This window comes from Muscardinus avellanarius, assembly GCF_963383645.1.
Source record: "Muscardinus avellanarius genome assembly, chromosome: 9".
NCBI classification, from domain to species: domain Eukaryota; kingdom Metazoa; phylum Chordata; class Mammalia; order Rodentia; family Gliridae; genus Muscardinus; species Muscardinus avellanarius.
In genome coordinates, this window is record NC_137795.1 from 103329013 (window position 1) to 103473191 (window position 144179).

Sequence of the window (144179 nt, forward strand, 5' to 3'; positions counted from 1 at the left end):
CTAAATATATATGGTTTCACATTTTAAAATATTAGCTTTATCTCCAGTGATAGTAGCTTGATGAGTTTTGCTTTCAACAAGAGAAGTGACAGATAAACCAGGAAAAGAAATGAAAACAGCCAAACCAGCTTCCAAGGTTAAGAAAAGCTTCTCTGTGAATCAGAAACAAACCATAGGTGCAGACTTTGCTGCAGAGCTGTGAGCTTCCTGGATGAGCCTGGAACTGGCCTGAAAGAAGATGACTTTGCTTGGGAAGCTAATGTGTTTCATGTGATAATGGTTATCTGAGGCCAGACTCCTTTTTTGAAAATAAGATATGAGGAGGGATTCACTTTACTTTCTGGCAATGTAGATTAAAAATATAATCCAAACATATGCTGCTTGCAATAAACTCATTTTATAGCCAAAGATATTCATAGGCTAAAAGTGAAAGGATGAAAAAAGATATAACATGCCAATAGAGACCAAAAGCAAGCAGGGGAAGCAACCCTGATATACAATAAAATAGACTTTAAGCTAAAACACATCAGATGAGACAAAGCAGGACACTTTCTATTATTAAAGGGAACAATTCAGCAAGAAGAAACAATGATAGTAAATATTTATGCCCCCCAAAATAAACCCTTCAGAACATCAGATCTCAAATAGACCCACATACTTAAACACATCACTCATGCCACTAGAGCAATTTTCAAGGCAAAAGATGAATAAAGACTCTCAGAACTAAAGAAAACTATAGTCCAAATGGACCTAATAGAAATATATAGAATATTTCAACCATGAACAGCAGAGTACACATTCTTCTCAGCTGCCTATAGATCTGTCTTCAAAATAGATCACATCCTGGGCTACAAAGCAAGCAAGCAAATTCAAAAGATGTAATATAATTCCCTGTCCTTTTCAGATAAAAATGGAATGAAAGTAGAAATAAAAAAAGACAAAAATAATTTAAATACATGGAGATTGAATGATATACTATTGAATGAGAAGTTGAAAAGATCAGAAATGAGTGGAGAAATAAAAAATTATGGAATTAAGTGAAAATAGAGACACAACATACCAAAATCTATGGACATTTTGAAGGTGGTGTTAAAAGAAAAGTTTATAGCATTGAGTGACCAAATGAGAAGAACAGAGAGTTGCCAAGTTAACAACTTAATGACACATCTCAAGGACTAGAAAAACAGTAGTCTAATTACAAAGCCAGCAGAAATCAGAAAATAATTAAGATCAGCAGAAATAAATGAAATAGAGAATAAAAATACAAAAGATCAACAAAACAAAAAACTTGTTCTTTAAAAAATTAATAAGACTGACAAACCACTGGCCAAACTAACCAAAAGAAAGAGAGAATTTACTTAAATCATTAAAATCAGAAATTAAAAAGGAGATATCACCACAGACAGTGGGGAAATTTAAAGGATTATTGGAAAGTATTTTGAAAATTTACACGCCAATACACTGGAACACAGGGAAGAAATCAACAGATTTATAAGCACATATGACTTACCTAAATTGAATCAAGGGGACATAGCAAGACTAAACCAACCAACAGCAAGCAAAGAAAGAGAAATGGCAGTAAAAATTCTGCCATCAAAGAAAAGCCCAGGCCCAGATGGGTTTTAACTGAATTCAACAAAACTTTCAGTGAAGAGCTAATCCCAATACTTCACAACTTGTTCTGGGAAATTGAGAGAGATGGAATTCTTCCAAACTCCTTCTATGAGGCCAATATCACATTAATCCCCAAAACAAATAAAGACACCTTGAGAAAAAAAGCAATAGACCAATATCTTTGATGAACATAGATGTAAAACTTCTAAATAAAATACTAGCTCTACACATTCAGAGCCATATCAAGAGAATTGTACACCACAACCAAGTTGGTTTCATCCAAGAAAAGCAAGGCTGGTTCAACATATGCAAATCAATACATGTTATTTACCACATGAATAAAACTGAGAACAAAAAAAAAACCATGATCATATCAAAAGATGCTGAAAAAGCATTTTACAAAATTCAATATCCATTCATGTTAAAAACACTGCAGAAAATTGGAATAGAAGGAATGTATCTTAACATCATTAAGGCAATATACAGTAAGCCCAAAGCCAACATTATATTGAATGGAGAAAACTTCAAGAATTCCCTCTAAAATCAGGAACAAAACAAGGATGCCCACTGTCACCACTCCTTTTCAATATAGTCCTCAAGACTCTTGTCACAGCAGTAAGACAAGAGAAGGATATCAAATAAATCCAAATAGGAAAAGAGGAAATAAAAATATCCTTGTTTGAAGACAACATGATCCTATATCTAGAAGACCCAAAGACTCAATCAAAATACTATGAGAGCTGCTGGACGTGGTGGTGCACACTTGTAATCTCTGCGCTTGGGAAGCAGAGACAGGAGCATCGCGCAGGTTCAAAGCCAGCCACGCCCGCTGGCTTAGGAGACCCTGTTTCCAAATAAAAATGTAAAAATAGGTCTGGGAGTGTAGCCCCAGTATCACCAAAAAATAAAATAAAATAAAATACTATGAGAGATGATTAACCAATTTAGCAAAGTGGTGGGATACAAAATAAACCTAAAGAAATCAGTAGCTTTCCTATATGCCAACAATCAATCCACGAAAGAAGAAATAAAGGACACAGTTCCCTTCACAATAACCTCAAAACCAATAAACTACCTAGGAATAAACCTAACTAAAGATGTAAAAGACCTCTACAATGAAAACTAAAAAACATTTAAAAAGAAATTGAAGACCTCGGAAGATGGAAAGATCTCCCTTGCTCATGGATAGGCAGAATAAATATCATTAAAATGGCCATTCTGCCAAAAGTGAGCTACATATTCAATGCAATTCCTATCAAAATACCAACAACATTCTTCATAGACCTAGAAAAATCATGAATTTTATATGAAGAAAGAAAAGACCCAGAATAGCCAAAGCAATCCTCAGCAATAAGAACTATGCAGGATGCATCACAATCCCCGATTTCAAATTATACTACATAGCAATAGTAGTTAACATAGCATGGTATTGGCACAATAACAGGCACACAGACCAATGGAACAGAATAGAAGCAAAAAACATACACTTCTAGTCAATTGATCTTTTACAAAGGGGCCAAATTCACACACAGGAGAAAAGACAGCCTTTTCAACAAATGGTACTGGGAGAACTGGCTATCCATTTGTAGAAAGATGGAACTAAATCCTTATCTCTCACAGTGCACAGGAAGAAACTCTCGAGATGGGCCAAAGACTTGGAAATCAGACCAGAGACTATGAAGCTATTAGAAGAGGGCATAGGCTCAACACTCCAACATAGAGAAACAGGTAGTAACTTCCTCAACAAGACCTCCAAAGTACAGAAAATTAAAGCAAGAATTAACAAGTGGGATGGCATCAAACTAAAAAGTTTCTGCTAATCAAAGGAAATCAGCAAGAATCTAAAAGAAATAAAGCCTACAGAATGGGAGATGATCCTTACCAGCTACCACTCTAATATAGGGCTAATATCCAGAATATACAAAGAGCTCAAAAGACTCTATACTAGCAAATCAATTCACCCAATTAAGAAATGGACAACCGAATTGAATAGACACTTCACAGAATAAAAGATACAAATGGCCAATAGATACATAAAAAAATGTTTAACATCATTAGCCATCAGGGAGATTCAAATCAAAACTACACTGAGATTCCATCTAACCCCAGAGTGGCGAGCATAAAGAAGTCAAATAACAATAAATTCTGGTGAGGATGTGGGGAAATAGGAACTCTTCTACACTATTGGTGGGAGTGCAAACTAGTTCAATCTTTATGAAGATCAGTGTGGAGATTCCTTAGAAAACTGGGAATGGATCCACCATACAATCTAGCTATACCATCATTGGTTATCTTTCCAAAGGGGATGAAATCAAAGGACTACAGTAACAAATGTATACCCATTTTCATAGCATCAAAATATGGAGCCAACCTAGGTCTCCATCAACAGATGAATGGATTGCAAAATGATGGGAAATACACACAATGGCATTCTACTCAGTAATACAGAAGAATAAAATAATGTCATTCACAAAAAGATTGAAAGACCTGGAGAACATTATGTTCAGTGAGATTAGCCAAGCACAGAAAGAGAAGGAAGATGCATTCTCTCTATTATGCTCAAGCTAGGGAGTATTAGGGATACCAGAGGGACTCCAGATAATGAAGGGAAAATCTCAGTGAAGCCAGAAGGGAAGGATAGGGGAGGAAGAAGAATGAGGTTTATTAACGGAAAAGCAACCTTCAAAAATGTGTATACATGTGAATTTAACATTGTTAAACTGGACATTCAGTATTGGGAGGGAGGAAAGAGGGGAAGGGGGGGTGAGGGCATCAAGTACTGTGTGATTTTATGCCATTGTCAACATGATACACGTTAGAATGTGAGATTATAGTGCACCAAAAAAAAAAGAATAAAAGTGTTAAAAATAGGAGGAACTCTAGACAAAGAAGGAAAAGCTGTAGATGAGCAAATAAGGCAACCTAAATGAGGGGAATGGAAGGGGGAAGAGAGAAATTCCCTAATGCACATAATGTACATTTACAAACATATCAAAATCAATCACTAAGCCAAACATGAGAAGGAAAAATGGGGGAGGAAATGGGGTGGGAATTGGGTAAGGGCTAATTGAGTGATGTGTGGATGTATGTCTCTACCATCTTATACTCAATTAAGATGTATGACTACATGCACCAATAAAAAAATAAAAATAATATGAGGAACCCCAAAAGAATCAATCATGAATTTTAGAAATATATAGTCCAAAGAAATAGAGACTGAATTTCCTAAAATGAGGGAAGGGGGTCAACAAAGATAATAAATTCTAGACTTAAACCATTAGAGCAAAAATTGTAAAGAAGAAGATTAAATTGCATTATTTGCCCAAAATTTAATGGAGAGACTATTTTCTTTTTTTAAAGAAAACAAAATAAAAATTATCTGGAAGCTAAATTGGAATATAATATCTATCATATAGGAATACAAAAACAAAAGTGAAAATGAGGTTATGAAATCTTTTTCCTGATGGATGAGCATATGAATTCTCAGAACAGAAGGGTACTCCAAGTATCAAATCACATGAATAAAAATCAATACATATCTAGACATATAATGAAAGCACAGAATGTTGGGGAGGAAAAATAAAAGTATCAGAGGAAAAAGGGAATATATAAGAAAGAATAGCAAGTAACTTCAGACTTTCCCTCTGCAAATCAAGTGCCAGAAAAGAATGTTGAAAATTAAGAGGAATATTGTTATTCAATAATTTGCTACCCAGCTAAACTATTAATCAAGAAAGAGAGAAATGATAATGCCTTGAGATAAAGTCTAGTAAAAATGTGTTCCTTAGGTCTTCAATAGAAGAACTACTGATAGATATACTTGGATAGGAAATATGTAAAAATTGAGAGTGGAAATATATGAGAAGTACACAAGCTGAAAGAAGATGTTAATACAGATAACTGCCGAATGGAAACAAAGTAGCTTTTTATAGGAATAAAACCCTTTAACAACTATATAGATTGATGTAAAAATACCAATGAGTAATTAAATTGTAGTCAAATCCTGGATGGGATTAGAAAGATGAGAATCCTGGGTAATTGTAGACTGTGTTTGAAACATTTATAACTTAGGATGACTTAAAAAGTTAAATGTAGTCCATATCCATGATAGTTGTAGTGGATGATAGATCTCTCATCTACACCTGAGTGGCTAGCCAGGGACAAGTCCTGTTCTCCTTGTGATTACAGCTATATTCAATCATAGCTGAAAATCTGGGTCAGCTCGGCAGCTGTCCTGACCTGTTGACTGATCCCAATTACTCTGACCCAGTCATTATCATGGCATTTTGATGTCATGCCCCACATAGGGACAGCAAGACATAGAGGAAAGGAAAAAGTCCCAACTGAGTGAAATTACTAAGCCAGTCAATGAGACTGGTGAATTTTAAGCTGAGTAGGCCCATCAGGAGCAAGTAAAGTCAAAGGAATGTGAGGCAAAAATAAGTGAGAGCCATGAGAAGAAATCTTATAGCATCTATGTGTGTATAAATCTATGTATGTATGTATGTATGCTTGTATGTACATATTTATTTGTCTATTTATTTGTAATGGGGCTTGAACCCAAAGGCATTCTACCTCTGGGCTAAATCACCAGCCCTTTTTACTTTCCATTTTGAAACAAGATCTTGCTATGTGCTAAGAGTCTTGCCATACATTACTGAGGCTGGCCCTGAAACTGTGATCCTCTTGTCTCAGCCTCCCAAGTACTGAGATTCCAAGGTATTCACCACCATGCCTGGCTGAGCATCTCTTTATAAAGCTAATCAAAAGAAAGAAGATACCATTCCTGAAATTACAAAACAGGGTCAGTTCATTTCCATTCCAGTGAGAAAGAAAAATAGTAGTTGCCATAGGTCTAGAGGGATCCTGGCCTTTCTTCGCCTCTTGGGTTCAAGGCCACTGGAAATTAAAGAGAGATGGTTTCCTGGTGATCATGTTCCTTCCTTGTTTGTGCTCTTGTTAAGTACCACAAGATAATGCCTAACAAGTCCCGCTGGGATATTTCACCCAGACTGACTGCTGAGCGTGTAGATCCTGTAGTTCTTGTTATCTGGTCTTACTATAGCAATTGCATTCCTTGTGGATAGTTGGCATATATGTACGTACACATATTATATATACTCATAGATACATAGGACACATGTTCAGGTTCAGATTAGGTCTAACATAAAACTCAGCCAATATTAGAAAGCATGGGAAAGGTATATGGGTTCCACCTACCCTGAATAGCAGTTCATCTATTTGGAGGTATGTGTGTGGAGGTAATTTTGGAATTCTCAGACCCATAACAAATCCAAGCTGGTGGACCTGAATGTAGAAATCCTATCCTAGAAGTCATTTGATGGTTTCTCGAATATATGATCCCGGATCCTTTGGTGAGTAAAGAAAGCTTCAGCATTAGCATCATCCTGCCTGAATGTCCCTCTAGAGAAAGACAGAGCTAAGGACAGCAAAATCCTCTTCTCTCTGGAAGGGAGCTGGTGGCAGTGTGCACGATGGATTTTTACCCTTCCCCTCTACATACTTTTAGAGAATATTGAGAGGTAATTGAGCTAAGCAGAGAATGAAATAATCTCTCATGAGTCTTTGTTGGAGTATTTTTGCTTCCAAGGGTTTTCTTGGAAGACACAAATTTCAACACTGAGAACTGATTTTTGCTTCTCTCAGCTCGTTTCCTGCCTGACTTCTCATTTTTAGGTGTAGGTCTTACATAAGCTTCTTATACTATTTAATCTTTATTCACTGTATACTTTCAGGTGGATCATAATGAAAAAATCACAATACAAAAGCATAATTGTTCTTCTCTGCTAATGCCAAAGTTCATCTATTTATACAAGTAGCTACCTGGATAATCTAAAAGCTATCAACTCTTTTAGATATGCTCAATATAGGCTATTTTTAATCATGCATTTGTGTTGGGTTTTTGTCTAAACTGTAAGAAGAGTTAGCTGTTTCAGAGAGTTGTTCATAGAAGTTTCTATTCCCTCATAAAATTAAGTAGTGATTTTAGAAGATAATTTGCCTAATCAACTACAAAATAGGTTTATGTTACAGAAGAAAAAGAGTGTCCTAAAGACTTTATTTTTAATGTGATTTTTTTCTAAAAGGATGTGAGAATTATTGTTTGTAAGCCCTATTGTCAGAAATTATCTCATACACCTATTGTTGAAACATGTACCAGAATATAGTACATGTTTAGCAAATATCTGTGGATTTTACATTTTGTATTTTAGCTAGTTGAAAGGAAGATAAAGTGATATCCCATTGGCTCTTCAATTTTATTTTATGTCCCCAACCTACTGGTTCCATGAACTCATTAATAACTTCACTGGTAAGAATGAATAGTGTAAGAATGCTGGAGGGAAATGGACCACTGCTTTCCTGGACATTTATAGCCAGTGACTCCTAGAGTTGGAAGGGACCTCACTGTGCTGTCTTAATGTCTGACATGGCACAGGAATGCATCTTGAACAGGGTCACTCAGTCGCGGACTCAAAGCATTCATTGGCACAATGTTCAGTCTATTCAAGCAATCAGTTTTCAAGAAGGTGATTTCTGTTACAAAGCTAGTTTTGGGAACAAGATGGTATCATCTCCCAATAACCTCTATTATGAGTTCTGACACGTTCTTATACTTCCTTTGAATAAGGCAAATGTTTACTCACTCAGACTTATGACACCTTATAAACATCAACCTATCAGAAAATATGAATGGAAACTTATCAATAGGAACCCAATTCTGATTTTTTTCTCTGAAACTTATCAATAGGTACTCAGTTCTGAATTTTTCTGAGATTTTTATTTTAAATGTGAAATTCCCATAGATTCAGGAGAGAAGAAAGATATAGAGTTGAACAAGCAAGAACACAGAAGCAGTGGGTTAAAAATTAGAATTCAAACCTCAGAAAACTCACTGTGTATGGAAGGTTTTAAAAACCTCTGGTCAGACACACACACACACACACACACACACACACACACACGTGTGCAAACTAAATATTTACCATAAGCAATCATTATTTTTACATTTTAGTTAAAATGTATAAAATGTTAAAGATTCTGTTAATACTAGACTAAACTTAGAGCTTTACCTCTAGTCTTAGACATCCATCAATTTATCTTTAATTGTAGGCTGACCCATCATGAAATAATTCAACCAGCATTTCTACTGATAAGATAGAAGAGGCCAAAATAAATGAGAAACATCAAGTGTATTAAACATAGTAAGTAAATATATTTTTTGTGTATGTGCCAAGTAGACATTTCTTACTGTAGGATATGGCCAAAGTTTGGGGAATTTTCAAGTGTAGATAGGGAGACAAATATAGAATATAAAACATAGAGTATAAGTGGTAACATAACTACATTCCGACAATGAGACAAGAGAGAGTAGACCAATTTTGGTTACAGTCAAAACACTTTTTATTATAAATCCAGCCACAGTTATGACAAACTGCCATTCTTGCAACTTAATTCCAGTTTATACTATCTGTAAAAAGCATAAATCTAACAATTCATATTTCAAAGGCACAAATTTGTAAGAAATATTAATTAGAATGATCCCTGTCATGGTCCTTATCCTTCCAATCTTCATGTAAAGAAGAAAAAGACAAAACCTACCTTTACACATATGTTTACATGTACACTACAGTGCAGGGATTTACATGCATGAACAAACATCTGATATAATCACCACAAACTGAAAATAGTGTCCCTGCTGTGAAGGTGATTTAACATGTTTTGAACTTTGGTGAAAGTTGATTTGAAAATAAATGTTAAGATTTATTTGACTAATGTAATATGGCATTGCCATTTAATTTATGAGTGGCAAATATCCTTCTGTGTCACTTGGAAAATGTAGTTCTCAGTAAGTAATTAAGAAGCCAAAAATGTCAAATGAAGACAGGCACAGCTGTACTATTCTTCAGTACTTGCCTCGGACATTCAGATTTGGTGAGTTTCATTGTCTCTTTCACAGGGGAATGGAGGAAAATCAGACTCTGGTCACAGAATTCATCCTACTGGGGTTTTCTCTTGGCCCACACATGCAGATGCTCCTCCTGGGGCTCTTCTCCCTGCTCTATGCCTTCACCCTGCTGGGGAACGGGGCCATCCTGGGGCTCATCTGCCTGGACTCCAGACTGCACACCCCCATGTACTTCTTCCTCTCCCACCTGGCCATCGTCGACATGGCCTACGCCTGCAACACGGTGCCCCAGATGCTGCTGAACCTCCTGGACCCAGCCAAGCCCATTTCCTTCACCGGCTGCATGACGCAGACCTTTCTCTTTCTGACTTTTGCCCACACAGAATGCCTCCTGCTAGTGGTGATGTCCTATGATCGCTATGTGGCCATCTGCCACCCCCTCCGATACTCTACCATCATGAGCTGGAGAGTCTGCATCGGCCTGGTGGTGACTTCCTGGATGTTGGGAATCTCCTTGGCCTTAGTCCATCTAGTATTACTATTACCACTGCCCTTCTGTGGATCTCAAAAAGTGAATCACTTTTTCTGTGAAATCATAGCTGTTCTCAAACTTGCCTGTGCAGATACCCACATCAATGAGCTCATGGTTTTGGCCGGGGCAGTGTCTGTGCTGGTGGGCCCACTCTCCTCAATTGTGATATCTTATGCTCATATTCTACACGCTATCCTGAAGATCCGATCAGGGCAGGGACGCAAGAAAGCTTTCTCCACCTGCTCCTCCCACCTCTGTGTGGTTGGACTCTTTTATGGGACTGCCATCGTCATGTATGTTGGGCCCCAGCATGGGAACTCCAAGGAGCAGAAGAAATATCTCCTGCTATTTCACAGCCTTTTTAATCCCATGCTCAACCCCCTGATCTACAGTCTCAGGAACAAAGAAGTCAAAAGTGCTCTGAAGAGGATGATTCTGAAGGAGAGAGAATCATGAGAAACAGAAAAATAAAATCATTGGGCTTAAAGGAATCTGAGAAGTCATACCTACACAGGATACATAAATGCACTTGGGGCATCCTTTTCATTTTCTTGAAATATTTCTATGACACCTCCCAAGAAAGCCACTCTTTCCTGAGATGTTTTCCTCTTTCTAGCATTTCAGGTTGGGACTGACCAAGTAATGGAAACATCTTTATGCTGCTGCATTGCGTGCCTATGTTTAACGTCGCGGTATGAAGCATTTTGAATAATAGGAAAGAATTATTCATTCCATGTATTTTGTAGCCAAAATTTTATAGCGGGGTTGGTAGACTCTTTAAGATGTAGAAGTGAGGAGAAATTGGTAATCTCATTTTTATTTAAATATTTTTAGTTCAGGACGTGTCATCTTTTTTAAAAGTAAGTCTATATCCAAAATATTTTTATGGATTCTTCTGACAATAACATTCTCCAAAGCATAGACAATTTATATAATAAGAGCATGAAGCAAAGCTCCCGAGGAAAGAAAATTGAGAATATAACTAATACAATGAACAACAAGAAAACCTCAGCAACTGACCTAACAATAAATATATAGACTGAAGCTTTCTCCATCCCTCTCTGCCGATGCTTGTGGAAGGCGGGTGAAAACTTGTGGGATGTAGAGCTGAGGGTCATAAACAGCTCTAAAGTACCTGACAGTCCCTGAAATAACTTCGTATTTTCTGTCTTCAGTTTGGTCAGTTTTTCCAACTAAAAATGATCAAAGCCTGGAGAAATGATTTTTGAAAATTAAGAACAGACTCTAATTGCAATGACTAGCTGACCAGTAATACCAGAGTTGAATATTAATGGGAATAATTTTTTAATTTTTTGTGTGGTAATGAACCCGGGGCATTTTACCTCCTAGCTACACCCCAGCCCTATTTTTATATTCTTTATTTCCAAAAAGGTACTAAGTTGTAGAGGGCCTTACTAAGTAGCTGAAGCTGTGCTCAAACCACGATCCTCCTGACTCATTCTCCCAAGTACTGAAATTACAAACGTGCACCACCACAAATGGCTGGGAATAATTTTAAATTAAGATATTTGAGGTACATTAAGTAACCTTTATACTCAGAAGTGAAACTCTTCCCCCTAACAATAAGCGATAGAAAATAATAGTTGAAAAGTAGTCAGAAAAGATACAGAAAGGCACTTTTTTCAACTCCTTTCTCATATTACATATAAATTAATTCAACTTTTTAAATACTCAAATTGTACATAAGAGAAATATTTAAATTTTTATACTGAAGATTGATCCCAGGGCATTTTACCTCTGAGCTACATCACTAGATCTTTTAATTTTTAATTTGAAACAGGATTTTATTGTTGAGGACCTCTCTAAATTGCTGAGGTTGGCCTTGAACCTGTGATCCTCCTGTCTCAGCCTCCCAACTACTTGGATTATAGATGTGTGTCACCACACCTGGCTCTTGATTACAAGCAATTTTAACAAGGTAGCTTGAGATGAAAACACTATGTAAGCTATTATATTTTTTCAACATAGTCCATTTCATTTATTTTGATAATGAGATAAATAGTGATTATGGATTAAACAAATATTTTTCTTTTCTAAATTTTATTTTTAATCAAAGTTCTTACTGCAATACCATAATCTTGACAATTATTATATTTTGAAAAACAATAAAAAGGAAATTTTTAAAAGCTTACAAAATGCTACTATACACAACAGGATTTGGATTTGAAGTCCTCAGAAATAACTAATGAAGGCTCTCTGGCAATTAAATAGATGTATACTGTGTGAGGTATGCCAGATTTAGGATTAAAAAATATAATTTTATAAAGATTCAACCTCTTCAAATAGATTAATAGTTCTAATTAATTCACTATCAATATTTTATCATGTCCCAACAGGGTATATACCTGTGTACAAAACCTGACAAGCTAATTTTAAAATACAAAAGGCTAAGTTGATATATATAAAAAAAGAAGGTCAGGTGATTTTGTTTCTCCAGGTTTCAAAACACACCCTTATGCTAACAGAAGAGTGGAGGAGTTCATTTAAGATAGCCAAGAAATAGACCAAGTAGAATAGAAAGCATGGAGCCAGGCATGGTGGCACACACTTGTAATTCCAGTACTTGGGAGGCTGAGACAGGAGGATTGCAGGTTTGAGGTCAGCCTCAGCAACTTAACAAGGCCCTCCATAACTTAGTGAAGCCCTGTTTCAAAATAAAAAATAAAGTAGGGCTGGAGGTATAGCTTAGAGATAGAATATTCCAGGATTCAATTCCCAGTATCATATAAAGGGAGGAAGGAAAGAAGGAAGAAGGAAGGAAGGAAGGAAGGAAGGAAGGAAGGAAGGAAGAAGGAAGGAGGAAGGAAGGAAGGAAGGAAGGAAGGAAGGAAGGAAGGAAGAAGGAAGGAGGAAGGAAGGAAGGAAGGAAGGAAGGAAGGAAGGAAGGAAATGTGTGCTTGTGTTAGCACTTGCAGCATGAGCTACAGGGTGTGGCTGACCACTGAAGAAAGGGAGCACTCCTCAGTGAATGGGATCAAATCATACAGAAGAGTCATTCCCTAATGCATTCAGATTTGCAATGCATTTCAAATCAACGGCAAACTATAAGTTTTTAGAAGCTATAGTGGAAGATTTTTTTAAAATATTGCACAGACTTGCTATTGAAATATAATGTACAAGCCAGGCATGGTAGCATACGTTTGTAATCTCAGCTCTTGGGAGGCTGAGATAAGAGGATTGCAAGTTTGCAGCCAACATCAGCTATGTAGCTGCAACGTTGTGAGACCCCATTTTAAAATAAAGAATAAAAAACAGGTCTGGAGGTTTAGCTCAGAGGTAGAATGCTCCTGGGCTCAATATTAAGTTCCAGGAAGAGAAAGAAAGAAAGAAAGAAAGAAAGAAAGAAAGAAAGAAAGAAAGAAAGAAAGAAAGAAAGAAAGAAAGAAAGAAAGAAAGAAAGAAGAAGGGAGGGAGGGAGGGAGGGAGGGAGGGAGGGAGGGAGGGAGGGAGGGAGGGAGGGAGGAGAGAAAGAAAGAAGAAAAATGAAAGAAGAAAGAAAAACGCACAAAGTTGCAAAATCATTAAATTCTCATTAAAAGAAAATATGAATACATTTTACTAGGTTGAAATTAGAAACTTATATTCATCTAAATAAACCATGAAAAGATCAAAAGGACTAGCAATAAAATAATCTCCTACCCGTTTACCTTATCTCACCTCCCAAGCACCTCCTTCTAGATGCACACCTCACCATCCCACTTGACCAGGCGACCCCTCCAGAACATTTCTACGTTCTATTTTAAATTCTATATTTACACATGAGACTGAGGAATACAGAGACTATGTAATTTGTCCCAGTTCATCCAGGTAGTTTATGGAAAATCTGGAGTTCCAGCCAGATTGTTTAGCTTCAAAGCCTTCCCTCCCAGTTCTGGAGGCTGCAAGTTTGAGGTCAGGGTGCCGACATGGCCGGGTCCTGGTGAGGATCCTCCATCTGGCTGGCAGGAGGCATCTTCCATTCACCCCACACAGCAGAGAGGAGGCCACATCCCTAACACTTTACAAACTCTATCTACAAATGTACTTATACCACTGACCCCAGAATCTAGGCAAAACACAAACATACTCCCTCTACCACCAGGAGACAGAGTCATCACATCTTCCTTCCTCCCCTCCCTCCTTCTTTCTTCTTTCCTTCCTCCCCTCTCTCCCTCCTTCTTTCCTTCCTTCCATTCTCCTTTCTTTCTATATAGACACATTGTTTTTCATAAGATTCACTATAAACACTACTGAGAGTAACTGTGATATCACACCATTATTACTGGAAGGAATGGACATAGCCTTCAGACCACTGACCACTGATACATGAGGAATAAAGAGGAATGTTTCACAACATTTCACAAACTTAACTCTATAGATAACTAAACCGAAAGGATTTATTTCTCAAAAATGTTTGTAAAAGAGGACTTATAATGAACATGACATTAGCATCGGGCTTAAAAGACTAAAACAAGCATGGAGAAAATGGCTAAATCATTTCAGTAACAAGAGCAACAGGAGTAATCATATCAAAGGGTGTCATAAGATAACAATGGGATGAAATTAAGATTTTTAGTTAAAAAAGTATCTTAAACTTAAGAATGAAGAGAGTAGGTAGATTTGGAGGGTGAAATTTTTATGGTAGATGAGTCACTTTCAGATTTTTTTTTTTTTTTTTTTTTTTTTTTTTTTTTGGTGGTGGTGGTACTGGGGTTCCTGGAAGCCCTTCTACCTCCGGGCTACATTCCCAGACCTATTTTATGTTTTTTATTTTGGAAACAGGGTCTCCCAAGCCAGCGTGCCGGCTGGCTTCGAATCAGCGCGATCCTCCTGTCTCCGCCTCCCAAGCGCGGGGATTACAAGCGTGCGCCACCATGCCCGGCCACTTTCAGAATTTTTGTAGTGGGAGAATTTTTTTCTTTTGACAGTTGATATCTAAAACTGATAAAGAAAATAATAGAAAAATCCTGTTTTTTTCTCTATAATTCTCCTCTTTATCAGGATGGGAAATCTTTTTCAGAAGAACTATTTATCAGAAGATTTCTTTTTGTATTCCATGGGCCAAAACTGAGGCGGATGGCAGTCCTCATCCTTAAGCAAAAAAGATGAAATTAGGTTCTGGCTTAGATCAATCTTGGTTAAATTCCCTGTGGGTCAGAATGAGGACCACTTTCATTGATAACTTTTCTACTATTCCCTTTGAAAAATGATTATGGTATCAACAAAAAAATATGGATAAGGCCATAATGCATAAGATATGATAGCAGGCTTATCTCTCAATGGTTTTAAGTTTTGAAAACAGACTTCCTAAATCTTGAGAGGAATTATACCACTTAAGTATGCAAACTTTTTCATCCTTCAGTGTTAGGGACTCAACCGATACTCTCTCAAGATAAGAACAATGTTTAAAACAATAATGTCTGTGTTCTATAAATATAATTTAAAAATTCTTAAATCAAGGGCTTTAAGAATTTTACTTATCCAGGTAAAAACAAAATAATTCTTAATTAAAATGTTTTTTAGTTACTCCTTCTAGAGAAAGTATTCTTTCTTCTGCCCCAATTATGCATGTGTGTTTATATTTCAAAGACACATGAGAAGTATTATGCTGCTTTTATTAAAAATGCTTAAAATTATTGGTTTCTCCTTATAGGCTTATATTCCTCTAAGCTCAAAGAGATATCTGGAATTCAACTAATCAAATATGGGGTGATAAGTTTGTATTTTTCTGTATTTCCTAGTATACTTTCATATTGGGTGAATGTTCTTTTTATCAACAAAAAGTTAAAACTTTCCTAAAACATTATATCATTCCATTTTGTTAATTTATCTATTTGTCCTATTAGCATGGCATCTGTCTATTCTAATAAAGAAACTATGGGATGTTGACCATAAATAATAACGGCTATTTCTGAGTACTGTGATCTGGGATAATTTTAGAAGTTTTTTATTATACTCCTTAAGATGGCTTTACTTTTACATATTGATGAAGTCCACTTTTCTGTAAAAGTGGATGGAAATATAGAATAGTAAAGAATTGTAAGCTCTAAAAATGGAGCAAATTTCCAATCCATCTTGAAATGACTCTTGTATAGGGTGAGAAAGTGGGATTTATTTCCACTTTTCTGCATATGGTTAACCAGTTTTGCCAACATACTTTGTTGAACAGGCTACCTTTTTTTCAGTGTATGTTTTTGGTCTCTTTGTAAAAAATCAATTGGCTGTAAGTGTATGGATTTGTTTCTGAGTTTTCTATTCTGCTCAGTTGGTCTATGTATCTGTTTTTGTGCCAGTGCCATGCTGTTTTTATTACAATGTCTTTGTAGTATCATTTAAAGTCATGTATAGTGATTCCTCCTGCATGGTTTTTGTTGCTGAGAACTACTTTGGCTATTCTGGGTTTTTTGTTGTTCCAAATGAATTTCAGGACTAATTTTTCTATGTCTGTGAGGAATAATCTTGGTAATTTAATGGGCATTGCATTGAATCTGTAGATCACTTTTGGAAGGATGGCCATTTTGGGTACTTATTCTGCCTGTCCATGAACATGAAAGATCTTTCCATCTTCTAAGATCTTTGATTTTTTTATTCAGTGCTTTATAATTTTTGTTGTAGAGCTCTTTTACCTCCTTGGTTAAGTTTTTTCCTAAGTATTTTATTTTATTTTTTGTGGAAAATCCTGAGTAGAAGTGTTTTCTGAATTTTTTTCAGTGGATTTATGTTTGGTATACAAAAAAGCTTCTGATTTTTTAACATTAATTTTGTATTCAGACACTGCTGAATTTGTTGATCAGTTCTATAAGCCTTTTGGTTGAGTTTGCTGGGTTTTCTAAATATAGTATCATGTCATCTGTGAATAGTGAAAGTTTGAATTCTTCTTTCCCTATTTGTACTCCTTTGATTTTCTTTTCTTGCCTTATTGCTCTGGCTAGAGTCTCAAGTACTATATTGAAGAGAAGTGGTGATAATGGACATCCTTGTCTTGTTCTTGTTTTTAGGGTTTTTTTTTTCAAGTTTTTTTGTATTTATTATGATGTTAGCTATGGGGTATTAAGGTATGTTCTTTCTATTCTGATTTTCTGCAATGGTTTTTATCATAAATGGATGTGGATTTTATCAAATGCTTTTCAGTGTCTATTGAAACAATCATGTGATTTTTGTCTTTGTTCTGCTTATATGATGAATTACATGGATTGTTTTTTGTATGTCGAACCAGCCTTGCATCCCTGGGATGAACCCTACCTGGTCATGGTGTATGATCTTCTTGATGTGGTTTTGAATGCATGTTCCTTACTTGAACTGTCTTTATTTGGCTTTGGTATTAATGTGATGTTGGCTTCATAGAATATTTGGAAATTAGACCAGAGACCTTGAGGCGCCTTGAAGAGGGCATAGGTCCAACACTGCAACACATAGGCACAGGTAAAAACTTTCTCAACAAGACCCCAAAGGCACAAGAAACTAAAAGTGAATCAATACATGGAATTGCATGAAACTGAAGAGCTTCTGTACAGCCAAGAAAACTGTCAAGGACCGTAATCAAGAGCCAACAGAATGGGGGAAGATTTTTACCACCTTCTCTTCTGATAGAAGTTTAATATGTAGAATATACAGAGAACTCAAGAAGTTCAGCACTAAGAAAACAACCCAATCAAAAAATGGGCAAGGTAATTCACAAAAGAAGAAATTCAACTGGCCAATAAATGCATGAAAAAAATGCTCAACATCATTGGCAATCAGAGAGATACAAATCAAAACTACCCTAAGATTTCACCTAACTCCAATTAGAAGGGCAATCATTCAAAACACAAACAACAACAAATGCTGATGAGGATGTGGAGAAGTGGGGACTGTAACACATTGTTGGTGGGATTGTGAATTAGTGCAACCACTTTGAAAAACAGTATGGAGGATTCTCAGAAGAATGGAAACAAACTTACCATTTGATTCAGCAATACACTTCTGGGTATCTACCCAAAAGAAAGGAAATCATCCTACCAAACTAATGCATGTGTATCTATGTTCATAGTTGCACAATTCACCATTGCCAAACTATGGGACCAGCCATGATGTCCATCAACAGATGAATGGATTACAAACTGTGGGATATGTACACAATGGAATTTTACTCAGCCATAAAGAAAAATACAATTACATCATTTTCAGGAAAATGGGTGGAACTGGAGGACATTATGCTAAGTGAGATTAGTCAGTCATAAAAAATAAGAAATCAGATGCTTTCCCTAATATGCAAAAGCTAGGGAGAAATGGGTAACAGGAGGAACTCTAGATGAAGAACAAGATCCTATAGAGGAGCAAGTAAGGGAACCTGAGGCGATGTGAGGGGGGAAGAGGGAAATTTGATGTACTTAAACAAACATATCAAAATCAATCACTAAGCCAAGCACAGGTAGGAGGAATGGGAGGGAATGAGATGGAGATTGGGTAAAGGCTAATTGGATGATGTGTGCATGTATGTCTCCACAGGTCTTTTATCTCATTAAGATGTATGACTACAATGCACCAACAAAAAATTTAAAAATTTAAATAAAATAAAAATGGAGTAAAATTAGCAAGAGAAATTCAGACTTCATCTCTGTTCATCAGTTTTGCCACTAGTGTCTGTAACCTGAACTGGGACTGACACATTTTTGGTGCATAATAAAATTTAGTTAAGAAACACACACATGGCCAGTGCCAACTTTCCAGCTCCTGAGCAAAAACCAGCACCATGTTGTGGTCCCATTTTTAAGCCCAATTATGGGGAGGTGATTGGTGGAGAAGGGGCTGCCATAAGAAATCAATAATCCCCTGAGATCATTAGTTCATGACATATCAGAACTGGCAGCCAGTCTCAAAGAATATTATTTATTTTACCTATGATTTTTTTACACCTGACTTTCTAGACAAAAAAAGTATCTCAATTAAAATGCTTATAGCTGCAATAAAGACGAAGTTCACTAGTGGCCTTTTTATTTCCTCTGCTTGGAGTGTCTGTGTGTGTGTGTGTGTGTGTGTGTGTGTGTGTTTCTGTTGATAAATATATATATGCTTTCTAATTTTCCTCTGCCACCTCAGATAATACATCCATTGGAAACTGATGGGGAATGCGGGTATTGGAAAATTGCTTTTTTATTAATTTAAAAATGTAAAATGTAGTCAGGAACTGGGTGCTGTGCAGATATTCAGGCAGGAAGGGGAAGGCAGCTGTAACGCTGCAGAGTTCCCCCACACTAAAAGTGAATAGCAAATACACAAAAGAATTGTAGCCCAGGGCCTTCATATTTTAAAGAAAAGTTTACATAATAAATAACTTTTAGCAGTTAGGCTAAAACTCCCTAAGGATGTGGGAGGATGATACAGGCATTATTCAAAGAGGGCAGATACTATGTGACCACTGACTTTGTTGGCCAAGTCTTAACAAAGATTTGCACTGGAGATGAGCAGCTGGCCTAAACCTGCATGGAGCAGGAAGAAGGCTTGTGGTCAAGCAAGATGAGAGACAGCAAATCCTCATAATCATATCAAAAGGCTTGTATTGGAGATAATGAGTGGGCCCACACGTACGTCAGGTTAGGAAGACTATTTGTTAAGCAAATGAAAGATAATGAATATTTATAAAAACTGTTCTATATCTAAAAACTTCAGTGTCTTGTTTGCAAGGCACTTCACTACTCATCCCTCTCTGATGTAGGGTTTTAATAATTCTGTTCCTTCTTTCTACCTTTGTAGTAATAAAAATTGTTTAAGCTTACAGCAGATTTGTTCTGGCTTTTTATTTTTCTAAATTATCTAAGAACAAGGACCCACAGCTCCATCTCACAGGGTCACAGTTTTGGCGCCCCAATGTGGGGCTCCATCTGGCACCATTACAGAAACATTATTGAGACATCCCTCAGCATACTTCAGGCCTCCTTCTACCTGGATCACTTGCTTCCTAGAAGTTCCATCTGCCTGTGTCCTAAGTTGGGCCCCCTATACCTTTTGTGCTTGTGTCATACTGAGGCTTTAACCAAGGGGCACTCTACCTCCAAGCTACACCCTCAGCCCCTTTTTTCACTTTTTGTTTTGAAACAGTATCTCCCTAAGTTTCCAGAGTCTCCATAAGTTACTTGGACCTCCCAAATACTGGGATCATAGGCACACACTGCTACACCATGTCATTCTCTTTATTTATTCCCTTGTCTTGGTGGAGCACAGCCTCCAGCAGCTTCGTAAGATTAAGAAGATGTATAAAGACAGAAGAGATAGTGAAAGCAGCCCTCAGCATTACAAGTCTTTGTCTTTGCTTACATTGGCTTATCTTCTTCAGATATCCTATTGAAATTCTATATGATAAGTAGACTTCCAAAAGAAAAAGAAAGGACTCAAGGCCTGGGAAACAAGTATTTTTATCTCAGAGATGGCTAAATGTTAAAAGTATACATAGGTGCAGCTGTAGGTATAGTGATTAATGGTACTCAGCAAACACTTCTATTTTAGTTCGGCCTTCCAAATGTTTACTTTGTTTTATTTGTTCTTGCTAAAATATAAAATTCTAATCAGAAACTTAACACCCACACAAAATCTGAGGCTGGGTACAGTGGTGCATGTTTGTAATTCCAGTACTTGGGAGACTGAGATAGGAGGATCACAAGTTTGAGGTCCACACCAGCAACGGAGTGAGATTCTGTTTTTAAAGAGTAAGGGGGGTACAACGTGGAGATTGAATTCCCCAGGTTCAATCCTTGGAACTCTCCTCAAAAAAGTCCAAACCTTTACAACAGAAAATGTTTTTCCTCTAATCATTTCAAAGAGTAGATGTAAAATAGACAAATCATTACATGATTGTATATTCACAGGAGGCCATGTTTAATGTCGTTATATAGTGTTCAATAGAAGACATTAAATTGTGCTAATTACAAGAATTTGAATGAATATGCACAAAAAACATTATTAACTCCAGCTAGGTATTTGTGAGTCAAATTCATTTTTATCCAATTTTTACAATGTCAGAAAGATGAACAATAAAAATAATGAAAGTGGTAAACCATTTAAACTCACCTTGAACCATGCAAATTATAAGGGCTTTGGTCTACCACAGAGTAAAAACCAATTTATGTTGGAATTATTAAAGAAGGCTCTGAAGCACTGGCATTATGTTTGAAATAAAGTGATTGACCTGAAGTAAATGAATTAGAATTTTAAGAGTGGGAGATAACCAGAAATAGCACTGGAATGGAGTAGAAACTATGGGTTTGAGAATAGGGAGGCAAGTTGAGGGAGGCCATATTGGACACAGAGATTCTTTAAAAAGAGGAAGTAACCTCAGTTAGCTGCCTCTAAAATACATACATATTTTATTATTCTCTAAAATGCATTAAACACATTTCTATTATTTTGATATGCCTCTTCCACTACAGTTTAAGAACTAAGATGGTAGATATTCAGGGCAGACAGTAAAGAAGAATTAGAAGGATTTTATAATCATCAAGTGTTGTCACTTGAGGGAAAGAGATATGTGTGGTTTTTTTTTTTATCTGTAGGACCTAACCACAAAATGTGATTATAAAAATGTGGCTAAGAAATCTAGAGAATATTAAGAAAGAAGACAAAGTGCACCAAACGGTTAAATAAAAAATAATTGCCATGCCGGGGGTGGTAGTGCACACTTGTAATCCCTGAGTTTGGGAGGCGGAGACAGGAGGATCACGCAGGTTTGAAGCCACCCTTGCTGGCTTAAGAGACCCTGTTTAAAAATAAATAAATAAATAAATAAATAAATAAATAAATAAATAAAATTTTAAAAATTGCCACTTGAGAAAGACGGAGTGGTTATTTACAATAACATCTCCATTTTGAGAAACCTAGTTCTTCGAGCTGATGCCTTAACAGGGTCCAGAAAGCCTCTCCCTTTGAAAAATCCAGAGATTATAGCTTCTGGTGTACACTCAAAGAAGAGGTGGAGAAGGAAATAAAACTTAAGACTGATAAGATGAAGTGTAAGTTTTGAGATGATTGGATGAATTACATATAATTTTAAAATTTTCCACGCAAAGTTTTACCATCTCTGCTGAAATCCTGTCCCCACCCAACCCCAGGCAAATAAGCCCACTAAAATACATCCCATGGGAATACTGAGAGAACAAAATGAATCAACATGGGAAATTCTCTCATTAGTGCACCTGCAGAGAGAGAAGTAGCAATTTTTTAAATTTTCTCTAGAGAACATTGAGTGCGTGTAATGCCGCATGATTCTGTTTTTTGTATCATTATTTATGTCTGAAGACAGAGAGTTGTATTCTGATGATGACAGAAAAAGCCAGGGTTGCAGAATCAAGTCTCCCATCAGCCTGAATCAAGTCTTTACCTCCCTATAAGGTCCCTTTAGAGAGGAGGATCCATCTGGCCCACTGCATATTTTCCTTTTGAGTTTTCTTCCAAGATAAAGGTGATGATTGAGAGAATGTAAAAAATGTAGATTATCCTACTCTAAGTAAAAGTGGTTTATTAGCTCTGAGAAGGAGGAAAAGAGGAAGTGAGAAATGAATGAAATCGGCGCCAGGTAGTAGAGACAAAATGTTTAAACATGTAGTTTAAACATGACCTACGGTCATGAGTGTGACCAGGGTCCTAATCAGATCACTAGAACCACTGTCCACTACATGCTGTGGCCATGGTTTCTCTGACCCTCGTGGCACCTCCACTCATGTGCCCTCAACATCCCCTGGCAGCTCTTGGCTATGGCATGACTAAGCTGGAGAAGAGAATCAGGTAACCCTCCACTTAGGATGTGATTTGGTTAATGGGCTGCAAAGTGTCAGCAGGGTTTGTCATCCCTGGGCATGTCCTTACACACACACACACACAAAAAAAAAAAACCCCTGCAGTCACATGGTTTGCTTGTCCTGAGTCGGCTCTGTCTTCTCCTCTGCTAATGGCCTGTCCTGCACATTCTGGGAGCATCGCCTTCTCCAGCAGAGCCACTTCACAGCGTGCAGAGATGGACAGCAGGTTTCCTCCCCCAGGGGAAACCCAGCACCCATCCTGGGCAGCATTCCCTTCTAGTCCTTATTTTAGTAGAAGAGCTGTTTCTTAAGATTAGTGGATATAGAAGCTACTTTCCAACGATGGGTTTCAAATCTCTAATAACATTTAAACATTTGCTAAGTGTCTCGTGAGAGTTAACTCATTTAATCATTACTATTACACCATGAGTTAAGATGAATTACTCATCCCATCTTGCACATAGGTGAACTGAGGGATAAAGAGATGCATAGATATCACAAAGGTTGTATGCAACGAGCCAGAATTTGAACCCAGGCAGCCTTACTCTAGAATCTTTCTTTTTTTTTTTTTAAGCTATGGAAGTCATTAGTATCAAGCTATGTGTCAAAGTAATTATTGGGATGTAATTTCTGAGCAAGTGCAAAGATTTGGCAAATGGTGTTGCTAGCCCAGGGCTGTCTTTGATGACCTCGAGGCTCTTTCTTTCTTTCTTTCTTTCTTTCTTTCTTTCTTTCTTTCTTTCTTTCTTTCTTCCTTTCTTTTTTGGTGGTACTGGGGTTCTTGGAAACCCTTCTACCTCCGGGCTACACTCCCAGATATATATATATATATATATATATATATATATATATATATATATGTATATATATATATACACACACACACACATATATATGTATGTATACACACACACACACACACACACACACACACACACACACATATATATATATTTTTTTTTTTTTTTTTTTGAAACAGGGTCTCTTAAGCCAGCGCGGCTGGCTTCGAACCTGCGTGATACTCCTGTCTCTGTCACCCAAGCGCGGGGATTACAAGTGTGCACCACACCCGGCTTGAGGCTCTTATTTCAACAGCAATACCAGCAGAAACATTTTCTCTGGGTAATTATTAAAAATTCTAAACAAGTCACCATTTTCCTTCTATAAGATTCATATTCTTTCTTTCTTCTCTCTGATAGTTCGCATAGCAGAACTGCCCAAGTTTAAAAAATCTGCATTTTCTCCTTTAACATAGGAGTGAGGTGAATTTGAAGGGTTCTTCCATCTCTCTAAACTTATTTTTATACTTAAATTTAAAAATTAAAATAAAACCATTAATAAAAATGTAAATAAATGTGTTTTACTGAGATTCAAAATTAGCCCACAAAAAAGGCAAACTGTATATGAAAATATTGGTTGTGTCATATTGATTGTGTTGTATTTCTAATTGCAGTTATTTAAATTCTTCCACTAATTTTATTGTTTCTGTAATGCTATTACTATTACATCAACCCTGTTGATGTCTGCTGTCATCTTTTAAAGATGTAAGTAATGAGGCTTAGAATAAGTTATTCAAGTTCATGTAGTTCACAATCAGAATTAAGACTGGAATGATGGTGAGAAACATTGTTAAACACTCTGATTTTGTTCTTTTTCAGGGATCCTGTTCTCTTAGTAACTGCTAACTTTGTCATGCTATAGAAGGACAGCAGAATGTACCCATGAAGCTTTTTGTTCTTGTTCTGACTACAGAAGATATTTCTTGGTTGTGTAATTAGAGTGGGCACTTGAAAGAATCTTCATTCCAGGTATTTGTGTCTTTAGTGTATCTGCCCCAGGCTTTAAAAAAAAAAAAAGGAAAATTTGATTTATTGAAATAGGAAATCCCAAATGTAGAACCATGCCATGTATTCCCTTGAGAGAGACCTTTCTTGATCAAATCATTCAAAGAAGCCTCTTTTAGTTGGGGACTAGGTGAGGTGCACCTGTAGTCCCAGCTACTTGGAAGGCAAAGACAGGAGGACCACTCCAGCACAGAAGATGGAGGCCAGCCTGGGTAGCACAGTAAGGTCCCCATTTAAAAATAATAAAAAAGAAACAAGCCCCCTTTTCTTAAACCAAGCAACTTTCTCTACTTTCACCCTGTTTATTTCCTTCACAGTTCTGTTCACATTCAATTATCTTAGTTCCTTGTTTACCTCTAGTAGTTTAGGAGTGATAATGAACCATGCCCTCTATTTTTTCCAACTCTAGAAATGTTAAATTGACAAATGTGTTTTGAGAGTCGGGCTTTTTGGGAAACAAGGTTTATATTTTAACAAAAACTACGTTCTAATTAATATCACAACCACTAGCCTACCCTCAGCCCCAAACGAGACAGAACATGCTCCCTTAGGCTTTGTGATCAAAGGGATAGCAATGCATATGGCCAGAAAGAGAACAGAGGAGTATCCCCAATTCTTTTTCATGTTTTATAAATCATGTGAATTAGGGAACGTACACAGCTTGGTATAACCAAAGTGATTCCATTAAGGGATATGGAAGTTTCTTCTCCAAAATGGAAATGTGAGATATGGAGGGTAGAATCTCCATCTCTTGTTCAGATTATAATCCTTTATCCATAGCTGCTTCCTCAGAAGAGAATGTGTGCAGTTCCTACATTTAAGGACTTGTGTTAAGACTTTGATGAAATAGAAATTTAAACCTTATAAAATTGTTTATGTACCAGATAAGCAAAGATTCTAACTGGGAATCTTTGTACTAATGATCATGTGAGAAAGAGGCATGATTTAGTCTCATACACGGTCAGTGGTATTTACATTGACATGATTTATTAAATTTATTTGCAATTATATAATAATAATTATTATATTGAAACCAGCAATAGATACAAAAAACTCTGTAATGTCTGTATACTTAGCATTTGCAATTTTATTATTAGAAGATTTCCTATTGCCGGAACACTTGTAATCCCAGTCCTTGAGAGGCTGAGACAGGAGGATTGGAGGTTCACAGCCAGCCTCAGTTACTCAAAGAGGCCATCCACAACGTAATGAGACCCTATCTCAAAATTAAAAAATAAAAAATAGATCTGGGGGTGTAACTAGGAAGTAGAATGCCCCTGGGCTTAATCCTTACTATCACAATAAAAGAAGATATCCTAAATAAATAATCATGAATAAGCACTGAAATTACTTTCAAGGTGTATTCTGTTGGATTTGAAACTTTATCATAATTCAACAAAACTAATATGCTAATTAAAAGATGTGAATAAAGTGCACAAAAACAGCACAGGTCACATTGTTTTGTTAGGCAGTGGTCCCATCCATCTCTTTCCAGTCCCTTAATCTCTCTTCGATGGCTGTACAGAGCCAGGGTCCTCCATGGGAGACCTCACTAAAAAGAACTAACCCCCAGTTCCAATGGTTCCTATCTCTGTGACTTTCTCAAGATACATTTGAACTGCAGTAGACTGTTGTCATGGTAACAAGTGGCAAAAGAGAAGGTGATCAGTAAATTTGATGGCAGCCTGAGCTGACCAAGCCTAGACAGTACCTTAATGAAAAAAGATCTATTGCTCTAGCAAATAACACTAGCTCTGAGACATGTCATATATTAAATGTAGAAACAGCAAAGAGGAGAGAAACAAAGCACAACTGCAACAGATCCGTCATCCTTAATGTCACCACTGCTAATCTAAGTTGATTTCCCTTTTGAGTTTCTTATTTTTAAAAGACTACAGAAATTTTATCAAAGGTATGCCCATTGTAGTAACCAAAGCATCCTTTTACTTATATCTAGATGTCAGTATCAAATATAGATAAAGAAGTGAACAAAACTTGAAACTACAATCATCAGAGATATAAATCAAATACCCATAGGCATTGGCCAGGGAGTATTTGCTGGCAAGCAGGGTCTTGGAAGTTTGAAAGAAACTTCAGAGGTGAGAAGTTATTTAAAAAGGATTTTAAATCTGAAATAAGTGAGCAGAAGGCACGTAAGAGGCAGGTGGATTAGTGGGTGGAGAGGCACATGACGATCAGGAGGTCCTAACCACTTCACATGTTGTCCTGAAAAGGCAGGCACCCCAGGAAATGAAGCCACCTTCTGTGGCAGAGTTTCATAACTATTATCGCTCTTCAAATTACATTAATAATCAAGACTCCCACCCCAAAAGGGAAGCCAAAATATATGAATTTTCCAAACTAACATGGGTATCCATGTGTATGTATATCTTGAAATTCAGGATATATAAAAATAGATCTTCTTATTATATATAAGCATATCTGCATGTGATTCATTTATTCATATTACTCATTTTTCTATTATTCTATTAGTAAAATATTTCCCAGTCTAATAAGCATACTAAGTTTTTTGCAACACATCTGAATATATGTTCTAGAAAATACATCCTAAGTGATACAGTTTAAAATACTTTCTCTGTAAGATTCACTAAATATCTTGTAATTCTGCCCCACAGCTCTGACCTTCCTGTCTTGGTACAGATCGGTATAGATCCCAAAGAGCACAGGAGTTTTCCCAAAATAGCATGGGAGGCAATCAGACATGGATCACAGAGGTCACCCTGCTGGGATTCCAGGTTAATCCCACCCTGGAATGCTTCCTCTTTGGACTTTTCTCTCTCTTCTATATCTTCACCTTACTGGGGAATGGAGTCATCCTTGGGATCATCTGTCTGGACTCCAGACTACACACGCCCATGTATTTCTTCCTCTCACACCTGGCCATTGTTGACATGTCCTATGCTTCTAACAATGTCCCCAAGATGCTGGCAAATCTTGTGAGCCAGAAAACAACCATCTCCTTCATCCCATGCATAGTGCAGACATTCTTGTATTTGGCTTTTGCTCACATAGAGTGCCTGATTCTGGTGGTGATGTCCTATGATCGGTACGTGGCCGTCTGCCACCCCCTGCACTACACTGTCATCATGAGCTGGAGAGTGTGCACTGTCCTGGCTGCCACTTCCTGGATGTTTAGCTTCCTCTTGGCCCTGGTCCACGTGGTCCTCATCCTGAGGCTGCCCTTCTGTGGGCCTCATGAGATCAACCACTTCTTCTGTGAGATCCTGTCCGTCCTCAAGCTGGCCTGTGCTGACACACGGCTCAACCAAGTTGTCATCTTTGCAGCCTGCGTGTTCATCCTAGTGGGGCCCCTCTGCTTGGTTCTGGTCTCCTACACGCGCATCCTGGTCGCCATCCTGAAGATCCAGTCAGGGGAGGGCCGCAGCAAGGCCTTCTCCACCTGCTCCTCCCACCTCTGTGTGGTAGGCCTCTTCTTTGGTAGCGCCATAATTATGTACATGGCTCCCAAGTCCCACCACCCTGAGGAGCAGCAGAAGATCCTTTCCCTGTTTTACAGCCTTTTCAACCCCATGCTGAACCCCCTGATCTACAGCCTGAGGAACGCAGAGGTCAAGGGTGCCCTGAGGAGGGCGCTGTGCAAAGAGAGACCAATGTAAGAGATATAAACAGCATGGAGAGAGGATTCTGCTTCCAGAGAAATATGAGAGTTGATATATTTTATACCTTTACTAGAATAAATTCTACCTTAAAATTGAATATTATAGAACTATACTTATAAATTGAAGATATAATGTCTTTGAAAAAAATAGAGGCAGCCTTCATGATTGTGGATACGCATGTAATACTTAAGAAGATACAAAAAGCACTAGACATAAAATGTTTAAGTTTGATAAAGTAATCATTAAGAAACAAGAAATAGAACCCACAGATTAAGTGATAATATTCAAAGTACATATCGAACAAATGAAACTAAAATACAAGGGAAGAACTCCTTCAAACCAATAATAAAAATAATACATAATTTGTGTAAAATCAGCAAAGCACATAAGTAGGCACTTCTACGAAAAATACAGATGGCTAAAAGATATATAATATAATGCTTGCTATTGTTAGTCAACACGAAATCATAATTAAAATTACCATGTGCTACTAGTTCATGCCTTGGTTAACTGTCTAAAATAGACACTTTTTAATAGATAACTCATCATTAGAATTTTTGGAAATCCAATTCCACATTTTGGGAATATTCAATACTAGAAAATATTGTATTCAGATTATTTAAAGTCAAAAGGAGTTAATAAAAGCATAGTGCATATCCTTCAGATCAATAATTAGTGATGTTTCCTATAAGGAGACACAAGTAGATATTGTGGCTTCAAGAACCATCTTTCTGTCATAATGATTCAAGTCTGACAAAAGCAGCTATAGACAATGTGTAAGTGAATGGGAATGGCAGTTTTTCAGCAAAATTTTATTTACAAAAATAGGCTGCTGGTCAAACTGGGTCCAGAACAGTTGCTTGCTAACTCTTGTTTTAATATCATCATACTAAAATCAAACTTGAAAATATAGTTTCCGCTGGGCGTGGTGGCGCACGCTTGTAATCCCCGCGCTTGGGAGACAGAGAAAGGAGAATCACACAGGTTCGAAGTCAGCTGTGCTGGCTTAAGAGACCCTCTTTTCAAAAATAAAATAGGCCTGGGAGTGTAGCCTGGAGGTAAAAGGGCTTCCAGGAACCCCGGTACCACCAAAAAAAGAAAGAAAGAAAGAAAGAAAGAAAGAAAGAAAGAAAGAAAGAAAGAAAGAAAGAAAGAAAGAAAGAAAGTTTCCTTCAAGAAAAAATGTGAAAAGAATAATTTTCTGTCCCTGATTTGTCATTATTGAAAGTTACAAAACTAATAGTGTCTTTTAGCACAAACACTGAGAGGGGAGGAGGTTCCGGGCCCCACAGCTGTACAGATGAACAGGTACAGAGTCTGCAGAGCCTGCTGCCATCATCTTCAAGGTACAGCAAGGTTTAGAAGTCACATGATGGTCATCACAGTCAATGTTCCAAAAACATGGTTCACAGCTAGACAATGAAAGACTTTTCCACAATTATAACAGGGTGGATCCATGTGTTTGCCAAATTCACCCTTGCTTTAAGAACCTAAGTGAATAGAAGCATGCAATTCTCAATAGTATTATATTGAGAGATGCTTTGCTCTCTTGCTATGATAAGCTGCACTGATTGTGGATGACTGAATGGAGCTTTAGAAATATACCAGTGACTCCGATTCTTACCTTTCAGGTATGTCTACTACAAAAAACAACACTTAGGAACGGGTTTACGGGAACTATACTGGACCTGGCCATACAAGCTGTTGTACAATTCTCAGATGATGGATCACTCTATAACTCTAAACATTAATGATCAAATGCTCAGGAAGATCCTTGCTCAAAACAAAGAAAAATATGCCCCCTGGATTCCTAGCATGTCATAGGACACTTTGCACAGGCACATGCTTGTCTGTATGTTTGAGAATGAAACACTAATAACAGAGTAGAAAACACTGGACTTCTAATGGAAAAAAGTGTGGATTTCACGTGGTAGCTATGTGATCCTTGGGAATGGCTTTGCCTTGAGAGATTAAAAGTCACTGGGAATTTTATGGCATATTCAGACTAAATTATGTCTTGGTGGGACACTGTTTATCAAACTCTGCAATGGATAACCCAATATTTTGGAGACAACTAATCAATACCCTAACTGTTCTCAGGACATTACAACACAATGACAATAACAAGAACAGTGATTGTCTCTAAGAGAAAAAAAGAGCCACAGAGAAAACAGGTATCCATGAAGGTAGAAGAAACAAGCTGAATTAAAATGAGGACTCTGAGGGAAAGGGTGTGTTAATTAACATAAGCAGATTACAGGTAATTCTCTTCCAGGAGGAGGACAGAGAATGGGACAGAGACTGGAAATGCAAGGATGCTGTAACTGAAATTGGGCATGCACACTCAGCAAATAATTCCAGGTGCTTCCTGGCCCCTGTGTTAGAAAGGGCTTGTACTTATCCCAACAGGATCATTTGGCTGTTTTGATGCAGACAGAAGCCAGTATAGCTATAGAACAAAGTCTCTTCATCTTACTTGCAGAGGCAGAAGAACACATATGAGAATCAGCTAGGTCTTGTAGCTTATTAACGTTCTTGAGGGGAACTGATAATTTTCACTGATGTACTATGACTTTCCTTATGCCAGGCAGCAATTAAGATCAGAAATAAGCTACAGAACAATTAGGGCCTGGGAACCTATATGAATGACTCCAGTATCTCACCATATACCACACTGAAAACCACTTCCTAGACCAAAGGAATCTTTTCCACTAAAGATGATGTTAATCCAGGTGCGGTGGTGCACGGTGCACGCTTGTAATCCCAGCATTCAGGAGGGTGAGACCAGAGGATCGCAGTTCATGGACAGCCTCAGTGACTTAATGAGGCCCTCCGCAACTTAGTGAGACCCTGTTTCAAAATAAAGAATAAAAAGTAGGGCAGGGACTATAGCTGTGAGGTAGAATGTCCCTGGATCCTGGATTCCATTCCCAGACCCGCAAAAAAAAAAAAAAAAAAAAAAAAAAAAAATATATATATATATATATATATATATATATATATATATATATATATATAGTGATGAGATGATGTTAGCTCTGGATTTTCCCCAAGGAAAATACTTTGACCTAGAAAAAGCCCGCAGAAAAGAGAAACATATCTAAAATGGTGGACTCCTACTGTTTTCTCAGGAAGGAGTTCTCCGTAGTAGATGTAACCTGAAAAGTAAGAATCAGAGTCACCAGTATATCTCTTCAGCTCCATTCAGTCATCCAGAATTAGTTTATCATCATAGCAAGTGAGCAAAGAATATCTCTCAATGTAATGCAGAATAGTCCTAATCCTACTCCTTCTTTTATTCTGCATAAGATAAAATCCCCAGCATTCACTGGGCTTTTTGGACCTTTCTCCAGAAACCTATGGAGCATAGCTTTCATTTTAGAATAGGAGAAATAAAAACATTTCTGGTTTTTTTGAGAGTTCAAATTCCCAATTGGACCATACCATATCTATTTATTGTTTCCAGGAGAGATGGGATTGCTTTTTAAATCTTTTTTTCTGCAAGACAGCAAAGATTATGTCTAATTGTCTTGAAAAAAAAAAAACTTTTAGGGCATGGATAGGGCAGATGTTAGAATTACACTGCTTCTACACAAACTTTCTCGAGTCGTGAAGATGAGGACAGATCTCACTAAAGCAGTACACAAACTCTTCAAATTGTTATGGTTTAATGGCCCTCTGCTTCTCTGCAATATCCTCTGTCAAGCTCAAGAATATATGAGACTGTGGTTTTTAATGAAAAAAAAAAAGGCATGGAACCCTGGGAAAAACTAGCTCTCCAAAGGCCAGTGCAACTCTATCTACAGAAGGACTTGATCACTCAGTAGTGAAGACTTGTGGTAGCCCTGACAACCATTACTGAGTGCTTACTATGCTCCAGAAAATGTGTCCCATGCTAGAGTTGCACTCTGCATTTTAATCTAGTCACTATCCCTACTCTACAGATGTGAAAACTGTAGTTCAAATATATTCTCAGCTAGAGATTCAGTGTGATCCACGAATTTCTGATATTTGCAGAGAAACTTTTAAAGGGTCTGTGGAATCAAAACCATTTTCACAATGCTATTTAGACACTTGTTTTAATCTTTGCCCTCCCATGAATGCAGTTAATTCATACAAATTTGGAATTGAAAGAAACTTTAAAATATTCTAAATATATCACTTAGAATAAGACAAAAAAGGAGAATTGTTCCCTTTGGAAATTAAGTTGAAGGATGCTATTATACTCTTTACCAGTATGAAGAAAGTTAAAAAAAATAGCATGGGTAGGATAACATTCTTTTGAGAAAAAAAAATTGTAGATTTAAAACAGAAAATATTACTCTGGTTAAGAGAAAAGGCTTTGTAGGGTAGATAGCCTTCTTTGTAGGGCCCCCTGAGATCCTTGCTATTCTGCCAAACACTAACCTGGATACTGCAGTAAAGGGATTTGCAAACAAGTGATCCTAAAATAAGGAGGTTACCATGGTGATGGTCAGACGAGCCTTCTAAAATGTAGACATTTCCTTTTTCTAGCAGCAAAGGAGGAAGTCAGAAAGATTTGAAGTGTCTGAAGGAATGGACATCCCACAGCTGATTCAGCAGGGAGAGGACCAGTGAGTAAGGACCAGAGTGGCAGCAAGGAGCTGAGTCAGGCTCAGCATCTTCAGTCCCGCCCCACAAGATGTCAAATTCTCCTTACTCTCACTGAATATGGAAGAGCCTTCCAAGTCTTTGATGTGGACTGCCAACCCAGCTGAATTGGGGTTTGGCCTTTGATCTTGTACAGATTCCAGTGGAACTGGCCAAGGACTCTGGCCAGGAAAACTGTGAGTCGAGTGTTGTAGGCTTTTTTAAGTTTTAATTAATTTGCTGCTACAACAGAGACAAGCGAATTCAATTTTGGTACCAAATGAAGTTTAGCCTCACTCTTGCTATATTGGTGATATTTCAATTAATGCAATAGTCTTCTTAGGTGTTTTCATCTCAGGACACTGTTAAACTCTGACAATACAACTCTTAAATCTACTGAGGCAGTATAGATATATTCATTATGTGGGAATATTTTTTTCATATTTGTCATAATAAAAATTAAAACAGAATTTGCCAAATATTTCATTTTTACTCATTTAATGGTTTCCACTATAGGATATTATAAATAATATATTTTATAAAATATATTTATTTTATAAGAAAGTATAAAAAGTAGATGTTTCACGTTGTTGTGATTTTCAAAATAAATTTGGTTTTATGGTAGGCATCATTTTCTATACTACATTTCCTATACTCTTTAGCTTCTTATATGTTGTAATGTCATTAGGTCACCTCAGAAAATTGTATGTGTGTTCATGAGAGAACGAAGGTTAAAAAACAAGGCAAATAGACTAAATTGTATTTTGAAAATAGTTTTAATCACACAGATCTTATAATGTTCCCTGCAACTTTCAGAAAGTCATGGATCATCCTGGAAGAATAGGGGAGAGCACATTTTAATTACATTTTTATTTTTGTAAAATGAGGACAATGACTAGTTTAACATATAGAGTGCACTAAAAGGATGGGATATAATTTTAGAGCATAGCATTCAGTAATAGTTTCTATGGCCACCATCATCCTTACTTATTGAATGATTAAGTCCTTCAGATGAACATACCCTGACACTGGGAAAGCTATTTCTTCCAAGGGTGCCCTGCCTTTGGACTACAGAAAATTACAGCCTCACACATGCCTGCGTTGTACAGAAGAGGATTGCAGAGAAACATGAGGTCATGAGGTCATAACTGTTTTGAGAGTCTGCATACTGTATTTACTGAGATCTGTTCTCATATTCATGTCTCTTGAAAAGTTTCTACAGAAACAGTGTGATTCTAACAACTCCCATGCCAGTCCCCTGGAATTTTTTCTCCAAGGACAATTAGACACAATCTTTGCTGTCTTGCAGACAGAAGATTCTAAGCATCTCTCAGGGAAAAGATAGATGTTATAAAACACAGTCCTTTTGGGAATTTGAATTCTCAATAGAAACAGGAATGTTTTTATTTCTCTTATAAAATAAAAGCTATGCTCCTGGGGTTCCTTGAAGAAGGTTCAACAAGTCCAGCGCTTCCTCCTGCTATAGTGGAAATTTTGATCCCATCAAGCATGCAGAAGGAGTAGGAGTCTGGACCATTTTAGATATGTTGCTCCTCTCTGGATTTTGTACTTGGGGAAAATCCAGTGCAAACAACATCTTACGTTGAAGGGATTTATTTGTTCTAGGAAGTAGTTTCCAGAGTGAGCAGTTGAAAAAGAACAGTATGACAACAGAAATGGCCATGGCCTTCCCAGAGGAATGATACTCCTGACTGATCTGCCTCCAGGTTCTAAGTGTGCATAGCAGGTATCTGGAAAAGACAAATCCTTGAATCCCCAGAATCTCTGCCTGCTGTGCTGTGGACAGGGGGTCCCAGAATGCCCTCTGTTTCTCTCCCAATGTCTTCCAAGTTGGGTTGATAGTAGTGGCCAGAGCTGGCACAGCTGTCTTCATGAGAAGGGATTCAGAAAGGAGAGGCATATCCAGACCCTGTCTCTGAATAAAGTTCTGAAATTGGCCAATATATCAAATTCAATGGTCAGAAAAGCCTCCCTTAAAGATTTTATTAAAGAAAAATTCCAGTGGCACTGGCAGTAAATGTTTTCCACCTGAAACTGTGACAGAGGTAAGTTTTTCATGTTAGTATTTTTTTTAACTATCCAAGTTTATCACTCTATGGTGATAACTATCAGACTTGAATCCACTCTTTAACATACATATGTTTCCTTGTACAAAACAGAATAGATGAGTCAACTGCCAAATTTCCAATAAGAGCTGGAGAAATAAAATTAAAGCTCCCTAGATGAAGAAATACTCTCAGGATCAGAGCTATGTGGGTGGAAATTGCTCAGATTTATCATGAAATTATGTTGGGTTATTTTTTGGCTGCTATTTTATTTATTTTATTCAGAAATAGAAATTTTGGATATTATTACTGTGGTATTGTACTTATTCTATTATAATAACTGCTTAAGGATTTTAATCTATCTTCATTATTCATGTTTTCTATGTTTAATGGGACAGTAGAAATGAAAGTAAAGTTAGAAAGTTTCCTTAATCCAGAAACAAACAAACAAACAAACAAAAAAACCCAGACAAAAATGTCAGGAAATAACTATTCCTACTGAATAGAAATAAATTTAATTATATTCTAATGTATTGTTTCTATTACTTTCAGAAATTAAATATGTTTTAGATATAATTTATATGTCCAAGCATGCATAAGTTAAATTTTGCAATGCTGGTTATTATCTTTTGCTTGCCATAAAATATGAAAACCATCTTATTGCAGCAAAGAATATTTAAAGAGTCCTCAAATGCAATATATTTGCCAAAATTAAATAATCTGTTATGTGTTGTCTCTGACTGAGCCATTTTTCCTTAAAGAAACACTGTCCATGTTACTGAGTTTTCTCTTAGTCTTGAATTTTATAATACTTCATAGTGCTGAAAATATGTTTCTTTAAGACTAATTTTAGGTAATTTTACATAAATATAGTTTCTCCAAAATTTTTTTTCTGAAACTATATTCTTATAAGAAAGAACTCAAAGTCAGTATAAGATACCATCTTTGTTTTTATAGTTAGTACAAAAATTATCATGAATGTGGTGACTTCGAGGGATATAAATTTATTCTTTCACAGTTCTGGAGTCCTCTAGAAATTTAAAATCCAGTAGGGCCATGCTTTCTCTGGAGGACTCTGAGGGAGAATAGTTCCTCTTCTCTTTTGCCTTGGCCACTGTCCAAATTCTTTGATTTCTGGCCATGTCTCTCCATGGTCTGTATTCACATCACTTTTACCTTTGTGTGTCTTTTTCAGTTTGTTCCAATATCCTTCTGCATTTATCTCTTAAGGACACCCATCATTGGAATTAGGGTTCACCCATAAAATCAAGTATTATCTCATGTCAAGATCCTAAATTAATTACATAAACAGAGACCCTCTGTCTAAGAAAGGCAGTATTCACAGGTACTGAGGATTACGATGTGGACATGACTGTTTGTAGGTCATTCAATTCATTACAAACTACAATGCATATAAACAGGGCCATTTTATCTACAGATGTAATAAAATCTCTCCAATTGTGTTCATTACATATATTCTTTGCAAACTCTATTTTAAATTATTTTAAATTTTCAAATGATCCACTTGTAACTGAGTTTTTAAAGAAGAAACAATATTTTGATTAATAATGATAAATGTTTATTGCTTATTTACTAAGCAAATTATATAATATATACTTATTTTACATGTTATATATATGTGGATAATTTAATCTTAATGATTAAAATGCCATTCATCTAATTAATAAGTATTTTATAGGTGTATGTTTTACCTACAACTATACTAGTTATTATAAGAGGCATGAAGAAGCATCAGATATATTACCAATCATTATCTGGTGAAGTGCCATCTTCATTCAGATAAACGACATTTTTTATCAATGCCTATTCGTGTCTGATCTTATTTCAAGGGTTGTCTGTATCTTAATAGTGAGAATTTAACTCTTTTAATCATTATTGCTGACCAAGCCTACACATGCACAAATTTCCTGAGCAGCCTACCCTTATGAGTCTCCTCTATTTTGCTAGAATAGAAAAGACCATCTTTACAGGCCCCCTGTCAACTGGACTTTAAATGGGGCTTAGGCAAGACCAGGCAAGCTGCAAATAGTCCTTATCAAAACTTGTTGAAAACATGCAAGAAAACCCTTCCAGTCAGGAGGACTATGGCTCCAGTATAAATCTGCTGCATGCTTGTGCAGTGAGGACAGTGATAGACACACTGAGTAACTGCAGAGAATATTTGAAAGACCCATAGGCATTTTCCAAGTCAAATGCAGTCTGAAAATTCTGAAAATGTGCATTTACCTATACCTCATATATCCCAAGTGGAAGCTCAAAATTCTCTATTTTTAAAAAATTAATTCATTTGATATTAAACAGGTACTAATAAATACCAAAATTGTGTCTATTATTATAAGAAATTTAATATATAACTAATGAGAATCCATTCTCTGCTTCGTAGAAATCTATAAGATTTTGTGAAAAAAATCAATAGTAAGTATATATTTATCTATATATAATTGAATGATAAAAGCGTGTTGAAATTGATCTAATGATAAAATAATATACAACATCGGTATTTGAATGTAAGAGTACAATGTGTACTTGTTTAAAGTATGCTATAGATAAAAATTTTAACATGCAAAGTTGTTCATGTGGTAATTCTAAATGGCAAAACCACAAATAAATAACACTTTTCATATAATTTTAAATTTATAACATATATAAAAATAAATGCACAGTAATAAATGTATTTAATTATTAACAATGATAATGTATGATCCTCTGTAACAGTTTACATACTTCCCAATTTTTATGCTCTTACTTAAATGATACCAGAAAGTTATGATATATAATGATAAAATAAAAATCATCATGATAAAGTATAAAACATTAAAAGTCCAATAAAATCTAAATATGATTCTTTCATAAAAATAAGTGCTCAGAAATGATGGAAACAAATTAAAATAACAAAGAGACAAGTTTGGAGGGTCCACATCTAAAAAATTGAGTATCAAATCTAGCAATAATACATCATAAAGAAGTTCACTTTCTTAGCAATAATTCTTCAGTTGTTTGCAATATTGAACTTAAAGTAAAAAGTTATTTTAATGCCAATAAATATTATCCTCAAACAAACATGTTTATGGATTAATAATCTTAAAAAAGAATTATTACTCTTAGTTGATTTTTACTTTGTTCAATAGTATGTTCCAAATTCTATTCCATGTAATAAATTAGGCAAAACAACAAGAAGCAAGTTGCTTTTTAATAAAATAATTCCTGATTCTACACTGATATTTTCTATTTTAAAATAATAATAATGAACAATAAGTCATTGAATGAAAATAGTCCATGAGTCTATAATGATAGATAGAAGATGAGTGGTTAAACACACATAGATAGAATATTTCATATACATAATTACCAACAGCTAAATGTAAAAACAATTATAGATTATATGAGATGCTTTCAACCATCATTATTAATAACTGAATCAGGCATGATCATAAAAGCCTTTAAGAGAAGCAAGATCTATATATAATATTTTAATCAATGTCCCAGAAATTAATTAGAGAAATGTAGTAGAGATTCCTTGGAACTATCATCTTCACCAACTGATTCAAGTTAGGTTTATCCCACTAATAGGAAAATTAGCCTTGTGCACCTGCTCATAATCCAAGGAAGAATTTTTCTGTAAAAAGTAAATACTCTGAATCAAAACACCATACAGTCCTAATTTGATTATATTCTACCAAAAACTATGGCACATCTTTCAAAATATCAATGTCTGAAAAAAATCACAAAAAGGCTGTGTATTCCAGATGCAACGAAACAAAAGACAATGAATAATAAATTTAATATGTACTTTTTGTTAGGTCTTGGATGATGAGTGTGTGTGTGTGTGTGTGTGTGTGTGTGTGTGTGTGAATAATATTAGAGGAAAGAAATTAGTAAATATAAATTTTCTGATATTTACTTTATACTGTATCTAGTTGAGTGAATGCAATATTTTTTGTTGAAAAAAATAATGTATGGATAAATGGAAATTATATCAACACTAAAATTTTAAGTGTATCAAAAAATAAGCACATAGAAAAATTAAAAGATAATAAGAGTATATTAGAAATGCTGAATCTAAATGAGGGTATATGGAATCATACGCATAATTTTTGACACAGCTAATGTTTACATTTATTTCATAATGCATTAAAAACAGACATTGCTTTTGGAAAGTGGAAAAGCTGTCAAATAGAAATAAGTATGTAATATGTCTCTGAGCCCATTTGAGATGAATTTATCTAATTTTAACTTATTTTTCTCTGTTTCTCCCTGTCCTTGACAGATCGATGGTGGGGTATGGAAGGCAACCAGTCATGGGTCACACAGTTCATCCTGGTGGGATTCCAGCTCAGTGCAGAGCTGGAAGTGTTCCTCTTCTGCATCTTCTCCCTGTTGTACATCTTCAGCCTGCTGGCAAATGGCATCATCTTGGGACTCATCTGCCTGGACCCCAGGCTGCACACCCCCATGTACTTCTTCCTCTCACACCTGGCCATTCTTGATGTTTCCTATGCTTCCAACAATGTTCCTAAGATGCTGGCAAACCTTGTGAACCAAATAAGGACCATCTCCTTCACTCCATGCATGATGCAGACATTTCTATATTTGGCTTTTGCTGCTACAGAGTGCCTGATCTTGGTGGTGATGTCCTATGATCGGTACGTGGCCATCTGCCACCCCCTGCACTACACTGTCATCATGAGCTGGAGAGTGTGCACTGTCCTGGCTGCCACTTCCTGGGTGTTTAGCTCCCTCCTTTCCCTCATCCATTTAGTCCTCATCCTGAGGTTGCCCTTCTGTGGGCCACATAAGATCAACCACTTCTTCTGTGAGATCCTGTCCGTCCTCAAGCTGGCCTGTGCTGACACGAGGCTCAACCAGTTTGTCATCTTCGCATCCTGTGTGTTCATCCTAGTGGGGCCCCTCTGCTTGGTTCTGGTCTCCTACACGCGCATCCTGGTCGCCATCCTGAGGATCCAGTCAGGGGAGGGCCGCAGCAAGGCCTTCTCCACCTGCTCCTCCCACCTCTGCGTGGTCGGCCTCTTCTTTGGTAGCGCCATAATTATGTACATGACCCCCAAGTCCCGCCACCCTGAGGAGCAGCAGAAGATCCTTTCCCTGTTTTACAGCCTTTTCAACCCCATGCTGAACCCCCTGATCTACAGCCTGAGGAACGCAGAGGTCAAGGGTGCCCTGAGGAGGGCGCTGTGCAAAGAGAGACCAATGTAAGAGATATAAACAGCATGGAGAGAGGATTATGCTTTGTGAAATATGGTAGTTGACATTTTTTACCTTTACTAGAATAAATACTACCTTTAAATCAAATATTAGAGACCTCTACTTATAACTTGAAGATATAAAGTCTTTGAGAGAAAAGTAGATGCATGTCTTCATGATTGTGGATAGGCATATAATATTTGAAAAAGTGATTATATTCATAGTATATATGTGAACACATAAAAGTATAGTACATGAGAACTCCTACAAATCAATAATAAAAAGACATACAATTTGTGTAAAATCAGCAAAGCACATAAATAGGCACTTCTACAAAAATAAAAATGGCTAAAAGGCATATAATATTAGTCAACACAAAATTATAATTAAAATTCATGTGATACTATTTTATGCCTGCAAAAATGTCTAATTTTTTTTCCGGGTCCTGGGATAGAACCCAGAGGCATTCAACCTCCAAGCTACACTCGTGCCCTACTTTTTATTCTTTATTTTGAAACCGGGTCTCACATTGTTGCAGAGAGCCTCACTAAGTAGCTGAGGCTATCCACAAACCACGATCCTCTGGTGTCAGCCTCCCGAATGCTGGGATTACAAGTGTGCGCCACCATGCCTGGAAATAAATGTCTAAAATTTTAATAGACACTTTATTATTAGAATTATTGGTAATATAAGTCCTTTATTGGGAAAATTCAATTCTAGCTAAGATTTTATTCAGATTATCCAAAGTCAGAATGCGCTAATAAGAGCATGGTGCATATACTCTGGATTAATAATTAATGATGTTTCCTATGAAGAGACACAAGTAGATATTAGGACTTTGAGAACCATTGTCTCAGTCATGATTCAACTCTTACCAAAGCAGCAATGGGAATGCATATTTTCCAGGAAAATGTTATTTACAAAAATAGGCAGCTGGTCAAACTTGGTTCAGGAACAGTTACTTGCTAACTCTTGTTTTAATATCATCATACTAAAAAGTAAACTTGAAGATGTAGTTTCCTTCAAGAAAAAAATGTGAAAAAAAATAATTTTCTGTCCCTGAGTTGGCATTATTAAATATTTTAAAAATTGCCAGGCATGCTGGTGCACGCTTGTAATCCCCACACTTGGGAGGTGGAGATAGGAGGGTTGCGCAGGTTCAAAGCGCGCTGGCTTAGGAGACCCTGTTTCCAAATAAAAATATAAAATAGGTCTGGGAGTGTAGCCCGGAGGTAGAAGGGCTTCCAGGAACCCCAGTACCACCAAAAAAAAAAAAAAAAAGTAATGGGGTCATTTAGCACAAGCACTGAGAGGGGAGGAAGTCGAGGCTCCACAACAGTACAGATGAACAGGTATGGCATCTGCAGAGCCTGCTGCCAGAATCTTCAAGGTACAGCAAGGTTCAGAAGTCACATAATGGTCATCACAGTAAATGTTTCCAAATCTTGGTTCACAGCTAAAGAATGAAAGCCTTTTATCACAGTTATGCCATCTTCCCCAAAGGGTGGAGCACTATGTTTGCCAAATCTACCCTTGCTTTAGGAACCTAAGTCAATTGAAGCCTGCAATTCTTAATAGTATTATATTGAGATATTGTCGGGGCCCACTCGGCTAGACCGGGATGGGGCGGTGGCTCAAGATGGCGCCTAGGCATGTTGCCAAGTCACAAGGCTCACGAGGCTGGCGGTGCCCTGAGCCTGCGCAGTGAGCCCTATCAGGCACCCTACGGATGATCAGTGACGCAGCGCCTCGTGCTACCACCAGCCCGCCTATGAGAGGGTTAGAAATGTGCATGCCCTAGCTGTGGGAAGCTTGGGATTGGTGGGGTGATGAGGGAGGGGTTATGAGACTGATATATATATTTGCTTGCTGGGCGCATTAAAAGAAGAAGCATCATCAGCAGACTCGGCATTTGTGTGTTTTTTCCCAGGGCTCTGCAGGATGGAGCCTTAGGGACGCGACAAGATATGTTTGCCTCTCTTGCTCTGATGATAAGCTACACTGATTGTGGATGACTGAGTGAAACTATAGAGATGTACCAGTGACTCTGATTCTTATTTTTCAGATTATGCCTACTACAAAGAACATTACTTGGGAATGAGTTCTTGGAAAATATTCTGCCCTTGGCCATACAAGGCGGTGTACACTTCTCAGCTGATGGATCACTCTATGAGTCTAAACACTGATGATCAAATGCTCAGGAAGATCCTTGCTCATAACAGACAAAAATATGCCAGCTGCATTTCTAGCATGTCATAGGACACTTTGCACAGGCACACGACTATATATTTGTGAGTAGAACACTATAGGCAGAATAGAAAACACTGGACCTCTGATAGAAATAAAGTGTTGCTTTCACCTGGTAGCTATGTGATCCTCGGGAATGGCCTTGCCTTGAGAGATTAAAAGTCAGTGAACATTTTATGGCAAATTCAAATTATGTCTTGGTGGGACACTTTTTATCAAATGCTACTATGGAAAGCCCAATATTTTGGGGACAACTAATCAATACCCTAACTGCTCTCAGACATTACCACGCAATGACAATAACAAGAACGGTGGTTGCCTCTAAAGAGAAAAAAAGAGCCACAGAGAAAACAGGTATCCATGTAGGTAGAAGAAACAAGCTGAATTAAAATGAGGACTCTGAGGGAAAGGGTGTGTTAATTAACATAAGCAGATTACAGGTAATTCTCTTCCAGGAGGAGGACAGAGAATGGGACAGAGACTGGAAATGCAAGGATGCCTTAACTGAAATTGGGCATGCACACTCAACAAGTAATTCCATGCACTTCCTGGCCCCTGTGTTAGAAAGGGCTTGTACTTGACCCAACAGCGTCGTTTGGCTGTTTTGATGCAGACAGAAGCCAGTATAGCTATAGAACAAAGTCTCTTCATCTTACTTGCAGAGGCAGAAGAACACATATGGGAATCTCCTAGATTTTGTAGCTTATTGACATTCTCGAGGGAAATTGATAATTTTTACTGTTGCATTATGAATGTCCTCATGCCAGGCAGCAATTTAAATCAGAAACAAGCTATATCCCAGCTGGGCGTGGTGGCGCACAGTTGTAATCCCCGCGCTTGGGAGGCGGAGACAGGAGGATTGCGCAGGTTCGAAGCCAGCCTCACTGGCTTAAGAGACCCCGTATCCAAATAAAAATGTAAAATAGGTCTGAGAGTGTAGCCCAGAAGTAGAAGGGTTTTCAGGAACCCCAGTACCACCAAAAGAAAAAGAAAAAAAGAAAGAAAGAAGCTATATCCCATTTAGGGGCTGCAACCTATATGAATAACACCAAGATCTCACCATAATATACATTGAAAACCACTTCCTAGCCCAAAGAAATCCTTCCAACTAAAGACAATGTTAGCATTGGATTTTCCCCAAGGAAATACTTTGACCTAGAAAAAGCCCACAGCAAAAAGAAACATATATAAAATGGTACATTCGTACTCTTCTTTCAGTAAGGAGTTCTTTGTAGTAGATGTAACCTGAAAAGTAAGAATCAGAGTCACCAGTAAATCTCTTGAGTTTCACTCAGTCATCCACGATTAGTTTATCATCACAGCAATTGAGAAAAGTATCTCTCAATGTAATACAGAATACTCCTATTCCTTCTATTATTCTTCATAGGATAAAATACCTTCATAGGATAAAATCAACATTTGAACCTTCTTCAAGGAAACTAATGAGAGAACTTAAAACATTTCTATTTCTTTAGAGAGTTCGAATTCTCAAAAGGACCATAGAAATCACATCTATTTATTGTTTCCATGAGAGATGGGGATGCTTTGGATTTTCTTCCTGAAAGAGGGCAAATATTGTGTCTAATTATCCTTGAAAAAATATTCTGGAGCATGAGTAGGGCAGATGTTAGAATTACACTGCATCTGCACACACTATCTCAAGAGTCATGAACATGAGGACAAATCTCACTAAAGCAGTTCCCAAGCTCTTAAAATTGTGATGGTTTCATGGCCCTTTGCTTCTCTGCAATATCCTTCTGTAAAACACAGGAATGTGTGAGATCATGATTTTTAGTGATCAAAAGGCATGGAAGCCTGGGGAAAAAAGAGCTCTCTGAAGGTCAGTGCATCTCCCTCTGCAGAAGGACCTGATCACTCAGTAATGAAGACTTGTGGTAGCCATGACAACCATTACTGAGTGCTTACTATGCTCCAGAAAATGTGACCCACTCTAGAGTTGCACCCTATATATTAATCTAGTCTCTACATATGTAAAAACTGTAGTGCAAATATATTTTCTGCTACACTTTCAGTGTGATTCATGAATTTCCAATAGTTGCAGAGAACCTTTTAAAGGTTCTTCAGAATCAAAAGTATTTTCACCATCAACTGCAGCACAGGCCTGTTGCCTTGAGCCATATGCTGACATGTCCAAACAAGTCGTTTATGAGTTCCTTAAGGTTTTTTTTAATTTCAATTTTTTTCACATCTGATGGACTTACATCATCAATGCATATGTAGTTACTGACAAGTGTCTGAAAAGGTTTTATAAGCTGCCAAAGACACTTGAAAGCATCCACAAAAAGCCCTATAAAATAGCAGCCTTTTGACACACAGCTTACGTTACAATGAGTCTGCCCTGAGACTCCAACCCAATAATTTCACTCCAGGTCAGCGCAACTCTTCAGCCTTCAGTTCAGCCTTCAGCACCCAGACCAACTTCTGGAATCTATCTCCTCTTCAGTTCCTAGACTTGGTTTGTTATATTTGTCTCTTATTTGTAGCTTGTTTATAGCTTGTTTAATGCTAATTATTTGAAGTACTTGAATAATAGGATTTGTATATTGACTAGTATACTTGTTTGACATAAATTGTTAGAAGTGTTAGTCTAGTATACTTGTTAGAATTTTTAGTTCAAATTGTTAGCATGAAGTATATCATTTAATGTTCATGCATAGCTAATTAGCTTTGACAAAGTAGCTGCCTAACATCTGAACTTAGCTTAACTTTAATTAGACAAATTTCTTAATAATTCTCTGCATGTTATAATCTTTAAGTGTTGAATAAACCTTGTGAAATTGTGGAAAGAAAAAAAAATAATTTCACAATGCTATTTAGATACTTTTTTAAATCTTTGCCCTCCCATGAATGCAGTTAATTCATGTAAATTTGGAATAGAAAAAAAACCCTTTAAAATATTGTAAGTATATCACTTACAGTAAGACAAAAAAAGGGAATTGTTCCATTTTGAAATTGAGTTTAAGGACACTATCATTATACTTTTTAGTGGGATGAAGACAGTTATAAAAATATTATGAATAGGATAAAATTGTTTTGAGGAAAAATTATGGATTATAAAAAAGAAAATGTTACTCAGTAGTAAAGAGAAAAGGCTTTGTAGAATAGATAGCTTTTTCTATGTAGGGCCCCCTGAGATCCTTGCTATTCAGCCAAACACTAAACTAGATACTGCAGTAAAGGGATTCGCAAATTACAAATTTTAAAATGAGGTTACCACCATGATGGTCAGGTAAGCCTTCCAAAATATGGACATTTCCTTTTTCTAGCAGCAGAGGATGGAGTCAGAAAGATTTGAAGTGTCTGAAGGAATGGACATCCCACAGCTGATTCAACAGGAAGAAGACCAGTGTGTAAGAACCCGAGTGGCAGCAAGGAGTTGAGTCAGGCTTAGAGCCCTCAGTCCCCACCATCACAAGATGTCGAATTCTCCCAACCACCACTGAAGTGGACGAGCCTCCCAAGTCTTTGATGTGGACTTCCAACCCAGCTGAATCTGGATTTAGCCTGTGACATGTGCACAGACTCCAGTGGAACCAGCCCAGGACTCTGGCCAGGGAAACTGTGAGACTACAGTTGTAGGCTCTTTTAGAACATTATGTTTTAATTAATCTGCTGCAGCAGCAGTCAGATGAATTCTCTTTGGGCATTAAATGAAGGTCAGCCTCACATTTGCTAGAATGGTGATTTTTGACTTAATGCAGTAATCATCTTAAGTGAGTTTTCCTTTCAGGACAATGTTAAACTCTGAAATAAAACTCTTTAAGACTACTGAGGCACTGTAGGTGTTTTCATTATGTGGGAATATTTTTTGATATTTATCATAATAGAAAATAAAACAGACTTTGCCAAATATTTAATATTAATTCATTTTGAAGGCTTTCATTTTAGGTTAATGTAAATAATGTATCTTATAAAATATGTCTATTTTATAAGAAAAAATAAAAGGTCGATCTTTCACATTGTTGTGATTTTCAAAATAATGTTTGGCTCCATTGTGGACAACTATATTTCCCACATTCTTTGCCTTTCTATTTGTTGTAATATCACATATCAGGTCATCTCTGAGAAAATTTGATGTGTGTTTATGGGAGAATAAAGGTTTATGAGAGACAAGGTCTGGATATGCCTCTCATATGCCTCTCATCTATGCAAAGCAAATAATGTCTAAATCTTGTTTTGAAAATAGTTTTAATCCCACAGATCTTTAAAACATTCTCTGCAACTTTCAGAAATTTATGAATCACCCAGGAAGAATAGCTGAGAGCATATTTTAACCACAGTCTTCACATTTTTAAAATGGGGATAATGACTAGATTAACTAAAGGATGGGCCACATTTTTTGGAGCATAGTAAGCACTCAGTAATGGTTTCTATGACCACCGTAGTTCTCACTCATTGAATGATCAAGTCCTTCTGCAGATGGAGATACACTGGAATTGGGAGAACTATTTCTCCCCAGGGTTCCCTGCCTTTTACCACTGAAAATCACAGCCTCTCATATGCCCAAGTTGTGCAGAAGGGGATTGCAGAGAATCATGAGGCCATGAAGTCATGACAGTCTTAAGAGTTTGGTTGTATTTAGTGAGATCTTTCCTCATATTCACGTCCCTTGAGATACTTGAAAGTTTGTACATAGACAGTATGATTTAACATCTGTCCTGCCAGTACCCTAAAAATTTTTTTTCTAAGGAAAATTAGACACATCTTTGCTGTTTCGCAGAGAGGAGATTCTAAGCATCCCCATCTCTCAGGGAAAAGATAAATAGATGTGATATCATATGGTCCTTTTGGGAATTTGAACTCTCAATAGAAACAGGAATGGTTTTATTTACCTTATTATAAAATAAAGTATATGCTCCTGGGGTTCCTGGAAGAAGGTTCAATGAGTCCAGTGTATCTGTCTGCCATAGCCGGAATTTTACCTCATCAGGCCTGTGGAAGGAATAGGAGTCTGGACCATTTTAGAGATATGTTACTGGGCCATTTTAGAGATATGTTATATGGATTTTTTCCTTGGAGAAAATATAGTGCTAGCATCACCTTAAGTTGAATGGATTCATCTGTGCTGGGAAGTGGTTTCCACTGTGAGGAGTTGAAACAAAACAGTATGACAACAGAAATCACCATTGTCTTCTTAGAGGAATGATACACCTGACAGATCTGCCTCCAGACTCTAAGCATGCATAACAGGTATCAGGGAAAGACAAATCCATGAACCCCCAGAATCTCTGCCTACTGTGCTGTGGACATGGGGTCCTGGAATACCCTCTGTTTATCTCCCAACATCTTTTAAGTTGGGCTGATGATGGTGGCCAGAACTGGCACAGTTGTCTTCATGAGAAGGGATTCAGAAAGGAGAAGCATATCCAGACCTTGTCTCTCATAAAGATTTGAAGTTAGCCAAATAATTCAAGAATTTGACATATTACCTAGACTAAATGAAGATATCAATGGTCAGAAAAGCCTCCCTTAAAGATTTTACTAAAGAAAAATTCTAGTGTCAGTGGTAGTAAATGTTTTCCACCTGAAACTGTGACAGAGGTAAGTTTTTCATGTTAGTATTATTATTTTTTAACTATTCAAGTTTATCACTATGGTGATAAGTATCAGACTTAAAGCCACTCTTTTAACATACATATGTTTCCTACTACAAAACACAATAGATGAGTCAACTGCCAAAATTTCCAATAAGAGCTAGAGAAATAGAATTAAAGCTCCCTAGCTGAAGAAATACTCTTGGGGACAGAGCTATGTGGGTGGAAATTACTCAGATTTATCATGAAATTCTGTTGGTTTTTTATGGCTACTATTTTATTTACTTTATTGGGAAGTATAATTTTTAAATATTATTACTGTGGTATTGTCTTTATTCCATTATGACAACTGATTAAGGATTTTAATCTATCTTCATTATTCATGTTTTCTATGTTTAATGAAACAGTGAAAATTAAAATAAAGTAGAAAGATTCCTTAATCCAGAAACAAAAACAGCCAGACAAATATGTCAGGAAACAATTATTCCTATTGAATAGAAATATATTGAATTATCTTCAAAGGTATTGTTTACATTTTCTTTAAGAAATTAAATGTTTAGATATAATTTATTATGTCCAAGCATGCATAAGTTAAATTTTACAATGCTGATGTTACTATCTTTTGCTTGCCATAAAATATGAAGACTATTTTATTGCAGAAGAGTATTTACAGAGTCTTTCCCAGATGCAATGTATTTGCCAAAGTTAAATAATCTGTTATTTGTCCTCTATGATTGAGCCATTTTTCTCAAAGAAACACTGTGCATATTACTGAGTTTTCTCTTATTCTTAGATTTTGCAAAAGTTCATAATGTTGAAACTATGCATCTTCAAGACTAATTTTAGTAATTTTACATAAATATGGTTTCTCCAAAAATTCTTTCTCTGAAACTATATTCTTATAAGAATGAATTAAAAGTGTGTAAAGATGCCATCTTTGTTTTTATAGTTATCATGAATGTGGTCGCTTCAAGGGATATAAATTTATTCTTTCACAGTTTCTTGAGTACTCTAGAAATCTTAAATCCAGTAGAATCATGCTCCCTTGAGGACTCAGCGAAAGAATAGTTCCTCTTCTCTTCCACCTCGGCCACCGTCTGAATTCTTTCATTTCTGGCCACATCTCCCATGGTCTATATTCACATCACTTTTATCCTTGTGTGTCTTCTTCAATTTGTTCAAATATCCTTCTGCCTTTATCTCTTAAGGACACCCATCACTGGAATTAGGGTCCACCCATAAAATCAAGGATTATCTCATGTCAAGATCCTTAAATTATTTACATAAGCAGAGACCCTTTATCTAAGAAGGGCAGCATTCACAGGTACTTAGGATTATGATGTAGACATGACTCTTTGTAGTTCAGTATCCAATTTATTATAAACTAAAACACATATAAACAGGGACATTTTATCTGCAGATGTAATAAAATCTCTCCAATTGTGTTCATTTAAATGTATTCTTTACAAACTATTTTTAATTGTTTTCAAATGATCTATTTGTAACTATGAGTTACTAAAAGAAATTACAGTATCTTGATTAACAATGATAAATGTTTATTGCTTATTTACTAAGCAAATTATATAATATATACTTATTTTACATGTTATATATGTGAATAATTTAATCTTAATGATTAAAATGCCACTCATCTAATTAATGAGTATTATATAGGTGTATATTTTACCTACAACTACACTAGTTATTATAAGAGACATGAAGAAGTATCAGATATATTACCAATCATCTGACTTTCATATATCCTACAACTCTGACTTTCCTCTCTTTGTCTTCTCCCTGACACTGACAGACTGAATGGAAGGCAACCAGTCATGGGTCACACAGTTCATCCTGGTGGGATTCCAGCTCAGTGCAGAGCTGGAAGTGTTCCTCTTCTGCATCTTCTCCCTGTTGTACATCTTCAGCCTGCTGGCAAATGGCATCATCCTGGGACTCATCTGCCTGGACCCCAGGCTGCACACCCCCATGTACTTCTTCCTCTCACACCTGGCCATTCTTGACGTTTCCTATGCTTCCGACACTGTTCCTAAGATGCTGGCAAACCTTGTGAACCAAATAAGAACCATCTCCTTCACTCCATGCATGATGCAGACATTTCTATATTTGGCTTTTGCTGCTACAGAGTGCCTGATTTTGGCGGTGATGTCCTATGATCGGTACGTGGCCATTTGCCACCCCCTGCACTACACTGTCATCATGAGCTGGAGAGTGTGCATTGTCCTGGCTTCTGCCTCCTGGTCTTGTGGATTTACCATCTCTCTGGTTCATGCAATTCTCCTCCTAAGGCTGCCCTTCTGCGGGCCTCGAGAAGTGAACCATCTGTTCTGTGAAATCCTGTCTGTCCTCAAGCTGGCCTGTGCTGACATCTGGATCAATCACATGGCCATCCTTGCTACTTCTTTTATTGTCTTAATCAGTCCCCTTTTCTTAATGTTCGTCTCCTATGTACACATCCTCCGGGCCATCCTAAAGATCCAGTCAAAGCGGGGCCGCAGCAAGGCCTTCTCCACCTGCTCCTCCCACCTCTGCGTGGTGGGGCTCTTCTTCGGTATAGCCATTTTGGTTTACATGGTCCCAGACTCTGATCAAAGAGAGGAGCAAGAGAAAATGCTGTCACTGTTTCACAGTCTCTTTAACCCAATGCTGAATCCCCTCATCTACAGTCTGAGAAATGCTCAGGTGAAAGGTGCCTTCCACAGAGCATTGCAGAGGAAGAGGGCCTTGTGAAGAGGGGATATAATGCTGGGTGGTAGGGCTCTCCTCTCCTCTCCTCTCCTCCCTTCTCCTCCTCTCCTCTCCTCTCCTCTCCTCTCCTCTCCTCTCCTCTCCTCTCCTCTCCTCTTTCTCTTCTCTCCTCTCTTCTCCTCCATTTCCTCTCTCTCTCTCTCTCTCTCTCTCTCTCTCTCTCTCTCTCTCTCTCTCTCTCTCTCTCCCTTCTTTTTTTCTTTTTTTATAATTGGAATTGAACCCAGGGGCAATCTACCTCTGAACTATTTTCCAACCTTTTTTTTATATTATTTAATTTTATTTTTAAACAGTCTCTCTAATTTGATGCAAATCTTGTTAAAGTGATTTCAAACCTGCAATCCCCCTATCTCAGCCTCTCCAGTATTGGGATTACAGGTGTGCATCACCAAATCTGGCTCAGATTTCCTCTTCAAAAAATTCTACTGCCAGTGGCAGTAACTCGTTTCCATGCTAAAACTGTGTCAGAGGTAAGATTTGCTTTTAGAAACTATCCCAGGTTATCACTTTAATAACTAGCAGACTTGATATTACTCTATTTAACATACATATATTCCTTCCACAAAAGATGATAGATTAGTCAGCTGCCAAATTTCAAGTTCAAGCTGGAGAAACAGAATTAACACTCTCTAGCTAGAGAAACACTTTGGAGGACAAGACTACATGGGTGAAAATTTCTCAGACTAATTATGGAAACCTTTTTTTCTGAGCTGCTATTTTTATTTATTTTATTGGGAATTAGAAATCTTAGACATCTATCTTCATTTTTGGTTATCCATTTTAAATGGAAAAGTGGAAATGAAAATAAGAATAAAAAGATGTCTTAATGCAAAAGCAAAACTAGCAGGACTAAAAAGTCAAGAAATAAATATTCCTACTTTGTAGCAATATGTTGAATTATCTTCCAATTCATTGGTTTTATTTATTTTCATAAATTAAATGTTCCAAAGAGTTTATTGTGTCCAATTATATATAAGTAAAATCTTGCAATGCTGATACTACTACCTTTCACTTTTCATACAATAGGTACGTTATTTGACTGTGGCAATAAAACATGCATATTCACATACAATCCTTCTCAGATACAATGTATTTGCCAACATTATGTAATCTGTTATTTAGTCTCTCTGCTTGACTGAGCCTTTTTTTCCCAAAGAAATATTGTTCTTGTTACTGAGTTTTCTCCTAGTGTTAGAATTTGCTAAAGTCTATAAAGTTAAAAATCTGTACCTTCAAGACTAATTTTATGCTTATAAGAATGAAATCAAATGGGTATAAGATACCATGTTTGTTTTGGTGGCTAGTACAAAAATTATGCATGAATATGGTGGCTGCAAACAATAGAAACTCATTCTTCCATAGTTGTGAAATCTGCGAGAAGTCTGGGAACTCAGAACAGTCCCTCTTCACTTCTACCTCCAACAGTGTCAGTATATATTGATTTCTAGCCACAGTTTTCCATGTTACATCTTCACATCACTTTTACCTCTGTGTGTCTTCTCCGGTTTGTTCAACTATCTTTCTTTTTTCAAATTTTTTTATTGGTGCATTATAGTCATACATCTTCACGAGGTACAAGATGGTAGAGGTATACATGCCCACATCACTCATATCCTTCTGCATTTATATCTTAAGGAAATCCATCACTGGAATTAGGGTCCATCCATAAACTTGAGGATAATTTAAGGGTTAAGCATTCTTAAATTAATTGTATATGCTGAGACCCTCTATCTAAGATAGGCAGCATTCATAAGTACTGGAGATTAAGATGTAGACATGTCTCTTTGGAAGTCATCATTCAATTCATTACAAATAGTAACATATATAAACAGGGCCACTTTATCTACAAATGTAATATAATCCATCTCATTGGACTCATTTATATTTATTCTTTATGAATATTGTTTTAAATTATTTAAATATTTTAAAAGATCAAATTGTAATAGTGAATTTTAAAAGTAGAAGCAATATCTTGGTTAATATTTACAAATATATGTTGCATATTTAGTGTAAAGAGTCTATACTATCTATTACATGTTATGTATAATTAATTAAATCTAATGCAATAAAATATCATTCATCTAATTAGCAAATGTGTTCTGAGTGTTTGCTTTATCTACAACTATACTAGTTATAAAAGACATAAAGAAGTATCAGACATATTACCATTCACTGTCTGGTGAGGAGATGTCAATATTCAGATAAATGTCATGTAGTGCCAATGCCCCTTTATATTTGATGTTATTTTGAGGATTGTTTGTGTCTTCATAGTGAGGCTATAACTCTGTTAGATGTTATTATTGGCCATGCCTAGACATGTAAAAGTTGCTTGAAGAGCTTACCTCTGAAAATCGCCTCTATTTTGCTAGAATAGAAAAGACTCTCTTTACAGACAATCCATCAACTAGACCTTAAATGGAGCTTAGACAAGATCAGGCAAGCTGCAAACTTTCTCATTAATTGAAACATTTTGTAAACATACAAGAAACCTTTTCTTTTTCTCCCTAGCTTCCGCATATCAGGAAGAGCATCTGACTTTTTTACTTTTTGTGACTGACTAATCTCACTCTAGACAAGAAAGGAGAAACTATAGTTGAGCAAATGAGGCAACCTAATTGAGGGGGATGGGAGGGTGAAGAATAGAATTCCCTACTGTACCTGATGTACATTCACAGACATATCAAAGTCAATCAATAAGCCAAACATGAGGAGGGAGGGGAGAGGGTATGAGGGAGGAACTGGAGAAAGGCTAAATGGGTGATGCGTGCATGTATGCCTCTATCCTCTTGTATCCTATTAAGATGTATGACTACAATGCACCTATAAAAATTATAAAAAGGAAGACCCGTTTAATAAAAATGTCTATGACTCCACTGTAAATCTGCTTCAGGCCTAAACAGTAAGGTTAGTGATAGACAAACTGTGTTAAGTACACAGAATTTTTGAAAGACTCATATATATTTTCTAATTCAAACACAGGCCTGCCTAAAATTTGCATTTATCTATGTCTCATATAGCCCCAAGTGAATCTTAAAATTCTCTACTTAAGAAGGTAATTCATTTTACATTCACATGCATTAAAGATATAATAATGAATACCAAAATTGTATCAATTACTACAAGAAATTTAATATATAACTAACTGGGAATCCATTGTCTGCTCTATAGAAACCTAAAGAATTTCATGAAACAAAAACAAGTATATCTAGATATAGATATCCTACTTAAAACGGCTGCATATTTTTCAAAATATCAATATTTGAAAAGATACAAAAAGACTTAGCATTCCAAATATAAAGAGACAAAAGATAGCAAATAATAAATGAAATGTAATATGTAATTTTGGATTAGGTCCTAGGTGGGTCTGTGTGAAATGAAAACACTAGATATTAGAGGAAAAATGAAAAAATTAAAATCCTGGTTTTTACACTATAATGTGGCTAGGTCAGTTCCACATTTCTTGGTGAAAAAATGAAATTTTTACAGGTAAATGGGCATTGATTGTATTTACATTAAAATTTTAAGTATATCAAAAAGTAAGCAAATAGAGGTATTACAAGATAAGTAAGTATATTAACTGTGCTAAATTTACAGGAAAGTATAGTATATGAAAGTTTATTATATAATCTTTTTAAAAAAATTTGTTTGGAAACAGGGTCTCTTAAGCCAGCGTGGCTGGCTTCGAACCTGCGCGATCCTCCTGTCTCTGCCTCCCAAGCGCGGGGATTACAAGCGTGCGCCACCACGCCCGGCTATGTTTGTCTATATGTTTAAATTTATTTCATAATGCATTAGAAACAGATCACTGTGGGAAAGTGAGGAAGTTGTCAAATAGGAACATGCATGTAAATGCCTCTGAGCCCATTTGAGATAAATGCATCTGACTTTCATTTAGCCTTCAGCCCTGACTTTCCTCTCCTTGTCTTCTCCCTGACCCTGTTTCAAAACAAAAAATAAAAAATAGGGTTGGGAATGTAACTTGGGGGTAGAATGCCCCTGGGTTCCATCCCCAGTGCTGGAAAAAAAAAAGAAAAGAAAAGAAAGGAAAAAGGAAGAAAAGAAAAGAAAAAAGAAGAAAAAAAATGTGGATAGAGTGTGAAGGGACAGCCCAGGTCAGGGTCTCCAGTGATGCCCTCATCCATGCCTTTCATGGCTTTGTCTCCCTCAAACTCAGGGCCCTCCAAGGAAAGAGCTTTCTAGAAAGAGGTCTGTTTCTGTCATTCTGACTGTTCCCATGCCTGTGACTGGCTCAGGATTCTCTGACAGCATGTTGACAGGTATTGACGAAGGTGCTGAGGACTGCGTGGCCATATGAACTTTCCGTACTCGGAAGATGTGGATGACAAAGGTCTCTTCCACACTAGAAAATAAGCCAAGCTCTGAGATTTGGCACTGCATCCAGTTATCATAGGAGAAACAGAAAAGAGTCGACGGGCACCCAGTTGTGATCTAGCCATCATTTAGGAATGTAACCACTGTTAATGGAAATTGGTTTTTGCGCTAAAGTGCTTCACCTAAGAAGACTCAGCTGTCATCTGTTGGGTTGTTCAGTCATGAATCACTTACCCACACGGGCACAGTCAGAGAAACAGACTTAGATGATTTCACCTTCATGTGAACATCATAAAGCGAACTCTGCAAACTAAGATGCTTATAACATCACAAAGTGATAGCATCTTATGAGACCACCATCGCATATGCAATTCACCATTGACTGGAACATTTATAATGACACTATTGCTATGTCTTTACATAAGTGCTTCTCTAAATATACATGCTAGTTTGGTGGGTTGAACTGTAGTACCAGTACTTGTGAGGCTGAGATAGGAACTTCACAGATTTGAGGACAGCCTCCTCAATTTACTGAAGCCCTCAGCGACTTAGTAAGAACCTGTTTAAACATAAAATAGACCTGGGGTTTTTAGCTTGAAGGCAGAAAGCTCCTGAGTTCAATCCCCAGTACCACAAAATATACATAAAAATAAATAAGCTCTTTTTTTTTCTGTCAGCAATCCTTTGCCAGTGCCATGTGGTAGAATGCACATGAAAGGATTAACAAGGTTAAATGTATATAAATTTCAAACAGAAAGACATTTTAAGATATTATATCATTTAGATAGAGTAAGACAAAAATGGAAATTATTCTTCCTAATTTGTGTTTAAGGACACTATTATTATAATCTGCACTATTATTAAGGACACTATTATTATTAGCCTCATAATAAATATAGGCTAATAATAAATATAGCATGGACAGAAAAAGATTATTTAGAAGAAAAATTGTAGGATCTAAAACAAAAAATGTTACTCAGTGGTTAAGAGAAAAGGCATGGGTAGGTAGACTTCTATGCAGGGCCCACTAAGATCCTTGCTATAGAGTCAAACCCTAACCTGGATACTGCGGTAAAGAGACTTTGAAAAGCAAGTGATATTGAAATATGGAGGTTATCCGGGCAATAGTCAGGTGAGGATGTAGATGTTTCCTTCTTCTAACAGGAGAGAGGGAAGTCAGAACGATTTGAGGTGTCTGAAGGGTTGGACATCCCATTGCTGATTCATCATGGAGGGGACCAGTGTGTAAGGACCAGGGTGGCAGCAAGGAGCTGAGTCCAGCTCAGAGCCTTCACTCCCACCACCACAAGACACTGAATTCTTCCAACAACCATTGACAATGGAAGAGCTTCTCAAGTCTCTGCTGTGGACTGCAGACCAATCTGAATCTGTATTTAGCCTGTGGCACCTGCGCAGACATTCTGGAGACCCAGCCCCAAACTCTGACCTCACAGGGAAATTTTGAGATGACAAGTGTAGCTGTTTTAGATCACTAAGTTTCTGTTAATTTTCTGTAGCAGCAGTGACAAACGAATTCATTTTTGATATTAAATGAGGTTAAGTCTCACTCTTGCACTCTTGCTACACTGGTGATTTTCACTTGATGCAATGATCATTTTATGCTAGTTTTCATCTCAGGATAACTTTAAAATCTTTAAAGTTAAAACTCTTAAAAACAGCCGGGCGTGGTGGCGCATGCTTGTAATACCCACGCTTGGGAGGCTGAGACAGGAGGATCGCACAGGTTCGAAGCCAGCCTCAGCTACTTAGTGAGGCTCTCAGCAACTTAGTGAGACCCTGTTTCCAAATAAAATATAAAATAGGTCTGCGAGTATAGCCCAGAAGTAGAAAGCCTCTGGATTCCACCCACAGTACCACCAAAAAATAAAAAATAAATAAAATTAATTAATTAATTAATTTAATTAAACTCTTAAAAACTCCTAGCCAGGCGTCGTGGCGCACGCTTCTAATCCCAGCATTCAGGAGGCTGAGACCGGAGGATTGCGGTTCACGGACAACCTCAGCTACTTAGTAAGGCCCTCTGCAACTCAGTGAGACCCGGTTTCAAAATAAAAAGAATAAAAAATAGGGCAGGGGATGTAGCTTGGAGGTTGAATGCCCCTGGCTTCCAAAAAAAAAAAAAACAAAAAAACTCCTGAGGTACTGTAGATATTGTTTTTGTAGGAATAGGCATTGACATTTCTCATAATACTAATGAACACTTAGGGTTTTATAATATTTAATTTAATTCATTTTAAAGGCTTCTGTTTAGGTTAATATAAATAAGTAGTTCATAAAAAAAATTAAAAGAAAATATAAGAAGTCGCCGTTTTAAGCCAAACATGGTGGTGCCCAATTGTAATTTCAGTACTTGGAAGGCTGAGACAGGAGGATCAGAGGTTTGAGGACAACCTTAGCAAGTAGTGAGACTCTCGTCAACCTAGTGAGATCTTGTCTCAAAATAAAAATAAAAACTAGGGGTAGGGATGTAGCTCTGGGGTAAAATGCCCTTCGGTTTAATCCCCAGTACCACAAAAAATAAAATAAAATAAAATAAAATAAAATAAAATAAAATAAGTAACTGTTTCAAATGAGGTGCATTGGCACATGCCTGCAGTCTCAGTATTTGGGAGACTGAGCCAGGAAGTTGCAAGTTGGATGCCACACATACAAGAACAGAGCTAGATTCTGTTTCAAAAAATAAAACAGAGCCGAAAATAAATAAAATAGTTCAGCTCAAGGACAGAATTCCCCTGGGTTCAATCCCCAGCAACACACACACACACACACACACACACACACACACACAACACACACAGAAACATGTAACTATACAACATTTTTTGTGATTTTTTAAAAAATGTTTGGCTTAAGAGTAGGCAATTACATTTCCTATCTTTTCCTGTCTCCAGTATGTTGGAATATCATATATCAGGTAGCCTCTGGAAAAATTTAATATGTATTCATGGGAGAATATACATTTTTTGAAAAAAGTAACAAGTGTCTAAATATTATTGTAAAAATAATTTTAATTCCACAGACCCCTTGAACTATTCTCAGCAACTCTCCAAAATCCCTGAACCCCATCAAATGAATAGCTGAGAATATATTTAAACAAGTCTTCATATCTTCAAAAATTAGGAAAATGACTAGATTAAAATGTAGAGTGTAAGGAAAGCATGGGGCACATTTTCTGAAGCATAGTAAACAGTGGCAGTTGCTATGTCCACCATCACCCTTCCTCATTGGATGCTCAAGTTCTTTTGTGTGTAGAGAGCTATTTCCTCCCAGGATGGTAATACTTCCCCAGCATCTAAAAAACCACAGCATCTCATATGCCCATGTTGAACAGAAGCAGACTACAGAGAAGTATGAACTCATGGAGCCGTAACAATGGTTAAGAGTTGTATTTTGTGAGCTCTGTCCTCAGGTTCATGACCCATGAGACACTTGAAAGTTTGTGCAGAAACAGTGTGCTTCTCATTTCTGTCCTGCCTGATCCTGAAACGTTTCCTCTAGGAACAATTAGACACAATATTTGCTCTTCTCCAGAGAGAAGATTCCTCAGGGAAAAGACAAATAGATGTGACATGTTGGGATCCTTCTGGGAATCTGAACTCTCAACAGAAACAGGGATGTTTTTGTTTTTATTTCTCTGTTTCTAAAAGTAAAACCTGTGATCTTGGAGTTTAAAGAAGCCCCAAGCCAGTGAATTCTCCCATTTCTAGGATTTCGTGCTATGAAGGCTGTCAGAAGGAACAGGATTCTGTGCCCAGTTTAGAGGTATGTTTCTCTTCTCTTTGGGTTTTTATTTTCTAGGTTGAAGTATTTCCTTGAGGGAGAATCCAGTGCTAGAGATAGAATTTCCCTGGGTACAACCCCCGGTTCCAAAGGAAGCAAAAAAAAAAAATATATTAAAAGTGATATTGAGACATTATAAATATGTTGGCCTTCCCCAACAGTACTTCCACAGATCCATAGGTGTTTGTAGAGATACTGGCCTTGAATCCGAAAATTCACTTTAAAGCCAATAAATCTTATTCACAGATAATGCTGTATATTGACTTATATTGATACAAACAGAATTATTACTTTTAGTTGCCATTTTTGCATTGTGTACAATACCGTATTCTTAATTCTATTCAATGTATTTAATAATCTTAGAAGAGCAACAAATTAGTTGTATCTAATAAGTAATTCCTGATTTTGTACTGAATTTTTATTAAAAAGATGAAAATAATGAAATAAAGCTCATTGAATAAAAATAACTAAGTGTAGCCGGGCATGGTGGTGCACACTTGTAATCCCAGCGCTTGGGAGGTGGAGACAGGAGGATCACGCAGGTTCAAAGCCAGCCGAGCTGTCTTAAGAGACCCTGTTTCCAAATTTTAAAAAGTATAAAAATAGGTCTGGGAGTGTAGCCCAGAGGTAGAAGGGCTTCCAGGAACCCCAGTACCACCAGTAAATAAATAAAAATAACTAAGTGTAAAAGCAATTATAGCATTATGAACTGACATTTTCTTTTTTAATAATTTTATTGGTACATTGTAATTATGTAACAAAGCAAAATTCAATATGGTAAGTTTATGTTTGCACACATCATTTGACGGTGTCTCCCTTCAGATCCCAGCTCATGCCGCTCTTCTTCCCTCTCTTTACATGTTAGTGAGGTTGGTGGTGATAACTTCAAATATGAAAATAACAGTATTTGATATATTTCCTTCTTCAAGCCACCATTTCCTTCCCCTTCCTTTCGATTTTCCTCTACTGATCTTTATCCTTTTTTTTTTTTTTTTTTTGGTGGTACTGGGGGTGGAACCCAGAGGCTTTCTACCTCCAGGCTATCCTCCCAGACCTATTTTATACTTTATTTGGAAACAGGGTCTCACTAAGTTGCTGAGAGCCTCACTAAGTAGCTGAGGCTGGCTTTGAACCTGTGCGATCCTCCTGTCTCCTGTCCTCCCAAGCGCGGGATTACAAATGTGAGCCACCATGCCCGGCTTTGATCTTTATCCTCTTTTATCTGAAGTCCGTTTTCTTTTCTATTTTCTCTCCAGCTTCCACATAGGAAAGAAAACATGTGATTCTTTACTTTCTGAGACTCGTTCTCATTTAGCATAATATTTTCTAGTTCCACCCATTTTTCTACAGATAACAAATTTTTTTCTCCATTGTTGAGTAGAACTCCATTGCCCGTATATGCTATATTTTCTTTATCCATTCATTTGGTGGCAGACACTTAGAGTGATTCCATAATTGGACTCTCTTGAGTTGTGCGGCTATAAACATGGCTTTGCAAGTATCACTCTAGTGCTTTAATTCTTTTGGATAGATAATGAGGAGTGGGATAGCCGGGCCACGTGATGTTTCCATCTCTAGATTTTGAGGAAACTTTGTGCTCAGACACTGTACTAATTTACAGCTTCTCTCTCCCTCATGGTTGTACTGATTTGTAACTCCACCAACAATGTATGAATTCCTATTTCCCCACATCCTCACCAGGATTTATGAGTGTCTGTATTCTTGATCATTACCATTCTAAGCAGAGTTACGTGGAATCTCAGTGCTGTTCTGACTTGTGTTTCCCTGATTGCTAATGACGTTGCATATTTCTTCTTTTGAGAAGTGTCTGTTCAACTCAATTGTCCATTTTTATTGTGTTATTATACTTTTATAGGGTTAAGGTTTTTAGTTCATTATATATTTTAGATATTAGTCCTCTATCACAGAATAAGCTGGCAAATATTTTTTTACCAATTATAAGGGCTTTCTCTTAGGATTCTTGATTGCTTTCTTTGCTGTGCAGAATCTTAAATTTTACGTCATCTTGTTTATTGATTCTCAGTTTTATTTCCTGAGCTCTGGGGCCTTATTGAGGATGAATCTATCAGTGCCCACATTTTGGAGAGTGAGCCTTGCATTTTTTTTTTTAATTAATTTATTTTTTAAATTGGTGCATTGTAGTCATATATCAATCACATTGGAGTACAAGACTTGAGAGGATATACAAGCACACATCATCCAATTAGCCCTCCTCCAGCCCCCGTCCCATTCCCTCCCCCTCCCTCCATCCCACACTTCTTTGGTGATTTACTTTGATACATTTGTTTATGTACCTCCTGCGTTTTAAAGAGGCTCCGTCCTCCAGTATTACATACCCTCTGATTGGTCACATTAGTTGCTTCACTATAGGGCCCTTTCTATAGCTCAACCTCTTCCTGTTGCCCATTTCCTCCTAGTTATTGCTGATTAAGAGAAGCGTCTGATTTATATTTTCTGCGATATTTCTCTGTGCATGCTGCGTTGCAAGTACCAATCCCACTCTTGATGGTCCCAGTAGTGGCCTGGCTACTCAGTGGACTGATCCAGACCTCGCTGGCTCAAGCAGCGGCCTTGCCTCATGGGAGGACCCAGTTCTGGTCTCGCTGGCCCCTGAACCGGTCAAACCCCTAAGCTGGCTTTGGTCCCGACCTTGGAGGCCCCAACACTGGTAATGTCTCACAGCAGGCTCCGATGACGGCCTCACTGGCCCCAGCACCGGCTTAACCCCTTGGCAGGCTCTTATCCTGGCCTCAGAGGCCCCAGTACCGGCCTTGCCTCAAGGCAGGCTCCGATGCCGGCCTAGCTGGCCCCAGCACCGGCCTAATCCCTTGGCAGGCTCCGATCCCGGCCTCGGAGGCCCCAGCACTGGTCATGCCTCACGGCAGGCTCCGATGCCGGCCTCGCTGGCCCCAGCACCGGCCTAACCCCTAGGCAGGCTCATATCCTGGCCTCGGAGGCCCCAGTACCGGCCTTGCCTCACGGCAGGCACCGATGCCGGCCTCGCTGGCCCCAGCACCGGCCTAACCCCTCGGCATGCTCCGATCCCGACCTCGGAGGCCCCAGCACTGGTCATGCCTCACGGCAGGCTCCGCTGCCGGCCTCGCTGGCCCCAGCACCGGCCTAACCCCTCGGCAGGCTCTTATCCTGGCCTAGAGGCCCCAGTACCGGCCTTGCCTCAAGTCAGGCTCCGATGCCGGCCTCACTGGCCCCAGCACTGGCCTAACCCCTCGGCAGGCTCTTATCCTGGCCTCGGAGGCCCCAGTACCGGCCTTGCCTCAAGGCAGGCTCCGATGCCGGCCTCGCTGGCCCCAGCACCGGCCTAACCCCTTGGCAGGCTCCGATTCCGGCCTCGGAGGCCCCAGCACTGGTCATGCCTCAAGGCAGGCTCCGCTGCCGGCCTCACTGGCCCCAGCACCGGCCTAACCCCTCGGCAGGCTCTTATCCTGGCCTAGAGGCCCCAGTACCGGCCTTGCCTCAAGGCAGGCTCCGATGCCGGCCTCACTGGCCCCAGCACTGGCCTAACCCCTCGGCAGGCTCTTATCCTGGCCTCGGAGGCCCCAGTACCGGCCTTGCCTCACGGCAGGCTCCGATGCCGGCCTCGCTGGCCCCAGCACCGGCCTAACCCCTTGGCAGGCTCCGATCCCGGCCTCGGAGGCCCCAGCACTGGTCATGCCTCAAGGCAGGCTCCGATGCCGGCCTCGCTGGCACCAGCACCGGCCTAACCCCTCAGCAGGCTCTTATCCTGGCCTCGGAGGCCCCAGTACCGGCCTTGCCTCACGGCAGGCTCCGATGCCGGCCTCGCTGGCCCCAGCAGCGGCCTAACCCCTCGGCAAGCTCTTATCCTGGCCTTGGCGGCCCCAGTACCGGCCTTGCCTCACGGCAGGCTACAATGCCGGCCTCGCTGGCCCCAGCAGCGGCCTAACCCCTCGGCAGGCTCTTATCCTGGCCTCGAGGCCCCAGTACCGGCCTTGCCTCAAGGCAGGCTCCGATGCCGGCCTCGCTGGCCCCAGCACCGGCCTAACCCCTCGGCAGGCTCCGATCCCGGCCTCAGAGGCCCCAGCACTGGTCATGCCTCAGGCAGGCTCCGATGCCGGCCTCTCTGGCCCCAGCACCGGCCTAACCCCTCGGCAGGCTCTTATCCTGGCCTCGGAGGCCCCAGTACCGGCCTTGCCTCACGGCAGGCTCCGATGCCGGCCTCACTGGCCCCAGCAGCGGCCTAACCCCTCAGCAGGCTCTTATCCTGGCCTCGGAGGCCCCAGTACCGGCCTTGCCTCACAGCAGGCTCCGATGCCGGCCTCGCTGGCCCCAGCACCGGCCTAACCCCTCGGCATGCTCAGATCCCGGCCTCGGAGGCCCCAGCACTGGTCATGCCTCACGGCAGGCTCCGCTGCCGGCCTCATTGGCCCCAGCACCGGCCTAACCCCTCGGCAAGCTCTTATCCTGGCCTTGGAGGCCCAGTACCGGCCTTGCCTCACGGCAGGCTCCGATGCTGGCCTCGCTGGCCCCAGCACCGGCCTAACCCCTCGGCAGGCTCTTATCCTGGCCTCGAGGCCCCAGTACCGGCCTTGCCTCAAGGCAGGCTCCGACGCCGGCCTCACTGGCCCCAGCAGCGGCCTAACCCCTCGGCAGGCTCCGATCCCGGCCTCTGAGGCCCCAGTACCGGCCTTGCCTCAAGGCAGGCTCCGATGCCGGCCTCGCTGGCCCCAGCACCGGCCTAACCCCTCGGCAGGCTCCGATCCCGGCCTTGGAGGCCCCAGCACTGGTCATGCCTCAAGGCAGGCTCCGATGCCGGCCTCGCTGGCCCCAGCACCGGCCTAACCCCTCAGCAGGCTCTTATCCTGGCCTCGGAGGCCCCAGTACCGGCCTTGCCTCACGGCAGGCTCCGATCCTGGCCTCGGAGGCCCCAGCACTGGTCATGCCTCACGGCAGGCTCCGCTGCCGGCCTCGTTGGCCCCAGCACCGGCCTAACCCCTCGGCAAGCTCTTATCCTGGCCTTGGAGGCCCCAGTACCGGCCTTGCCTCACGGCAGGCTGCGATGCCGGCCTCGCTGGCCCCAGCACCGGCCTAACCCCTCGGCAGGCTCTTATCCTGGCCTCGAGGCCCCAGTACCGGCCTTGCCTCAAGGCAGGCTCCGATGCCGGCCTCGCTGGCCCCAGCACCGGCCTAACCCCTCGGCAGGCTCTTATCCTGGCCTCGAGGCCCCAGTACCGGCCTTGCCTCAAGGCAGGCTCCGATGCCGGCCTCGCTGGCCCCAGCACCGGCCTAACCCCTCGGCAGGCTCTTATCCTGGCCTCGGAGGCCCCAGTACCGGCCTTGCCTCACGGCAGGCTCCGATGCCGGCCTCACTGGCCCCAGCAGCGGCCTAACCCCTCGTCAGGCTCCGATCCCGGCCTCAGAGGCCCCAGTACGGCCTTGCCTCAAGGCAGGCTCTGATGCCGGCCTCGCTGGTCCCAGCACCGGCCTAACCCCTCAGCAGGCTCCGATCCCGGATTTGGAGGCCCCAGCACTGGCTTTGCATCAAGGCAGGCTCCGATGCCGGCCTCCCTGGCCCCAGCACCGGCCTAACCCCTCAGCAGGCTCTTATCCTGGCCTCGGAGGCCCCAGTACCGGCCTTGCCTCACGGCAGGCTCCGATGCCGGCCTCGCTGGCCCCAGCACCGGCCTAACCCCTCGGCATGCTCTGATCCCGGCCTCGGAGGCCCCAGCACTGGTCATGCCTCACGGCAGGCTCTGCTGCCGGCCTCGTTGGCCCCAGCACCGGCCTAACCCCTTGGCAAGCTCTTATCCTGGCCTTGGAGGCCCCAGCACCGGCCTAACCCCTCGGCAGGCTCTTATCCTGGCCTCGAGGCCCCAGTACCGGCCTTGCCTCAAGGCAGGCTCCGACGCCGGCCTCACTGGCCCCAGCAGCGGCCTAACCCCTCGGCAGGCTCCGATCCCGGCCTCTGAGGCCCCAGTACCGGCCTTGCCTCAAGCAGGCTCCGATGCCGGCCTCGCTAGCCCCAGCACCGGCCTAACCCCTCGGCAGGCTCCGATCCCGGCCTCGGAGGCCCCAGCACTGGTCATGCCTCAAGGCAGGCTCCGATGCCGGCCTCGCTGGCACCAGCACCGGCCTAACCCCTCAGCAGGCTCTTATCCTGGCCTCGGAGGCCCCAGTACCGGCCTTGCCTCACGGCAGGCTCCGATGCCGGCCTCGCTGGCCCCAGCAGCGGCCTAACCCCTCGGCAGGCTCTTATCCTGGCCTTGGCGGCCCCAGTACCGGCCTTGCCTCACGGCAGGCTCCGATGCCGGCCTCGCTGGCCCCAGCACCGGCCTAACCCCTCGGCAGGCTCTTATCCTGGCCTCGGAGGCCCCAGTACAGGCCTTGCCTCACGGCAGGCTCCGATGCCAGCCTCACTGGCCCCAGCAGCGGCCTAACCCCTCGGCAGGCTCCGATCCCGGCCTCAGAGGCCCCAGTACGGCCTTGCCTCAAGGCAGGCTCCGATGCCGGCCTCGCTGGTCCCAGCACCGGCCTAACCCCTCAGCAGAGCCTTGCATTTTTTATAGTAATTGCAACCTTTCTGGTTTAATTTCTATGCTTTTGAACCATCTTGAGTTTACTTTTGTTCAGGGTGAGAGACAGGAGTTAAGTTTCATTCTTCTACGTATGGATATCCAGTTTGAAAAGGCTCTTTTCCCCGGATGGTTTTGGTTTTTTTTTTTTACACCTTTGTCAAAATACTGGTTGTAAGTATACGGATTTGTCTCTGTATCATCTATTCTATTCCACAGATCTATTTTTGTGCCAATGGCTTGTTACTATAGCTGTGTATTATAATTTGAAATTGGATGTCATAATATTTGCAGTATGGTTCTTAGTGTTCAGAATTGCTTTGGCTATTCTGAATCTTTTGTTCTTTAATATAAAATTTAAGATGATTTTTTTTAGTTCTTTGAAGAATGATTTGGTATTTTGGTAGGAGTTTCACTGAATCTGTAGATTACTTTTGGTAGTAAGGCAATTTTGGCAATATTTAGTTGTCTATCCAAGAACATGGGATATCTTTCCATTTTCTAATATCTATTTTAATTTCATCCTTCAATGTTCTATAATTTTTATAGTAGAGGTTATTTATCTCCTTGATTAAATTTATTCCTAAGTATTTTTAAGACTATAATGAATAAAATTGTTTTCCATTTTTCTTTTTTAGTGGGGGGTAACAGTTGGTATATAGAAAGGATATTGATTTTATGTTTGTTTTATATCCAGCTACTTTTATGAATATGTTTTTTACCTCTAGAAGTCTTTTGGTTGAGTATTTTTGGGTCTTCTAAGTATAGAATCTTGTCATCTATAAACAGACAATGCTTTTTCTACATCTATTGAGATGATCATATGACTTTTGTTCTTAGTTCTATTTACATATGTGAGTTACCATTTCTTGACTTCTGTATGTTGAATCAGCTTGGTATCCCTGGAATAAAAGCAACATTATTATTGTGAACAATCTTTGTGATGTGGTTTTTAAGGTAAATTGGTGGTATTTTATTGAGAATTTTGATTTTGGTCTGTAATTTTCTTTTCTTGAAGTATATATATATTCTGTTTGATATTAAGGTGAATCTGAACTTGTAGAAAGAATTTGGGAATATTTCATTTCTTCCTATATCATAGAACAATTTGAGGAGCATTGGTATTAGTTCCTTTTTAATGTCTTGTAGAATTTAGATGGGAATTCAACTGATCTTTTTTCTTAAGGGTTATCTTCACTTTTTGTCTATTTAGGTTTTCTGCATAGTCTTGGTTCAACTTAGGTAAGTTGTATCTGTCTAGAAATTTGCTGCTTTCTTCCAGGTTTTCCAGTTTGTTAGAATATACATTTTCAAAGTAGAACCTAATAAATGACTGGATTTTAGTGATAAGTATTAGCTTACCTTTTCAAAACATCAATTTTAGTTGTATTGATCTTTTTCTAGTTCTTTTATTCTCCATTTCATTTAATTTCAGTTCTGAATTTAATTGTTTCCTATCTTTTATTGTCTTAAAATCAGTTAGACCTGACATTTTTAAACACCATTACTAATAATTGAATCAGACGTGTTAATCAATAGATACTAAAAGTAGTGATTGAAAGGAACTAGTGGCTAGTTCCTATATAAAAAACAAAATAGTTATATAAAAATAATAGTTGATGTCTCATAAATTAATTAGAAAAAATAATAAATGTATACTGAAGATACTTAAGAAGCTTCATCTTCACCAAGTGGTTCCTGTTGTTTGTTCCTGGAATTGGAAAATTAAGTATGTACCTGCTCAAAATGCTCTAAAGAGGTCAGTTTATCTTTCTAAAGAAAGTGAATAATCTGAATCTCAAAATAGGAAACATAATACGCTACCAATTTGAAGCCTAAAAATTATACCTACTCCACAAAATATCAGTGATTGGAAAAGCATAAAAAGGCTGAGTTAATAATACATATGCAAGGAGACTAAAGACATGATATTAAATATTGTGTACTATCTTGGATTAAGTTTTGGATGGGTAAAGGTATAAAGAAGAAACGCCTAATTACATTTCCTGAGTTTTATAATAATACAGTGGCTAGGTGAGTAAATGTCAAATGTCTTAATTTAACAGTGAAAAATTTGCATGTAAAGGGGCTCACGTCTATATCATAATTTCAAATGGTTCAAAAATATAAGTATATGGAAAGAAAGGATAAAACAAGTAAAAGGATACAGTAATGTATGTTGAATCTAGGTGAAAGTATATGAGAGTTTTTGTATAATTATTGAAACTTTTCTGTATGTTCAAAATTATTTCAGAAAATGTGTTAAAAATGGACAGATTACTGTTGGAAAGTGGGGAAGCTATTACATAGGAACAAGCCGCTGAGCCCATTTGAGATAAATGCGTATGACTTTTATTTATTCTTCAAATATGACTTTCCTCTCTCTGTCTCTCCCTGTCCTTGACAGATTGACAGTGAGGAATGGAAGGCAACCAGTCATGGGTCACACAGTTCATCCTGGTGGGATTCCAGCTCAGTGCAGAGCTGGAAGTGTTCCTCTTCTGCATCTTCTCCCTGTTGTACATCTTCAGCCTGCTGGCAAATGGCATCATCCTGGGACTCATCTGCCTGGACCCCAGGCTGCACACCCCCATGTACTTCTTCCTCTCACACCTGGCCATTCTTGACGTTTCCTATGCTTCCAACAATGTTCCTAAGATGCTGGCAAACCTTGTGAACCAAATAAGAACCATCTCCTTCACTCCATGCATAATTCAGACATTTTTATATTTGGCTTTTGCTGCTACAGAGTGCCTGATTTTGGTGGTGATGTCCTATGATCGGTATGTGGCCATTTGCCACCCCCTGCACTACACTGTCATCATGAGCTGGAGAGTGTGCATTGTCCTGGCTGCTACGTCCTGGTTTTGTGGATTTACTCTCTCTGTGGTCCATGCCAATCTCCTTCTAAGGCTGCCCTTCTGTGGGCCCCGGGAAGTAAACCACTTGTTCTGTGAGATCCTGTCTGTCCTCAAGCTGGCTTGTGCTAATACCTGGCTCAACCAAGTGGTCCTCCTCATTGCCTCTTTTATTGTCTTAGTCAGTCCCCTTTGCTTAATGCTTGTTTCCTACATACACATCCTCCGGGCCATCCTAAAGATCCAGTCAAAGGAGGGCCGCAGCAAGGCCTTTTCCACCTGCTCCTCCCACCTCTGTGTGGTGGGGCTCTTCTTCGGTATAGCCATTTTGGTTTACATGGTCCCAGACTCTGATCAACGAGAGGAGCAAGAGAAAATGCTGTCACTGTTTCACAGTCTCTTTAACCCAATGCTGAATCCCCTCATCTACAGTCTGAGAAACGCTCAGGTGAAGGATGCCTTCCACAGAGCATTGCAGAGGAAGAGGGCCATGTGAAGCCGAGTTAGAATGCTATTCTGGTAGGGCTTTATTCTTAAATAAATATTTTGCAGAAGAGAAAACTCAGAAAAAATTCACAAATAGAAATTTGACATAAAATTAGTAACTGTTTAAATAGAATGTGAATATTTGCTCTTATTTTTAAATTCATTTATGTCTATTCTAATCTGTAATTTTCAATTTCTTCTTGCTTAGAGTTCAGTTTGGTTTCCTAGAAACTCTGAAAATAAGGCAAAACTACTCTGAAAATGATTATTATAATTTACCCTTCATTAACCTTCTCCACTGAAAATTATTTGTTATAAGGTGTATCTGGATTGTCCCCCAAAGTCTTATGTGTTCTGAGGTGGAACCTGGTTGAAGGAAGTAGGTCACAGGGGACATGCCCTGTAAGGCGTCATCTTCTCTTTTAGCTAGCTCCTCTGCCTGCGCTCTCTCTCTCTATCTATCTATCTCTCTGTTTCTTTCTATCTATCTGTTTCTTTCTTTCAATCTCTCTCCCTCTCTCTGTCCCTTTTCCCTCTCTCCCTCCCTTTTCTTTCTTCTTTCCTGAAAGCTGCCAAGAGTTGAGCAGCTTTCTTCCAGTATGCTCTCCACCATGATATTCTGCCTTGGCCCAGGCCCAGAGCAATGGACCTGGCCAAGTGTAGACTGAAGCTATGAGCCAGTATAAATCCTTCTTCTCCTGAAATGTTTTTCTTAAGTATTCCCATATTGAAAAAACCTGACTATTACATTGTTTAATCCACTCTGTGGATTAAAACGCAATGTTAAGTGTCTCCAAGCTTATTTATAAAGTGGGAGAAGTGAACGCTATTTTCTCTTGACAGTTGCATCTATTTCTTGGCATTTAATTTCCAATTACTTGTTTTGAAAGAAAATTGAACTAACTCCAAAGCAAAGAGAAAACATAAAATAATATAAATTAGGATGAATATCAATGAAATTGGAAATAGAATATCAAAAGCAAAAGTAAAAGTTTTTTATTTTGAAAAATGACAACATAATTATAAACTTTAGCTAGAATGGCCAGCATGAAAAAAGAAAAAATACTAAAATTGCTAAAATCAGAGTTTTAAAGGAACATAATTGTCAACATTACAAATGGGAAAAGAATTTTTAGAGAATGCTGTGAATAACAGCATGCTGATAATTAAAAACACAGATAAAAGGGCAAATTCCTTAAAGGACACAATCTAATGACCCCACACAAAAATGATCAGAATAGATTTATAATAAATAAGAGGTTAAATTAACAATTTTAAAACTTTCCTAATATAGACATTAACCATATTGATATGGTGATTTATCATACTAAATATTAAAAAACAAGAATTTATACAATTTCTTCATAAAAATTTTGCAAAACATAAAATAAAATAGAACATTTTCCAACTCATTCTATGATGTCAGTATCACTGACACCAATGTCATTATAGAACATAAAAACTCAAACCAGTATTCTTATAAATATAGACATAACAATCCTCAAAAAGCGGAAGAAACAAGATCCATCAAACAGGAAAAAGTTTAAACACCAAGACAAGATGGGATTAATTCTAGTAAACCAGGGGTGTCTTAGCAATCAAAACTCAATGAAGGTAATATATCCTGATCTCTGGTTACATATATTTAAAATATCTGACTATTCAACAACTTTTCCTGATAAACACATAGACATACACAGGCTTTCTACAAACTAGAAACCTGAAGTCATTTTGTCAATCTGCTGAAAGACAGATGAAAACCCAACAGCAAAAAAGCATAACTAATTTTAAGAACTGCATGCTTTCTCTATAAGACAAAAAGCAACAAGATAAAATAAATTTTTTTGCTTCTGTTTAGCATTGTACTGGAAGTTCAAGTAAAGGCAATTAAGCAAGAAAAATAAAAGGCATTCAATTTAGAAAGGAATAAGTAAAATTATGTTGTCAGGTGATATGATCCTACATAAAGAAAATGTTAATGTATTTGCTAAAATAAGAACTAATACTTAACTTGGCAAGCCTGCAGGCTGAAACCTTTATACAAAAATATTAGTTGCATTTCTGCCAGGAACTAAGCTGCATTAGATGCAGCTGAGTTTCCAGTTGTCTGTGTAGTCAAATAAAGCAAGAAGCCAAGAGGAAAATCAAGCCAATCCTAAATCATTAACTGAGATTGTATAAGCAAGAGATTAAACCACAGGAACTTCTGATATCTACCCCATTATATTTATCCCCATAGAACTGCAAAAAACAAAGATCAGTCCACCTGATACAGACTCAGGGAGTGATCTCATTAGAGAAGGAGCCCCAAACAAGAGGCTCTGATATTTTATGGACCTGGTAGTACAGAAAGGAAGAGGAGTGGGGGGGAAAGTGAAAGGACACAGGTGCAAATCTGCAGCCTGAGTCAGAGTGAAGAAAAGGTGTCATCAAGTCTTCCCCTTCCCCCATGAGGTTTAAGGTACAGAAAGAAGGCTTCTGGCCAAATGGATGCTCCTGTACCAAGAATGTCGTCTTCATAAAAGATGACTAGCCAAGGTCCAAATGTTGTCCACAACTCTCTGAGAGGTAGAAACGCACTGACCATGCACTTGTGCAGTGTTTGACAAGGAAAGGTCTGCTCTCTTTGGATGCTGTCTGCCAGATTGGGTCTTTGTAATTGCCCATGATCAGACCAGACAGATCCCACAGGATTTGGGATAGAAGCCAGACCTTTCAACTTGGTGCATTTTTCAGGAGTCAAGTGTACTCCATCATGAACCTGAATGGGTCCTGTTTTGAGGAGTTACATCAAGAACAAGTTAATTAGCCTGAAACAACAATGACCTACAGTCATAATTAAAATTAACTCTACCAAGATGGCCAGGCCTGCCTGGAGGAGTTTTCCATGAGCTCCAGCCATTGCTCTGAAGACAACCATTTTCTGGGCTCTTTGGAGAGACAGAGGACTTTTTCTTTAAGGTTCTGTACAAATTTTTTTTGGGGGGGGGCTGGGACATAAATCCAAGCACAGTACAGCTCTGAACAGTAAGTTTAGCCTGACTTTAGTGCTTTCTAGAGCAAAGACCAGCTTATGATACTCATCTAAGAAATACCATCCCACCCAAGGCAGGACATGCATTTGCTAGGTGATTTGGTTGCCAGGGCTCCCAAGGGGGCTTTCCATCAGAGGGGACCTGGCCCAGAGCTCTTAGGGCTGACCAAGAAACTTGGTGTTGTTCTCAATTTCATAAGAATGTCTTGCAGGCATTAATCTTAAACAGTTTTTTGTGGCATTAGGTTGCTGACCAGGGGCTTGGATTCCATGCTGCACAGTAGCCTTATTTATATCGTTGTCAGTGAGGGGGCAGGGGAGAGAGAGAGAGAGAGAGAGAGAGAGAGAGAGAGAGAGAGAGAGAGAGAGAAATATTTTGCACAAGAATATTTATTGTACAAAAATATATTTATGTAATTTAACCAGAAGGATGTGTTAAGGAATTGGTCAGTTAAAATCTAGAATTTTAAAAAATTTAACTTTTTACAAAGAAAAATGAGTTTACATTACCTCTCATCCTCTACTGTTTAGTAGCTATTTAATCTTCTATTTACTGTAGGTTCAGAAACACATTTAAAGAGAGAGAAGGTACTTGCATGGCCTTACTTGAAGATTAAAATGTCAAGAGTTAAAAGAAAGGCCCCCAACTGAAGGAAGAGTCAAAAGGCTTAGTCAAATGTAGAGCACAAGCAAGGAGTGCCCTCACGAGACATTACTCCACTGAAACCAGCCACTCTCCTGAGATGCGACTTCCCGGCTGGGGTGACTGTATCCTACCAATTGCTTCAGTCTTCCCTTTCGTTGTACGTTGAAATGCCTGAGCACCTTTGTACCTTGGCCCAGGTTCCCTATGCAATAAGTAGATTCTCCAAATCTGTGCTGATCAGGCTATAATTCTCAGATGGTACCATTGCATGGGTAAATATAGAAATTGGGGGAGCCAGTTGTTTGGGCCTTTTGCTTCAGCGACACATATAGTGACTAAAGATGACTGATTTGGATTTGTTTTAATGACTACACCAACAACATTAGCTCCACTATCTTCAGTCCACCTCAATTCTTATAAACAAGCAATAAAAAATACTAAATAGCCTTAAGAAATTATCCATTTTGCAGAATTCAGAAAATAAAATACCTAGGAATAAATGGAATAAGAGAAACATTTTTATTTATAAACATTTATTTTTACTTATATATTCATATGTTATACATAATATACAGGTATATTTATATATCTTACTTAACATGAAATTATAAAATAAAGGTATTAATTTACAAACTTTTTAGACTTGCATATTAAAATTATAAAATACAGTTGACATAAATTAAATATTTTAATAAAAGAAAGTATATTGCATGACCCATGTATCTTCATGGTGTGGGTTTCCAGCTTGGAGTGGTGTCAACAAGGTGGTGGAATAGGACTTTCCAGTGTTTGTTTCCTCACAGAACATCAATTTGAACAACTATTTATGCACAGCAATACTTCCCCAGAAGCTAAGAAAGTCAGGTGAGAGATTAGAGCAACTGCATGTAGCACTTAAACAAGAAAAGTTATATTTACGAGAGTAGCAAGGAGAGTTTCACATTATGCATATCACCTGTATCACCCCTTCCCAATCTTGTACAGTGCACAGCGGGTGGGGGAATCTTTGGGTAAGTAAATTTTCTTAAGCAGGAAGCCAGAAGTGTTAATCATAAATGAAAATTAATAAGTTAGGGACACCATTGACCAGGAACTAATAGTAGGTTCAACTTACAAAAAAATAGCTTCCTCTATAGACTCAGTGGCAGCAGCACAATCCCAAGTTACAAAGGTGCCAACTTAAGTTTTGGAGATACTGAGGACCACTATACTCATGAGGCCTAATCCCACCACAGACGCTGCCTCAAAAGCGTGTATGGAGTCTGGGTAGCATCTCGAGGTCCTCTGTTTAGCACCCCTCTCCTGGACATAACAAAAGGGGAGTGGAACCCCCTTATAAGCACAAAGTCATGCAACCAAGGTCACAGGGATCTTGTGATACAGACAAAAAAAAAATCATCTTCCCCTTTCCCCACCCAACACAACATAGAAGTTAGCTGGTGCAAGTTAAACTCCACAGATCTTAAACTAAGCCAAAAAGGAGTTGATAATATTCAACTGATCTCAACCAGACCCTACCAGACCCAACTTGTTAAAGGACACAGGAAACACTGACTTTTTCAAGCAGGAACAACAGAAGCCCTTATAACCATTCAAAACAGAAGAGGATTTCATCCTCGAATCTACACTAACAACAAAATCAAATCCCCACTCTAAGTAGAAAATTAAAAAAAAATTTAAATAATTGCTTTTCTAAAAAATTTTTATGAATTAAAAAAATCTTTTTAAAATTTTAAAAACTTTTTTCTATTTTTTAATCTTATTTTTGATGTTACCTACTAATTAATTATCATTATTCTTTAGTTAGTTGTTGGTATTTTAGGGGGTCTTTCCTAGAGTTTCATTATTTTGTTTGTTTGCTAGATGGTTCTTTTACTTATCTATACCTCTTTTATTTTTACTTTAATTTGTGCTTATTTTTAATCTGTTTAGTTTATTTGTGCACTTTTAGGGGTTTTGGTTTTTCGTTGTTAATTTTAGTATGCTTTTCTTTCTTTCTTAGTTTTTGTTTATTTGCTTTTGTTTTGTCCCTCATTTGTTTGTTTATGTGCTGCTCACTTTGTTTGAAGGTTCATCTCTTTGTAAACTGGCCTATTCTTCTATGTGGATGTGTCCATCTATGGGTTAGTCTACAGTCTGGTTCCATCTTTTCTCCTTTTTTTTGTGGTACTGGAGATGGAATTTGGGGCATTTTACTTCCAAGCTACACCCCAAGCCCTATTTTTTATTCTTTATTTTGAAACAAGGTCTCACTGAGTTGCAAAGCACCTCACTAAGTAGCTGAGGCTGGCCACAAAATGTGATCCCCCTGTCTCAGCCTCCCAAATGCTGGGATTACAAGCATGTGCTACCCACCCAGCTCAGTCTGGTTCCGTCTAAGTCTTCATTTTTTTCTATATTTTTTTTTACCTTTTTCTCCTTTCTTCAAGCATTTGTTTCTGTTGGTGGTGGGTTTTTTTTTTATTTTTTGGTAGTACTGAGGTTCCTGGAAGCCCTTCTACCTCTGGCCTACACTCCCAGACCTATTTTTTTAAACATATTTTTATTTGGAAACAGGGTCTCTTAAGCCAGCGTGGCTGGCTTCGAACCTGCGCAATTCTCCTGTCTCCGCCTCCCAAGCATGGGGATTATAAGCGTGCACCGCCATGCCAGCTAAGCATTTGTTTTTTTTATTGATGTCACCATAATCATTTTTCTCTCCATTTTAAATTGTCTTTGTTTTGGACTGTTGCTATTCCACTATCTTCTCCTTAACCCTTATTTTTACAAAATAATAGAGCGTCCGCCTGGACACAAACATCACAACCTGGAGTGAAAAGTTTGAAATCCAAAGATAGGACTCTAAGAAATAAGTGATTTGCTGCCTGCTCCATCAAATACAGAACAGGCCAAATGATTACTCACCAAATTTCACCCACATACTCCCAATATACTAGCAGATGATATGGGGAAAATATGTTCAACTCCCCACAAATTGGAAGAAAGTCTGAATAAATAGGATGCTTTAGGCAGCACTCTCAGTATCAACAAAACACCAAATGAAGATTGATCACCATTCTGAAAAGACTATAATTTCTGCCCAGCTTACATGGTAGCCAGGGAAAGCAGACATTGAAATAGCCCAGTCTTGCCAGATCAGATACTCACTTAAGAAGGCAATGGGGGCTATTTTTAAACATTTGATTATAAGCAACAGACACATAGATATTAGTTTATACTCCATTTCAGTTCTCAATATAAGAATAAATCTTTAACACAGAATATACTAGCATAAAGAGAAAACAGAATGTACAGAAACAAAACTACAAAACCAAAATTCCTGAAAATGTGGGGAAAAGGTCCACTAAAGCTACAACCATTTCTCACAAAACCATAATAATGGAACTCACCAAAACAGAGGTGCAGAAGATGCCTGGTGTCAAATTCAGAATTTTTATTTTCAACAAGATAAATGATATCAGGAAGTAAATCAGAGAAGACATGCAAGATATAAAGAATTTTGTCAATAAAGAAATAACAAACTCTGAATGAACTGGAAGAATCAATGAACAACTTCACTGAAGCTATCACCAACAGACTAGACCACATGAAAACCAGGATCTCAATACTGAACAAATAGTCAAGATATAGAAAAAATAAAAACCACAATAGCAGGATCAGAACATTCAACAATTATGGAATAAAATTAAAAGAAAAAACTTAAGAGTAATTGGCATTACTTAGGAGTAATGAGGCATAAAGTTTCTGACCAAGGGAATTAAGAATCTCTTAAGAAAAATATTAGAAAACTCGAAAAATAATATCAGAAAACTTCCCAAATATGGATAAAGATGTGGACGTCAATGTACAGGAGACATTAACAATCCCAATCAGAGAAGATCAAAGAAAATGATCTCCATGCAACACTATAATTAAAACGTGCAACGTAGAGTCTAAAGAGAGAATTCTGAGTCAAGAGCAAAATTCCAGCTGACAATCAGAGGTAAAACAGTAAGAATCACTCCAGATTTCTTAACTCACATACTGAAAGCCAGAAAGGCATGGAACGATGCACTTCAGATATTTTTCACCATGTCTGTATAGGGTAATGATTTATTATGATTGCCAGTGATATATACTAAGTATAAAGTTTTCTTTCCCACTGTGATACCTTGGTCATCACCTGTATTAGAAGGCTGTCAGAGCATCTGGATTTACTGGTAGGCTTCCTGCATCACATTACATCAAATTCAATAGACCCATTACAGTTAAGGAAGATGACAGACACATGACCAAGTGTCGGGGCCCACTCGGCAGGACTGAGGTGGCACCCAGGCTTGTTGCCAGCGTGGACTCAAGATGGCGCCTGGGCTTGCAGCCAAGTCACGAGGCTCACGAGGCTGGCGGTGCCCTGAGCCTGCGCAGTGAGCCCTATCAGGCGCCTTACGGATGATTAGTGACGCAGCGCCTCGTGCTACCACCTGCCCGCCCAGGAGAAGGTTAAAAGCGCGCATGCCCTAGCGGGGGGAGCTAAGAGGGTTGGTGGAGTGATGAGGGAGGAGATAGAAGACTGATGTTGTTTTTACCTGAGAGGGCGTTGAGAGAGCATTGAAACTGGGGTAATAAAACTGCTTGAGGAAGATCGTGTAAGAGTCGTCACTGCGTGCGACAAGTGGTGGCCCGTACGGGGAACTTCGCTTTGATCAGAACCTCGGCAGTCCAGGGCAGCTGGCTGGTAACTGTACAAGAACCTGGGGTCATAAAACTGCTTGAGGAAGATCGTGTCTTTGATCAGAACCTCGGCAGTCCAGGGCAGCTGGCTGGTAAGTACTCCTTTGACTCCGAAAAAGGAGGAGGAGGCTCCGTTTACGGAGGGTTATTTTCCCCGATCAAAGGGGGCTTCATTAAGGAGGATATTTTTTAGTGTAAGCAAGTTAGAGAATCGGGCTGGTCCTGATTCGACAAGATAGAAGTAAATAAGGCTCGCGGATAAGCGAGGCTCGCGGATAAGCGAGGGACAGCGTTGTGAAGGTTCGCAGGTGTTGCGACGAAAAGGTCTAAGGTTGCTAAAGTGAAAGCAGCCATTTTAGAAAATTTGAAAGCGAAAGAGATTTCTAAGAAGGAAGAAGCTCTGTTAGAATTCATAGAAAAAATGAAACGCCCTAAACCTTCCGCTCCTCCCCCTCCCTCTCCTAATCCGCCACCATAGATGGAAGACACCTGAGGTTAGTTGGAAAAGGCGCCTAATGTGTAAAGGATAGGTCAGAAGATTAGTTCCTAACGTAAGAGTTGTAAACTGCTGCTCGGTACCGTAGAGATGAGTTGTTTTCTTTAAGATCTTTGGGGAATTATTTCTACTTTCCCTCTTCCTTTACCTTGGTTAATGAGGTTGTTTTATTGATACCTGTTTTCTGACTTTCTGCTATGCTTCTATGCACCCTTGGAGACTTTGGAATTTCTGCTCTTATTGCTGTAATTGTGGCCTCTGTGGCCGTGGCAGTTATTGCAGCCACTATGAATGCTCTATCCTCACATGTGGCTGCTGGCATGGCTCAGCAAGCTCAATTATCTGGACTATATGTATAACGTATGTGCAGTATCAGAATTTCTCCCATGCAGGCAATTTGTTTCGTCAATTAAGCAAGACGCTTCTAGGAACTTGGAGCCGTGAATTTGAACACACCATGATTGAGCTATGAGCATCCATCGCTGCAATTAATTCTACCCGCGTGGAAGTCGCCGCAGTACAACAATGAATGGACTTAATACATGGAACATTGGGTTTTTTAAAAGACTGGGGTGGCATGGCGTTCTGGGCATTCTTGCTGATGGTAGCATGATGTTTCATGGTTGGATATATCAGGCGAACTCGACAACGCACACTGCAACAACAGCGCATATTGGTGCAAGCTATGGCAGCCCTTGAAGCTGGCTTATCTCCCCATGTATGGCTCAGTATGCTGGATCGGTAGTCAGTGACGGGTAAGATCGTCCCCGGGACCTTTCAACCTAAGACAGGGAAACAATCATGCTATTGTTCTCCCAATGACGGGTAAGAATGGTCCTTGAGGGTCGGCAACCTAAGACAGGCACGATCCCGAGCCTTATTTTAATAAAACAAAAAGGGAGATATGTCGGGGCCCACTCGGCAGGACCGAGGTGGCACCCAGGCTTGTTGCCAGCGTGGACTCAAGATGGCGCCTGGGCTTGCAGCCAAGTCACGAGGCTCACGAGGCTGGCGGTGCCCTGAGCCTGCGCAGTGAGCCCTATCAGGCGCCTTACGGATGATTAGTGACGCAGCGCCTCGTGCTACCACCTGCCCGCCCAGGAGAAGGTTAAAAAGCGCGCATGCCCTAGCGGGCGGGAGAGAAGAGGGTTGGTGGACAGGAAGAGCAGTTTCTTGGCGGACTGCTCTGGGCTCCGAGCTGGGACGGACATGTTCACAAAGCCACCACTGTGACCGGTGTGTGCTGCAGCAGAGACGTAGAGTGCCAGAAGGAGGGTTGGTGGAGTGATGAGGGAGGAGATAGAAGACTGATGTTGTTTTTACCTGAGAGGGCGTTGAGAGAGCATTGAAACTGGGGTAATAAAACTGCTTGAGGAAGATCGTGTAAGAGTCGTCACTGCGTGCGACAACCAAGGACTTCACCAGTTCCAACATGCCCTGTGTCTCTCAGAAATTATGACCCAATATAAACTGCAAGATGACACAGAATTTGGGGGCACTGGTTTGTTGGTGACACCATAAAGAAGTGGAATTCTATCCTCCACGTAAACTTTATGATAATAGTATAATCCTAGGTAAGATCCACAGTTCCATTCCTACAAGGAGTCAAAGAATAGAATCTGGCCTTCTGCTTTTAAAAGATTTTATTCTTCCCACATGGGCAGGGGAAGACATTATCAAAGAGGTAAGATACTCAAAAGTAAGCTTGTTCAGTTCTTGTGCCTCAGCTATTCTTCTTCCAGACAGATCAACAATCCTGAGGACTTCCAAATCTTACCATGACTGCTCACACATCTTCATCTGTACTTAAAGATGAAAGGTCTGAGTTTCTATCTAAAATGATCAAATGGTTGCGACCTGGGAATTCAGGTTTGTTCTCCTACCAGCTCCATTAGGAGGAAAGTATGAAGAAAGTATGGCTATAGGAACGAATGCCAAAATGTTACTTCACTGTCATACAACAAACATGCATGGATCTTTCCATCTTCCAAGTGCCCCTGAATAATTGAGGAATAGAACAACATAATAGTTCATGGGACTATGTTAGCTTCACATATTTGCGTAGGCTGTAATAGTGATGAAGTCTCTGGACATGACTTTATATATGAATATTCGTTTAGTTATGAAGACAATGCCTCTTCTTAAGATATGGCTTCCTTAGAGACAGAAATAGAGACTCAGTCCTCTGTGGGTTGAGAGTATAACAATGGTTGGGCTCTTCACATCTCTAGGAACCAGGCTGATGCAAAGAGACCTGTTTTCTCATGAACTACAAAAGCTCTCCTGACAATTGAGAAGATGCCCTGTGGAGGTGGTAAATTAATAAAGCCTTTCCTTCCAAAAGGGAACCCAAAGAGCGGAAGGGTTTTTCATGGCAGCTCGTGGACAAAGAGAAAAGCTTCTAGGAGCATCAGTAAAATCAGCCACATTGTAGAGACATTTGCCTTTTCTGCAAGAAGATTGATGGGAGCCCCTATACAACAACCATCTCTAGACACCCTGGTTTTATAATTGTCCTCGTGAGTTCTGGTCAAAGATAATGTAGTGTCATTTTTCATTGCTGATTTGCTTTTTCTGTATCAGTAGACACCCTGGTTTTATAATTGTCCTTGTGAGTTCTGGTCAAAGATAATGTAATGTCATTTTTCATTGCTGATTTGCTTTTTATGTATCAGAAAGTACATTTCTACTCTTTTAAAGCTCATCTTCTACCTATCAATAGCTTTACGTAATAGTATAATTTCAGCAAAATATATTAACAGTTATCAATATACTATTTTTCAGTATATTATTACTATCAGCATATTAATGGTTATTTCTTTCAAAGAGGTATTTTTAGGAAGAGATATGTGCACACAAATGACTTTCTGGTAAAGTTTAATATTTACAAAGCAGAGCAGCACTTCATTTAAAAAAAAATAGCATTGGAGTCATATATAGAAGTAAGCCAAATAAATATTTTTTACTTATTTATTATACAAACCTTAGAATGTTACACAGAGTCTGAGCAACGAACAGGAGTTTAAGAGTTTCACTTATTAATAGTTCCACATTAAGAATGAGGTTAGATTACTAATAGAACATAAGCAAATACCTGATTATTATTTTATTTTCACCAGTCTAAATAGGCACTTATTTTTGGGATGGCAATAGCAGAAGTCTAATGTAAATAGAATGACTTATTGTGACATTTTTTCGGTCTCAGATTTTATAATTTTATGACCATTAAATTGAGAATAATTGCTCATTCCTGCTATTTCCCAGACAGGTTGATTTTAAATAAAAGTTGAGAGTAAAATTTAAGTTAAAAGGAAAAATATCATGTTTGCATTTGAATTTTTACTGTGGAATCACAGATTTAGAAAGGAGATTTAGTCAGTCTCAGAGAATTTAGAGACCCCCTTCTGCAGAATTTCTCACAAAAGATAAGTTATTGCCTTACTCAACACTTCTCATGGAAGAAAATGAGCTGTTGCCAATCACCTGCAGAGACATTATCCACAACTGTATTCTAGAGCATTTATCTATATTGAGTAAAATACCACCCAGTTTTCTTGTCTCGATAATAACACAGCACAAATCCATCAATCGTTCACAGAAATGTTAATCTACACATCAACTGTGAAGAACTAAATAGCAAAAAATAAGAGTTTATGCTGAAACTAAGCCTTTATACTTACATAATAAAGGATTGTGTGAAATATTTATTGTGGGTATGACAGTTGAGACAGATGTAGAAAGTGTATGTGGACACAGAGGTAAGAGGTGAATGGCTAATGGTGCATTTAGCCAGTGGTGTATCTAACTTTGGCAAACTTTACCCTTAAAGAAACCTTCCAAGCTGGGTATGGTGGTGCAGGCCTGCAATCACAATACTTGAGAAGCTGAGACAGGAGGATTGAAGGTTCGCAGCCAGTCTTAGCAACTTAGTGAAAGGCCTAAGCAACAATTTAGTGAGACTCTGTTTCAAAATTTAAAAAAAAACTAAAATAAGGTCTGAAGGTGTATCTCAGAGATAGAATGCCCCTGGGTTCAATCTTCGGTACCACCAAAAAGTAAAAAAAAAAAAAAAAAAAAAAAAAAAAAAAAGGGAAGGAAGGAAGAAAGGAATAAAGTTTCCAAATAAAGCTTGAAGTTAATGTGGTTTTCAAACTTTGACATGTATTTTAGCTAAGTTCCATTGTTTCTGGGAAAAGAAACAGATAATAACTGAATAATAAAAAAAATCCAGTAAAGCAGAATTTATGTGAAAAATATGAGGTTGCCCAATACATCAAATAAAGTAAGTTATGTATTAGATTAGGATCAGATAATATATTTATTCTCAAATAACCTTTATTAAAATATTAGCAACTTCCAAAAGAAATATATGTGCATTGTGTAATATGTATCTTTTCTTTTTAATTTGCTTTAAGGTTACCAAATAAAATTATTAAATATTCATTTAAAAACGGAAAATCACTGCAGCCATCTCTGGACACTTTTCTACCCACAAAAGAGTATCAGGTTAACATAAATCTTTGCATAAACTCTTCTAAACCATGATTATTAATTAACTCAGTTTCCTCCATCACAGGGATATGGGAAACAACATAACATCCATCACAGAGTTCATCCTGCTGGGATTTTCTCTTGGCCCACGCATGCAGATCTTCCTTTTTGTGCTCTTCTCCCTGCTCTACGCCTTCACCCTGCTGGGGAACGGGACCATCCTGGGGCTCATCTGCCTGGACTCCAGACTGCACACCCCCATGTACTTCTTCCTCTCCCACCTGGCCATCGTCGACATGGCCTACGCCTGCAACACGGTGCCCCAGATGCTACTGAACCTCCTGGACTCAGCCAAGCCCATCTCCTTCGCTGGCTGCATGACACAGACCTTTCTCTTTCTGACTTTTGCTATCACAGAATGTCTCCTGCTAGTAGTGATGTCCTACGATCGCTATGTGGCCATCTGCCACCCCCTCCGGTATTCTACTATCATGAGCTGGAGAGTCTGCACTGCCTTGGCAGTGGCTTCTTGGACCATTGGAATCCTTCTGTCCTCAGTTCACCTAGTATTACTTCTACCTTTACCTTTTTGTATGTCCCAGAAAATTAACCACTTTTTCTGTGAAATCATGGCTGTTCTCAAACTAGCCTGCGCAGATACCCACATCAATGAGAACATGGTCTTGGGCGGGGCAGTGTCTGTGCTTGTGGGACCTTTCTCCTCAATCGTGGTCTCATATATGTGCATCCTCTGTGCCATTATGAGGATCCAGTCAGGAGAAGGTCAAAGAAAAGCCTTCTCCACCTGCTCCTCCCACCTCTGTGTGGTTGGACTCTTCTATGGTACAGCCATTATCACGTATGTTGGGCCCAGGTATGGGAACCCCAAGGAGCAGAAGAAATATCTCCTGCTATTTCACAGCCTTTTTAATCCCATGCTTAACCCCCTGATCTATAGTCTCAGGAACTCAGAAGTAAAAAATGCTTTGAGGAGAGTGCTGGGGACCCAGAGAGGCTCATGAAAACATGGTGGCATCAGCATTGTGGTTAATATGACTGAGAAAAGCACATTCCCAGAGCCCCCTAACCATTCACAGCAACCAAGTTACCTTGAACCTTATTTAAGATAGAATTGTCTCCTGCCTTTCTACCAGATGGCTAATTCTGTACATGTAGGATAAATTCTAGAAATCTCTTTCTTCAACTATTATCAACAGTAAATCATGATGCAGGTAATCCCTACCAGGGATTTGGAAATCACACAGTTCCAAAACAATGCCCTTTATCATAGCCTTGTCAAGTTGTGATCCAGCTCCCTGTCTCCCAAAATGTTTACTTCAAGCTGCTAATCCCTCTAGAAGACTTTATAAATGCCTTCTGTGGCCCAAAAGGTTTGTGAATGACTGCATCTTAGATACCTCACTGTCGATCTCACAGTTTGTGTTAGAATAGTACAAACTGAAAAAAAAAATACTTGGGTACACTAGACGCAGCAGTGCATGTCTATAATCCCACTACTTGAAAGAATGAGACAGGAGGGTTTCATGTTCAAGACCAGCCTAAGAAATTCAGTGAAGCCCTATTTCAAAAAATAAAAAAACCTGGGTGTGTCAGTCAGAGATAGAAAGTCCTTGAGTTCAATTTCAGGGGAAGGAAAAAGCTTTGGTTAGAAAGAATTTGGTTAAGCCGGGTGTGGTGGCGCTTGCTTGCAATCCCAGCATTCAGCAGGCTGAAACCGGAGGATTGTGGTTCGCGGACAGCCTCAGCCACTTAGTGAGGACCTTTGCAACTTAGGGAGACCCTGTTTCAAAATAAAAGAATAAAAATGGGGCAGGGGGTGTAGCTCAGATGGCAAATGCCCCTGGGTTCCATCCCCAAACCCGCAAAAAAAAAGAAAAAATTTGGTTAGAAAAATAGCATTTTATAGTTTTATGGGGGTTTTTGTGGTACTGGTGATGGAACCTAGGGACATTTGACCTCTGATCTACACCCCCAGACTTATTTTTTCTTCTTTACTTTGAAACAGGGTCTCACTGAATTGTAAAGGGCTTCACTAAGTAGCTGAGGCTGTCTGCGAACCCCTATCCTCCTGTCTCAGCCTCCCAAGTACTGGGATTACAAGCATACACCACCACACCGGCTTTAGTTGTATAGTTTTTTTAGGCAATGCCTTCTACACTTATTTCATCACATGGTTTTTTTCTTAAATTGATTACAACTTAACTGTTTTCTAGAACAAGAGGTCCTGAACTTAGTTGATTTACTATGAATATTTTCTAAGACTTTTTCTATTGCAAACTGTTTTAATTTTTTTTTTCCTGCAAAGTGATCCTCTACAGAGGGTGTAACTCTGAGCCCAGCATCCCAAACAAGCCTGTGAGGACTGTGCTCTGGCTGCAGGTAGTGAAGGTCATTGTCTCTACTCTTCAATGGTAGAGCTTCTAGAGATAATGAACCCAACTCTTAGCTTCATTTTGAATCAGCATGCCTGGAGAACCTCAGAGGATAATCTTCAATTTCACAATCTTCCAAATCTGAGATTAAAAATATATATGGAAGCTGGTGTGTAGTGGTAGAAGGCTTACTAAACATTTACAAGGCCTTAGGCTCAGTCCTCTCTTTCTCTCTCTCTCTCTCTCTCTCTCTCTCTCTCTCTCTCTCTCTCTCTCTTTCTCTCTCTCTCTCTCTCTCTCTCTCTCTATATATATATATATATATATATATATATATATATATATATACTGTGTACATTCTTCTGTGTCTTCCCAATGCATAGAATCAATATAATTTATCTGTTTCAGAGTTTTCAAAATATAACAAAATTTCTCACTAAAATTTTAAAAAGTTTCAAAACCCACTACCCACACAGTTAAGCTTGACAGTTTGATATGCCCTAGAAAATAATTTCAAAATTACTTATATCACAAGGTTTAAATTTGGCATCATAAACACTTATATTTAATTTCTCTTCTTTTCAATTTTTAAAATTTTAGACCCTCAAATAGAGCTCGGTATGGTGGCATATGCCTGTAATCTCAGTATTTGGGAGGCTGAGACAGGAAGATCACAGATTTGAGGCCAGCCTTAGCAATATAGCAAGGCCCTCCACAACTTAGTGAGACCCTGTTTCAAAATAAAAAATAAAATATGGCTGATGGGTGCCCCAAAGATAAAATGCCCCTGGGTTAAAACATATATATATATATACACACACACACACATACATATATATGCATATATAATATTCTAAAATTTCATACAGATATCTTAATATATATTAAAATAACTTTTTATAACTAATGATCTTATTATATTGAATATACAACTATGTCCTAAAAGAACTACCATTTCTACAAGCACTGTTTTAGATTGTTACTGCACTTCTCTCTTACGTATTACTTTCCACATTTACTTTTCTACATTTTCTGTGGCTCCCCAGAAACATATGAAGAAAGGAGAACCTTCCAATGGTTTAGGTGTTCCCAAGATGTTTATAAGATCAGGAGCCCATTTTGTGACCTTAAATGCTTGTTTAATCTCACAGTGGATATGTAGTATCAGACCACAGGGTGGCATATTCTCAAAATTGAATAACTGTGACAAATTTTCCCCAAATTTATATATTAAAATGAATGAGTCATAAATCACATAAGAAAGGAAGTAGTTTAAAAGTGCATGATTAATTGATATGACCTTTCCAAAATGACATGTGACCTATGTCCAGTAAAATGACAAAGTAAAATACATAGATATAACAATATATTAACTAAAAATATTCTCAGTTCAGAAGATGTAAGATGCTCCTTTGGAGAGGGTCCTTTCCTCCACTCTCAGGAGAGACAACTCAGAATCTCCCTACTTGAGAATAGAGATCAGAGAAGACTTGCAACAGATGACCTACATTGATTGATGGGTTAGATGCCAGAAGACTCATCAGGCAGAGCCTCACTGGGACACCTCAGCCTCTCTTTGGACTCCACTCGGCCCCATGCCTCACAATCCATCTCTGCACAGCATCTCCACACCTTGAAGTGCTATCACAGAATTTTCATGGTTCTCTCTCTCCACTTCTGCTACAGCACAGGGACCCAGATGATGTCAGGGAGAAGCTAGAGTGCAGAGGTTAAGGCCAGGAGCTCAGCACGCTACCCTGGTCCTTCTTCCTGCAGGTTCTCCTGAACCCTCTGGAGACTGGGGGATGAATGAGGGCCATGCTGGGACTCCTGAGATGCAAACAGTGCCAAGTGTTCAGGGCTCCAATGAGAGCTACTGTCTCAGAGGTGTGCTCTGTGGCTGGCTGTGTTTCTTAATTGTGTGTCCTGCTGGGGAGAAGAACAGAAATAGAAAAAGACAATTGCTTTGTCTCTTCTTCCCCAGCAGAGGCAGGTACTCTAAGAATCTCATGGCCCAGCCCCTCCAGTGAATTCTCAAGAGCTTCCAAGTAGGTTGATTCCATCAGAGAATAAAACCTTTTTTCTGCAGATTATGTTGCATTTCAATCAGGTACAGAAGCCGGGATTCTGAAGCGCTCAGAAAAGCTCCGAGATAACAGGACCCATGTTCCAACATCCAGGTGCTTCTCCTGAGTTCCTTGAGTCCAAATGTGGACAATAACCAGGTTGCATTATTTTACTTTACCACCACATTCTTTTTAGATATGTTGTAATATCTAGTCTTTGGTTGAATCTCACTCTGTTACTGCCACTCTTGAAGAATCGTAAGAGAAGTAAATTATCTCTACTAATAATGAATATGTAGGCTTCACCCTTTATATTCTATTCTAAGAGTTCTATGGAGCAAATAAATGCCCCACTTATGGACAAATTATGTAAAGGTTCTTAGTAGTTAGCATTTTTGCTTCATGGGTGAATAAATAAATATGCGTTAGAACTGTATTTGAGAATGATGATACTAAGAAGTAAGGCATTTTTGTATTATGGATTTAGTTGGAATACATGCAATAATATACACAAAAAAATTATAGAAGAGTACACTATGCAGTGATATTAGAGTACTATGCAGTGATATTACATTTCATAAAAATGAACCTATGTTGGTTATTTTACAAATTATACACTTCATTCTTGTCAGCACAGCCATAACACACACTGAAATTAAGAGGGTATATTTCTTATGATGATTATAAAACCAAATGGATATTTAATCTTTATCTTATACTTACCTGTCGTTGAGTATAGCATTTAGCATTAAAGACTGTCCGGCACCTAGATGGTCCTCAATAAAAGTGTACATGTTCGAATTTCAGTAGCCACGAGGACAAGTTATTTTCTTTGTGGCAGTGACAGAAAGAGGATAGAAAAGGGACAGAGGTGATAGGTGACAATGTGGCAGAGTGAAGAATGAGACCGTTGATATTGCCTTAGTAACGCTTTTATTTCTAGAAGGTTTTTATTTCCAATGTCTATCTTTGTGTTAATTTCTTTCTTCCTTCTCAAGCACATTATCAGAATAAAACCTTCACAAGAACAGAACCCGCTAATTGCTAAACCTTGTGCTTCTTATAGTACCCAGTACACAGGCAAATATGACCAGTCACGGTCTATATTTAATGTGCTATTGACTAGATTGTATAGGTATGTGAATGACTCTCAGTTCTTCTTTCAGGTACAGAATAGTACCTATACCTACAAAAATTGCATACCTTACCCTATGAGACAACTTGGTAAAGTCTCAGCTTACAACTGTAAATTCAATAAGATAAGTTAGTTGCCAGGTCTCCCTTATAACTTACAAGGAAACAGCCCAACAATTAAAGTGAGTTATAGATTAAAAATAGGGAATCATTTGGAGGATTCTGCTTCCCCCTCTCCACTATTAAAAAATGTGTCAATTCATCAAACAGAAATTTACTTTTTCTGAGATTTACTTTTTAAAATACAGAGTCCACCAAGTTTTTATATTTTCTTCATACGTAAAGAAATAAGTTCCACCTTACATATTTACTTTAGAATTTCAGATTTATCATTTATTAACTCCATAACATTTTGCCATTTTAATTCTGAATTTGCACATATTTAAGTTAATATACATTGTGATGCTTGAAATTTACCTTTGAAACCAAGTTATATTTCAGTGTAGAGTCACCTTTTTTCCCTCCCTTCAACTCCCTGGAAATTTAATGTTTGGTTTTTCTTTGATTATTAACTTATATTAGGTATGCTACAGAGGCATCAAATAAAATAAGAACAAAATGGATAAAAGAAATGTGTTTCCTAATTTAAGTATTTAGTACTATGTGAATCTTCTAATTGCTTTTATTAAATTTTAAGAATCTTAATTTATATAGATCACCAGAGATGAGGCAGTTTGGAATGGCAGTATTTTATTCCTGTTAGAAGTAATAGGCTCAACTTGACCTCATATATAGTAGAATATATATTTTTAAAAAACAGATTATCAGGCCAGGCGTGGTGGTGCACACTGGTAATCCCCACGCTTGGGAGGTGGAGACAGGAGGATTGCGCAAGTTTGAAGCTAGCCTCACTGGCTGACTTAAGAGACCCTGTTTCCAAATTTAAAAATATATATAATATATATAGAAAATATGTATATATACATATATATGTATATATATGTGTGTGTGTATATATGTATGTGTGTGTGTGTGTGTGTGTGTGTGTGTGTGTGTGTGTGTGTATGTCTGGGAGTGTAGCCTGGAGATAGAAGGGTTTCCAGGAACCCAGGTACCACAAAAAACAAAACAAAACAGATTATCACAGAGGACACTGATAATTGTTTATTTGCTTGCTTATATTTGTCTTTTTAGCCACTGAAATATCTTATTTTTACACTCTTATTGGTGCACTGTAATTATCCATCTTGGTGAGGTCCAAAGTCACACAAACATGCACCCAGGTCTTGGTGTGACTCCCTTCAGGTGGTATGATTCCCTTCAGGTCCCATCCCACTGCTGCCCTTCTTCATAACTGCGAGATTGGTAAGGACAGCTTCAGAGACGGACACAACATAATTTGAACCATTTCTCTCATTAGTTCTTCCTTCTCCTCTCCGCATCTCCCTCCCCTGTCACCTTCCACTCTTCCACTGGTCACTCTCCTCAATAACCCAAAGTCCCTTTTGCTTCCTGTTTTCTCTCTAGCTTACACATATGAGAGACACGTATGACCCTTGGCTTTGTAGCAGACACTTTACTAAGTGAGACCACATTTAGCAAAATATTCTCAACAAATGTATATTAATTTCCAGCAATATAAAATATAATATACAAGCCACTTCACTGCTTTAAAATGGATCAAGATTAAAACAATAGGAGTGCTTTGCTGGAAGGAGCTGTTATACCCTGACCTTTTTCATCTATCCTCCAGTGTGGCTCTCAAAAAAAATCTGGATTACAGGCATTTTTCCCCTTTATGTTTTCAACTTAAGGGAAGAAGAGGAAAGTTGAGAGAAAGAAAATTCGTGTTTTACAGTTGAGTAGATTGGGATCCCTTTCTCATAGCCAAATATTTTCTCATGTTTTATGTGTTTTATTTAACAATAAACTTAGACAATTGTCAACCACAAAAAAATATTAATTTAACATCAATCAGCGTGAGTCATGAGTAGGAATTTTTACAACATAGTATTTAGATATATTTTGTGTCAAGGTGCTTTGGTCATTTATCAATAATTCTTATAAGGAAGTAGAAATCTCATTGCTATTGAGAAAGTGACCTGTGTCTATCACCTGGTTTGTTAGTAAGTAACCTGTCTTTTTCCCCTGATCTTGATTAAATGAGGATACATAGGTCCTTGTTCTGGTCCCAACATTTAAGATCCAGATTTTGAAATTTTGTTCAGGAACTCTGTTTATGCTGTCCAAAATCATACTAGGACGAACAATATGCCAAAATAATTAAATATTCATCTTTTAAATTCCAAATTCTAACCCTAAAATAAGCAAAGAATTTTGCTAATCAACACAGTACTTTGTAGAAACACCTACCCAATAAAATAAATTATTGCCAAACGATTGAGTAGAGAACATGAAATCAAGAGTAAAAAGAGCTAATCAGAGATCTTACTTGGAAGGGCTACTGATCACTGATCGCCCAATCATCCATGTAGATTGTAGATAGGATGTTGGTCTCCTCATTCTCTTCTCTGGAAGATCACTGTTTATGGGACCTTAATACGCTTAATACTGACCCTCTGCTGAATGTCTGCACTGTATATTGACCACTGGTCTTCTTTCCAAGTCTTTCTTCAAACAAGTACCTCATACAGCTGATTATGTTTGATTCACTTAGTCAAATCCGTTGTTCTGCCTCGAGAAGATTGCATAAAAACACAGTTTTGGAGGCCCCCAAACTCTCTTTTACATGTTGCCTGATAGAATTTTGTTCTTTATCTCTGGGCTGCTTTTCTCTCGATTATACGTAGGTTTTATTTTATTTTATTTGTGGTACTAGAGTGCTATGGCTCTAGGTAATTAGTAACTGGTAACATATTTCTCTTCAAAAAATTGGATGTCAAATTAAAATTTAGCTGAAGGACAGAAGATTTAAAAACTCAATATGTCATACTTCATGTATGTATTTATATTTAATGAGCTTAACAGTGTTTACAATTTTCCATAAACCTGAAAATATGAAATAAGTGAAAGGTATTCCTTAAAATGACTTTGTCTCATAGCTATCTGATTCTCTCTTCCATAGTGAAATGGAGAAAAATCAGACAATGGTCACAGAGTTCATTCTACTGGGATTTTCTCTTGGAACAAAGATGCATCTTGTCCTTTTTGGAGTTTTCTCTCTTTTTTATACCATCACCCTCCTGGGGAATGGGACTATTTTTGGGCTCATCTGCCTGGATTGTAGACTGCACACCCCCATGTACTTCTTCCTCTCCCACCTGGCCATCGTCGACATGGCCTACGCCTGCAACACGGTGCCCCAGATGCTGGACCCAGCCAAGCCCATCTCCTTCGCTGGCTGCATGATACAGACCTTTCTTTTCTTGGCTTTTGCTATCACAGAATGTCTCCTGCTGGTGATGATGTCCTATGATCGCTATGTGGCCATCTGTCACCCCCTTCGATATTCTGCCATCATGAGCTGGAGAGTCTGCATAACCCTGGTTACCATTTCCTGGGTGTGTGGATCCCTCCTGGCCCTGGTCCACGTGGGCCTCATGCTGAGGCTGCCCTTCTGTGGGCCTCATCAAATCAACCACTTCTTCTGTGAGATCTTGTCCGTCCTCAAGCTGGCCTGTGCTGACACGAGGCTCAACAAAGTCGTCATCTTTGCAGCCTGCGTGTTCACCTTAGTGGGGCCCCTGGGCTTTGTGCTGGTCTCCTACACGCGCATCCTGGTCGCCATCCTGAGGATCCAGTCAGGGGAGGGCCGCAGCAAGGCCTTCTCCACCTGCTCCTCCCACCTCTGCGTGGTGGGGCTCTTCTTTGGCAGCGCCATCGTCATGTACATGGCCCCCAAGTCCCGCCACCCTGAGGAGCAGCAGAAGATCCTTTTCCTATTTTATAGTTTTTTCAACCCCATGCTGAACCCTCTGATCTACAGCCTGAGGAACGCAGAGGTCAAGGGTGCCCTGAGGAGGGCACTGTGCAAAGAATGTCATTCCCAGTTCGTGTGACTGTTGTGTCACTAGTCTCAGTACTATCCTGGAGTCTGGGTGCCTGTTACTTCCTAAAAGCAGAGATAGTCACTATTCTGTTCTTTTTTTTTCTTTTTTTTTATTTTATTGGTGCACTGTATTCATACATCATAGTGGGATACAAACTTTTGTAGACATACATGCACACATCGCCCAGTCAGCCCCCACCCGATCCCCACCCCATTCTCTCCCCATCCCTCCTTCCCATGCTTGGCTTAGTGGTTGACATCTAGTATTATAGCAATTTATCCAAAATTAAAAATGATAATCTCACATAACAGTTTCATTTGTCTGATACCAAGCGTTTGATGATTTAAAGATAGCATTTCAATATTTCTTTTTGCTTTCTTTCTTACTAGAGCATATTTTTTTCTGTTTTTTTTAGGTGAAACTATCATATATTTATATATTTATTTTTCAGAAAAAAATCTATCCTAATATGGAATATGAATTCTAGATACCCAAAACGATCTTGAAAAAGAACAAAGCTAGCAGATATATATTTTCTGATTTCAAACCATATAAAGCTACGATAATTGAAACAGTGTAGTACTATTCTAAAGGCAGATATATAGACCATTGGAGTTAAATACAAGCCTAGAGCTAAATTCTTCCCTATATTGTCAAGTTATTTTTGACAAGGTTTCCACGAACATTTGGTGGTGGAAATAATAATCTTTTAACTAAATATTGTTGAAAAATAATAATTACATGGAAAAGAATAAAATTGGACCTTTACCTAATCCCATATACAAGTATTAACTCAAAATAGATAAAAGACCTAAATATAAATCTTAAGACTATAAACTTTTAGGAGAAAATCTGGGTAATAAAACCTCACAACATTGAAATTGGCAGTGATTTCTTGGATATGATTTCAATGGCACAGGCAACAGAAGAATATACAAACTCCCTAAAAAAAGAAAATATTGTATATCCAAAGACAATGTAAACAGAGTTAAAAGTTACTAATAGAATTGGATAAAATATTTCCAAATGCTATATCTGAAGGTATATTAATATTCCAACTAGAAATCCTAAAAATTAACAACAATAAAGGTAAACAATACAACTTAGAGATAGGTAAAAGACTAACATAAATAATGAATCTCCACAGATAACCAATCTTAGTTGTCTGTTGGATGGAAACTCTTGTTTCTCTGGTTCTGGTGAGTGTTACCTATTTCTTCTTTGTAGTTAATCTCTTTGAGTATTTTCTCTAGTGCTGGTTTTGAAGACATAAATTCCTTCAGTTTCTGTTTGTCATGGAAGCTTCTTATTTCTCCATCTAATTTGATAGAAAGTTTTGCTGGATAGGAAATTTTTGGCTGGAAGTTGTTTTCTTTCAGAGTTTGGAATATGTTACTTCAAGCCCTTCTGGATCTCATGACTTGGTTTGGGAAGTCTGGAGTGATTCTAATTGGTTTGCCTCTGAATGTCACTTGGCCCTTTGTTTTTGTTGCCTTTAAGATTCTCTGCTTGGCTTCCACATTGGTCATTTTGACAATTATATGGCGTGGGGATCCTCTTCTCCGATCCTGTCTAAAGGGAGTTCTATAAGTTTCCTGAATCTGTGTATCAACCTCTTGCTCTATATTTGGAAAATTTTCTGCTATTACTTCCTTGAAGAGATTGTTGATCCCTTTGGTATCACTTTCTTTTCCCTCCTCTATTCCAATTATTCTTAGGTTAGCTCTCTTAAGATGGGCCCATATTTCTTCAATGTCAGATTCCTGCTGTTGGATATTTTTTTCTAGATTAGAAACTATGCATTCATTTTTGGATTGCTCATCTTCTAAGAGCGAGATTCTGTTCTCCATGTGGTCTAATCGGTTGTTTGTTCTTTGAATTGAGGCCTTTACTTCATTAATTGCATCCTTTATCTCTTTTTGGCTCTCTCTGAGTTCTTTTTGAAGCACCTCTATTATTTCTACAGTTATTTTCCTGATTTGATCTTCTAGAAATCTCTGATTTTCTGTTTTATCAGGTTCTGATGTTGTGGGGTTTTGCACATTCATTACTCCAGTGTTATTCCTCTTTCCCATGATTTCGGAGGTTTGTGCCTTCTCTGGGTTCTTCCCTTGGGTCACTATGGCTTCACTTAAGGTGCTCTGGATCTCGAGTCTGTATTATCTCAGACCCCACTACTCCTTTACTGGGTTGTATCACAGAGTCTCCGACCCAGGGAGTCGATAGAGGCTGCTTTAAACTATGGGGGGTGCCAGGTTGCACGTTCTCCTATGGTGTGATATCTCTGCCACCACCACTCCCTCACTGGGTCAAGTCCCAGGAGGCCCAATACTGCGATTTCTCCTCTGTGGCCCGCAATTTGACTCACTGTTCTTGAGTATGCAGATGTAGCTGTACTGGACTCGGTGAATTCACTGCTGCTGCCGCCGCCGGTGGCAATATGGCGCCTCTGCCACGCCCTCGGCCATGAGGCTGGCGTATTTTTTCTTCTCTGGTTTTGATTTCCACTCTGAATCCCTGCAGCGTGTGCTGAGCTCAGCCACTGGGAGCTTTAAATGCTGTCTGCGCCGAAAGATCCCGCCTGGCTGTTCCGCATCGGCTCACCTCGGCTTGCTGTAGCCGTCCGTTGAGTTCGCCGCTGCCGCCGGCAGTATGGCGCTGCTGCCGCGTCCTCGGGCGCGTGTGTCTCCTCTGTGGCCCTGAGCTCTGTTCTCAGTCCGCTTTCTCTCTGGAGCCTGGTGGTTTTTTTTTGTTTTTCTGGTGATGGTGTTTTCTGGCTATGAAAGGCGCTCTTTTTGTGGTAATGGAGATTGGTTATTAGCGGGACTCTTAAGCCCCGCTTTTCTCGGTCGCCATCTTCCCGGAAGTCTATTCTGTTCTTATCTAGTGTGAAAAACACAAGAATATGCCTGTGCTCTTTCTTTGCAGAAAAAAATTTTAGAAGTGTTGATTTCATTGGCTCTCCAACCAATGAAGTTGTATCAGATATGATTTTTAAATTTTAATAAAGTTGATATCTATAAAACATTTTAATGAATTTTCTGGATCCCCAGTGTTAAGTACATTCTATTAACCCTTTAACCTAACTATATGAACTCACTTGTTGCAAATGTCATTAGATTTAGAAGAGAAAAAGCAATCAAACAAAAACCTCACTGCAGCCAGAGGCAGTGATTTAGAAGCCCAACAGCACACGTCCATCCTCTCACAATTGCACCTGCCCCATCCAAGACCTCTTGGAGTTAATTATCTAAGTTGCAAGTCATTTACAAAACTTTTATGGAAGATATTGACTCAGAGGGATAACTTGTAGGCTGAGCTAAGGAAAATAATGAGATAAGATGAAATAGAGAGAAGAGAAAAAAGATGTATAGATGGCGAGAGAACAGTGAACATTGTTTACAAATTTGAGGGTCAAGAGCTATACCAATCCTTGGTATTTTTCCAAAAGAATTAAAGTCAGAATACAATAGTGGGAGATGTATAACCATGTTTTTAGCAGCAAAATTTATAACAGCCAAGTTATGGGACAAACCTAGGTGTCTGTCAATAAATGAATGGATAAAGAAAATGCAATATATACAGGCAACAGAATTCTACTCAGTCATAAAACAGAACAAAATTATGTCATTTGCAGAAAATGAATGGAACTGGGGAACATCATACTAAGTGATATAAGCCAGACTCAAAAAATTAAAAAGGTCGTGTTTATTTCTATATGTAATAGATAGAGGGACTAAAAAGAAAGAAAAGGCCCGGGAATGGTGGTGTACACTTGTAATCCCAGCATTCGGGAGGTGGAAACAGGAGGATCGCAGTTCACAGACCACCTCAGCTACTTAACGGGGTCCCTCGCAACTCAGTGAGACCCTGTTTCAAAAATATAAGAAGATTCTGGGTGTGGTGGCGCACGCTTGTAATCCCCGCGCTTGGGAGGCAGAGACAGGAAGATTGTGCAGGTTCGAAACCAGCCGCGCGCTGGCTTAGGAGACCCTGTTTTCAAATAAAAATGTAAAAATAGGTCTGGGAGTGTAGCCCGGAGGTAGAAGGGCTTCCAGGAACCCCAGTACCACATATATATATTCACTCTAGTTTGTATATGGACATGACAGAAGGCAGCATATATTAGACTTTCACTTAGACAGGCTGGATCCCAAGTCCTCTTTGGTAGGATGTGTTAAGAGAAGAACCCCCCCCCAACATGTGTCCCAGTGACCTATCTGTGCTCCATAAAGCCTGGTGGAACTCAGGTCATGTATGAGAAGCTGGTTTTCCTAGATAATGAATCTGATGTACAGAATTATACAGTGCATGAAACATTTGGAAAAAACCAGAGCATGAAGCTGAGAATAAAAAGTTCTCATTAAGCATGCAGATTTAGTTCAGCTAAGACCCAGAACCAGACAGCCCCTAGCCAATCATCTCTCTCTCTCTCTCTCTCTCTCTCTCTCTCTCTCTCTCTCTCTCTCTCTCTCTCTCTCTCGTCTTTTACTCTGTCCAGAAAGCATTCTGCATTCGCTCCAGTTTCCAGTTAGCAGCTAGATTATAAACAGATATTTGAACAACGTGAGTATGTGAACAAGAAGCCCAAGGCTCAGAATGGAATGCACTGCAAGAGAAGCCTGGCTGTGAGCTGGAAGCAAATCAAACCAAAGACAAAACTAATGGTGCCATCTCGCACTGATTCTCCAGCAACTGGAAAGAACTAGAGAGGTTGTTTTACTGAATTTCATCTACAAAGAGCCCGTTACCAAGATAAGGAAATTTATATTTTATTTTATGCATCTAAAATTGTTAGAGTCTTTTGAGTGATATTTACACAATAAGTCTGACTTGAAAGTTTGGTGGTATCAATCAGATATATGTGAAGGCAGACATTGGACATCTTAACATCTTATTATCTATTACAGAGCTTTAATTCCAGGTATACTGAGTCTTTCGAAAGTTTCTTCTTAGAGAATATTAATACTGATTTAGATCTCAATCAGAGTGGCCATAAAGGAATTATAAACATGTTAGAAGACTTTAAGTACTTACTATAAAAGATATAATAATGCATATTTTCCTGTCTTACAGAGATTAGATTTTTCCAAATGAGAGTAACATAATGCTAAAGCCTATGACTCTGCTATCTCACGATGGCACCTATACTAGCAAAGCAACCTATGGGGGATATTAATTCTCTCATATCTTATAAGAGGCCAGTAAGTAATAATACAAATTACTGAAAATAATAAGAATATGAATCTGTGGGTGGCAGTCATTTCTCAGCTACCTGAAATTGCCCCCATGGCATCTTTTTACATCATGAACTTCTAGCATAATTGGGATAATTGGGATTTTTAATTCTTTAATTTTTGTCAGCATGTCATACTTGTGCTGACATTAGAGAATTGTTCTGGTATTGATTTCCAATAAAATATAAAAAGGCTGCCACAGTCTAGGTGTTGCCAGGCACTCAGGCAGGGAGAGGTGGCAGCTTTGCCTGTTACTCCTCAGAGCTCTCCCTCGCTTCTGCCCTTTGTCTTAAGGTTTACAAATAGTAAGAATGTAATGACCATTAAAGGCAATAGCCTAAAAATATGTAGAGACAATTGAAAACCTTAAGATCACATGGCTCTGCCTGATGCATCTCAGATTTGTAAAGATAACAAGAAACTTGTTCTTGCTCTTAGAGATTCTACATAGCTGCACTGGCTACAACTAGTCCCTCTGTTTACCTTCACTTCTTTGCAACCCACTCTCGATAAACTTCATGAGTTACTTCCAAGCACCCATAGTTGAAGGGCAACTAATACAGCCAATACAATAGAGGTAAAAACAAGGTAGATTTTTGACCCCTGCACTAAGTAAGTGCACCGCCCAGAGACAAAGGGTCATTACATAGCTAAGAAATAAGTTACTAGCCTGTTGCTTTGGAAATGCTGATAAGAATGTACCAAAAGAAAACTGTATTTAAAGGCTGGGGTCTGGTGGGGGGAAGAGTTCCACTTTGGGGCTCTCTAGCATGTCTGACAGCAATGCTGCTTTTCTTCTCTTTCTTTTCTATTTCCTACTGGCTTTGTAATAAAGATTTGTTTGAAGCTGCAACAAAGTTGCCTATTACTTTTGATTTCCCAACTCAACAATTTTAGTTGAATTGTGGAAAAGAGGTCATTGCACCATTACAACTGTATCTACACTCATACAGTGTGATAAAATTTGGAGTGATACATTTATGTGTTCACAAAAACATATCTTAATATGTTTGTCTACTCTTTGCTTGGCAGTGTTGACAAGTGCTTCTCAGATATTTGCATACATAGAAATTATCTAGGGAACTTGCAAAATATAGATTCTGATTCAGGAGATGTTTTAGTCAGCATTCTCACCATTGTTACCCAAACTCCTGCCATGCAAAACATATAGGAAGAAAATTTTATTTGCTCACAGATCTGAGGAGATCAGTGATCATAGTCCATTTCTCAGCAGGCTTCCAAGTTGAAAGCCTTGGCTGTACAGCCTCAGGGCATCATGGTAGGGAGCAGAGATCAAAGAGGAGGGGAATATCTGCATCTCAACATCCCTGAACATAGGCTGCATTGGGCCATGCCCACAGGGACCCATCTCCTCCAGCCCTAAGAAGTCATAGACCATGGCTGTCTCCAGAGCATTAAGTCTAGGAGACAGTTTAAATTCAAACTATAACAGAATATCTGAATAGGATGGGCATAAAATCAAATTACTAAACATCTTGCGTACCTTGCTCATGGCAGATCCACCGATCACGCTTTGAATATTCATGACATAGGGAGGCTTTGATAAATCTGTGGTTCATAGGGAAAAAAGATGAAAACAGAATTTACATATAATCTCACAGGCAATCCAGCAGTGACATTTTCCCAAACCAGAGAAAGCCTACTATTTCCTAGACTATTCCAGGAATTTTGATTGCAATACCAAATTAATTTGATCTGTTTTTTTGTTTTGGGTTTTTGCCTGTTTTTTTTTTTTATTGCCTGTTGTCTCTAAGGGTATTTTTTTTAATGATTTTAAACTTGTGGGACTGGGAGAAGAGTTCTGTCAGGCACAGTCTGATTTAGCCTTTAGAGAACTGGCTGACAGCCAGGATGTTTGGATCCTCTTAGAGTTTAGAAAAAACTAAAGGTGTTTTTATCCCTTTGGTTTTCCCCTGTTCTTAACACTAATGCAACATGAACAAGACACCCTGACACCAGGTGTGTGAGGATGATCCATATATACCAAGCAAGGAGTTCTCCAGTGGACACCAGCTGAGGTCCTCATCTTCAGTTCCACTCTGACATTGTCTACATGGAGATCCTATTGGCTCTCATCAATTACAGGCTCAGTCCCACAAATCATACCCCACTACAGATGGCAGTCACAAGCCCCAAGTGGTTACTTGTGCTTCTTACTTGCCAACTATGACTCAGGGTTTTCCCTCACATTCACTGCAGCTTTAGAGCCACACATTCCTTCTGATCATAAATTTTTAATAAAACTATGACATCACCCAAATATACAAAGCAGTGGAAGTGCAGCCCCCTGCTGGAGTTATGTCCAGATACAACTGTGAGTAAAGGAAAGGAGCCCACCTCTTTGAAGCACTGTGCCTTCCTTAAAACAATGGTAGCAACTGAAGCAAAAATAAAATAATAATAAAAAACTAAATGCAAGCTCTCAGTGCAGCCTTTTTTATTGTTTAATTCTACTGATTCCAAGTTAATCTGTTCCCTTTAAATCATAATTACTTAGGATGTACAATTTGGGACATGGCCACTCTCACTCTCTACTCATGACACTTCTCTTCTGCCATTCTGAACATGTCTTCCCCAGGGTCCTAGGTGTCTCTCCCAAATCTGCTATTTGTCAAATCTCTCTGATGATAATGTACTTTAAAGAGTAGTTATACCCACCCCTTATATGTTGAGTTTTATCTGTGTTACTCTCCAAACAATCCTATGCTCAAATTCCAGAAGTACCTAAAGCATTAAAGTTGTAATGTTCAGTAAAAGGATTATCAGAAACTACTTTGAAAAACTATACTCCAGCCGGATGTAGTGGCACACATTTGTAATCCCCGCACTTGGGAGGCTGAGACAGGAGGATCGCGCAGGTTCAAAGCCAGCCTCAGCTACTTAGTAAGGCTCTCAACAACTTAGTGAGACCCTGTTTCAAAAAAAAATATAAAAAATAGGTCTGGGAGAATAGCCCGGAGGTAGAAAGCCTCTGGGTTCCACCCCTGGTACCACAAAAAAAAAAAAAAGAAAGAAAAGAAAGAAAAAATAAACCATATTCCAACAAAATGGAAAATATGGAGGAAATTGACAACTTTCTAGATAAATACAACCTTCCAAAACTGAATCAAGAAGACATAAAAAAATTAAACCAATCAATAGTAGTCAAAGAGATTAAAAGAGCAATGAAGAGCTTACCATCAAAGAAAAACCCAGGATCAGATGGCTTCCCAAATGAATTTTATAAAACCGCTATAGAAGAGCTACTTCCGATACTCCTCACTCTATTTAGCAAAATAGAGAAAAACGGGACTCACATTAATACCAAAACCAAATAAAGACAGTCCAAGGAAGGAAAACTACAGTCCTATATCTTTGATGAACTTGGATGAAAAACTGCTAAACAAAATACTAGCAACACACATTCAAAACCACATCAAGAAAATCATACACCATGACAGGTGGGGTTCATTCCAGTGATGCAAGGCTGGTTCAGCATACAAAAATCAATCCATGTAATTCATCATATTATCAGAACCAAAGACAAAAATCACATGGTAATTTCAATAGATGCTGAAAAAGCATTTGATAAAATTCAACATCCATTTATGATAAAAGCACTGCAGAGAATCAGAATAGAAGGAACATACCACAACATCATAAAGGCAATGTACAATAAGCCCACAGCCAACATTATATTAAATGGGAAAAAATCTTCAAGAATTCCCCTTAAAAACAGGAACAAGACAAGGATGTCCATTATTACCACTTCTCTTCAATATAGTACTTGAGACCCTAGCCAGAGTAATAAGACAAGAAAAGGAAGTCAAAGGAGTACAAATAGGAAAAGAAGAACTCTTACTTTCACTATTTGCAAATGACATAATATTATACTTACAAGACCCAACAAACTCATACAAAAAACTTAAACAACTGATCAACAAATTCAGCAAAGTGTCTGGATACAAAATCAATCTTAAAAAATCAGAAGCTTTTCTGTACACCAGCCATAAATCCAAAAACAGACTCAAAGGAAAAGATCTGAATGATGTGTGCATGTATATCTCCATAAGACTTTTATACCATTAAGATGTATGACTACAGTGCACCAAATAAAAAAATTTTTAAATGTAAAAAAAGAAAACACTTCCACTCAGTATTTCTTCCCAAAAAATAAAATAAAATACTTAGGAATAAACTTAACCAAGGAGGTAAAAGACCTCTACAAAGGAAATTATAAAACACTGTTACCAAACTAATGCATGTGCATCTATGTTCATAGCTGTACAATTCACCATTGTCAAACTATGGAACCAGCCAAAATGTCCATTAACAGATAAATGGATTACAAAACTGTGGGATATGTACACAATAGAATTTTACTCAGCCATAAAAAAAAAAACACAATTACATCGTTTTCAGGGAAATGGATGGATCTGGAGGACATTATGCTAAGTGAGATTAGTTAGTCACAAAAAATAAGAAATTGGATGCTTTTCCTAATATGTAAAAGCTAGGAAGAAATGGATCATAGAAGGAACGCTAGATGAAAAAGAAGATCCTATAGAGGAGCAAATAAGGCAACCTAACTGAGGGGATGGGAGGGGGAAAGAAGGAAACTCTCTAAAGCACATGATGTACTTAAACAAACATATAGATGTCAACGACTATGCCAAGCATGGGAAGGAGGGAGGGGGAAAGAATGAGGTGGGGATTTGGTAGGAGCTAACTGGGCAATGAGTGCATATATGTCTCCACAATTTTTTATCCCATTATGCTGTATAAATACAATGCACCAATAAAAATTTTTTAAAAAAGAAAAAAGAAATCGAAGATCTTAGAAGATGAAAAAGTCTCCCATGTTCATGGATAAGAAGAAAAAATATCATCAAAATGACTATACTTCCAAAAGTGATCTACAGATTCAATGCAATACACATTAAATTACAAAGATCATTCCTCACAGACATAAAAAAATCAGTCCTTAAATTCATTTGGAACAACAACAACAAAAAAAAAAACAGAATAGCCAAAGTAGTTATCAGCAACAGAAACCTTGCAGGAGGAATCACAATACCTGACTTTAAACTATACTACAAAGCCATTGTAATAAAAACAGCATGGTGCTGACACAATAACAGATACATAGACCAATGGAGCAGAATAGAAGACTCAGAAACAAATCCACACACTTACAGCCAATTGACTTTTGACAAAGGCGCCAAAAACATACACAGTCTGTTCAACAAATTGTGTTGGCAAAACTGGTTAACCATATGCAGAAAAACAGAAATAAATCCCACTTTCTCACCCTGCACAAGAGTCGATTCAAGATGGATCAAAGACTTAGTAATTAGACCAGAGACGCTGAGCTCCTTGAAGAGGGATAGGTCCAACACTGCAACACATAGGTACAGATAAAAACTTTCTCAACAAGACCCCAAAGACACAAGAAACTAAAAGGTGAATGAATCACTAAGTGGGATTGCATGAAACTGAAGAGCTTCTGTTTAGCAAAGGAAACTCTCAAGAACCTCAATCGAGAGCCAACAGAATGGGAGAAGATTGTTGCCACCTACTCCTCCAATAAAGAATATACAGAGAACTCAAAAATATACAGAGAACTCAAGAAACTCAGCACTAAGAAAACAAATAACCCAATAAAAAAAAGAAATGGGCAAGTGAATTAAATAGACACTTCGCGAAAGAAGAAATTCAAATGGCCAATAAATGCATGAGAAAATGCTCAACATCATTGGCAATCAGAGAGATGCAAATCAAAACTACCGTGAGATTTCATCTAACTCCAACTAGAATGGCAATCATTCAAAACACAAACAACAACAAATGCTGGCGAGGATGTGGAGAAGTGGGAACTCTAAAACATTGTTGGTGGGATTGCAAATTAGTGCAACCACTTTGGAAAACGGTATGGTGTATCCTCAGAAGAATGGAAACAAATACCATTTGATCCAGCAATACCACTTCTAGGTATTTACCCAAAAGAAAGAAAACCAACTGCCAAACTAATGCATGCATATCTATGTTTATAGCTACACAATTCACCATAGCCAAACTATGGAACCAGCCAAGATGTCCATCAAAAGATGAGTGGATTACAAACTGTGGGATATGTACAGAATGAAATTTTACTCAGCCATATAAAACACAATTACATCATTTTCAGGGAAATGAATGGAACTGGAGGATATTATGCTATGTGAGATTAGTCAGTCACAAAAAATAAGAAATCGGATGTTTTTCCTAATATGTGAAAGCTAAGGAGAAATGGGTCATAGGAGGAACTCTAGATGAAGAAGGAAATCCTATAGAGGAGCAAATAAGGCAACCTAACTGAGGGGATGGGAGTGGGTAAGAAGAAAACTATCTAAAGTACATGATATGTTAAACAAACATATCGATATCAAGGATGTCAACCACTAAGCCAATCATGGGAAGGAGAGATGGGGAGGGAAAGGAGTGGGGATTTGGTAGGGGCTAACTGGGTGATGTGTGCATGTATGTCTATACAAGTTTTTTACCCCATTATTATGTATGAATACAATGCACCACTAAAAATTAATCTTTTTTTAAAAAAAAAGAAAATACTCAATGCTGGAACAAAATATAAGTGCTTTTATTTCAATTAATATTAAGTGGGCTGTGTGCTGAGTGCTTTAGTATAGTTTTGTGTCATTTTTACTCCTTCCAAACAAATTCTATAAAGATAAAAGGAATCTCAGCTTAATTTAACAGAACATAGATAATTTTGAGTTGTATCTACTAATGTTTATGTTCATAAAGTACTTTTCTTAGTTTTAGTTTGTGTGACATTCCCAAATGTTAAATTAAATTATGGAGTATCTTCCAATTTTTATTTACTTATCCTCCAGGATGTCCGTGTATGCAGTGTTCCTAAGGGGTGGACTGTGTAGGAGTGTATTCTCTAAACTTCTGTTCATCCTGGTTTTCAGTGCACTCCTTGCTCTGGAGCAGCAGTGTCTTGAGTTCTGCATGCCTGGATTCTGCATGCCTGGATTTGAAGTAAACACGTAAGTATGAGCATCTTCATTTCAATTAATGCCTGACTATTCACTGTATGTTTTATTTTATTTATTTATTTATTTATTTTCTTTTAACAATTTTTTTATTGAACATAAATAGTATACATTTAAAGTATATTTGGTGCCCTCTCCCCCCCCGCCCCCGTTTTTCCTTCCCCCCTCCCACCAATGGTTGTCCAGGTTAACCATGTCTTATTCATAATTTTACACATGTTCAGATGTAGGCCCTCATTAATCAAGATTAGCCTTCCTCCTCTCCTATCTTTCCATTCAAACTTTGCTGGTATTTCCCCTCCATTATCTGGAGTCCCACTGGTATCCTTTGTGTTTCCTAGTTTGGGCATATTAGAGGAAACCTTCTCCTTCTGTGCTTGGCTGATCTCACTTAGCATAATGTTCTCCAGGGCTTTCCATCGTCTTGCAAATGATATAATTTTGTTCTTCTTTATGGCTGAATAGAATTCCATTGTGTGTATTTCCCACAGTTTTGCTATCCATTCATCTTTTGTACAAGCTTGTATTTGCATGTGTTTATGTTTCACTTTGACAACTTTTAGAAGTCTAAGATGCTGCAACAGAAAACACATACTTTTAGGTGATGTGTTCCTAAAGTTTACTTTACCCTAACAAAATTTATATTTACCTTGTATTAATTCATGCCTTATTTTATCCTTGTGTCTTTCATAACTTATTTTTATGTGCTGAGGGATATTAAAATGCCCTAAGATTATAGTTTACACAGGAGGTCACATGGTTTTTATTATATTAGTTACAGTTCACTTTGGTTTGAATAGAGAGAGAAGAAAAGATTCTAAAATTTAAAAATTACTTTCTATGCATGAGGCTTTTCTTATATATGGAACACTTTTGAGGGTTTCTGAAGAAGTACATGTTTCTTCGCATGGTGACTATGTACACTCAAAGTGCAGGTGAGCATGTTCTCCAAACATAGGGTGCAACATTTTTCCTCTGCCTTATGACATGAAATCAGCAGGTCTGCAAAGTAATGAACTCATTGGTTTGTAAATTTCACAGTGGTGTGATATTAATGTCCTGACCCTTCTGTGTCTATACTAAATAAAAATATATAAGAATAAGAGTATAAATGGCAGCAATCATCTTATTAGTCTTAAAGGGGGGGCAGTAACTTCTAGGGAATCTACCATGGAAAGCCTCTGTCTTTCTAGGAGAGGACAGTCTGAATCCACCACACCTCCCCTTTCATAGAAAGATTAGAGAATACTTCCCATGGATGACTGCATTGGTGGTGTGCACCCTAGAAGACCCTCCCTTCAGGCAGGTCCTAATGAGCCCCATTGGGACACTCGGCTGCTCCTTGGACCCTACTCAGCCCCATGCCTCCCAAACCAGCTCTGCACAGCATCTCCATGCCTTGGAGTGCTCCTTTCAATCACAGGATTCTCAGGGTCCTCTCTCCCCAATTCTACTACAGCACAGGGGCCCAGAAGACATCAGGGAGACATTGGACTGCAGAGGTGAAGGCCAGGAGCTCAGCATTTCCCCTGGTCCGGCTTCCTGCAGGTTCTCCTGAGCCCTTTGTAACTTGGGGGCTGAGGGCAGCATTGGGATTCCTCTGATTCAAACAGTGCCAAGTATTCAAGGACTGTAATGAGAGCTACAGTCTCCATGGTGTGCTCTGTGACTCTCTGTGTTTCCTAATTGTGTATCCCGCTGGGAGGAGAACATAAATAGAAAGAGGTCTTTCTTTGTCTCTTCTTCCTAACAGAGGAGGGCATGTGCCAAGCCTTATTTCACAGCCCTCCGTGAGCCCCCTAGAGTGTTGCCAGCTAGGTTCAGCCCACCAGAGAATAAAACCTTCTTCTTTGAAAATTCTGCTACAGTATAATCAGGAACAGAAATGAGATTCTGCAGTTTCTACAGAAGTTTGAGAAACAGGACCCATGTTCCAACCTCCAGATGTTTCCTCTTCTGAGATCCCTGAGTCCAAAGTGAGGCTAATCAGTTTGCATTATTTTGCTTTTATTTTATTATTTTATTACCAGATTCCTCTTAGACATGTTGTAGCATCTAATCTTTGGTTAACTAACACTCTGTTACTGCCCACTCTTTAAGTATCAGGAGAGAAGCAAATTATCTTTATTAATACTGAAAGCACGTGCTTGTCACTCAAATTCTACATGAGTAGTTCTAGAGAAAACATAGATGCAAATTTTATGGGCACATTTTTAAAGTTTTTATTTTTGTATTTACTAGTTGCGTTTCTTAGGTGGAGAAATTATACATGCCATAGAGATTTATTTAGATTATGACACTAAAATGGAAGTAGAAATTATCTGCATTATTGATTTAGATAAAACATATGCAACATTACTTCTGTCAGAATAGATAGTAGGAGAGATTACTAAGAAGTCATGTTATATTTCAGTAAGATGAACATATGGTGGTTACTTTATAATTATGCATTTAATTGTACTCAACACAACAGAAAAACTAAAGTTAAGAGGATATATTTATTGCCATCTGAAGCTAAATGCCTAGAAAATCTATGTCTTACACCTACCTTTCATTGAGCACAGAATTAAAAACAACATCAGGCACCTGGAATGTCTCAATGAATAGTGTACATGTTAGATTATCTGCAGCCTAGAGGGCCAAGTCTTTGAGGTGGGGATGGAAAAGGACAGGAAAGGTACCGAGGTGATATGTGGTGGTGTAGCAAGGTGAGAGAATGAGACAGCCGATAATACTTTAATATTACTTTTTATTTTAGAGGAATCTTATGTTTAATGTCTACCTTTTCATTTGCCTCTTTTCTTCCTCTTGCAGGACATTTTCACAATAAAATCTTCTCAAAATCTTCAGCAACTGGTTGCTACACTTTATGCTCCTATAGTGCCCGGAACTCAAAAATCACTCAAAATATGGTCGATTATCATTAAACTTTAATAAATTATTGAGTAAAATGTAATTATATGAAAATAAACCTCTATATTCTTCTTGGCCCAAAATAGTATCTAGACCTAGAAAAATAACTTACCTTATTAATCCTTTGTCCCAAGGATAACTTGAAAAAAATCTCAATTCATAACTATGTAAGCAATATGATCCATTTGTTTTTATCTTTCCCTTGTTATTGCTTACGTGCAAGTAGCCGTACAATTCAAGTAATTATGAATTTTCAATAGGTGATGATTTGGGGATTTCTGTACCACTCAGTCCCTCTACTTGACAAAAGAACCTCTGATTCTTTGAGATTTACTTTCTAAACTACAGGGTCCATTAACTCTGTGTGTGTGTGTGTTATTTGGTGTTAGATATTTACTTTAGAACTTTAATGTTACCTGCTCATCTCTATAGCACCTGAAATTTTAGCCTGCTTGGTTTACATTGGTTTTTTCACTTATATTAGGAATGTTAAAAAGTAAGAAATAAAAAAGAAAAAATATAGTTACAGAAATGTATCCTAAATTCATGTGTTTAAAACTTTGTGAAACCTTCAGTTATTCTTATCTAACTTTAAAATCTCAATTGAATGCAGATTGCTGATGATGGAGTTCTTTCTAATAGCAGTACTTAATATCTTTTGGGAGGAATGGGCTGAATTTGGCATAATTATAGTCGATTATATTTTAAAAGAAACCAGATCTTATAGGACACCAATACTTATGTATTTGTGCTTTTGTTTACATTTATGCATTTATTTGTCATTCAACAAATATATATTAATTGACAGGAGATTAAAATAAGCCACTTTACTGTTTAAAATAAATCGAGATTGAACCAGGCAGGCTGCTGTGCTGGAAGGATGCTTCTACAAAACTCTTTTTTGAAGTTTTACAAAATTTCTTCACCTTTCATTTTTGCTATAAAAAAATTTGAGGACGGCAAAGTCTTTTTTCCTCTTTATGTTTTAATTTTTAGGAAAACTGAGAAAGGAAGCTACTGTTTCATAGTTGAGTGGATTCTATGCGTCTTTTGCAGCCAAGTATTTTTTATGCCTGAAGTGTTTAAACAAGAAATTTCAAAGATGTGTCGACCACAGAAATGTTTACTATTAACATCAAATCAACCTCCCTCATATGTGAAAATTTTTAAAATATATTAAATAAATATAGATATTTATATCTATATATTTGTGTCAAAGTGATCTGGTCATTTACCACTGATAAGAGAAAAGGGAAATGTTTTCTTGCCTCTTTTTTTTTTTTTGGTACTGGGGTTCCTGGAAACCCTTCTATCTCCAGACTACACTCCCAGACCTATTTTTTATATTTTTATTTGGAAATAGGGTCTCTTAAGGCAGCGAGGCTGGCTTCAAACCTGCGCAACCCTCCTGTCTCTGCCTCCCAAGTGCGGGAATTACAAGCGTACGCCACCCCGCCCGGCTCTCTCTTGCTCTTAAAATGTGACCAAATTCTTTTCCCCTGGCCTTTCTTAAATGAGGTTACATTTGTCCAGGTTCTGGCCACCACTGTTTAGATCCAGGTTTGGAAGTTTTGTTCGGGAACTGCATCATACAATCCAAAAGAACCAGGAATAACTAGAATGTCTAATGTTCATTTACTTAAAATCTGAAATGTAATTACAAAATGAGTGAAGACTTTTGCTAATCAACACAGTTCTTTTAGACCATAGATTTTTAGGTTTGTGGAAACTTTTCTGCAAACACAGTTGAGGACTCAATCAAGGAGATAATCTTTACCAACTACTTTTCTGATGGAGGACTAATTTTCAGAATATATAAAAAAAAAAACCTCACAAATCTTAACACCAAAAATAATCAAGTCAATAAATGGACCATTGAACTAAATAGATACTTCTCAAAAGAGAAGATACAAATGGCCAGCAAGTATATTTAAAAAGTTGAATGCTCTTAGCAATCAGAGGGGAAAAAAATCAAAGCTACACCGAGTTTCCAATCTCCATGATGGAATCTTTAACAGTGTTTACTGAGCAATTTCCACAAACCTAAAGTATACAAAATAATAAATATAAGACCTGTCTTTAAATAATTGTGTGACATGCTTTCTGATTCTCTCTTTCATAGTGAAATGGAGAAAAATCAGACAATGATCACAGAGTTCATTCTACTGGGATTTTCTCTTGACCCGAGGATTCATCTAGTTCTCTGTGGAGTTTTCTCTCTCTTCTACACCTTCACCCTGCTGGGGAACGGGACCATCTTTGGGCTCATCTGCCTGGACTCCAGACTGCACACCCCCATGTACTTCTTCCTCTCCCACCTGGCCATCGTCGACATGGCCTACGCCTGCAACACGGTGCCCCAGATGCTGCTGAACCTCCTGGACCCAGCCAAGCCCATCTCCTTCGCTGGCTGCATGACGCAGACCTTTCTTTTCTTGGCTTTTGCCCACATAGAATGCCTCCTCTTGGTGCTTATGTCCTATGATCGCTATGTGGCCATCTGCCACCCCCTCCGATACTCTACCATCATGAGCTGGAGAGTCTGCATCACTCTGGTTGCCACTTCCTGGGCCTGTGGCTTCCTCTTGGCCCTGGTCCACGTGGTCCTCATCCTGAGGCTGCCCTTCTGTGGGCCTCATGAGATCAACCACTTCTTCTGTGAGATCCTGTCCGTCCTCAAGCTGGCCTGTGCTGACACGAGGCTCAACAAAGTCGTCATCTTCGCAGCCTGCGTGTTCATCCTAGTGGGGCCCCTCTGCTTGGTGCTGGTCTCCTACACACACATCCTGGTCGCCATCCTGAGGATCCAGTCAGGGGAGGGCCGCAGCAAGGCCTTCTCCACCTGCTCCTCCCACCTCTGCGTGGTGGGGCTCTTCTTTGGTAGCGCCATCGTCATGTACATGGCCCCCAAGTCCCGCCACCCTGAGGAGCAGCAGAAGATCCTCTTTCTATTTTACAGTTTTTTCAACCCCATGCTGAACCCCTTGATCTACAGCCTGAGGAACGCAGAGGTCAAGGGTGCCCTGAGGAGGGCGCTGTGCAAAGAAAGTCATTCTATTTTGGGGTGGCCCTTGAAACCCTAGCCTCAGTACTTGCCTGGATCTTTCTGTCTGTTTGCTTGTTTGTTTGTTGTTTGGTTTATTGTTTACCAGTGCATTATATATTATGTTTCTACCTAGAATTTGTTGCAGTGTATCTGTACATGCACATGACACAATTTTCTCTGTTTATTTACTTATTTCCTCCCCTTTCCAGCCTCTCCTTTCTCCCACTCAACCTCTTTCTCTGTTTTATGGGTCTCCTATTTTCATGAGATCTCATCTTTATTTCTCTGTTTACTCTAGCTTGCACATGAGATAAAAACCTACCACCCTTTACTTTCTAACTATGGCTTATTTCATTCAGCATGATGTTCTCCACTTTCATCCATTTACCAGCAAATGAAGTAATTTTTTTCTTCTTTATATCAGAATAAAGCTCCATTGCGTGTACATATAACATTTTCTTTATCCACATATCTGTTGGCAGATACCTATACTGGTTCCATAACTTGGCTTTTGTGGATTGTGCTTCTAAAAACATGGCTATTTATGTACCAACATATTATTCAGACTTCATTTTTTTATAAATACCAAGGAGTTGTATAGCTGGTTTGTTTGGTATGTTCACTTCTTGACTTTTGAAAATTCACCATACTATGATTTCCATAGTAGTTTTACTAATGTGACATAGGAAAACATTGTTAAATCTGTGGTTCTTAGGTAAAAATCAGAGAAGAATAGAAGAGCACACTTGGTCTCTTGGACTAACCAGCTGGCTGTGATATTTTCCTGCACCAAGAAGAAGCTTTCATTTCTCTTGACTTCTTGATGAACTTTTTAGTCCTGACTCAGTTTGATTTGCTATTCTGGATTTGGTTATTTTGGGTTTTGTTTCTTGGGTTGATTGGGGATTTTGTTTTTGTTTATTTGGGGCTTATTTGTGCCTATTGTTTCTGTTTGTTTTTCAGTTTTATATACTTATGAGTCTAGGAGAAGAAGAGCTTTATTGGGCAGAGTATGGTTTTGTTCTTACTGGATGAGAGCCAGAATATCAGGATTCTCTCTAAGATTGGGTAAAATTGAAGATGTTTCTTCCACTCTTAACGCTTATGCAAACACCAACAGGAGGTTCTAACATCAGGTGTGTGGGGATTCTGCACACCCAAAGCAATCACTTTTCCAGTGGACACCAGCTGAGTGTCCTTTAATTCAATTCCATTCTGACACTGCCTACTTGTGTCGAGATTCTGTTGGATCTCACCAGTTAATGACCCAGCCCCGCAAATCTCCAAGCTCTCAAAGCTACCTCTTTAATTGCCTGATTCTATGGATTCCAAATGAACCTCATTTGGAATTCATTATTACTCAGGCCATACAATGTAGAATATGATCATTTTTCTCTTTACTCATAATATTACTTTTCTGCCATCCTCAGTACGAATTCTCAGGTATCCTAAGTGTTTCTGCCCATGGCAGTAGCTGCCATTTTTAAAACTCTCTGATGATCATTTTCTTTGAGCAGAGATAATGTCAGCAGATTTTATATAGATTTTATATTAAGTTTTGTTGGTGTTAATCCGAAATCAACACTATGGTCAAATTCTAGAATGACTTGAAGCATAAGAGTTATAAACATCCAGTAAAATGAAATAGTACTAGTATACAACAAAAATAGTTTTTTATAGGTTAATACTATGTTGTCTGTGTGCTGAGCTCTTTCATATACTTATGTGTAATTTTTACCCTTTTCAAATAAAAAACGCTGCCAAGACAAAATAATCTAATCTTAACTTTAACAACATATACACAATTTTGAGTTATGGCTCTTGATGTTTATGTCCTTAAAGAACTTTTCTAAGTTTGAGCTTGTGTGACATTACCAAATGTTAAGTTTAATTATTGATATTTTCTAATTTTTCATTTTCATATTCTCAAATGTGTGTTTATATCCAACGCTCCTAAAGTGTTGATGATATAGAGGTATTTTCTCCAAGCCCTCGTCCACACTGACCATCAGTGCACTCCCTGGTCCTCAACAGAAGTTTCCTGATTTCTGCAGGCTGGCATATAAAGTAAATGCTGAAGCCGGGCGTGGTGGCGCACGCTTGTAATCCCAGCATTCGGGAGGCTGAGACCGGAGGATCGCGGTTTGCGGACAGCCTCAGCTACTTAGTGAGGCCCTCTGCAACTCAGTGAGACCCGGTTTCAAAGTAAAGAATAAAAAATAGGGCAGGAGGTGTAGCTCAGAGGTCAAATGCCCCTGGGTTCCACCCCAGACCCGCAAAAAAAAATTAATAAAGTAAACATTGATGAGCACTTCCTAAATTGTAGTTACTTTGCCATCATAATATTTACTTTGTGCTTTCTACATTTTTCCCTAAAGTGACTTTTATAACTGATACTTTATGGTTAGGAATGTTAAACACACATACCTTAAGATTAAAATAATACAGGGAATTCACAGATGTTTTATTTACATTAACTGCAGTACACATGGGGGTGGAAAGAGAAATTAAGATTCTAAAATTTTGGCTTGCCTTCAGTGCACTAGGCATAGCCTATGATCAGGGAACTTTTGGATCAGTAAAGGGACGTGTATTTCTTTTCAGGATGAATACGTACAGTGAGCACAGATGAGCATGTTCTGCAAGCCTAGTAGATGTAAAAGATTTTTCTTCACATTTAGGCCACATCAGCAGGTCAGGAATGTGTCATAATGTAGTCATTGTCTTGCAAATTTTATGATGGCTTGATATTAAATTCCTAACCCTTCTGTAAAAAAAATATATATTTAAAAAGCATGACAAAAACGAGAATCCCTCAGGCAGCTAATATCTCCACCCTCCTAGAAGAAGCAGTAGTTTTTAGGAACTATGCCTTGGAGATAATCTGTCTTCCTAGGAGAGGACAGGCTCTGGATCCAGTACCCTGCATCTTTCAGAACAGAGACTAGAGAATACTTCCCATGACGACTTGCATTGGTAATGTGTGCTCTAGAAAATCCTCCCTTCAGATGACTCCTAATGAGCCCTACTGAGACACTTCAGCTCCTCCTTGGCCCTCACTCAGCCTGATGCCTCACAAACCAGCTCTGCACAGCATTTCCACACCTTGGAGTGCTACTTGCAATCATAGGATTTTCTGGGTCCTCTCTCCCCACTTCTACTGCAACACAGGGGCCCATATGACATCAGGGAGAAGCTGGACAGCAGAGGTGAAGGCCAGGAGCTCAGCATGCTCCCCTGATCCTGCTCCCTGCAAGGTTCTCCTGAACCTTCTGGAGAATGGGGGATGAATGAGGGCAGTGCTGGGACTCCTGAGATACAAACAGTGCCCAGTATTCGGGAATTCTAATGAGAGCTGCTATCTCAGAGGTGTGCTCTGTGGTTGTCTGTGTTTACTAATTGTGTGTCCTGCTGGGAGAAAAACAGAAATAGAAAAAGACAATTGCTTTGTCTCTTCTTCCCAGCTGGGGCAGACACTCAAAGAATCTGAAGGTCCAGCCCCTCCAGTGAGCCCTCCAGAGTTACCAAGTGATTTAAAATCATCAGAGAATAAAATCTCATTTTCTGAAGATTCTGCTGAAATTCAACCAGGAACAGAATTGAAGATTCTTTAGCTTCCACAGAAGCTTGAGAAGCAGGACTCATGTTCCAATCTCCAAGTGCTTGCCCTTCTGAGATCCTTGAGCCCAATGTAAGAAGAGAGCTAATCAGGTTCCATTATATTTTACTTTGCCACCAAATTTCTCTTAGATGGGTTGCAGCATCTAGTCTTTGTTTGACTACCATTCTGCTACTGCCATTATTTTAGTATGAGGAGAGAATTAAATTAGAAGTAAATTATTTGTATTAATAATTTAATACAAATATAAGTATTAATATATTAATACTTAGCGTATATGCTCATCTTTACATGAAGAGTTCTAAAGAAAAATACAGATTCACTTTTCAAGAACAAGTTATACATTTTATGCAAATGTGTATTTGCTAGTTATGTTTCATAGGTAGAGAAATATTCACGTGTTAGAGATTTATTTAGGAATGCTGGCACCAAAAATAGAAGTAAAATATTTCTGTATTGTATATTAAGGTGAATGCACATAATTTTCCAAGTGAAAAAAGTTATGGTAACGTTTATTATAGTGTGTGATTTACATTTCAAGAAGATGAACATGTACTGTTTATTTTTATAAATTATGCATTACATTCTTGTCAACAGACAAAAAACATATTAAATTTAGGAGGATGTATTTATTGCAATAGAAAATCAAATGCATGCTAAGTCTATGTCTTACCTTTCATTGAGCATAGCATTAAAGACAGTATCAGGTACCTAGTGGTACTCAATATGTGCTCATGTCAGATTTTCTGTAGGCTGTAGGACAACTCTTGGAGGTGAGCATGAAAAGAGGAGAGAGAAGGGACCGAGGTGATAGGTGGCTGCGGGTGGCAAAGTGGGCAAAGAATGAGACAGACAGCCAATAATACTCTGCTTTTTAGAGGATTGTGTTCAATGTCTGCCTTTTGGCTTATCTTCTTCCTCCTGAAGCACATTTTCACAATAAAATCTTCACAAATACAAAGCAACTTCTTGCTATACTTTGTGCTTCTATAGTAAGAGAGAAACAAGAAGCATTAAAGGCATGATCAAGCATTTTCAGTCCTTAACAAGTTGTTGAAAAGATTGTAAGTTCATGAAGGTAACGCTTGGTTGGTCTCTCTCATCCAAAGTAGGACCTATACCCTGAAAAATGACTTGCTTGATCAATCCTTATCCCATAAGGTAACTTGGCAAAATCTTGGATTGTAACTACATAAACAATCCAGTCATTTTTTGTTCCTTTTGTTTTCCCTTTTTATTTTCATGTAAACAGCCCTAGGATGTAATTGAGTTATGGAATAACAACAGATTGTCATTTTAAAATTTCTTCTCCATTCAAAGCCCCCACCACACAAAAGAACCTTCAGATTCATCAAACTTTGAGAATTATTTGCAATACAGAATCTATCAAGTTGTAATATTTTATACATAAAAATAATTGATCTTCAACATTTACAGTAGAACTTTAGAGTTATCACATTTATTAAATGGATAAGTATTTGTAATTTTATTATTTTTTTAAAAAAATTTTATTGGTGCGTTGTATTTATACATCATAAAACTTGTGTAGACATAAATGCACACATCACCCAGACAGCTCCCACCAGGTCCCCACCCACTCCTTCCCCATCCCTCCCTTCCATGCTTGGCTTACTGGTTGACTACGATATGGATAAGTACATCATGTGCTTTAAAGATTTTCCTTCTTCCCCCCTCCCATCGCCACGGTAAGATTGCCTTATTTACTCCACTATAGGATCTCCTTTTTAACCTGGAGTTCCTCCTATGACCCATTTCACCTTAGCTTTCACATATTAGGGAAAGCATCTGATTTCTTGCTTTTTGCAACTGACTAATCTTGCTTAGCATAATGTTCTCCAGTTTCATCCATTTCCCTGTAAATACTGCAGTTGTGTTTTTTTATAACTGAATAAAATTCCATTGTGTACACATTCCATAGTTTTGTAATCCATTCATCTGTTGATGGACATCTTGGCTGGTTCCATAGTTTGGCTATGGTGAGTTGTGCAGCTATGAACATAGATACACATGCATTAGTTTGGTAGTTTGGTTTCCTTTCTTTTGGGTTGATACCCAGAAGAGGTATTGCTGGATCAAATGGTGAATTTGTTCCCATTCTTCTGAGGATTCTCCATATTGTTTTCCAAATAATTTTTAATTCTTAACTTGTAAACAAAATCATATACATCATAATGCTTAAAGTTTGCCTTTGGAGCTAAGATGTCTATCAATGTGGAGCCATTTTCTTCCTTCCCTGCAGCCCCTTGTAAATTTATTCTGTTTGGTTTCCACTTGATTATTTAACAATATTAGGCATCAAATAAAAAAATAAAATGCATATATACTAAATTCGTGTGTTTAATGCTGTGTGAAAACTTCAGCTTTTATAAAATTTTACAAATCTTAGTTTGAATACAGAGCACCTGGCATAAAGTTTTTCTGAATAGCAGTGCTTCGTTTCTGTTGGGTGCAAGGAGCTGAACTTGGAATCATTATAGTAGACTATACTTTAAAACAAACCAAGAACTCATAGGGCATGAATACCTATGTGTATGTGCATTTGTTTACATTTGTTTGTTATTTGTTATCTAACAAATGTATATTAGTTTTATGGATATAAAATAAACAAACCTATTTCACTGCTTTGAAGTAAATCAAGATTTTTTTTGTTTTTTTTTTGTTTTTTTTGGTTTTTTTTTTTTTTTTTGGTGGTACTGGGGATGGAACCCAGAGGCTTTCTACCTCCGGGCTATACTCCCAGACCTATTTATATTTTATTTGGAAACCAGGTCTCACTTAGTTGCTGAGAGCCTCACTAAGTAGCTGAGGCTGGCTTTGAACCTGTGCCGATCCTCCTGTCTCAGCCTCCCAAGCGCGGGGATTACAAGCGTGCGCCACCACGCTGGGCTGTAAATCAAGATTTTAATGACAGAGCTACTGTGCTGTGAGATGCTAATAAACTCCTTTCTTTATTATATGCCCTTCAATTTAACTATCTATCAATATGGTTTGCAGAATGTTTTCCTTCCCTTCATGTTCTCATTTTAGGATAAATGAAGTTATATTTGGAAAGAAAATTTCTGTTTCCTGAATGAATTTAAAAGCATCTTTCACAGCCCAATATTTTCCTACGTGCCATGTGTTTAAACAATAAATTTAGATGATTTGTCAACCATGGAAATTTCTAATATTAACCTAGCATCAAATCAGTTTCAATGTGTGAAGACTTTAGAATATATTATTGAAATGTGTTTATGTCTGCATCATTTGCTTACTTATCAGTAATACTTATCATAAAAAGGAAGTGTTTCTGTTACTGTTAGAAAGTATTTTATTTCATGCCAGATGTGGTGTTGTATGCTTGTAATCCCAGCATTTGGGAGGCCGAGACAGGTGGATCACAGTTTGCTACTTAGCCAGGCCCTTTGCAACTCAGTGAGACCCTGTTTCAAAAATAAAAAAAGACTAAAAAAATAGGGCTGGGGGTGTAGCTCAGAAGTACAATGCCTCTGGGTTCCATCCCCAGTACCGCAAAAAAAAAAAAAAAATCTATATTTTCCCTTGGTCTTGCTTAAATGAAGTTACATTGGTCCAGGCTCTGGTCCCAAGATTAGCTCTGGATTGGGTAATTTTGTTCAGGAAGTTTATCATGCAATTCAAAAGTATGGTAGGACAATGCATAAGCCAAATACCTAATCAGGTAGTTGATATTCAAAAGTTACTGCAAAATGAGTAGAAAGCTTTCCTAATCAACACATTCCTGCTTTGTAGGAATACCTCCCCGAGAAGAGAAATGATTACCTACTGATTAATCAGAGAACATGAAGTCAGAGTGAGAAGAGCTGATAAAGACCTCACTTGGTAGGGCAATAAATTGCCAATCACCCAGCCATCCATGTGAACTGTCGGCAGTCAGCCACCAGGTGGCAAGAATCCAGATACCACTTGCTGTCTACTTTTCTTGCCCTGAAGCTCATTTAAGCACTGCCAAATAGCAACCCTCTCACCTGCTCTATAAGTATAATAGAAACAAATCATTGGCACTCTTGTCCGTGCTTCCTGATGTTGTCTTGTCCTCCCACTCTATCTAGATTGTTATTCTCTTGGTTACTTGTGGGTTTTACATCAATCCTCACACTAACTGTGCAGAAGCAGTTGAGCTTCAAGTTATTTTGCTCCTGTGATGGCACAGACACATGTTGACACTGAAGACCATGTTGGAATTCAACATGGCTTATTGAGGCAACTCTGATCTAAGATCCAAAGAAGTCAAATTTATCAGTTGAGCATGCCAGCAATTAATTCATAGACAGCATATCTTTTCATTAATTTGTTGGTGCACATACTTGTCATGTAACAAACTAAATTATCAGATCTTCAATAAGTTGTTTCTATTGCCTACTTATAGAGTATATGATAATTCTCATTTGTGAGGTCAGCCACTGTTTTTTTAAAAAGCAAGCCATTGTGTTTGGAATTTCAAGTATAAGTTTCATATAGGAATGATAGAATTAGCAGAAAAAATGGTTATAACTCTTATTTGTTTCATTCCAGGCTATAAATTTTCTGAGAAAATCTAAAAGGATGTCTATACAGACCGTACATATAAAATTATGCGTGCAAATTTCCACATATGTGTCATTAGACACCTCCATGACCACCATGCAAATCCTGAGAGCACATGGAAACACACACATTATAACAGGGCACTTAGAAGCCAGGCTCATAACACTAGGCTGCCAGATGAAACACAAGTTTTCCCTAAACTCTTTGGGTTACAAAACAAAAATGCTTGTGTTGAATTAATAATTCTGTGGGTCACATGAGATCATGCTGTTGACCAGTTGCCAAATGATTAATATTGATTTATTTCAAAATTTTAAAACAAGAATGCATATTTTGAATATGTGTATTATTGAGAAATACAGAGATGCATATAATTATCTACATATATCTTATTGATCATCTTCTTCCTATTCCTTAATCATATATAAACATATCACATTGTGTGCCTTAAATAAACCAAATTCTAATTTATCAATAAAAAGTAACATTCATCTTAAAAGTTTCTATTTAAAATTTTTCCTGGATTACAGCTTTATAAGACATTAATTAGACTCCAATTGATATCTAAACACTTCTAATAACTCAAGCATGATTTATAACAAAGCAATGGAGGCTGGAACTATTCTCATTATAAAAGATCTTTCATTACTGCTTCGACTATTCAGTCATTTTCTTATACACCTAAACATGTGAAGCACTGAGAAGATCTATGTTTAGTGGTTATTTTATTGATATAGGTTTGTTATTTTTTGATTGCTTCAGATTATCAATGACTCTGGATAACTAATCAATGGTAACATATTTCTCTCCTTAAAAAATCAGGTTAATTTTAATAGGTAATATTATACTTATTTATGTAATATTGAATGAGTTAACAGCATTTTCTAATAATTTTTACAAACCTAACTATGAGATAATAAATAAAAGACATTTTTAAATATTTGTGTCACACAGCTCTCTGATTATCTCTTTCACAAGGAAATGAAGGAAAATCAGACAATGGTCACAGAGTTCATTCTACTGGGATTTTTTGTTGGACCAAAGATGCATATAGTCCTTTTTGGAGTTTTCTCCCTAATCTACACCTTCACCCTGCTGGGGAACGGGACCATCCTGGGGCTCATCTGCCTGGACTCCAGACTGCACACCCCCATGTACTTCTTCCTCTCCCACCTGGCCATCGTCGACATGGCCTACGCCTGCAACACGGTGCCCCAGATGCTGCTGAACCTCCTGGACCCAGCCAAGCCCATCTCCTTCGCTGGCTGCATGACGCAGACCTTTCTCTTTATGAGTTTTGCACACACAGAATGTCTCCTGCTGGTGATGATGTCCTATGATCGCTATGTGGCCATCTGCCACCCCCTCCGATACTCTACCATCATGGGCTGGAGAGTCTGCATCACTCTGGTTGCCACTTCCTGGGCCTGTGGCTCCCTCCTATCTCTGGCCCACGTGGTCCTCATCCTGAGGCTGCCCTTCTGTGGGCCTCATGAGATCAACCACTTCTTCTGTGAGATCCTGTCCGTCCTCAAGCTGGCCTGTGCTGACACGAGGCTCAACAAAGTCGTCATCTTTGCCGCTTCAGTGTTCATCCTAGTGGGGCCCCTCTGCTTGGTGCTGGTCTCCTACATGCGCATCCTGGTCGCCATCCTGAGGATCCAGTCAGGGGAGGGCCGCAGCAAGGCCTTCTCCACCTGCTCCTCCCACCTCTGCGTGGTGGGGCTCTTCTTTGGCAGCGCCATCGTCATGTACATGGCCCCCAAGTCCCGCCACCCTGAGGAGCAGCAGAAGATCCTTTTCCTATTTTACAGTTTTTTCAACCCCATGCTGAACCCCCTGATCTACAGCCTGAGGAACGCAGATGTTAAGGGTGCCCTAAAGAGGACACTGTGCAGAGAAAGTCATTCCCAGGTGGTGTGACTTTGCATCACCAGCCTTGGTACTCACTTGAAATATTATTGCCCACTTATTGCTAAATCCAGAAACACTCACTACTCTCTTATTTGTGTCTGACAAGGTCAAGAACACACATGCCTTTCTCTTCTGCAGAAAAGTTTTAAGATGTATTGATTTCATTGGCTCTCTACCTGATGAGGTTGTATCAAATATGATATTTAATTTTCAATGCAATAAACATCTGTGAAATTATTATCATTTTGGTTCATTTTCTGGTTCCCAAATGTTAAACACATTTCTTCAACCCCCTTAGTCTAGCTATACAAGCTCAACTGCTTCATGTCTCATTATATTTAGAAGAGGGAAAACCATTGCAGCCCTGGGCAGTGATTCCCAAACCCAGCAGCACTGTCCACTCCCTCACAACTGGGCCTGCTACATCTATACCTCTTAGAGATATTTAGTTACCTGTGCTGCGTGCTATTGAGAAATTGTATATGAAAATTACTGACTTGTATTGGGAGATAACTTGTAGGATGAGTGAAGGAACAAAATTAAAACACAATAATAGGATTGAAGAAAAGTGAAACAACCTACAGAAATGTGGGAAGAGGAAAATCTTTTTAAAAAATGTATGGGTGAATTGGCTTAGATGGTGGCTAGTAAGAAGAAAGAAATGGGAACTTGTCCCTAGAATAGGCTAAAAGTATCAGAAAATAGTATTTGGCTTATTTTAGGATTATACACACGTGTGCATGCACACACACACACACACACACACACACACACACAGTCTCTGTATGCATTATCCTAGTGATTTTCATCAGCATGTGCACCTTAATCCATATCTACATCATTTCCCTCCTGAGATTGTTTTTCTGTGAAGTAGGAAGCTTTACCGAAGTGTAAGTGCCTAGCTATGGTGAGGGATTGATTTTTGCTCATTCAGTCTACTTGGACCAATAAATATAGATGAGTCTCCATTTATTTTAGTTGACTTCTCAGCTAAACATTGCCTATAACATTCATGTTTTAACCTGCTCTAATATGGCCACTTACATCCAGAGTCTTTCTCAGTTTCATCGTAACAGCAAATATGAAACTAGTTGAGAAGAGTAATTGTTTGTGCCTCACTTAGAAGTAAACAAGACCATTAGTCAATTGTCCATCACTGTGTACAAATGAAGATGGGCAGGGAGAGTTTACTGAATATAAAAACATAGTAAGTTTTTTTAATAAAAGCTAACACACCAGATACTTATTGCACTTTACATAGCTCATTTTATTTCATCACTAAAACCAATCCAAGAAGAAGGTCCTATTCTCACTCAGTTTTATAAATGTACATGCCAGAAAGTAGCACATGCTGGACTTTCACTTAGTCTGGCTCTCAAGCCTTTGATAGTTAACCACAGCAATGCACTGTGGTATATCAATATCATTACCAAATTAAAAAATTATTATCCCAAAGTAGAATTTATTAAGTGAAGGAGGATTTCTCTATTGCATACCATGCACCAGTGAGCTGATCTGTGTTCCATTAAAAACTAGCAAACCACAGGTCATATATGAGAAGCTGGTTGTCCTGGAGGACTCCTACAGACAGGATCATACAAGGTATGAGACGTTAAGAAAACCCTAAAGCATGAAGTGTTTGAGAATAAAAATTGTTCTCTCTTCTCTCTCTCTCTCTCTCTCTCTCTCTCTCTCTCTCTCTCTCTCTCTCTCTCTCTCTCTCTCTCCTAAAGATAGCAAAGTAGCATGTTAGGGCTTGAGTCTAAAATGTTCCCACAAAAGTTTATGTATTGAAGGTATAGTCCTCCATGCAACAAGGTACAGAGGTGGAACATGGTTGGAGGAGATGAGGTCATGGAGCTGTGGCCTTGAAGATTATAACTCTCTCTGGATATATTCTCTCTCTCTCTCTCTCGCTCTCGCTCTCGCTCTCTCCCTCCCTCCCTCCCTCCCTCTCTTCATTCTAGACACCATGAAGTGAGAGTGGTTTTCTCTTTTCCACCATGCCCTAAAGCCCTGTCGTCAAATGACCTCTGCCTTGGATCCAGGTAGCCATAGACTGAAACCTTTAAAACCTCTAAAACCATTGCCAATAAATATTTCTTCCTGTAAATCATGCTTGTCAGGCATTTTTGATCACAGCAATGTAATAGCTTATTAAAAGGATTTTAACCCTAATGTGAAAAAAGTGTATGTGTAAATAAGAGAGAACTGTGATTCAAGGTTCAGGAGTGTTCTGCCAGGAGAACCCTGACCACGAACGGGAAAGTACAAAAGGCAATAGAAAAAAAGATGGCTGTGTGTCATCTCAAAACTATTTTTCAAAAATCCCTATGACTAACCATCATCATTTTTATATTGAAAAGATCCAAAATATTATATTATATATATTCCTGTTATGTATGTATGTATATGTATGTGCACGTTCAAATGTATGTGGTTATATGAACAGTAAAATATTGAAAACATCCAAAAATAAAACGATGGCTGTGCAATGTCACACTGATGCCCTCACAGTTGAGAAGCCTTAGAGCAAATATCTCATGGAATTTCTTCTAAAAACAGCACTTTTCCAAAATGAAAAATTCAGACTTTAATTTTGTATTCACAATTGTTATAATCTTTCAGGTGGTATTCACAGAATAAACACCACCTGAATGATAGGTGGTACCAATAAAACTTCTAAATATGGCACCCATTAGGTATCTTACCATCTATTATTTACTTCTAGTTGTAGATTTTCTTAGTTCTTAAAAAAGATTCTGCAGAATTTAATATTGATAATGAATTTCATCTCACTCATAGTTGCTAATGAGGAATTATAGGCCTATTAGGAAAAGGCATTAAGTACTGAATACAAAAACATATACCAATCCACATTTCTTTCCGTCATATAGAACAGAGGCTGCGGGTTTTTCCAAAGGAGCATGTCATAGTTCTCAGCCTCTAGCTATGCTATGACACAATGGTGTCTGTGTTAGCAAAGCAACACATGAAAGGTATTGATTCTCCCATCCCTTTTAAAAGTATGGGGATAACAGGGACATAGAAAATTATAGGCATGGGACTTAGTGGGTGTCAGTCAGCTCTTGATCCACCTGAAATTGGCCCAACGGTGTCTTTGGTATGTAGAGTGGTCACTGTCATTGTGGATCTCAGGGTCAGTTGTTCACTCCTAGCTGGAGAGTGAAGACCCGTGCTTCTCAGATGTCAGTGTACATAGACATCATCTGGAAAACCTAAAAATATAACTTCTGATTTGTCAGATCCGAACAGGACGAATATATTCAAAGTTCTAGTGACCTCATAGATCTTGCTGCTGGGCTAACCCACAGAATGCACTTTGTGAATATTATTAAAATAGGGAAACATTAACAAATCTGTGGGCTTTAGAGAAAAATGGGAGGAGATTTTAAAAAGAGTTCCCAAATAGTTTCACAGATTATGGTCTAATTTTTTTCTATTTTTATCTCCTTTAATGTGTGTTTACGTCCAATATTTCTAAGGTGTTGACAATACAGAAATACATTATGTAAATCATTATTCACACTGATTGTCCGTGTGCTAGTTTTTCCTGAATGGCAGTTTCTTAATTTCTGCATGCTGGAATATAATACAAACATTTATGAACATGCTCATTTCAACTAAGATTGGACCACTCTCTTTGTGTATTTTTTCTTTGATATGTTTCTATTTTGCATGTGTTAAGGTTTTACACCGATAACTTTTAGAAACAGATTCTGCCTCAACTTTATATATAACAGAAAACACATTGAGATTGTTCATTTCCTAATTGCACTTAGTTTACCATTATAAAACTTACTTTAAACTTTATTCATTTCACCATAAGGTCATTGTGTATAACAGATGTTTGTATGGTTACTAATATTAAATATAAATACTCTAACATTATAGCTTTACAGGAATTTAATTTACATTAGATGCAGTTTACCTGGGTGTAGAAAGGGAAATACAAAAGAAAATATTCTAAAATTTATTGATTGCCTTCAATGCACTAGGTATATCCTATGATGAGAAAATTTTTGGATTCCCCAAAGAAATGTGTATGTCTTCTAAGAGTAGATATGTACAGTTAGAGAACAGGTGAGCATGTCCTTCAAATTAGTAGACGTGCAAGGTTTCTCCTCAGGTTTAGGTCCTATCAGCAGATCAAGAGGGCAGCATAATGAACTCATTTATTTTGTAAATTTCACAATGGCTTGATATTAAGTTTCTAACCTTTCTGTAACAATATATGAAATAAACATAATAAAAATAAAAATTCCTCAAGCAGCTAGTATCTCCAACCTCTGGGAGAGGGAGTAGTTGATAAGAAATCTAGCTTGGAGAGACTGTCTTCCCAGGAGAGGACAGTCTCTGAGTCCAGCATCCCACACCTTTTAGAACAGAGACTAGAAAATACTTCCCATGTCACCTGTGTTGGTGGCTTGTGCCCTAAGAGACTCTCCTTTCAAATAGTTCTGAGCCCCACTGGGACACTTCAGTCCCTTCTTGGACCCCATTCAGCCCCATGTCTCACAAACCAGCTCTGCACAGCATCTCCACACCTCGGAGTGTTACTTGAAATCAGGATGTTCAGGGTTCTCTCGCCACTTCTGCTTCAGCACAGGGGCCCAGTGACATCATAGAGAAGCTGGACTGCAGAGGTGAAGGCCAGGAACTCCGCATGCTTCCCTGGTCCTGCTCCCTGCAGGCTCTCCTGAACACTCTGGAGATGGGGGGGATGAATGAGGGCAGTGCTGGGACTCCTGGGATCCAAAGATTGCCAGGTGTTCAGGAGCTGTAATGAAAGCTGTTATCTCAGAGGTGTGCTCTGTGGTTGTCTGTGTTTCCTAATTGTGTGTCCTGCTGGGAGGAGAACAGAAATAGAAAAAGACAATTGCTTTGTCAAGAGCTGTCAAGTAGGTTGAGCTCATCAGACAAGAAAACCTTGTTTTCCAAAGTTTCTGATTCAATTCAGTCAGAAACAGAATTGAGGATTCTGTAGCTCCCACAAAAGCTTGAGAAATAGGACCCATGTTCCAACCTCCGGGTGCTTCCTTTTATTTTACTTTATCATCAAATTTTCTTAAACATGCTGTAGTATCTGGCCTTTGGTTAATGGTCACTCTGTTATTGTCACTCTTTGAATATCAGCACATCCAAAAAACATACTAAATTTAGGAGAATGTATTTATTGCAATGCAAGACCAAGTATTTACTAAATATATGTCATACTTACCTTTCACTGAGCATAGAACTAAAGATTATATGATGAACCTATGCATACATGCCAGATTTTCTGTAGTCTGGAGGACAAGTCTTTGAGTTGAGGAATGGAACTGAAGTAACAATTGGCAGTGTAGCCAAGTGGGCCAAGAACGAGGTTCTATATATCTACCTTGTTGTTTATTTATTTATTCTCCTGAAACACATGTTCACAACAAAATCTTCACAAACACAGAAGCATCCACTTGCTACACTTACGCCCCTATAGTGTCTAGGACACAGAAAGCACTCAAGGTATAGTTGATTATTTTTAATCCTTACTATATTATTGAATAGTTGTAATTACATGAAAATGATTCTCACAGTTTTTTAGCTATCCATACATTGCTAAGTGTGTGTTTTTTCCTCCAGTATGTTTTCATCATGAAAGAAATGAAGGAAAATTGGAAAACAAAATTATTGTCTCAAAGTTGAGTGGATCCAAATATTTATTTCACTGATTGGTCCAGAATAGTACCTATAGCCAGAAAAAAATCACTTTCCTCATCAATCTTTAGCCCATAAGGTAACTTGGAAAAGTCCTGGCTTATAACTCTGTAGGCAGTAAATTTTAGTTATCTTTTTAAATTTCATGTAAGCAGACTTAAAATTCAACTGGGCAGCCATAGATTCACATATGGTGATCACTTTAAAATTTCTACTTCACTTGAATCCTCTACTCTACAAAAGAATCTGCTAATTCATCAAACTTTGAGAACTGAATTTTATAATCCAGGGTTAATCAAGTTCTGATATTTTCTTTATTTGTAAAGAAATAATTTGTCTTAGATATTTGTTAGAACATTAGAGCTTCCTGCTCATTTATTAAATGGACAAAATGTGTCATTTTTTAATTGTACCTATGTAAATGAATGTACATAATGATGCTTGAGATTTATCTTTGGAACTGGAATATGTTTCGATGTAGGGCTACCATCTTCCCTTCTTCCAGCTCCCTGAAAATTTAGTCTGCTTGTTTTCAATCAGTTGTGAAATAATAATTAGTTGTGTTACATAGGTATCAAAATAGAATAAGAAAAAATAAAATGTCTCTTAAATTCATGTGTTTAACACTTTGTATTTCAGTTATTCTTCTTTAAATTTTTTATTGATGCATTGTAGGCATACATCTTAATGGGATACAAGACTTGTGGAGACACACATGCACACATCACTCAATTGTCCCTTACCCAACCCCCACACATTCCCTCCCCATCCCTCCTTCCCATGCTTGGCTTAGCGATTGACTTTGATATGTTTAAGTACATCATGTGCTTTACAGAGTTTCCCTCTCCCCTCTCTCATCCCCTCAGTTAGGTTGCAAAAAGCCTGGTGTTGAATTAATAATTCTGTGGGTTATGCAGTTGGCCAGATGCCATATCAGCAAATATTGGCTTATTTCTACTTTTCAAAACAATAATATGCATATATATATGTGTGTGTGTGTTTATAAATATAGAAATATTATACAATATTAATTATTGTCTAAATCTATCATATTTAATGTCTTTCCTATTCCCTAAATTAGAAATTCCACATTCTATACATATGTCAGCATATTACATTGTACTCTTTAAATACACACCATTATGATTTGTAAATAAAAATAATATTAATAATAACCTATTCCTGTTTCATAGTTTGCCTTGGGCAAAGTGATGTAATACGCTGTCTAGACTCTAGTTAAAATTCACATTCTTATACAAACTAAATCATGATTTCTACCAAAGCAATTAAAATTTTTCTTTTCTGGGACTATTCTCATTTTAGAGCTCTTCCACTAGTGTTTTGACTACTCAGTTATTTTCTTTCAGACCTTAACATATGAAGCTGAGACAATCTATGTGTCGTGGTTATTTCACTTACATGGATTTGTTGGGGTTTGATTGTAACACATTATCTATGGCTGTAGGTAAATAATTACTGCCAACCTATTTTTCTTATAAAAAATTAGAGGCACGACTAAAAATTTAACCTGTGAACAGACACAATTTAAAACTGGAATAGCTAATACTTTATTTATAATTCAATGAGTTATTAACCATGCTTCCTAATAATTTTTCAAAAACTACAAAATAATAAACATAAAACGCATTTTTAAAATAGTTGTGCCACATAGCTATTCTTTCTGGTTTTTTCTTTCACAGTGAAATCAGAAGGAAAATCAGACCATGGTCACAGAATCCATCCTACTGATGCCTTTTTGGAGTTTTCTCCCTGATCTGTGCCTTCACCCCAATGGGGAATGGGATCATCCTGGGGGCATCTGCTTGGACTCAAGACTGCTTCCTCCACCTGCTGCTCCCACCTCTGCGTGGTGGGGCTCTTCTTGGCAGCGCCATCATCACGTACATGGCCCCCAAGTCCTGTCACCCTGAGGAGCAGTAGAAGATCCTCTTTCTATTTTACAGTTTTTTTCAACCCTGCTGAACCCCCTAATATAAGCCTAAGAAATGCAGAGGTCAAAGGTGTCCTGAGAAGGACATTATGCAAAGAAAGTCGTCCCCAGTTGGTACGACCTTTGAGTCAGGGCTTCAGTACTCTCCTGAAATATTATTGCCCATCTATTGACTAAATCCAGAATCACTCAACAATCGGTGCCTGAAAAGCATCACTCTACATACTCCCTCCTCCTTTGCAGAAATTTTTTAAAAATCATTTTGTTGTTGTTATTGTTGTTGTTTGTTCCTGGGGATTAAACTCAAGGGCACTCTACCTTCAGGCTATATCCCCAGCTCTATTGTATTTTAACTTTTGAAAGAGAGTCTCACTAGGTTGATGAGAGTCTTACTACTTGCTGAGACTGTCTTCAAATCTGCAATCTTCCTGTCTCAGTCTCGCAAATAGTGGGATTACACGAATGCTCCATCATGCCCGACTTAGAAAAAAATTTTCAAGGTATAGATTTCATTGGCTCTGAAAAAGATGGCTGTATCACATTTCTAAATTTTGTAGCAGAATAGAGACCAATTTGGGTCATAGCTATTGATAGTTATGTTCTTTAAGAACTTTCCAAAGTATTGGTTTGTGTGACAATATCAAATGTTGAACTTCATTCTTGGCTATCTTCTAATTTTGCATTTTCATATCCTAAAATGTGTATTTCTACCCAGTGTTCCTAAGGTGTTGACAAAATAGAAACGTGTTCTCTCAATCTTTACACGGGCTTTCCGTGTACTGACTGCTCCTGAATAGTAGCCTCTTGATTTCTGCAACCTGGAACAGTATAAACATTTATGAGCATCTCCATTTCATTTAAAACCTGACTGTTCTCTTCGTGTAGCTTTTCTTTTTCTACTCATGATTTCACATGTTTATATTTCACTTGAGTACTTTTAGAAGCAGACGCTGCCTCACTTGCTATATAACAAAAAACAACTGACTTGAGTCAATGCATTTTCTAAATGTAAGTTATTTTGCTATTATAAGCCTTTATGTTTAACTTTTCTTTGTTAAGATATCCTGTATTTTACCCTAAAATGCCTTTTTCTATGTGATGTTTATATGATTAGGACTAGAAAAATAAAACATCCTAAGATTATGTTTTTCCCCTGGTGTTCACAGTAGTTTTATTTACCTTAATCCACCTTATTGAGAAAAGAAAAATAATGAAAAAGAGATTCTAATGTTTACAGATTGCCTTCTATGCACTAGACTTTTAGTATCATCAGGGGACTCTTTCTTGAATCCCTAAGTCAGAACACAGGTACACATGTTCCCCAAACATAGTAGGTTTACAATTTTTTCCTAAGGTTATGGTTTTTAGGATATCAAGTCTGGATTGAGGCATAAACCAACTCATTGGGTTATACATTCACAATGGCTTAATATGAAATTCCAAATCAACCTGTATCTAGTATACAAAATAAATATAAATAAAAAAATTAGAATAGTTGGGGCAGCAAGAATTTCCACTGTCCTGGAAGAAGAAACAGTAACTTCCAGGGAATTTGCTTTGGAAAGGCTCTGTCTTCCAAGGAGAGGACAGTCTGAATCCAGCACCCCTTCCTTTTCATAGCAAGATTAGGAAATGTTTCCCATGATGACCTGCATTGGTGGTGTACACCTTCAGATGGTTCCTAATGAGCCCCACTGGGACACTCAGCTGCTCCTTGGACCCTACTCAGCCCCATGCTTCCCGAACTAGCTCTGCACAGCATCTCCACATCCCTGACTGTTACTTTCAGTCACAGGATTTTCAGGGTCAGGTCCTCTCTTTCCCCAAAACTGCTGCAGCACAGGGGCCCAGGTGACGTCAGGGAGAAGGTGGACAGCAGAGGTTAAGGCCAGGAGCTCAGCATGCTCCCCTTGATCCTGCTCCCTGCAGGTTCTCCTGAACCCTCTGGAGATAGGGGGATGAGGGCAGCACTGGGTTCCTGAGATTCAAACAGTGCCAAGTATGTAGGGGACTGTTGCCAGAGCTACTGTCTCAGAGGTGTGCTCTGTGGCTGGCTGGGTCTCCTAATTGTGTGTCCTGCTGGGAGGAGAGCAGAAATTTAAAAGACAAGTGCTTTGTCTTGTCTTGCCAGCAGAGGTGGGCACTCTCAAAGTTCTATGATCCCGTCCCTCCTGTGAGCTCCCAAATGCTGCCAAGTAGATGGATCCCATCAGAGACTAAAGCCTCATTTTCTGAGGATTCTGCTGTAATTGAATTAAGAACAGAACTGAGGGTTCTGCAGCTCCCACAGATGCTGGAGACACAGGACCTATAACCCAGTCAGCAGGTGCTTCTACTTCTGAGGTCCTGAAATCCAAATGAGAGAGCTAAGCAGTTTGCATTAGTTTACTGCCAGATTTCTCTTAGACATTTAAAATTTAGTTTTGGGTTGACTATCACTCTGTTACTGCCACATTTGAAGTGTCAGAAGTATATTATCTTGATTAATACTGAACATATATACTCATCATTCACATTCTATATGGGACCAAATGGATTTACACTTTATAGAAAGATTTTGAAAAATCGTTTAGTATTTACTAGTTAAGTTTCACTGATTGAGAAAAATCCATGCAACCAAGACTTGTTTGGGAATAATGACACTAAAAAGAGAAGTAAAAAAATTTCTTTCCCAGATTTAGATACAATATATGCAACAATTTTTCCAACTAATGAAGATTATAGTAGAGTGTATTGTTGAATGATATTTCATTTCTGGAAAATAAGCTTATGCTGGTTACTTAATAACTTATGTAACTTTGTGTCAACACAACAACAATCCATACATAAATTCAAGAGGATACATAATTATAATGGAAAATGGTAACAAAAGAATACTGAATCTCTTTGTTTTACACTTACTTTTTGTGATACAAGCCATTAGAGACAAGCATCAAGCACTTATGTTACTCAATAAATATGTGTCCTTGTCAGAATTTCTGTAGCGTGGAGGACAAAGCTTTGTGTTGAGGATGGGACAAAGATGGAAGAGAGACTGAGGTGATATGTTGTAGTGTAGAAATTTGGGCAAAGATTGTGACATTCAAAAATATTTTTATAATAGTTTGATCATTCCTTTCATTTTAGAAAATATCTATGTTTAACGTCTACCTTTTTATTTGTCTTTCTTCCTCCTGAAGCACATTTTCACAGTAACATTTTCACAAATACTGAGCCAGCTACTTTCTACACTCTGCTCTTTCAATTCCAAGGACGCAGGAAGCACTTAAGGTATGGTCAATCACACTAACTTTTAATAAAATATCAAATAGATTGCAATTAGATTAAAATGACCCTCGGTTCTTCTTCCTGGCCTACAGTAGTACCTATACTCAGATATATACAGTTGCCTTATGAACCCTTATGCCAGAAGATAACTTGTCAAAATCTCAGCTTGTAATAACCTTAGTTTTCATTTCTTTCTTTTTTCTTATGATTAAAGAGCCCAGAAAAGCAATTGAGCTGTGAATTAATAATAGGTGATCAACTTAAGGATTCTGCTTCATTTATACCCATTACTCTAGAAAAAAAAAAACCTGCCATGTGTGCCTCTATCACTTGTACTCCATTAAGATGTATGACTGCAATACACCAATTTTTTTAAAAAGGAAGAAAAGCTGGGCGTGGTGGCGCAGGCTTGTAATCCCTGCGCTTGGGAGGCTGAGACAAGAGGATCGCACAGGTTCGAAGCCAGCCTCAGCTACTTAGTGAGGCTCTCAGCAACTTAGTGAGACCCTGTTTCCAAATAAAGTATAAAAATATAGGTCTGGGAGTATAGCCTGGAGGTAGAAAGCCTCTGGGTTCCACCCCCAATACTACCAAAAAAAAAAAAAAAGGAAGAAAAAACTTCCATATTATCATACTTTGAGAATTACTTTTTAAAATACAAAGTCCATCAAGATTTTTGTATATTTTTTGGTACTAGACATTAAACTCAGGGGCATTGTCCCTCCAAGCTGTACCTCCAACCCTTTTAATTTTTATTTTGAAATTGCTGAAGGTTTCACTGAGTTGATGAGGCTGACCGTATGTTAGAAAATAATTTCTGTCTTAGATATTTACTGTAAAACTTTAGAGTTGCCTGATCAGTCACTAACTGGATAATAATTAGGCACTTAATTCTGAAAATATGCATATGTAAGTTAATGTACACCGTAATGCTTGACATTTATATTTAGAACTGGAATATATTTCAGTGTGGATCTGTTTCCTTCCCTCTCACCAGCCCCCCCCCCAGTAATTTAGTTGATCTAGCTCTCATTTGGATTGCATTTTTTTACTAAAATTAGGTATGTTACATAGGCATCAAATAAAATTAGGAAAAATGGATAGCATAGAAGAGTATCCTAAATTCACATATTTAACACTTTGGGAATACGTCAGTTGCTCTCATCAAATTTTAAAGATCCTAGTTCATTAAAAATGACAAGGGATGATGTTCTTTTGAATTTTGTTGTTTTTTTTATTGAGTGAATTGCAATTTTACATCATATTGGAGCACAGAATTTTAGAAAAACACAGGCACACAATTCTTGTTGCCCTTTCCACCTGGTTTCCCCCTCATACTAACCCTACAAGACTTTAAGATTGAAATTGGCAATTTTGCATACATTCAGAGCATTATTTCTACAATGGCCTGGCTCTGTCTCTCCTTCCCTAACCCCTCTCAGTCATTCCCCTGGAGTCTCCGCTGATCTAGCTAATGTCGCCCCTATGGCCAGGTATCTCTCTAACTTTGCATATAAGAGGGAACACACAGCTATTTGTTCTTTGGGACTGGGTGTACTCAGTATAATATTCTCAAGTTTCATCAATTTTCCTACAAGTTATCTAATTTTGTTTTTCTTTATGGCTGAGTAAAACTTAATTGTGTGTATATACCAAAGTAGTGCTCCTGGGCATTTTCTCAAAGAAAATGAAATCAGAATACTATAATCATATGTGCATATCCATGCTCATAGCTGCACAATTTACAATAGCCAAATTATAAATCGCGTTATTTCTTATCTTTTGGGAGGAATAAGCTAAACTTTGCATGAATACAAATTAAATTAATCTCATAGGACAACAATACATAGGAATCTGTCCGTTGGTTATATTTATTCACTTGTGTTTCATTCAATTAAATGTATATTAATTAGGAACAATATGAAATATACAAACCTACTTCACCACTTTAAAATAAGTTGAGATTAAAACAAAAGGGCCACTCTGCCTGAAGGATATTAATGTACTCTGCATTTTTTCATCTGTGTCTCAGTTTGACTATAAAAATCTAGTGGATTGCAGGATTGTTTACCTCTTTGGGTATTCAGTTTGAGAAAAATAAGAAAAAAATTGGAAAGGAAACTTATTTTATAGTTGAGTGGATTGAAATGCATCTTTTATAGCCAAATATTCTCCTAGGCCTAAGTGCTTAAATAATAAATTTAGACAATTGCCAACAACATAAGTGTTTAATTTATCTTAACATTATATCAGCTTCAGACATGTGTAAGTATTTTTAAATATATTACTTAAATATATTTTGTATCAATAATGCTTATGAGAAAATAGACCTCCAACTGGTATAGAGAGCGTGACCTGTGTCTTTCCCCTGGTTGCTACTAAGAAGTGACCTGTGTCTTTTCCCTGGTATTTCTCAAACAGGGATACATTTGTCCAGATTCTGGTCCACTCTTTTGAGGTCCAAAAGGAATTTTTGTTCATAGAATGAATATGTAATCTTAAACACCTTACAGCAATACATAAGCCAGAATATCTAAATTTTTGTTTAGCTAAAATCCAAAATTTAACTGCAACTTGAGCAAATCATTTTATTAATCATCACATTTTCCTTGCGGCAATGCTTGCTCAAGAAAAGGAATCATTGCCTAATAATTTCTTCCTTAATGGTTGAGGGAAGAACATGAAATCAGAGTAAAATCTAATCAGTCATCTTTCTCGGTAGGGCTATTGATTTCAGATCACCCAAACCATTCATGAGGACTGTAGATGGTCAGTAACCAGGTGGCTAGAATCCATGTGACACTGGGCCCCTTGTCCTCTTGCTCTGAAAGTCATTATCTAAACAATACCAAATGCCGCCCTTCTGATATAATTTCCACACGGTATGTTGATAATCTCCCTTTTTTCCCCAGTCTTTCTCCAAACAGAAATCTCATAAAACTGACAACATTTCAGTTCACTGAGTCAAATCCCCTTGCCCTGTCTCTCGGAGATTTCATCCCCAGCCCTGGAGCGGAGATTAGAGGCCTGGAATCGCTCTAGGCACCTGTTGTCTGATAGCTGCCTTGCACTCCACCTCCAGATTTTATCTTTTCAGTTACATATAGATTTTACTATTCTGTTTCTCAGAAGGCAATCCAGTCTCCTCTAACCAAGTTCCTTAGGGAACACACCCTGACATTTCCCTTGATATTGATGACAGTTCAACAGGGACTATTCCAAAACAAAGCCATTTCACATACTAACTGTGGAAAAGTGGCGGCTAGGCTTCTAATTATTTTGCTCTTGTGCTAGTACTAATAATTGTTTGTACTAGAAACCATATGAACTTCATGATGAATCAATGAAGCAACTATGATCTGAGATCCCAGGTCAAAAACCCAAATTCGTCAATTTACCATACCACCAATTAATAGATGTATTGAAAATTTGCTGATGCACTTATTTGCATGTAATGGATATACTAAATTATCAATTCATCAATAATTTGTTACTAGTACCTACTTATAACGCATATGGCAATTTTTTTTCTGATGCCAGCCACTTTTTTCAGTCTAAATAGCAAATTATCATGTCTTGTATTTCAAGTATACTGCATGTTACAAATATAAAGCATAAAGCAAAAATTAATAACATAATGGGTCTATTTCTTCCTTGTTTTATTTTAGGTTGCATCTTTTCTGAGCAGATCCAGAAGGTGTGCACAGACAATGCATGTGAAATTATTCCAGTTAGTGCCCCACAGTCCCCTCTCATGACGACTGGGCATTCCTGTAAGCACACATTATATCAGTGTGCTTTGGGGCGATGCTCGTAATACAGGGCTGCTTGATAAAGCACAGTTGCCCTAACTTCTCTCAGTCTGAATACATAAATTCTTGTGGTGAATTAATAATTCTATGAATCACCAAGCCGACCAGTTACCAAATTACTAAATGTTGATTTGTTTCCATTTTTGAAGAGAATGGTAGACATTTTGGGGATATATACATATACAAATATATATGTATTTATATAAATCTATAAGTCTCTGTATATATCATAATGACCACCTCCTTTCTACTCCCTAAGTTAAAATGTTCCACATTCTATACATGCACCAAAATATGACATTGTGATCAATAAATACACATAACTCTGATTTTCAATCAGGATAATATTAATAATAAAACATGTTTCATAATTTGTCATGGGTGCAGTCATATAAAGCATTCTTTTAGACTACAGTTAGGATTAAAATACAGACTCATGATTTCTACAAAAGAAATCAAAATTGTTCTTTTCTATTCAGATTTTAAAAGCCCTTTCATGACTGCTTCTACTACTCAATAATTCTCTTACAGATATTCACACATGCACGTGAAGCTCCGCAACAACTTGTGGTTCATGGTTATTTGGATGGCTGTCATAGTTCTTCGTATGTGTATGTATGGTACTAAGGATGGAACCTGGAGCATTCTGCTTCCAAGCTATACCCCAGCTCTTCTTTCCCTTTTTTAAAATTTTCTGTTTTGAAACAGGGTTTCCCTAAGACGCTGAAAGTCTTGCTATGCAGCTGAGGCTGACCTAGAACTTGAGATCTTCCTGTCTCAGCCTGCCAAGTACTAGGATGATAGGGGTGCGCCACCACAACCAGTTTGTCATAGTTTCTGATTACATCAGAATCAATAGCTATAGGTAAAAGCAATAGGCACCATATTTCTCTTGTAAAATTTGGCTGGATTAATCTTGTAAAATTAGCATTTGGATGGGCACTTAATTTTAAAAATTAGCACAAGGTGCCGGGCGTGGTGGCGCACGCCAGTAATCCCCACGCTTGGGAGGCGGAGACAGGAGGATCGCGCAGGTTCAAAGTCAGCTGCGCTGGTTTAAGAGACCCTGTTTCCAAATAAAAGATATAAAATAGGTCTGGGAGTGTAGCCCAGAGGTAGAAGGGCTTCCAGGAACCCCAGTACCACCAAAATAAATAAATAAATAAATAAATAAATAAATAAATAAATAAATATAAAAATAAAAATTAGCACAAAATATTTCATTGCCATATTTACTTTTGAATCAGTTCTTAACAGTATTAGTGGTAATTTTCCACATATCTAAAATCTATAAAATAATGAATAATATAAAAGTTTTAAAAGATAATTGTGTCATATAACTATATGATTCTCTCACAGGGAAATGGAGGAAAATCAGACACTGGTCACAGAGTTCATCCTGCTAGGGTTTTCTCTTGGCCCACACATGCAGATTCTCCTCTTTGGGCTCTTCTCCCTGTTCTACACCTTCACCCTGCTGGGGAACGGGACCATCTTTGGGCTCATCTGCCTGGACTCCAGACTGCACACCCCCATGTACTTCTTCCTCTCCCACCTGGCCATCGTCGACATGGCCTACGCCTGCAACACGGTGCCCCAGATGCTGCTGAACCTCCTGGACCCAGCCAAGCCCATCTCCTTCGCTGGCTGCATGACGCAGACCTTTCTCTTTCTGAGTTTTGCACACACAGAATGTCTTCTATTGGTATTGATGTCCTATGATCGCTATGTGGCCATCTGCCACCCCCTCCGATATACTACCATCATGGGCTGGAGAGTTTGCATAACCCTGGTTGTCACTTCCTGGGTGTGTGGCTCCCTCCTGTCTCTGGTCCATGTGAGCCTTATGCTGAGGCTGCCCTTCTGTGGATCTTATGAGATCAACCACTTCTTCTGTGAGATCCTGTCTGTCCTCAAGCTGGCCTGTGCTGACACGAGGCTCAACAAAGTTGTCATCTTTGTGAGTGGTGTGCTCATCCTGGTGGGGCCCGTCTGCTTGATTCTCGTCTCCTATGCACGCATCCTGCTTGTGATCCTGAGGATCCAGTCAGGGGAGGGCCGCAGCAAGGCCTTCTCCACCTGCTCCTCCCACCTCTGCGTGGTGGGGCTCTTCTTTGGCAGTGCCATCGTAACATACATGGCCCCCAAGTCCCGCCACCCTGAGGAGCAGCAGAAGATCCTTTTCCTATTTTACAGTTTTTTCAACCCCATGCTGAACCCTTTGGTCTATAGCCTAAGGAATGCAGAAGTCAAGGCAGCCATGAGAAGGATGCTGTACAAAGAAAGCCATTCTCTCTTAGGGTGACCTTTGAATCACAGGCCTTAACAGTCTCCTGAAATTTTGTACTATTCTTTATTAGTATATTATAACTATACACAAACCTCAGGATTCATTGTGATATACTCGTACTTGCACATAACATTTTGTATTTGATCAACTTCATTCTCAGTACCTCCTCTTTCCTTTTCCTTCCCTACTGACCCTCTTCCTCTACTTGACTGGTTTCCCTACTATTTTTCAAGGTTGCTGTTTGAGTCTTTATTCTCTATACTTTCTACATATAAGATACAAAATACAAGTAATGACTTTCTGATTTTAGATCATTTCACCCAACATGATATTCTCCAGTTCCATCCTTTTACCAGCAAATGAAGTAATTTTGTTCTTCTTTATGGATGAGTAGGACTTCATTTTGTATATATACCACATTTTCTTTATTCATTCATCTGTTGACAGAAAAGTGGGGTGAGTTATAACTTGGCTATTAGGAATCATGCTGCCATAAACATACATTCATGCGTGCCTATAACATTATGGCTTTCATTCTTTTTGATAAATATTGAGTAATGTTTTAACTGGGCATATCATGGTTCAATTTCTAATCTTTTGTGGAACCTCCATTTTGATTTCCACAATGGTTGTATGAATTTGCAGTCCCACCAATAACATATAAGCATTCCTTTTCCTCCACATCCTTAACAGCATTTATTTTTATTCTTGATGATTACTGTTCTAACTGTGGTAAAGTGAAATCTCAACATAGTTTTGATTTGCATGTCCCTGATTGTTAAGGATATGGAACATTTTTTCACATGTGTTTTAGCCATTTGTATTTCTTCTTTGCAGAAATATCGGTTTTATATTCTCCCATTATTGATTAGGCTGACTTTTTGGTATTGTTTTTTGAGTTCTTTGTATATTCTAGATATTATTCCTCTGTCAGAAGAGTAGCTGACAAAGATGTTCTCCTGTTCTATAGGCTCCCTCTCCATGCTTTTATTTTCTTACCAGTGCAGAAGCCTTTTGATTTGGCCTCTTCCCATCTATTGTTTCTTTTATTCCCTGAGATACAGGGGTGATAGTAAAAACGTCCTCCTTGCACCTGTATCAATCCTATTCTTTCTTCGAGCAGTTATAAAGTTTCCCATCTAATTTCTAGGTCTTTTATCCACTTTGAATTGACTTTTGTGCAGGGTGAGATATAAGCATCTAATTTCATTCTTATACATATGGATATACAGTTTTCTCAGCACCATTTGTTTAAGAGACAGTTTTTTTTTTTCCAACAGCATGCTTTTTGACATATTTGTCAAGAATCAGATGGGTGTATTTGTATGGATTTGTCTCTACATTTTTTATTCTACTCACAGTTGTCTATATATCTGTTTTCATAGCCATACCATGCTATTTTTGTTACTCTACCTCTATTCTATAATTTAAGTTTCTGGACTCTTGCTGCCAATATACTACCTAAATCCAGAAAAGTTTCTTAATCTTTTCATTTATCTGTCTGAAAAGCAAAAGATCACTTTCTTCCTTTGCAGAAAAAAAACATATATGTGTAGAATTCATTAACTCTACATAGGTTGTGTCACATATGATATTTTAATTTCTCACTGAGTATCTGTGAAATTAACAGTTATTTTATTTTTTTGTAGTCACATTCCATCAACGTCTGTTACCTAACTGTATAAACTCAGTAGCTGCATATATCATTATATTTGAGGAGAAAAAAACACTGCAGCTAGAGGCAGTGATCCCCAAACCCAGAGTACTTGTCCATTCTCACACCTCTGCCTGCCCCATCCAAGACCACCCAGATATTTAGTATTCAGGCTTCATGATATTAAGAAATCATATATGAAAAATATTGGCACATATAAGGGAGATAGTTTATATAATGAGTGAAGGAACAAATTTAAAACAAGAGTAGAGGAGGTAAAAGAAAAAAACTACAGTAGAAACAATGAGCATCATTCACAAATGAGTGAAAAGGGCATAACTACCTTTTCTCCTGGTGTTCCATCTCAACACTCACATAATAGTGACTTTGCTAGAAAACGGGGTCTTGGAGACCTCCCACCAGATTTCACAGGAAGGCCTGGGAAGCCAGACAATGTGTGGCAGGGTCAGAATCCCTGAAAGCAGACCCAAAATGGGGCAATTCATGAAGATGTGAGGGCAAAGCCAAGACTGTGGGAAAAGAAACCCGCAATTTAGAAATGCCAAAAACATGGAACAACCACTAGGAAAGGATACAGACTGTGAGCCATGGAGCCAGAATGGCAGAGCCAATACACTGCCAATTAACAATCAACCAGGCCTTAGGGGTGGGGCACCCAAGGCCCCTTGGAGATCACATCTCACCACCATGCGCTTCGAATGTCAGAAATGGAGCTACAGGATTAAATGCTTGCCCTGCTATATTTCAATACTCTTTTGTTCCCATTCCTTTTCCCTACGGTCTTATTTTTCCCCTTTGGAATGACAATGTTTACTCTGAAATTTTTATTTTTTTTTTATAGGAGCTCACAGCAAAGAGTTCACCTTGAATCTCACAGCAGATTTTAGACTTTGGAACTTTTCAGCAATGCTGGAACTGTTAAGACTTTAGCACTTCTTAGAGATGGACTAAATGCATTTTGCATTCTGAAGTGGACATGCGCTCCTCAGGAGTCAGGGGCAGAATGTTACTGTTAGATATAGAATGACCCCTAAACTAATAAATTGGTGTTTGGAGTTGATGTAATAGAATGATGAGGGCTGTAAACCCCATGGCGGATAAATACATTCTGTTTGGATGGTAGCTTGGACTGGTAGAGTGTGGTTGGAAAAGGTGGGTTCTTGAGGGTGTGGCCTCGGGGATTATATATGATTCTTTCTCCCCTTACTTGCCCTCTTGTTTCTATTCCCCAGGATGTGAGAGAGAAGCCTTGGATTCTCCCTAACTCTGCTTCCAGCGACCATGTCCTGAGATCCTCAGCCCCCAGCCTCACATGGACTAAATCTCAAAATCTCCAAGGAAAACCATGAACAAATAAATCTCCCTTCCTATAAATTGTTTGATCAGTTTTTGAGATGATAGCAGTGAGAATGCTAACTAAGACACAAAATATTTTTTTAATTTTTGAGTAAACTGGTTTAGTTAGTAGCTAATAAAAGCATAACGCTGGACATTTCTCTCTAAAATAGGCTGACAATGGGTATCAGATGGAAGCATTTGTGTTGTTTTAGGATTGTTTGGAAACTCGGCAGGTTGGGCTTTGAATTACATGTATATAGAGAAAGTGTCTACAAGCAATTTTCTAGTAATTTACATGAGCACATCTACCTTAGTTAATCTATATGAACATCATGTCCCTACTTAGAGGGTATTATTACTGAAATAGGAAATCAGACCAGAGCTTATGCACCTAGCACGCTCTCCAGGCATGATGTTTGATTTATTTGGGCTGTTTCGACTTGCTTATTTCAGTGTACTTGAAACAGTGATTAGAGAGGAGTCCCATACAGTTTCTTTGACTTCTCAGGGTGTTACCTATAAAATCCCTGAGATCTTTGTTTTGTTTTGTTTAGGCATTAGGAATAGAACCCATACTTATTTCACCTATGAGCTACTCCACCATCTTTTTTAAAAAATCCCTATTTTAACCTACCCTAAGATTAAGTTGGCCACAAATTGAGTCTTTCTCAACTCAACTCCCAAATTGAGTCTTTCTCAATTTCACCATTTGAGCAATATGAACTCAGTTCAGAAGAAAAAAATATGTTCATTTCATTTACAGATAAACACACATTTGACTTAATGCCTGTGTGTAAATGGAGATACGAAGGCAAGGTTATGAAATAAAAGCAAAAAACAAAATAGGTTCAGTTTTATACTAAAAGAAAGTTTATTTAATCACTTACAATGTTAATCAGGACATATTGATGACACTTTACGTGGCTCATTTCATTAAGTCATCATTATCAATCCATGAGGAAGTCCCTGTGATCATTCTTATTTGTGTACACACACACACACACACACACACACACACACACACACACACACACTACAGGGCAGCACATGCTTTAATTCCATTTACACAGTCTGGGTCCCAATTCCACTCTAGTAAACTACAGTAAACTACAACGATGACAGCAGTGTATCGATGTGCAGGAGTTACTGAAGAAATCCAAGATAACCATGCAAAGGTAGGATGTGCTGAGTAAAGGAGAATTTCATTAGAGTGCCTCAGTGACGTCTCCGCGTTCCCTGTGATGTAGTGTGTCAGACTGAGCTCTCTGTTCTCTGTGCAGTGAAGTGCGAGGTGATCCAGAGCTCTTGTGTGAGAAGCTGGTTACCCTGGAGGATCCTCCTATGTGCAGAGTCACACAATGCAGGAGACATTTAGAAAAACAAGAGCATAAAGAGGTTGAAATACAAGTTGGTTTCATGAAGCATGGAGATTTATTTCAGCTGTGACCCAGAACCAAGGTGCTCCTCCTCTTTCTTTCTCTCTCTCTCTCTCTACATAAAGGGGGCCTACGTTTTCAAGCAGGGTCTTTCTAGATTGCTAAGAGTCTCACTACATTGCCGAGGCTGGTCTTGAACCTGGCCTCCTGTCTCAGCCTCCTAAGTACTGGGATTACAAGTATGTGCCACCATACGCAGCTTTTCTTTGCGTCCTTGATAAACTTTGATTGTAGTACTGACTCACTTTGATTTGCCACTTTGGTTCTGGTTGTTTTTGTTTGTTGGTTGGTTTGGCCTGTTATCTCTATTTAATGTTTAATATTTCAAATTCTGTCAATTTGTGGGATCAAGAGAAGTGTTCTATTTTTTTGTTTGTTTGTTTTGGTGGTACTGGGGATGGAAACCAGGGGCCTTCTACCTCCGGGCTACACTCCCAGACCTATTTTATATTTTATTTGGAAACAGGGTCTCTTAAGTCAGCGAGGCTGGCTTCGAACCTGCACAATCCTCCTGTCTCATCCTCCCAAGCGCGGGGATTACAAGTGTGCGCCACCACGCCTGGCTGAGGAGTGTTCTATTTAAGCACGGGGTGGTTTGGTCTCTGGAGCACTAGCTGGCAGCCAGGATGGTAGATTCTGTCAGAGGTTGAAAAAACCTAAAGGTGTTTTTCTACTCTTAACACTTATGTGGTCACTGAACAGGACATTCTGACACTGGACACATAAGGGTGTAACACACAAGCAATCAACTCTCCCGCGGATACCAGTTGGGCATCCTCTAATTCAATTCCATCTGACCCTGCCTACCTGGAGAGCCTGTCAGAGCTCCCAGTTAATGGCTCAATCCCACACGTCACTCCCCCCTGCAGGTGGCAGTCACAAGCCCCTGGGGGTGACCTGTGCTCCTCCCTGACCCGCTCTGACTCAGAATTCCCATTTCACATCCACTGCGACCGGAGAGGCCACGCACATTCCTTCTGCTCATCGTCTAGTGGTAAAAAATGTGACCCCACCCGAATGTGAGAGTCTAAAAAGTGCAGCCTCCCTGCTCAGGTTATGTCCAGAGTCAACTGTGCCCAAGGAAGCAGAGCCCCTGTGTTTTAGAGCTAAGATGACAGCAGCAGTGAAGCGGGTGAACCCTCAGCACAAGCTCCCAGCGCTGCCTCTGTCTTGCCTGGTTCTACGATTCCAAATGAACTTCCCTGTAGCGCATAATTACTCAGGATATACAACTTAGAACATGACCGCCTTCCCCCTCTACACGGGACATCCTCTTCTGCTCTCCTGCCCATGCATTCCCCCAGTGCCCCAGTTGTTTCTCCTAATGGCAGTAGCCGTTCTTCTCAAATCTTTCTGATGATAATTTACTTCGAGTAATAATTACATCCATACCCTTTACTCTGTGTTTTTTCTGTGTTACACCCTACACAATCCTATGGTCAAATTCTTAACCCATAAAAGTGAGCAGTATCCAGTGAAATCAAGTAATTGGTGCTAGCTTATAAATAAATGCTCTTTATAAAATTAGTGTTATGTTATCAGTGTGCCGAGTGCTTTCAATAGCTTTGTGCCTCTTTTAATATTTTCAAATAACATACATTGTGGGGATAAAAGTAATCTCTGTTTACTTTTAACAGAATATAGATTAAATTTGAGTGATAGCTACTGATGTTTATGTTTTTATGGAATTTTCCTCACTTTTAATTTGTGTGTTCTTCCCGAATGTTATACTTAATTGTAAATTATCTCCTAATTTTTTCATTTTATGTCCTCAACTTTGAGCTTATATTCAATATTTCTGATGTGTTGACTAATATAGAAATTGGTTCTATATTCTATTGTGCACAATGATTTTCAGGCTACTTATTCCTTCTGGACAGTAGTTTTCTAGTTCGGCATGTCTGCAAATAGTGTATACATTTATGAGCATCTTCACTGCGTTTAAGATCTGTTTCTTTTGTGTTGTTTATTGTTTTTCTTATTTTTTATCCTTGTTGCGGTACTGGGGATGGAATCCAGAGGCATTCTACCTCCAAGCAACACCCCGGCTCTATTTTTTATTCTTTATTTTAAAACTGGGTCTCACTGAGTTGCAAAGGGCCTCACTAAGTAGCTGAGGCTGTTAGTGAACTATGATCCTCCTGTCTCATGATGGGATTAAATGCTGGGATTACAAGCATGAGCCACCATGCCCAGCTGTGTTGTTTTTATTTTATACACTTTATTTTTCCTTCTGACAATTAGCAGAAGTAGGCACTGCCTCAACTTGATATACAACAGAAAGCACATAATTTCAGGCACTGCTTTTTCTAAATTCTAGGTAGTTTAGCATCATGAAATTTTATATTCACCTAGTCTTAGTTCAAATGTTCTCCATTTTATCATAAAATGGGTTCTTATAAATGACGTTTATATGCTAAGTAACACTTAAGAAACATGCTCTAAAATTATAGTCCTTACAAGAGTTCACAGAAATTTTATTTACATTAGCTGCAGTTGATCTGGGTGTTGAAAGGAGAAATA

The 144179-nt window shown here is 38.5% G+C and overlaps 8 protein-coding genes across 8 annotated transcripts; all 8 read left to right on the forward strand.

Moving 5' to 3' along the window:
• Positions 1 to 9593: 9593 nt before the first annotated feature.
• LOC308266894 (uncharacterized protein) lies at positions 9594 to 28322 on the forward strand (the record flags this gene model as incomplete). The annotated part of the gene is made up of 2 exons (XM_080701274.1): positions 9594 to 10521; positions 27346 to 28322. Exons 1-2 carry the CDS (start codon positions 9597 to 9599, stop codon positions 28320 to 28322), a joined length of 1902 nt encoding a protein of 633 aa, XP_080557400.1. The 5' UTR covers positions 9594 to 9596.
• A 10982-nt stretch (positions 28323 to 39304) lies between these two features.
• LOC308266996 (olfactory receptor 2A5-like) lies at positions 39305 to 40237 on the forward strand (the record flags this gene model as incomplete). Its single annotated transcript, XM_080701409.1, has 1 exon — positions 39305 to 40237. The coding sequence occupies one exon, from the start codon at positions 39305 to 39307 to the stop codon at positions 40235 to 40237; it is 933 nt and encodes a 310-aa protein (XP_080557535.1).
• A 9605-nt stretch (positions 40238 to 49842) lies between these two features.
• LOC308266895 (olfactory receptor 2A2-like) lies at positions 49843 to 50775 on the forward strand (the record flags this gene model as incomplete). Its single annotated transcript, XM_080701275.1, has 1 exon — positions 49843 to 50775. One exon carries the CDS (start codon positions 49843 to 49845, stop codon positions 50773 to 50775), a length of 933 nt encoding a protein of 310 aa, XP_080557401.1.
• A 17141-nt stretch (positions 50776 to 67916) lies between these two features.
• LOC308266664 (olfactory receptor 2A2-like) lies at positions 67917 to 68849 on the forward strand (the record flags this gene model as incomplete). Its single annotated transcript, XM_080701046.1, has 1 exon — positions 67917 to 68849. One exon carries the CDS (start codon positions 67917 to 67919, stop codon positions 68847 to 68849), a length of 933 nt encoding a protein of 310 aa, XP_080557172.1.
• A 13456-nt stretch (positions 68850 to 82305) lies between these two features.
• On the forward strand, positions 82306 to 91939 carry LOC308266896 (uncharacterized protein; the record flags this gene model as incomplete). The annotated part of the gene is made up of 4 exons (XM_080701276.1): positions 82306 to 83230; positions 86720 to 86789; positions 87742 to 87841; positions 90872 to 91939. 4 exons carry the CDS (start codon positions 82306 to 82308, stop codon positions 91826 to 91828), a joined length of 2052 nt encoding a protein of 683 aa, XP_080557402.1. The 3' UTR covers positions 91829 to 91939.
• A 17214-nt stretch (positions 91940 to 109153) lies between these two features.
• On the forward strand, positions 109154 to 110110 carry LOC308266897 (olfactory receptor 2A1/2A42-like; the record flags this gene model as incomplete). Its single annotated transcript, XM_080701277.1, has 1 exon — positions 109154 to 110110. The coding sequence occupies one exon, from the start codon at positions 109154 to 109156 to the stop codon at positions 110108 to 110110; it is 957 nt and encodes a 318-aa protein (XP_080557403.1).
• A 9129-nt stretch (positions 110111 to 119239) lies between these two features.
• Positions 119240 to 120181, forward strand: LOC308267221 (olfactory receptor 2A1/2A42-like; the record flags this gene model as incomplete). The annotated part of the gene is made up of 1 exon (XM_080701800.1): positions 119240 to 120181. The coding sequence occupies one exon, from the start codon at positions 119240 to 119242 to the stop codon at positions 120179 to 120181; it is 942 nt and encodes a 313-aa protein (XP_080557926.1).
• Positions 120182 to 136280: 16099 nt separating this feature from the next.
• On the forward strand, positions 136281 to 137222 carry LOC308266898 (olfactory receptor 2A1/2A42-like; the record flags this gene model as incomplete). The annotated part of the gene is made up of 1 exon (XM_080701278.1): positions 136281 to 137222. One exon carries the CDS (start codon positions 136281 to 136283, stop codon positions 137220 to 137222), a length of 942 nt encoding a protein of 313 aa, XP_080557404.1.
• Positions 137223 to 144179: the final 6957 nt, after the last annotated feature.